Consider the following 144,179-nt stretch of genomic DNA (forward strand, 5'->3'; position numbering starts at 1 on the left):
TTCACTTCAGGACAATACAGGAGCAGATTCAAGGAGAAAAAAAACCAAAACACCTAATTAAATCATAAAGTTGACACACAACTGATAAAATTAAAAATGTGCAAAAGACAACATAAACATGAAATATTTCTGTTTCTGGAATCAAGACAAGCCTGGCCAAGTTAGCATGTTTAAAGCTAATCAAGAATGGTTAGTTTTAGAATGTCTAAGGAGAATTTCTGTTCTGTTCAAGAGAGGTGGTATCTTGGGGTGAATTTCCTAAAAGACCCTGGGATGAGGCTTCATGCACTTTACCTGTTAGGATAAACTCCCTGCAAAATGTAAAGTTTTGAGTAAAGAAGCAAGAAGTAAGGGAAGGAGGTCAAGCAAAGGTGTGTTATCAAATCGAGACCTGCAAAAGGTAAATTTGGCTCAGTCCCACATGGGAGATCTTGAGATCCTGTTGGTCACATCTAGAATTTAGAAGGAAAACAGTGTCAGAGAAAATAGTTGTAACTGACAATTAAGGATGATTGACCCTGAAAAGACATACTGACATATAAATCTGATAAATTGAATTCAGCCCATATTTGCAGTATGGTTCTAGAGATTTATGTATGTTTTTTAATATTCATTCATGTAGTCATTCATACATTCCATGGATTATATACAGATATCTACTATATGGCACTTTCTGAGTGAGGCAGTAAGGCATACCCTCAAAAGATTACTATATAGGGAAAACAGAATCAGAGAAGAGTTTATAGTAACAAGGACAAGTGTTATGATACCCTCAAGGCTTTACCCAGTTTTGTCACATATTAATAAAGAGGCAGGAAAGCCAAATGAACACTCATCACTGTGTGACCCCGGGCAAATTACCCAACATTTTCTCAGCATGCTATGGATCTGTGCTATGCAGATAACATCTGTGCTATGGAGATCACAACTCTACATAAACGATAGTTTATTTTTGTGACGACTAAATGAGATAATGCTGTTCGGAATTTTATCTTTATTTCCATTGAATATTTAATTCATACAAGTAACGTCAATGTTTCTGATTCTAATTTTACCAGAAAACCTGAATATGCGTTAGCTTTCATTCAGATCTGCATAGAGACAAAAAGTACTGACAAAGAATACGAATGGCTGAGTCTTCTGGCAGTTACATTTCACACTGTAAATTGAACTTGATCTTTATAGACATATAGAACAATAACCACAAAAAAGTTGTTGAACATCTTCGCTGGAATTTAAGGCAGGGTGGATTCTAGTGGCTGCAGGAACGTTTTGTTGTTATTCTCACAGAATCTTCTTCGCCAGAGACTTTTCTCACTCCTGAAGTGATGCACTGATAGAATGAAGATTTGGAAGTCAGAGAAAGGAGACTGCTAATTTGCTTAGAAATGCTCGAAGTCAGAATACTTGAGGCAGATGGACTGAAGGGTTGGTACTTTAATCACTTTTTATATTCCCATCTTAGAGTTACAGGGATTGCCCAACAAACAACATCTGTTAGCGGGCAGATAAAATGGCGACAATTTACGAGTTGTATATACTCACAGCCCAGGGAAGAGGACATAGTATGATGTGCAGTGTCACATGAGGGTTGCACCTGGGAATAGAGTGAACAACCAGAAGTTGTGGGAGACAGGCATTGCGGTATTGTAGTATGCAGAGGCTGGAGTACCCCCTGGTTCCAGGAGGATGTGATTAGCTTATTTGAGCAATTTCACTGGCAGGAAACGGAAACCTGATACTGAGGGATAAGTAGGGACTGTACCTAGTCCTTTTGATAGGGAGGGTTTTTTGGGTAGGGGACCTTATCCATAGAGTTGGGAGGAAAACCTGTAGTTAGGTCCTTGGAAGCCATTTTAATAGATGTCAAGATGGCACACATCTGAGTCTTAATTCAGGGCATTACACTACAGATGGCCAGAGGGGAGGAGTCCAAGAGAAGAGGAGCCTCTTTGACCAGTCATGATGAAGAGAAATTTTATGGAAATTGCATGTTTTTTGGAGATGGTTTTGCCCAAATTATTGTAGGTGTGCAAAGGAAAACCTCTTCCTCCTTCTCTTCTCTAGCAAATCCAATAGCATCAACTTCAATAATGCAGGATTTGGTGCAAGTAGAGCTTTAATGAGAAAGCAAAGAAGTGCTGAGTCTAGCTCTAGATTTGGCCTGGGGTTAGAGCAGAGACTGCCTTTGGGGCTAGTAGTCATGAGTTATATTGATCATTACTTCATGAGCTTGCTTTTCTGAGTCTATTATCTGCTTTCCAATTTAGTCAGTACCCTGAAGCTCAGATCCTGGCCTACAGTCATTTGACAAATAAAATGCCAGCTAGTGGGCCTTCTCAGCTGATACATTCTCCTGGGCCATGTACTTTCTATACCTGACATATGACCATTCTAAATTAAGTTTACTAATACTGAAGTATGCTGGCTCCTTTTCTTTTCTGATACATTTTTCAAATTCAGGGTTTTTTCTTTCTTTCTTTCTTTAATAACCTCTTTACAGATTACACAGCAGAAAACAAATCTTTTAAAAATAAATTATCTGACTCTTTTACTAAATATTTTCACAGAATTTACGGTGAGCTATGTTTTATCCTTGAACAGATTTTTATCTTTCAAATGTCTGTCTTTAACCTTGTGCTGGAAAATTCACTTAAAAGAACATGATTAACATTTACAAGAAATGCATTCATGATTACGCTGAAGTTAACAAAGAAAGAAAATGAGAGGCAGAATATTATTTGTATTCTTATTCTCATTAAAAATATTCAGAAATAGATGAGACAGAGGATATGTAGATTTAAGGTAAGATGAATGATGTAATACATATGATATGGTTTGGCTGTGCCCACAATCAAATCTCATCTTGATTGCAATTCCCACAATTCCCACATGTTGGGGAAGGGACCCAGTGGGAGATAATTGGATCATGGGGGTAGGTCTTTCCCATGGTATTATCATGATAGTGAACAAGTCTCATGAGATCCGATGGTTTTAAAAATGGGAGTTTCCCTGTACAAGCTCTCTCTTTGCCCCCTGCCATCCATATAAGATGTGACTTGCTGCTCTTTGCATTCTGCCATGATTGTGAAGCCTCCCCAACCAAGTGGAACTGTAAGTGTATTAAAGTTCTTTCCTTTGTAAATTGCCCAATATCAGGTATGTCTTTATCAGCAGCATGAAAACAGTATGATATGTAAACACAACGTATTTATTTAATCATTTAAAAAGTCCTCTTGGAAAGTCTGCAGGTATTTATAAGCAGTGGATAGTGCCTTCAAAAACATAATGAGTAGTAGATGAAAGAACAGGAAGAGACGGAAAAGGAAAGTAGAAGTAGAAATTCTACTTTTTTTGAAACAGGGTCTAGCTTTGTTGCCCAGGCTGAAATATGGTGACACAAAATCTCAGCTCACTGCAGCCTTGCCCTCCAGTGTTCAAGGCATCCCATCCACCCAGTTCAGCCTCCCAAGTAACTGGGACTATAGGCATGTACCACGATGCCAGGCTAATTTTGTTTACTTATTGGAGAGATAAGGTCTCACCATGTTGCCCAGTCTGCTCTCTAACTCAGGCTCATGCAATCTGCCCATGTTGGCCTCTCAAAGTGCTGGGATTACAGGTGTGAGCCATCACACCCAGTGTGAAGTAGAATTTCAACAGTACAGATATTAGAAGAAGTTCAGGGCAGAGACTCAGAAAACTGTGGGTTGCCCACTTGCCTCTTTTCATCCCCTTTACCTTGCTGCCAAATTGTCAAAGAATTTTTTTTTGCATTTATTTGACTAATCAATAGTTTTTTAACCTCTCCCCAATTCAGTGTGTTAAACTCTGTGGTATATAGTAAGCCCATAGTATAATTTTAAAACCTGTTTAACTTTGAGCTACTTTGACCTTTCCTCCATTTCTTGTCTGAGGATCGGGTAGGAATTTGTGGTTTTCAGATTGCAACCTCTCCTCCATCTTTCTGTGGCAAGGATATCTCATTTGCCTAGTACGAATGATTTCTCACCATGTTCTTTCCATGTGCTGCATCCTCACTGCACTTCGGGAACTCCTAGGATTAGTCAGGATAGCTAGTCCCACTGACCACAGTTACTAGTTCAGGAAGGAGCTCATGACCCAAGCTAACCTTTGCGGCCAACTAAATATAGTTCTAGGCTTTTGGTTTGAGCTTGATGGGAAGTGGTTCTTTCTGCTAGATTAAGTCTTCTGGTCTGGCTGTAAATCTACAGCTCATGGGGGCTGCTGCATGGACTCAAATAATTGAGCCAACTCAGAGAAAAGAGAGCAGAAAAATGAGTCTTGGGGTATTGCCTGAGACATTTAAGTAATATGAACCAATAAATAACTTTTTTTTTTTTGCTTATTTTACTTGAGAACCTAGTTTTAATTTTGAAATGGGGACTTCTAATCATGTGATGAGTCATTTACTTTCACCTAATCACCCTGATTATTTTTTTGTTCATTGCATTAAACTGGTTTGTAAATTATACCCTACACGTAAACTAACCCTTTCACCCTCCAATAGTACATTCTGGCATTAAGTAACTGAGAGGAAGGTGTTACAGTGGATGGCCTGAGATCCTCTCAGTTCCTTTATGGGAGAGTGGTGGCTGATAGAAACTTTACCGGGAGAAAGAAAAGAAGGTAGGTTACTCCTTAAAATCTCCCTGTCAACTTAACTGCTGAGTAATAAACTCACGTTATTTGCTAGTAAGAAATACCTTAACTCTTGACTGCTTTCGCTGGAATGCCCCAAGCTAGGGATTGCCTGGGAAAATAGAACCCGGGATTTATCAGCGTGGCTTCTGCAGGATAGCAGGGTAATGTCATGAAAGCTGTGCACTCGCTCAAGTTGTTTAATATTTCTAAAGTTCTGAATTTATTAATCTGAACCAGAATCTGGAAGCTGCCACTGATGATCCCGATAGCTCTTTGCTTTGTCTGAGCCCTTTGCTTGACACATCCTTGAAATGATGTAGCAAAGTTCGATAGGTAAAATCTCTTTCCTGAGAGTCTGATTTGACAATCAGGTCCTGTAAATTAGCTCAACGACCTAAGTGGATTAACAGAGGTTTTACTGCATTACTAAAGCTACCAGCTAAGCTTGGCCTATAAGGGCGTTCCCTGAGGGTCTCTCTGATTGTCTTGCATGAAGTTAAAATATATTTAATTCATGTTACACAAGAGCCTAGGTGATTAATATGCATGGCTTCTGCATCTACCTTTTAAATAATGTTAGAGAGAATTTGTTGAAATGGGATTTTTGTGGCCTCATTGTTAAATGAGTCTTAAAGATCACCAACAAAATCATCACGGCAAATATGACCACATTCCAGCAGGATACACCTCATCATCAGTACAAGACTTGAAAAAGAGGTGAAGAAAACAGATTTTGAAACATTGACTTTTCACTGATATCTAGAGTACAACAGTTGAGTTGAAAGTGCCAAGGATATTGAGAAAAGTGTTTCTATGAAGAATATGAATCTTTGATGTGCTATAAATTCTTATAGAAAAGGAAGAATGTCCTTTTCACCCGAAGCCTAGTGGGAATAGCTTCACAAAGTCCGGTCAGAATTTGGGAATCGATGGAACAGATACATTCCTCCTTATTAACTAAACTGGTCCCCAATGCATCCCCTTCTCACCCACTCCATCAATAACAGGAGACAAGAAGCCACGAAGAGCCTGGAGTTGGGTACTGGGGGAGAAGCCAGTGGAGTGAAAAAATGAAGCCCACCAAGCAGGCAGCTAATCTGAAGGAGATAAAATTCTGGAAAAGAAGAGGTTCAACCCGAAGATAAATTATGGGTTTTTTTTTTAAAAAAACAATTGCTTGGATCTTAATACATTGATTAGTGAAAAAAATTGATTTGTAACAGTAGCTATAAGTCATCAGAGGACATTTTAGTTTTATGAGGGGGAGTGAATAGTTAGGAAGATTGTCTGTGTTTTTATCCATGGTTGAGAGAAGAGCCAGCAATTACAGGGGATTTGAATGATCAGTGGAGGTGGGAGGATGGGGAGTTGGGGGGCAGAATAAGATGTTTTTCTGACTTGAATATGTTTTTTTTCTTAATATCATCAAACAATATACACTTGTTATATTTTGCTTTCCATAACTTTTGGTGATGCCACTGTGATAAAAAACAAATCTCAAATGTAAGCGTATAAATTGGGCTAGGACATATAGATGCATTTAAATAACTCCTTCTGTTGGAAGGGCCCGAGATCATGGGCCCTTCTTGGCGAGATCTATGTCCAATGACTGGTAGACATGGGCTATACACATGTTGGCCTCTTCCCTCAGCTAGGAGAATCTGGAGGTTCATCTCACCCTTAGAACGCTGCATAGGGTTGGCTGAGGCCAATGTTGAGCCTGTATCAAAGCCATCATCTTGCTTTGTCCACTTCTGCTTTTTTCCCTTCCCTTTCCTTCACCGATGCTGATTCTCAGGCTGCTTTCTCAAGAAATCTCAAATTCTCTCTAACATTATTCACAGACAAAAGGGGTTTAGCATACTAAACCCATATTTGCCGGGCGCGGTGGCTCAAGCATGTAATCCCAGCACTTTGGGAGGCCGAGGCGGGTGGATCACGAGGTCAAGAGATCGAGACTATCCTGGTCAACATGGTGAAACCCCGTCTTTACTAAAAATACAAAAAATTAGCTGGGCATGGTGGCGCGTGCCTGTAATCCCAGCTACTCAGGAGGCTGAGGCAGGAGAATTGCCTGAACCCAGGAGGCGGAGGTTGCGGTGAGCCGAGATAGCACCATTGCACTCCAGCCTGGGTAACGAGCGAAACTCTGTCTTCAAAAAATAAAATAAAAATAAAATAGAATAAACCCATATTTGACACTTAAGTGTATTGGAGCACAATTTGGCATGACTATTAAGATTTACATTTATTTTCTTAAATGTGTTCAAATGTAATTCCTTCGAGGTCCTAGAAGAAATACATTTCATTATATTGGTATAAATTATGTGGAAGTTTTTAGAGGAAATTTAGTACTGTGTAATGTGAAATAAAATCATTTTTACCTTCACTGCCTTAAAAGAGACATAAAAAATATAAATCTAATTTAGAAGTTTCAATAGTTTGTTAGTTCATCATTAGTTTATTAGTTCGACCTTTTTATGCTAATTTAAATTCCCTAAACGTATTTTTTCAATTTGGAGGAAACATTTTTGTGTGTGCGTGATAAGCCCTTAGATAATTTTCAAAAACGACATAAAACTGATATGTATCTTTACTTGCTTGCAAGATAATATAAGGCACATCTATTCATGTTCATTGATTCATTATTTTTTTCTGGTTAAATATACTTCTGTTAAGTCATTTGTTTTAAGTTTTTATTAAGGTGACAAGAGACAGCATTTTAGATAAATGTTCACCAATGCCAATATATTTTTTTAAGAGTCTGCAAATAGAAAGCAAGATAATTTTTTCTGTATTTTCCAGACTTGTGACAGAGAGCTAAGTGAAAAGAGGGTGTGGGTGGAGGGGGAGGGGGAAAACCTGAAGAAAGGGGACATTTAAAAATTCTTCCTTTTGTGTTCAGAGCTCATAATATAGAAAAGTTACAGTTAAAAAAAAAGTTGCGATGCTCATAAAAAGCAACATTTTATTTTCAAACAAATTACTTTAATTATACAATTACCTTGTAGCCAGTAAGAATCATATACATATAAGAGCAAAATATTGTTTAATTGAATAAAACAATCTCACACTTATGCCCAGAAAACAGCAGAGTAAATAAGTTTCCCCAAACAATGGCAGAGAGAATGATTTTCATGCTGAGTTTTATTGATCTCTGGAACAGTAGCTCCCTCTGGGCAGAGAAACATAACAGAATTAAGGAAAGATATTTCCATTCCAGAGACCAGACATTTGGAGGGCAGTGAGTATAAATCATGAACCTGGCTAAGTATTTTATTTCTTATTGGATTCTTGACTGTTTCTTACTTTCATCATTCTGTGAGTCATGACTAACAGTGCTTCTGCTCATCTACAGTAATTGATTCTGAGAGAAATTTCTCCAAGGACTCCTGCAGCTCTCCTTTGAACATATGAAGAGGGAACATTCTTTCAGTCCCAGAAGCTGCTGAAGCAGAGTTGGAGAACCCCAGACTGAAGGGCTTTGATTTCACCCTGTACATCCAAGGGCACAAGGATCATATGAACGTAAGTCTGAGTTGGGTGTCTCCAATCATTTCGGAATTGCAATGAAATGCAGATTTCTATTCCTGAGAAGCAGGAATGAGAAGCAGAGTGGAATTTTGCAAAGGAAACAGAACTTGAACTCAGCAGTTGGTTCCACTCCTTGCCTCGCTGTAATATTGGGCAAGTCATATAAATTCTCCAGGCACAGTTTCCCTTTTGGCAAACAATAGATAGAATATAAATATGTTGCCAGGTCAGTGGACATTTCAAGGACAGTTTGATTTTTATGTGAAGTCATCTAGTTTTAAATGCTCTATTAAATTTTATTTTTTTTTAATTGTATAAGCTTAAGTAAAGGTATTGGACAAGACTTCTTTAGCACAGACAAAACACTTTCATTTTTTTTCCTGCCTTCACAACTCAGCTTCTCAAAAAAAGAAATCTGCTTTCAAACCCCGCTTTTCTCTATTTTTTAATTATCACATCATACACTTCAGTGTCTTCTGCTCCATCACCCCATAAAAAGAATCTCTATAAAAATTCTCAGGACTTTGCATCACTAACGAAAAGGTATATTCTTTTTTGTTTTGTATTTTACCTGACCTGTAAGTAGCATTTGAGCATCTCAAGTAACCTTTCCTTCTTGAAATCGTTGTTTTACTTGGCTTCATTGACACATAATCTGCTTTCCTCTGATCTCTCTGGATGTTCCTCAATAGCCTTTTGGAAAGGTTTCTTCCTTCTCCCTCTGTGCTTTAAATATTGTAATTTTAAAACTTGCCCTAACCATTTTTCTTTTTCAATCTGTGCTATCCATATTAATGTCTTCAAGTACTCCTCACACAGCAAATGAATCCCAAATGTCTATCTCTAGCCCAAACCTTCCTATGGACTATTGGAATCAATTGCTTTCCAAAAATCTCGTTTTTAGGCCATTTAAACTCAACATGCCTAAAACTCAACTAGTGATATTTTTCATAAAGCTTAGTTCTCCTTAAGGATTTGATATCTTCACACTTGTTATTCATCTCTATCAGTTATGCAAATTAGAACCCTAGGACTCAACTGCCATCATGATTGCTCTTGCACCTGGAATTTCTAATCCCTATGCTTCTAAATTTCTTACAAATTCTACTTCTCTCCATCTGTACTGCTGTCACCTTCATCCAAACAACAGTCTTTGCTCTTGAAATCACTTCTTCCTGTCTTTCTTTCTTTCTTTTCTTTTTTTTTTTTTTTTGAGACGGAGTCTTGCTCTGTTACCATGTTGGAGTGCATTGGCACGATCTCAGCTCACTACAACCTCCACCTTCCGGGTTCAAGTGACTTTCCTGCCTCAGCCTTCTGAGTGGCTGGGACTCCATGTGCGCCACATCACTCAGCTGATCTTTATATTTTTGTAGAGATGGGGTTTGACCCTGTTGGTCAGGATGGTCTTGATCTCTTGACCTCCTGATCCACCTGTCTCAGCTTCCCAAAGTGCTGGGATTACAGGCATGAGCCACCATGTCCAGCCCGCTCTTTCATTTTTAGTGCATTCAGCAAAATAATGATTTGCTAAACAAAAAACTGATTATATCTCTCTCCTGCTCAAAATCGTTTATGATTTGCTAACTTTTTTGGTGCAAAATATTTTTTACTCTCATCAGGGCCTGCCTGATGTTTCTCTCACTAGCTTTGCCTTGAATTGTTTTTCACCTTGCATACTGCCCTGTGGCTTTTTTTTTTTTTTTTTTAATTGGATTTTAGGTTTTGGGGTACATGAGCAGAGCATGTAAGACAGGTGTGTAGGAACACACATGGCAGTGTGCTTTTCTTTCCTTCTCCCCTTCACCCACATTTGGCATTTCTCCCCAGGCTATCCCTCCCCACCTCCCCCTCCCACTGGCCCTCCCCTTTTCCCCCCAATAGACCCCAGTGTTTAGTACTCCCCTTTCTGTGTCCATGCGTTCTCATTTTTCATCACCCACCTATGAGTGAGAATATGCGGTGTTTCGTTCTCTGTTCTTGTGTCAGTTTGCTGAGGATGACGTTCTCCAGATTCATCCATGTCCCTTATGTATGCTCCTAGATTTACTAGGGTTCTTTTTGCCTCAAGTCTTTGACTCGGACTACACATTCTTTTCCTGACACCCTTCCACCGCTTCATTCACTTGTACTCATCATTACCTCCAATGCAAAGACTTTACTGACCCTCCAGACATGGTCATGTCTCCCCTGTTAGCACTCTTGCAGCTTTGTAGATCTCTCTTGGCACTTACCACCGCATATAATCCTATCTGTGTCCTAGTTTGGTTACTATGTGTTCTCGATTGGTCTGTAAGCTCCGTAAGAAATGATACTACAGTTTTTGTTTATCATTATATTCCAAATGTCTAGCATAGGTCCTGGTATTTGGAAAAGATTCAGTTAATACTAATTCAATGAATGATTTTGAATAAGTTTTTCTTTCAGATTTTAGTATTTTTATATATATTTAGAAATTATAAAAGTGTGTTTTGTGATTAGTAATAACAACCTGTTCCTTCTCCCATCCAGGTCTTAGATTGTGGCATCATGAATTCTATTCTGCTGTCCACAGGAGACACAGGCCTGGATAGATGTTTATTTTAGTATCACTGTTAAGGAAGTTAGAAAAACACTTATTTCTTTTTTCATTAAGGCATTGACTTTGGAACAAGCATTTAAATATGTAATTGTAGTGCCTGGCATCTTGCCCCTGCTTAGGAAAATGGTCGGGAATTAGGTTGGGGCAGCTACTTACTTTCATCATCTGTTTATCTAATAAGGGACTTTAATTCCAATTTCAGCTGTAATCTGAACTACCTTTCTTCCCTCTTTTCTATTCCCCCATTGTTACTTGTCCTCCAAATGCTTTTCACTCAATCCCCTTCAATTGCTCTATTGATGAACTTTCACTTACACAAAATTTTGCACAGAAACTTCTGGGCTCTTAAAAACCCCTTGTGATGGAGCACCTATATCAGATCACTTTCTGGTGAACCCAGCATAGATCTTTTCTAAGGATCAACGTAATGGTTCATTACTTAGTAGACCCTGTGACCACCACTTCCAAGTTATTTGCTTCCTTATCTTTATGCCATATTCTCATTGTAGTCCTATGTCTTTTTTCCTATCATTACCTTGGAGTATATAGCAGGACTCCCAAAAGCATCTTCAGACTCACAGACATGAGACTTAGCTGGAATTTCAGTGGGGCTAGAAACCCGGAGAGCATAGCCCTGGCTAGTGCCCTTCTGATCGCCCCCTAGAGTATCTTTGCAAAACTTCCTGTCACTCCTCGGAGACTTTTACTTATTCCGTTGCTGCCCTCAAGAAATCTTAGAGGCTCACTTTGTCCTCTTCTTCACAAAGAGAATGACATGTAAACTTGGTTAAGTTTCTTCCAGTTTAAAAACAATTAAGCAACACTTCCTGGAGTCTGTCCATTGCAAAACGTTGTTCTTTATACTAACTTTACCCCTTGGTAGGGAAGTGTGAAGTATTTGACTATACTCACTCATTTCACATTCTTTTCCCAATCAACCGAATCTGGCTGTCCCTGTGATTTCACTTTATGGTGGAGGTTGTTTATATCCTCTTAATTGCTGACTCCTAAAGATTGTTAGATGTGTGTGTGTGTGTGTGTGTGTGTGTGTGTTTTCCTTTGACTTCTGAACAATTGTTAACACCTCTTGCAACTTTCTTTTTGAATTTCTTCCTTCACTTGAAATCTTTGACACTTATTCTTTCCCAGCTTTTTTTAAATTCTCTTCCCCCATCAGTCTTCTTTAATAGTGTCTCTTCTCTCACATTTTAAAATAAGGGATTGCTAATGACTCCTTGTCAGTGTTTTCTTTCTTTTACACGACATCCTAGCAATTTTATCTACACTCCTGTGTTTGGTTACTGCCTACACACTTTGGCTGTCTCCTATGGTGGTAAATAGCTTAAGATCAGGGAGCAAAGAACTTAACCGGGATTGTGGTGTTGCTACTTCTTTGCTGAATCCACATGAACAAGTCACTTCACATCCTGTAACTTGATTATTTTATTTGCTCCTCCCCAATACCATTGAACAGCTTGAATTTGTTCCACAGAGTAAAAACCAGAAAACAACTTTTCTAATATATATATTTTTATAACTGGGACTGTAAGATAAATTCAAGACTCTGTCAATCTGACTACTTGACTAAGCACTGGATTTTGGAACTAAAGACACAGACAAGCAGGAACATCTGGTATGAGTGGGGTTAGGGACATCCAGTTTCAGATGCTTCAGTGGCAGAAGTTCTAGTACTAGCATCATGGTCTGGCTTTGGGGAGGAGAGTTTGCGTGCTTGAACATCAGTGTGCTGTGGTGACAATAGGGCCACATCAAGGGGAGCAGAGTCTCCGGTGAATTTGCGGGCTTTGTACCTTGTGGTTTGCTGTGTAGATTCAAATACCTCCTGTGATAGCAACAAGCTAACTAACAACCCTTAATAGATTTCTGCTAAAATAACTAACGTGGTTTTTCCACAAGAAGCTGCCATTTCTTCTCTAATGAGACTGTGTTTCTCTCTTCCCTGATGAACCTAGAATGACTTTGCCAGGTGCAAATACCTTGTAAGTGTAAAGAGGATTCCCTGATGACATCACACCATGGCATCTCCAGATCTTTAACTAGAATCAGTGCCCTCGGGTGGGTGTAGAAGCATTTACAAGTAAAACCTAGAAGGACAAGGCTCACATATATGAAGATTGCATGGCTTTGCCAATTTGTACAAACGAGAACTGAGAGCTGATGTGTGAGAACAGATTCTGTGGGCATTGGATTAAGAAGTGAGAGGTGTCATTGTCTATCAGTAATGTCTACATCTTGATGGTGACCTGTTTTTTGTTTCGTTTTGTATCATTCATGAGCTAAGGTTGGCTTTTATGTTTTTAAATGGTATCAATTTAAATTTATTTTTATAAGTATACACACTACATCTTAGATTTGGTCTCAGCTGAAAATATTTACTGTTTTGCTGTTTAAGAATAAGTTCCCTGGACCTGATCTAGGCTCTGGAGAAAGAAGTCCTAAATTCTTGGAGATAGAAACAATGGATTTGGTCTTTACTATCTAATTACTTTCTGCTAAACTTGTCTGGCAAAAGGGCCTTTTTCATCCACTATTAATGTGGCTGCTCTTCGAAATGCAGGGAGTGGGTAGTATGTTTGGAACACAGGCTCCATGAGACTGTCACGTCCAATGTTAAAAAATTTGTGGAACACTATAAGCAAGTCATTAAAAGGGTGTGCAAACATGTAAAAAAAAAAGATTGTCGCATAAAAAGTAGACCCACTGATCTCAGATCTCTGAGGGATACGTTTAGCTTACATCAATGGGTAAAGAACCCCAAACGTATGAGCAACTGGCTGAGGGGAAAATAAACAAAACAAAAACATGGTTTAGATGAAGGAGGAGAAATGTCATAAATTCTAAATGCACCCTTGTGACTACTCGCGGTATTTACACATTTTTTTTCTTTCATGGGTCATGTATCATTTGAATATTTTAGTATATCTCCCCTTTTTCCTTTTTTCTCTTTTATATGGAATATCTTCATGGTGGGAAACTTTGTCTCTTAACTCATAGTTTACAGAATATCCAGCAACAAGAGACACTCATGACAAAACTAGATTAGTAATGATATTGAATAGAATGACATTGGAGTCATGATTATTCAGAAGTCCCAGATTTGGAGCAATTTGCCATTTTGATGGAAAGCTGTAATGTCTCCCACTGAGGAGAGCATAAAGAAATTTTTATTAGTGGAGTGATAATTGAATTAGGAAGAATACATTTGTTCTTGCCATTTACACATTTATATAATAAAGCAGGGTGTAAATATAAAGAAGTACACTCTAATAGATATTTACAAATTATCATTTGCTACCTATAAACACTCTATTTCTAGAGCATTTCTTATTTTAGAAACTCATTATTTCATAGAATCAAAGCCACAAGTCCACTTCCTCAAAACCTTACTTCATTACTGGAGGGTAGGCATATTACCTCACTGCAAATTGTGCCGAGCAGCTGGAGACTTTAATTTGGAAGCCAATCGTGCAAATAAGGGGGTGGCATATGTGATTTATCATGAGGGAGACAGCAGTTACATTGTGTCTCCAAAAGTTGCAGGGGTTCTACCAAGAGGAGCCAGTGCTCAGTGTGTGAAGTGAGAGAGACAATTTTGTGTGGCTGGACCCTGTGGTGGAGGCAGTGGTGTAGCCAGAAAAAGGTTTCTGCTGGTGATTTGGACTTGGTTTCTGGCTGCATGCACTCCACATCTAATCACCTGGCCCTCCTGGAGGGTGCCTGAACTGTCTAATATCATTGTATTTAATAGGATCATTTCATGTTAAACTTGCTAAAGTCAGTTACATATATATTTTCATTCAAGAACCCTGACTAATACACTCTTCAGTAACATCACAACCATGTTAGCTTTTGTATTGTAACCAACCTAACCCAAAGCTTAGTGTCTTCAGAAAATAATAATTTCTTAGCTAGTTATTCTTGGAATCATATTTTGTTGTTGTTGTTGTTGTTGCCACAGTTTTTCTTAGGCTCGCTGGTGTGGCAGCAGTCACCTGGCTGATCCACCAGGAACTGGGTGGTCTCTGATGGTCTCACTCCCATGAGTAGTGGTTGGTGTTGGCTATCAGCTAATGTGAAGATGGTGACTTAAGCATATGCTCCTGGAAGGTTTTCCTAAGCTTATTCCTGTGTGAAAAGTGCAAACACTTTTGAAACTTTTTCCTGTCCCACATTTGCTAATGTCTCTGGGCAAAATAAACCATACAACCAAGCTCAGATTTAATGAGTAAAGAAATAGAATCTATCCCTTTGCAAAGTTACATCACAAATAGGTGTGCAGATCTGTGGCCTGATTTGCATTCTTTTTACCCAAACAGAATTTTGTATGTTTGTTTGATTTGGTTCTTGGATTCTTGAATGTACTGTCTCTAAAGCTTCTATACCTTTGGACATGCTGTTTTCTCTTCTAGGCTATTACAGGTTGAGTATTCCTAATCTGAATATCTAAAATCCAAAATGCCCTCAAAACTAAAAATTTTTGAGCACAAAGATGATGCTGTAAGCAGAAAATTCCACGCCTGATCTTGTTATTAGCTTTGGTCAAAATTCAGTCAAAACTTTATTTAATGCACAAAATTATTAAAAAATATTGTATAAAATTATTTTTCTTACCAAGCAGTCTAGATAAGGAATATTCAACCTGTATTTACCTTTGGTCTTCCTGGGTAAATCGCTGGGATTTACCCAGTTACTCCTTTCTTGGATTTACTTGAATTTATAGTTCAACACTCTATTTCTTCCAGTTATTGTGAATTGTGAATTGTTTCTTATCTCACTTTCGCAAAATATGGATGTACTTATGGTACTTGTTACATTGCACTTCATCATTAAAGGTTCATTGAACGATTTCCCAGAGGATGAGGATTTCCCAGGTTCTAGCCTAATGTTCAGCAAATGGAAACTGCTGGTTAAACTGCCACAGAATAAGGTTTACATTCACGTTACTGTGTTACTTTTTCTTCTGGGGCTCATTAGCAGTGACTTGTGTCCTGGCACTACCTTTCTGCAAGGCTGAGGGATTTCCAGGTTTCTAAAATATCTTTATAAGAAGAGTCTACAATGCCTATGTGAGGTCTAGACATTTATTGTGCTGATCCCAATGTTAATTCAGATCCTGAGCTGCGGCTGAACCCATGAGCTAGAGACCCTGACTCTAGAACATTGCTGTGGAATGTTCTGATGACCATCATCCCTGTCTCTCCTTTTAAATAAACCAGAATGGACTGTAATAGGCAGTCCTGATGACATAACTCTATTCTGGATTATTCTGATAATCATGGCTTACATTTAGTCTGTTGTTTGCCTTGATAGATTTCAATGATTTGTGCTTTCCTCTTAGTTTTAGAAAAGTGGGAAATAGTCATCCATTTCACCCAACTCCTTGCTTCTAATAGGCAGGACAGCATGCTCATCAGCCATGTATTTACTCATTAACCTTTCAGTGAACTTGATGAAGTTGGGGAAATACAATTATTTCCAAAGAATGGGACTAAAAATAAGATTGCATACATTCTGGCAGCTCTCTTACTCCAAACAAAGATGAAAAGCCTTTCAGAACTCAGAGGGCTGTTTAGGGACTTTCCCATTATCCTAGACTGGCCAAAATATTTTGTTATTTTCCCTTTCCCCTTCCCCCAACTTTCCTCCAAATCTGAGCCAAATCGGGTACTCCTGGAGAGGGAGGATCTCCTTTCCTCACCCTCTTTGTGGTAGGATCATGGAAAATGCTCTGTTGGTCAGATCTGGGCTCCTGGCAGCTGCTGTGTTGGCATCAATTAGGGAAGATTTTGAACTAAATGTCTGGCTGCTGAAAGTTTTTGGATTTGGGGTTTGATGTTATCGAAAAAATTCATCTGGTCAGATGCAGAAACATATTGTTTAATCTAGCAGGAATGCGAGCAGGTTGTCCTTCACAGTACATTTCAGAGCACTGTGTCTTTTTTTGTGGTGAAGTCTACAGCAGTTGCTCTGTGTAATTTGAGACGGGTATGTCTGGGGATGGAGTACTCCACCACATTTCAGTTTAGTCTATTTCAACCCTTAGGCATTCTGAAGAGATTTCTCAAATGAATGAAACAGCGGTTAAATTTCCTGGTCTCTTCTGCAAAGCTTAAATTGTTATATTGGTCTTAAGCTAATTCTCTCTCCGAGTTAAGATTTTAGATTTAGTACAGGCATCATTTTTACACACACACACACACACACACACACACAATGATCTTAATATAAGGATCTATTTCTATTGCTCATTCAAAGTACTCTGACAAAATATTATTTCTAATAATAAACTAGTTTGATCCAAATTGACCAATCTATTTATGTCTGTTTTGTTATTGGTGTTATTTTAATTGTTGATAGCATATACTACAGAAGTCATCAATGTAATGCACAGCTTTTACTTTTTAAAATATAAAGATTGAAGTGAGTTGAACACATATCTCTTCTAAAACCCAGAAACACAGCTTAATTTTAGAATCCTTGTTAAGGAGGAAAACATGGGTGACCTTGTCTACGTGCTGTCTTAATCAGTTCAGGCTGCTGTAAGAGAATATGCAACTGCCCGCGTGGCTTAAACAACACAAAGTTATTTCCTACAGTCCTGGAGGCTGGGAAGTTCAAGATCAAGGTGCTGGCAGATTTGGTGTCTGGTGAGGACCTGCTTCCTGCTTCATACACAGGAATCTTACTGTGTCCTCACATGACAGAAAAACAAGAGAGCTTTTTTGATTTCTTTTATAACCACACAAATCTTGCTCATGAAAACTCCTCTCTCAGGACTTAATCACCTCCCAAAGGCCCAATGTCCTCATACCATCACATTGCGGATTTGAATTTTAATTAATGAATTTTGGTGAACACAAACGTTCAGTCCATAGGATATGTCTTTGCACATGAGATGTGATTATAAGGCCACCAGAAAACAGATTATAATGTGAGAGAATGTCCACAGAAGAAGAACTTACTTATTTCTTAATTTTCTGATCATAGACAGTATATCTACTTTCTCTGTTACCTATATTAATGCCATAATATCACTGGGATAAATGGTTCTTTCTAACTTCTATAAACAAGTTATTTTGTTGGACAACATTAACCGACATGAGTTTGAGTATGGTTTCTTTTAGAGCAAGACTAGATAATATCTTAAAGCTTTTTGAGGGCATTTAATGATGGCTCAAAAATTGGATTTGCCTAATTAAAAAAATTATTCAGAAAAAACTTTTTCCTACATATATTTAATTCTATCGTTTTCTCTAATTATTTTTATAATTAACTGGAATTTGATAGTTTTATTTGGTTTGTTTCTTATACAACCTGAGTTAATCTGCCCTTTCTATGACTGTGTTGGTTCATATTACTGACCCAAGTTCACAATCAGTAATCTGATGATTTTTCTTGACATCAATAAGTAAATTTTATATGACCAAATATATTTTTAAATTTGTTACTGCTGGATCTTCATACCAATAGCCAAATGGAGCACTGTGGAATGACTTGATAATCAATTTCAACTGCATGCATTATAATTTGTACATTATATTATTATAGTTATAATAATATAATTTCTGGTTCCTATAGGCTAAAGAGTTAAAGTGTAGAAAAATTAGACCAATGCTATTCTTTGGCGTCTCTGGTAGCACTGCTGTAATTTCATGCAAGAAGCCTACAAACATAAGTGAGTGGTTGTTCAGAATATTTAGAACTATCAAATGTTAGGAAGGGTTCCAGAAACTGAAAGACTGAAATAGAAGGCTCTGTGAGTCTTATATGGAGCAATCTTAAAAAAGCAAGTTCGTGAGTGGAAAAGTGACTTCAGAAATGCTTGATTGAAATTCTTAATTGTAGCTCCACTATGCAACTTAACATGCCCAAATTTGAACCTGTTTTAAAGTGAACTCACATTTTAAAGTGAACTTTTCCTCTTACATTCTTAACTACTCTCAATGGACTGCAAATTTCTGAAGCTTAAAACTTGAGAGCTGACTTTGAATTATTTTAATCTTCTGTGCCTTGTAATCAATATAACATTAATTCTTGATAATTCATATTTTGATATATATTTTAGACCCTTACTTCTCTTCCCACTGTGGTGTAGCCCCCACCAAGTCATGCCTTGGCATCTTTCCATTAATTCATTTTGTTTTCTCCATTCTTAGCCTCTTTATGATCATTTTCCTTGAACCCTTTCTCAGGTTTAAGCTTCCTAAGACATTCTTTCATGAGGCTACTCTGCTAGAAAGTTGGGGTAACTTTTGATTCTTTCCTTCCCCTTTTCTTGACAAATCCAGTCAGTTTTTAAGTTCCTCCATCAGTTGTAATTTATCCATGAACACCTTTTACGAAGTCATTAGGTTTCAATTTCACACCACACAGCACACTCTCAGCTCAGGCTTTTCAGCTGCAATTAAAATCGTGTAATTTTTTAGCTAATGAACATTTAGTGTTTCCCAACATCTGATGTGTAAAGGACTTATGCAGAGGAGATGGGGGACTGAACTTATCTTTTACTGTGTACCTTTCACTGCTCCCATGTAGACTGAAAACTCTACTCAAATAAAACTCTTAATTTTTACTCCAGCTTTTTCATCTCAGCACTTTTTGCTTGGCTATTTTTTTCTCCTGGATTGAGCTTCCTTCTAATCCAGGATCTACTTTATTTTTTAATGTTTATACAATGTCACCCTTCATAAAGCGTCTTACTGTCATCTTTAAAACTTTTCCTGAAGTTCCATAAACTTTAATTTTACAATGATATGTTATCTTCTATTATAAATATTTGCAATTAAGTTTTATCTTCCTTATAAGCTCTTAGTTGTTAAGGTTTCTGTATATTTTAATCTACCCTCTTTCCATAACGCTTATCATAACACCTTAAACATTACAGATCTAGGATAGATTTGACTTTTTGAATGAATATTGCATAATGCTTCTTCACTGCCAAAAAAGTTATTTCATTACTTATAATCTCAAGTCACCTCTTCAACTTTACCTTTTACTCTTCTAGAGAGGCCTTAGTTACAATTAATAAGGTCTACTTGGGCTGGGCGTGATGGTTCACACCTGTAATCCCAGAACTTTGGGAGGCCGAGGTGAGCAGATCATCTGAGGTTAGGAGTTTGAGATCAGCCTGGCCAATATGGTGAAACTTCATTTCTATCAAAAATACAAAAATTAGCTGGGTGTGGTGGCAGGTGCCTGTAATCCCAGCTACTCAGGAGGCTGAGGCATGAGAATCACTTGAACTCAAGAGGTGGAGGTTGCAGTGAGCCAAGATCATGCCACAGCACTCCAGCCTGAGCAACAAGAGCAAAACTCTGTCTGAAAAAAAAAAAAAAGGTTTACTTGTTGTTCTGTGTATTCTCCACTTTTAGTCCTACCTGAAGGTTTGCGTGTAACATATGCAAAGTGCTAGCTTTACATCCTATCTTATTCTAGAAGCATTTAATAAATGGTGGTTAAGAGGAGGATTCCTGGCAGTAAGGAATCTAATAGGGTCAATGTCACGCCTGCTGCCTGGGAACTGGATAGCAAGCACGGAACTTCCCCAAATCCTATCATTTCCTTTGTTAAAAGGGGAAATTAACATAAAAAGCAAAACATGTGACACAGTGGTTGGCAAATAAAAATGATAGATACACGCTAACTATTCTCCTGAATCTTCTCTTCCTCTTCATCTCCTTTTTAACTCTTAATGAGAAAGAAAAATTGAAAAAATATTGATTAGTATTATGTTTCAAGCACTATTTTATCACTAAGCCTACAATATAAATAAGTCATAGTTCTTGCCCTCATTCCCACTTTTCTTTTTTAAAAGTTTTATTTTGTTTTTAAGTGACACACAATAATTGCAGATATTTATGGGGTACAGTGTGATGTTTCAATAAATGGCATTGTATAATGATCAAATCAGGATAATGATCATATCTGTCACCTCAAATATTTATTATTTCTTTGGGGTGAGAGCATTCAAAATCCTCTCCTTTAACGATTTTGAAATATACAAACATTATTGTTAACTATAGTCGCCCTATGTGCAATAGATCACCGGAACTTATTCCTTCTGTTTAATTGTGACTTTTTACCCATTAACCAACCTTTTCCATTACATGCACAACACAGCCTCTGGTAATGATTTTTCTACTCTATATATCCACTCCTATGATACACCCTTTGAAAAATTCCACGTATGAGTGAAATCATGTAGCACTTGTCCTTCTGTTCTTGGTTTATTTAGCTTAACAAAATGTCCTCTAGGTTCATCCATGCTGTCACATATAAGATTTCATTTTTTATGGCTGAATAATATTCCATGGTGTATATATATCATATTTTCTCTTTCCATTCATCCACTAATGGATCCTATTGATTACATATGTTGGCTGTTGTGAACAATGCCGCAATAAACTTGAGAAAGCTATGTCTTCAACATACTGATTTCATATACCCAGTAGAGGAATTGTTGGATTATATGGTAGTGGTATTTTTTTTTTTTTTTTTTTTTTTTGAGATGGGAGCTCACTCTGCCACCCAGGCTGGAGCTCAGCTCAGTGGCACAATCTTGTCTCACTGCAACTTCCACCTCCCAAATTCAAGCCATTTTCCTTCCTCAGCCTCCCAAGTAGCTAGGAGTACAGGTGTGTGTTGCAATGCCCAGCTAATTTTTTTGTATTTTTAGTAGAGATGGGGTTTCACTGTGTTAGCCCGGATGGTCTCCATCTCCTGACCTCACGATCCACCCATCTTGGCCTCCCAAAGTGCTGGGATTACAGACATGATCCAGTGCACCCAGCATGTAGTTGTATTTTTAAGAGCTCACAACCTCAGTGAAAAACAGACAACCAAACCATTTGGAAAGGATGGGCTTGATTGTAGAGACATTTATAATTGAGAATTTGTATGTGAAATATAGGAATTTTTTAAAGGAAAGTTTCTATTTTCCTTGTGTTATAGAAGACTGGAAAAGTTTGTGTATGCGTTGAAAGAAACAGAACTCATTTTGGATAAAAGCACTGAAGAAAGCAACGATGAGTTGAAATAGCCTTTTAGAAAGAGGACATGATGGGCCGGGCGCAGTGGCTCACGCCTGTAATCCCAGCACTTTGGGAGGCTGAGGCGGGTGGATCACAAGGTGAATAGATTTAGACCATCCTGGTCAACATGGTGAAACCCCGTCTCTCCTAAAAATACAAAAAATTAACTGGGCACGGTGGCACATGCCTGTAATCCCAGCTACTCAGGAGGCTGAGGCAGGAGAATTGCCTGAACCCAGGAGGCGGAGGTGCAGTGAGCCGAGATCGCACCATTGCACTCCAGCCTGGGTAACAAGAGCGAAACTCTGTCTCAAAAAAAAAAAAAAAAAAAGAAGACTTGATAAGACTAATAGCTAGGAAAGGATCACAGGCCCATGTGAAGGCCACAGAGAAGTTATAAATTACTTCTCCAGCCCATATATGGCATGATGTTAAAGGGAATAGAAAGGGAGCAGGCAAAGTGCCCTAAACTATGAGATCTTAGTAAGAAAGATCACCAAAAGAAGGCTCTAGACTTGATAAACAGTTCAGACCAAATGGAAACATTGGAGTGTCAGGCAAGGAAGAATAAATATATTTAGTTCAACAAACATGATGAGTCACAAGTACATTCTAGGTACTGCGTATGACCACAGTGTGACACATGCTATGAGCACGTGCGGCTGTGGTGATGCAGGATCAGAAGGGGAAAGTCTCAGCATAGCCTGAGGGTGCAGGTAAGGCATCTTGGAAGACATGAGTTTTGAGCTGGGTTTTAGACATGACTGCAGTGAGACAGAAGGATTCGTCTCACTTTGGTGCCAGAGCAACTCTGACAATGGTGACATCCCAGCGTGGCTTTCACAGAAGTTTTTTTTTTTTTTTTTTTTTTTTTTTTTTTTTTTTTTTTTTTGTACTGGAGTGGAGATTGCTGCAATTAGGAAGCACTACATGGCTCAGGGGTGATAAGCTGACCCTATGGTGCTGGGCTTTTTTGGTGGTGGTAAAATTTATTTTGTGAGTCAAATGACTAAGTTTCCTAGACGAGAAACTTTAGAATCTGAGAGGGAAGAATAGTGAAGAGTAAAAAGATGGCCAAATGGCATGATCCCCAGGCTGCTTGTGTTTCAAGGACCATGGTGAATACGCATTGAGTTTGGGTGCTCAGCTGGTGAATATGCATTGAGTTTGGGTGCTCAGCTCCATTATCCTTCTATTTAAAAATAGAATATATAATAGTTTCTCAGTTTTGCTGTGAGGAGTTGTCTCCTCCCCTACTCTCAGACTTTATGCTTCTAGTGGAGCTTGTTCCAGGTCATATTTTGAGGGTGGGCACATGACTCAGGTCCAGCTAATGTTGTTTGGCTCTGTCTTCACTGATGATTCTCCTTCTTGAAATTGTTACCTGCACCAGGCTTTGGGGCACTTCCTTGTTTTGAACATTTTACTGCTCTGGCAAGTCTTGTACATCTTCTTCCTAATGCCCCAAAGTTAAAATTGTGCTTGCAATGAAGCAAGCAATCAATAAGTGTCAATGGCAGAATGAAAGCTGCTGATGGGCAGAGAACATGGAATTAACTAGAAATTAGGTGGAGGAGTGTTCGAACGAAGGGGATATTTAAGTTCAAGGAGAGATGTACAGAATTGCAAGTAGCAAAGAAGCACCAGTAGGCTCTTTTGGGAAAGTTATCAGTTCTAGGATCAATTTCAGGTCTTGTCTAGTATGATATTCAATTATGAAGGCGAAAGATAATTTAAAAAAAATGTTTTTGAGAATTTCATCATCTATGCTTGGCACTGAAATTTGCTAATACAGAAGTGTATGACTTTTCAGAGATGTGTGGGGTTTAAAAGATAACGGTCAGAGTTAATTAAATATTCTTATCCTAGACAGTAAAAAATAAACCAGATGTTCTCTTGAGTCCATTAGAATCACAGGATCTTATTGTGAATAAATATATGAAGAAAGGATCTATAATTCATATTACTGTCTCTGTGTTATCCAGAGAGTATTTACCATCTTCCTTTTATTTTTCTGAGGTAATCCCATTAAAAAACTAGAAGACTTATACAGATGACCTGCCCTTTTAAAATGGTAGCAGGTTGTACTCTAAAATATGCCATTCCTCATAATTCCTTTTGAAAGTACAAATTAATTTACCTCCTTCCTCTGGCCATTAAAACGCTCCTGATTACATTGTCATGACCGATCCTTGCTCTTTATTTTCCAAAGGATACCTTTGATTCATTTTTCTTTCCCACTTGAACTTACTAGACATCTCGTTTATATAATCATCTCTCACTAACGAAAGGGAGGTTCTTAAGTTTATTTTAATCTGAGTTCAGTAGTTCTGAGCCATTCTAAGCAGGTCGTAGTATCTCCCTTTCCTCTCCAAGCCAAATTTAACTCCAAATGTTTTAAAGAAGAACCTACAGTTTACTAAATGTTTCATAGGGAGGAAAAGAGATATTTCACACTGCCTACTGGACCATTTTTCCCTCAAATCACCTATAAGCATTTCTTCTCTCACCCCAAGTTTCTTTTCCAAAGTGAGGCACCTCACCCCAGAGGCTTCTTCTTCCCACGAGTTTTTTCTACCATTTCAGCCACACTACATCATGGCAGTATTCAGATCTCCTCAACTTGACTCAGCATTCAATAAAAGTAAAGCTTTGCAAACAACGCCTGCTTATTTTTCATTAAGTTCGCTACTGAAGGCCTTCATTAATGCAAAAAAAGTAATTATCTCAGTAGATAATCTCTTATTTAGTATTGGTTATCTTTTTTTTTTTTTTTTTTTTTTGCGGTGGAGTGTTGAACTGTCACCCAAGCTGGAGTACAGTGGTGTGATCTCGGCTCACTGCAGCTTCTGCCTCCAGGGTTTAAGCAATTCTCTGCGTCAGCCTCCCAAGTAGCTGGGATTACAGGAGCGTGCCACCATGCCCTGCCTATTTTTTTTTTTTTATTTTTTTTTTGTATTTTTAGTAGAGACGGGGTTTCACCATCTTGGCCAGGTTGGTCTTGAACCCCTGACCTCATGAGCCACCAGCCTCGGCCTTTCAAAGTGCTGGGATTACAGGCGTGAGCTACTGCACCCAGCCCTAGAATTAGTTATCTTTACCAAACCACAAATCAAACCCAAATGTGGTGATTTAAGAAAACATTTATTAGCTCACAGTGTCTGTGGTTCAGGAATCTGGCTGTGGCTTAGACTGGTGCCTGTGGCTCACAGTCTCATGAGGCTGAAACAAAGGTGTTGATAGGGGCTGCAGCTATCTCAAGGCTCCACGGGAAAAGGATCCACCTCCAAACTTACTCATGGCTTTGCTGACAGGATTGAAATCTTTCTCAACTGTTGGACTGAAGGTTTCAGTTCCTCGCTGGCTGCTGGCCAGGAGCTTCCCTTAGTTCTTTGTTAATTGAGCCTCCACATTTGGCAGCTCGCAACATGGCTCTTCGTTTCAGAAAAGCAAGCAAAGGAAAAGAGATAGAGTATAAGTAAGACAGAAGTCACAGACTTTTATAACCTAATCCCAGAAGCGATAGTTTATCACTTTTGCTGTATTCCATTTCTTAGAATTAAGTCATTGGGTCCAGCCACGCACGAATGGAAGGAATTATAGGTAGGTTTATAGACAAAGAGGTGGCAGTCTTTGGGGTTATTTTGGAGCACTCCAAACTCAGATGCTGTGTTGAACTTTTTACTAGATACCTTGGTAACATGTGGCCTCATATAATTAATTTATAGCATTCATGCAGCTAATACATGTTTAATTGCCATCATTCTTTAGTCATCATGTCTCATGTTGTAATATCCAAGAACAAACTAATAATGGCTGTTAGCTCTCTTTGTACAGCTTTCATCAATGCTGTCGATTGTATTAAAGGAGGAAGATGATGCTTTTGACTCTTGTCACTATAAATACAGGCATTGAAAAACATAAGCATTGGAAAAGCAGATGTTTACATACTTAATCAAAATAAAGCTAACAGAGAATGAAAATCCCAGGGGATGACGGATGGGTTAACGTTCTTAGCTCCAAACCACAAAATCTATTTTGAATATTCTAAGTTAAAAAACATGTCTTATCAGAGGTTATTGTCAGCATGAACAGAGTCAGGTTTCAAAGATACACCAACAGGTTCAATACTCAGTCATTATACAGAGGCTTCTCTCATGAAAACACTGCTGGTACATCTGTGAGAATTTTATCTGGACACCAGAAGATCTGCCCCTGCAGAGCTTGAAGAACTGAGTATCTCAAAAACACTTGTGGAAGATCCTTATATACAATTTCACTCCTGAATCTATATATATTACAGGTTGGCACAAAAGCAATTGCAGTTTTTGCCATTACGTTTCATTGCAAAATACCACAATTACTTTTGCGCCAATTTAAGATTATCTGGGCAAGTGTGATTGGTGGAATCTAGGTCATATGCTGCCAAGGAGTCTGAGGATGAGTGTGTTCTGTGTTTTCCTTGGGAAGGTGGAATTCATAACATGCAAAACATCTGCTATATAAGAATATTATATTAAAAGATGTTGGACAGCCTCAGATGAAGAATGTAATTCCTATCAGGTGAAACAGGAAGTAGTAAAATTGCTTCACATCTGCCTCTCACCATGTTAACACGTGCACGTGTAAATGTCATGACTTTGGTGTTCTGCAATCTTAAGGAAATCTATCCTCTCCCATTGCTAGTGTTAACTTTCTTCATCTAAGGTAGCTTTATACCATAGAAACTCTTTCTTGGTTCCTTTATGCTCTAACGGGAGCTGTCCTCCATTTTGTATATGCTTGGTTTAAAATCTGGTGAGGTTTTGGAGGGGAAGCAGTTCTGCTGAAATGAGAGAAAAACAAAAAAGCGTACAGCATGAGTGAAAGGGTTTGGATGAGTGAAAGGGTTCTTGCTCTCTTAATATGCTAAGTAGTCAAAGTGCTTCCAGGAAGCACACAAATGAAGGAAAATATGTGTGACGTGCAGTGGAACGTTTCTACTCTGGCTATGAAAAAATATTAGTGAAATTCAGGCTCTATTGTATTCCTTTTAGGTTCCTACACTTAGAACCCAGTTCCTGTACTTGCATAAGCTGATGCACTTAGGAGCAGCAGCCTACAACGAAGCTGTCTTTCATAGCTTAGCTACTGTAGGGGAAAGGGACCAAGGGGACTCTTTGTAGGACTTTTTAAGCATCACATCACAGAGCAAATACATGCTTCCCTCCACTTTTTCCTTTCCCTTTCCTTTGCAGAGATAGGTGAGGGCCTGTTAAACATCAGTGAGTAGGTCTTGAGCTTTACAGAATTTCCATTGGGATGTTAAATTCTTCATCCAAGCACATTTTTTTCATTGAATTTTTTCCCCCTTTCACTTTCATGAATAGCTAGGGAAAAACCTGCTAATCATCTCTCGCAGCCCCTAAATTTTCCAAAGTAGTCTATCAAATATATCATTTTCTAAGCAGACAGTTTTCTAAGAAAGGAATGATTTAACCATAGAATAATTGTATTACATGAGAGATTTTACTATGTTCTTAATACAAGACAAATGACTCTGCCATGACTACCGAGTCCAAATATGGACAGGAATGCTGGGAAGAGGAACAGTAATTCACTGAGATATCACATTATCAGGTGTTCTCTTTCCAGTAGAATTTTCCAAGGTGGACTTAGCTGAATCCTCTATGACTCATAAAGGGGCAAGAGAAGCAATTACAGTTGAGGGCACAGAGACTGAAGAGGAAAAAGATAAACAGTAGAGAGAATTTAAGGAGCAGAAGAAATAATTTATCATTCCAGACAGACTCTCTGCCCTACAACATTAACTATTTTGTCTGCAGCAGGTTTAACTTCTTCCTCTGCACCCTTTCAACTCCATTTAGGATTTGTGTCTTGAGTTTCCCACATAGCTGAGACTGCAGAGAGCTCTGGATATCTCCCGGAAAGAAAATAGATGTGGCCTGCTATTCTGTGACTCAGTTTAATTTGCTGGAATTGTAGAAGGATCACCAAGGAAAGAAATGAAAATAAATGGTTCTGAAGTGCTGATATTTCAAATTCTGCAGCAGATGGGTGGGTAAGTTATCTTGATACAGTGGCTGTCTTTTGACAGGTACTCTCAATCACACCTCGTAGAATGGCTTGCTCTGTACGATGCATAGAGATAACAATATTTCAGTGGAATGGTTCAAAGAATAATGTGGTCAGAAATAGGTTAAGAAACCAGAAGAAAAGCTTGACTCTAAGGCACTTAGTCACTTGATGGAATGCTGTTGATGTTGGTATCAGTGGGAGAGTTGTTTACTGCTGACTAACTTGATCAGCTGATACTTTGACAACGAATATTGGTGACATCATCCCATATATTTGGTTATATATATTTTTTCCAACAGTAGTTTAATGCTGATATTTTTAATAGGAAAAAAAACATTTTGAATTGAAAAACTAAAATAGCCTGTTCTCATGAGCAATGTGAACTAATGAATTAAAATAGTCCATTCTTTCACAAATTCATTTAAAAACATTTTTTTGAGGCCCATGAGCAGCCAAGGGTGAGATATTAGGTTGGTGCAAAAGTAATTACTATGTTTGACATTAAAAGTAATGGTAAAAACCTCAATAACTTTTACACCAACCTAATAGTTTGGCTGTAGTAGGATTACTGTTTACATTTAGGTAACATAGTGATACAACTGGGTCATCCTACAGTGTTTCTGTTTTAAGTGTCATCCTACAGTGTTTCTGTTTTAAGTGTCATCCTACAGTGTTTCTGTTTTAAGCGTCATCCTACAGTGTTTCTGTTTTAAAGCATGTTTTCTTCATTTAGACCAGTTGGGGGATGCCAGACTCAGAAGAAATGAGTGAGCACAACTGGGAAATGTACTCATGTTTCTGGAAGGAGCTTCTTGTGCATCTCCTCAAGTTATGATGGGATAAAATAAGTAAAATAGTAAATTCTTAAATTGCGATATTTTAAAGGAAAATAATTTGTTGGTGAAATATATTTACCATAGTTAAATGCAGATAATGAAATGGTCAGATTAGGCTGTATTTGGTAGCTGAAGAATAGATTTAGCATCTAGTATCAACTAGCATTCAAACAACCCTGTGTTATGTGATCCAACTTGAACACATGGGAATGGGGTGAGGGAATCCTACCAACTGTTTTGGCAAATACACTTTTCCTGTACACTTCTGCCACGGAGTATATCAGTTCTACTTCTAGAATGTCGAATTCATTCCTTCCTTCCTTCCTTCCTTCCTTCCTTCCTTCCTTCCTTCCTTCCTCCCTCCCTCCCTCCCTCCCTCCCTCTCTTCCTTCCTTCCTTCCTTCCTCCCTTCCTTCCTCTTTCCTTTCTTCTTCTCTCTTTCTTTCTCTTCTTTCCTTCTCTTTCTCTCTCTCTGTTTCTTGTATGCTGCTTATGGCCAAACTTCAAAGGATGTAGTTTTTACATGTGTAACATTTGACAACATCTGTGTTTTCCACTTGGGACAACCTATGGAGTTGCTAATATCCCTGATTTCTGGCTGGCATATACAACTATAGAACAGAAACAACCTTTCCTGCTGTGTTTTGGTAATTTCTTTTCTGGTCGCAGGTTGAGACAGGAAGTGCTGGAGCCCATGGAAAATTGGGAAAATATCCAAACAAAACAAACAATGATGCTTTTGAATTTTAGAAACATTTGCAAATATTTAGAGTATGTCAAGTTTTGGTTATTGGGAAGACTATTTATAAGGACCCAACTTTCTTGAAAATAAGACAGAAATTGGAAGCCATAAATATCTTTAACTTATAATTAATCTTAGATCAATTAAAATACCAATTATTGGAGCCTAATGTTCATATGAGGAATTTTGTTTGAAATGTCAAGATAATAGTTTAATGTGCACAAAATAGTTTATAGAAATAACAGCTTAAAATGTAAGAACAAGTAATTATAATGGTACCTAAACATTTGGGTATTTATAACCTTTCTGGTTAAGTTCATATACCTCTTTTATTTTGTTTGGTTTTAATCTGTCATTACATTGTAGACATTCAGAAAAAAAGATTAATATATTTCCTCCAATTTCCCACTTCTGCCTAATATTTTCGATTGAATTGATCTCTTGCTTTATTGTCAAAAGATGATTCTTGGACACTATATTTATTATAAAAGCTGACAGTGAAACGGAAAACCTTAGACATAGTTGCACAAGCTACCAGAGACATTAGTGGATATGTTTCACATATCACATTTATTTTCAACTTGGGTCATTTCTCAAATATAATATGAGTAACACAATAGTTTCCTATTATCTTTAGGAATAAAAGTTTTCCCTTTGAAGCTTTACTATAGCTTGTCTGATCTGAAAAATTATCTGTTTATATCTAAGGCTAAGATATTGCCTAGTTCAAATTAGCTTTAAAACACTAGGCAAACCAATATGACAGACTGGCTTGAAGCAAAGGATAATTTTTCAACTGAAAAATGGCACTAAGCAGCTTCCTAAGTGGAATCAGAGAGGGACAGGGAGGTCAAGGCAAGCACAAGTGTTACTTGAAACGAGGAGTGACCCTTTGAGGGTGGCTTGGGCACTTGTTGAGACTCCAGACACACTGCAATCAGAAAACCAACATTAGCCCAGACAGGATGTATGAGTCAAGGATATCTAAAGAAGATGGAAAACGTGGCATCCAGGCATTTGCAACTTTCCAATTGCTGGGCTCCACTTGAGGTCCATGCTGCCGGTTGGAGCATACTGTAAAGGAAACATAAACAGTTTAAATTAAGTACCAGAGCTAAATCTCTCACGTGATGCTCTGCAAAGATGAGGGAAGAAATTATCAGACAATTAGAAGTCTTGAGTCTGCTGGATCAGGGGACGGGAGAGGAATTCTTGGCACAAAGGAACAGGAAGCACAGCAATTCTGCCATATATGGAGCAGGGTGAGACTTTCAAGCAGAATTACTATGACCTCAAAACTTGTGCTACTCAGACAGCTGTATTGAATTCCGTTCAATGCCAAAGTAGTACCTTAAGCCAGTTTATCTGGTTTGGCTTTGAAGTGGCAATAAAAACCAGGAAGCCTCCTGACCTGGGTCATTTCTAAAAAGAGTTGTTTTCTTTCGGCTTTTCCAGTTTTAAAAGCAGTTACACTTAAAGGTATGTGTGTGAAAAAATGTGGAAAAAGGCACATTTGCTAACATGGGAAATGTGAAAGAAGTCTAGGAATCTTCCAAATTTTTGTAGATTTGGACTTTAAGCAATCATAATATGAATAGTGAATACAATGAAGTAAGGCAACTTTCATTTACAATCAGATGCAATAGACTAACATGTTTAGAGAAACCTCACTGATTTTATTCTTTAGTGACTTGTTCCATCCAAATGGACATCTGGGATTGGAAACTCCATTCACACGGAAAGAGAGTGAACAGTGCATGCAAAGTCCCATTTTGCAAGCAGAAGTCTTTAAACCTGCTTTCAACATTTTGGCAAGTAACGTTGCTGTTCGGATGCATTCTACTCCAGCTAGTCCTTCTGGGAAACCTAAGGCCTCATACTTACCTATTGTTGAAGTGCAAAGAAAGGCATCATTTCTGAGATGATCCAAAATCGACTTTGGAAAGAGTTATTCAACAGTAGTAGGTTTTGGAAAATGCAATAGCCACCAGTTGTCCTTGTAAGGAACAATGTTCCACTTCATATATTTTATAGGGTTTTTTTTTTCAGCTCATTTTATTTCTTCTAAAAGCATATTGGCCAGTCCATTATGCATTATAAATAGTGGGCAAAATAGTAAGTGACATTAATATCAAGTTAGTTTCTAGTTTTTTTCCATTAGCTTTATAAAAAAAATCACAAAGATACTAAATTAATTAAATGATAATAAATTCTTGTATTTAACTGAGAATTTCAATGTTTAAGGAGTTCCAGAGCATTCCTCCGTATGGCCCACTTTACCTGGACAAGAATGTCCTATGCAGCTGCAAACCAGACTGTTCTGTCACTAATCCCATTTCTTTAAGACCCTTTATAAAAACAATGTGATAAAATACACTTTGCTGCTTAAAGTCGAATTCTTCTTCAAAATGGGAATGTTAGAATGCTTTAACTGAAGACAAGCTTGGATCAGGAGCATTTCCTGTGCCCTGCCAGTTGGTGGAGTATATTTTATTGGATAGTAGAACTCTGTAATGTGCTTCAACTCACTCAACAAAGTCTATCCTGTTCTCCAAGATGAGAGTCCATGGTTTCTGGTTATTTGCCTTCTTAACCATAAACAAGTGGTTATAATGTATTGCTTTGAAGTTTGCATTATGCTCATCAGCAATTGCTAATGTTCCCCTTTTTCCACTTTTCTCCTCATATTAATAAATGTAAACAACTTCCTACACATAGGTTTTCAGCATTTCTTCTGATATATTTATTTCCCATAAAACTTCCACCAAAAGGACATTAAAATAATCAGTACAGCTGACTAATTTTCATTAGGTTGCCTCTAATTTCTTTTAGGTTGTGACGATGAGAGTCATTTACTCTTTTTGTGGCTTTAAGCACAGTCTGCCTAATGACAGACAGATGCTGGGACTTGGATGCCAACATTCACTGCATATGCAGAGAATCTCTGCTGACCTAGAAATGAGGGAGTTGTTGCCTATATACTCTGTGATAGACTCCTGCAGAAGTCATCCAATAGAACAGTTAAAAAAAAGAAAAACCTTTACCCTGAAGATATTTACTATGATAAAATTCAAATGGCCAAAAATTTTATCTTCTGGACTATTAATTTTTGAACAGCACTTTGATTCTGCCCCTCATTATCATTGAGCGAGAGGAATTATTTTTCCATGTAAGTACTAGATCTATTTTTGAAACAAATTAGAATTCATTGCAGAAGGGAGTACTATGGGAGTTTGGAGTGCAGTATTTTGGCAAGAAGCACATGAGAAACTTTCTCCCTGGGTATTTCTGGTCTCACTGGAGAGGAACACCAGGAATGTCGTGCCTCAATCTGTTCTCACAAGGCTTGTGGCTTGAAATTCACACACTCACAAGGTTTAGATAAGAGACTACCCAGAGCAAAGTCTCCAAGAAATATGGGACTGTGTGAAAAGACCTAATCTACGTTTGATAGGTGTACCTGAATACGACGAAGAGAATGAATCCAAGCTGGAAAATACTCTTCAGGGTATTATTCAGGAAAAACTTTTCAAATCTAGCAAAGCAGGACAATATTCAACACCAGGTAATACAGAGAACACCACAAAGATATTCCTCAAGAAGAGCAACCCCAAGGCACATAATCGTTAGATTCACCAGGGTTGAAACGAAGGAGAAAACACTAAGGGCAGCCAGAGAGAAAGGTCAGGTTACCCACAAAGGGAAGCCTATTAGACTTACAGCAGATCTCTCAGCAGAAACCCTACAGGCCAGAAGAGAGAGGGGTCCAATATTCAACATCCTTAAAGAACAGAACTTTCAGCCCAGAATTTCATATCCTGCCAAACTAAGCTTCACAATTGAAGGAAAAATAAACTCTTTTATGAACAAGCAAGTACTCAGAGATTTTATTACCACCAGGCTGGCTTTACAAGAGCTTCTGAAAGAAGCATTATACATAGAAAGGAACAACCAGTATTAGCCTTTCTAAAACTATACCAAAAAGTAAAGAGCATCAACATAAAGAAGAATTTACATCAATGAATGGATAAAATAGCCAGTTAACATTAAATGGCAGTAACCCTGAATTTAAGTCGACTAAATCCCCCAATCAAAAGATACAGCCAAAACCTAATGGTATGCTACATCCAGACCCATTTCACATCCAAAGATACACAAAGACTTAAAACAAAGGGTTGGAGAAAAATCTACCAACCAAATGGAGAGCAAAAATAAATAAATAAATAAAAAACAGGAGTTGCAATTCTTGCATCTGATAAAATAGATTTCAAAGTAACAAAGATATAGTGGTAAAAGGATCAATGCAATAATAAGAGCTAATGATCCTAACACCCAGATACATAAGACTCATAAAGAGATTTAGACTCAACGAGACAGAAAATTAATAAGGATATCCAGGACTTGAATTCAGATCTGGAACAAGTAAACTCAATAAATATTTATAGAGCTCTCCATTTTAAATAAACAAAATATACATTCTCCACCTTAAATACAAAAGAAAAAAAAGAGTCTACCCAGAGCTTGGTCCTTGTGGATGCTTCTCTAAGGCCTAGAAACCATTTCCACCTTTTGATGGGTCTCCGTCCTCATCTGGGTTGATGTTTGTGCAATGCAATACTTCTTTTCTCTAAAAAAAGGAAACATGAGAATGATCAAGGAAAGGACAACAAAAACTACACCCTGCTTTGTATGAAAAAAGAAATCAGGTAAAAATGTCATTATACAACACATAAAACTTTCATTGACCTGATTCTACTCTTTCCTACTTTTGTTCCCACTCTACCAACAATTTTGTTTTGGAAGAAGGTTGATTTACCTAGACTCTAAATCTTATTTAAATCTTATTTTCTTGTGAGTGTTTCCTTAGGAGTCTTCTCACTCCTTTCTTTTCCTTCACTGATTTTATAAAAATGCTGCTTCAAAAATCAGCCCCATGCTCAGATTGTCTAGATGATACAATTAAGCTCTCAACTGGTGTGAGCAGAAGTTTCAGTTAAAAAAATCAATTCAGAATTTTACTCAAAGGTATATTGAGTTTAGGCCATAGGGCATACCTTTGTTTCAGAACTAATTGCTTCTCAGGGAATCAATCATGTTAGGTTGATCAAATGTGAATGTAGGGGAAGACGTATGTTTATCGACCAAGAGTTATGTGCCAGGCACAATACTAGCTGCCAAACTAATGGGAATGGCTCACATTTATGATTACAATATACAGGTCATGTTCTAAGCACATTGATCCTTACTACAAATCAGATAAAATGTTGCTGTTACCTTTTCCATTTTGTAGATGAAGAAACGGAGAGGGGTTAAAGCACTTTTACCAGGCCACACAGCTGTAAGTGTCAGGACTGGGATTTATACCCAGAATTTTGGCTCCAGAATTTATGCTCTTAATCACTGTGGGGTGTGTGTGTGTGTGTGTGTGTGTGTGTATCTGTATTTTGCAGTTTTATGACTCATTGTTTGAAAGAGGATATTTATTTTTGCCCCTCTTCAGTAATTTTCAGTTGCCAACTGTATTACAGTCAATATAGACTACTTTGGTATGCAAAAAATTGCACCAAATCTTACTGGTTTGAAAAAAATGAGTATTTATCATCTGATCATTTCTGTGAGTTAAGAATCAGAGCACACCTACCTAGATGGGTTTTCTGACTCAAAGTTTCTTATAGTGCTGCAATTTAAGTGTTGGCAGGAGCTTCAGTCTTATCTGAAGACATAACTGGGAGAGGATCCTTCCAAAAGTACTCATGGTTGTTGGCAGGCTTCAGTTCCTCACAGGCTGTTCTGCTGAGGGCCGCAGTCCCTTGCTGGCTGCTGGCCAGGGTCCTCCTTCTGGTACTTGCCATGTGGGCTCCCGATAGGCAGCTCACAACATGTCAGCTGGCATCAAGTATGATTTATTACAGCAGATATAAAATGTTTCTGTAGAATAAAACCGTTTTACTAAAATAGGTTCTTAATTCTGTGGTGTTTATTCCTTTGAACATAATTTGTATATTTTAAAGGCCCATGCAGTCATCTATTTGGTAAAGGTGCTAGAAGGTGGTGTTTAGTAGTAACATGCATGTTTAGAAAGTCTTTCCTTAGTCTTCGAGTAGCATATAGTCTATACTGCAGACCACACAAGAGGTGTGAAATCAACCTTTGTTAACTGACTTAATTTCTCAGTCCGAACAAAATAATTCCAGTGTATTTTAGATTATAAGTGAACTATAATCTGTAAGAATAAAGATTATTTCTTTATGTGTTTGCATTTGCATATAGGTTAAATACATAATGAAAAAGAAATATTTAAAATTCTGACACTTTAAGTATTTAAGAATTGCTAATGTGCTTTAACCTTATGAAACCTGTACTCTAGATAACCTTTTTAAAAAAATTGTTTGTTGTGTGTATAATAACAGTATGGTCATTTATAAAAATAACTTTCCAGAGAACACAGGTGACAAATGTTATTTGATGTATAAGGTAAGAGTACCATCAAGATGTTTACCTTCTTTCATTTATTAAGAATTTCTTTGGATTAAGATTTATGCTCAGTTCTGTGGAGGATTCAAAAATAAATCCAGTCTCTGCCTCGTGGAAAGACTTAGAGCATCGTAACCAGAGAAACACAATGTAATGTACCATAATTTCTCTGGGCTTCAGTTTTCTCATCTGTATAATGAAATAACATTAATACTTATGTAACAGTTTATAAAAGTCTTAAACTACATAATATATATGATGTTTCTTGAACATAGTAAAGGTTTGATAAATACAACTGCTAACCTTGCCTCTCCATGCCTAGGTCTACTTGTCACTATAGGAGTGAGTAGGGAAGAAAGGACAATGGCTTAGATATTGGAGCACAAGGAAGAGAGTGGCAAATGCTATATGAAAAATAGATAATTTGCTATAGGAGTTTAGAAAATGAAAACATGTTTTTTGGAATTATTTCAAGATGATGGACTAAGCATATTACACAGATTCTGGCTCCCCAATAGACTATGGAAAATATATTGTTTGTGGAAAGTAAATTAAAAATAAGTTTAAAATAATTTGAATTGTTGTAAAGGATTGAATAATGTTTTTGTCTATCATGCGGTAAGAAGACTTCATAGTGATGGTCACTCTAATTCTGTCTTGGGTGATTTAATAAAGTTTCCCTTCTAGCCCCAAAACAAGGTATAAAGCCTGTAAATACGTATTACAAAAATGAGAGAAAAAGAAAAACAAGATAGTAAATGTCAAACAAGTAAAACAAAGATATAATTTTTCATTTGATAATTTATCGACTCCATATAAAAATACTGACCTTTGAATAGACAACACATGGATTGGGAGAAAATATTTGCAAAACATACATCTGATGAGGGCTAATATACAAAATAATAAAGAATTCAAATAACTGAATAGCAATGAAACAAAACCCCATCAAAAAATGTGCAGAGAAACTAAATAGACACCTATCAAAAGAAGACATACAAGTGGTCATCAGATATAAGACAACATGCTCATCATCACTGAGCATCAGGAAAATGCAAATGAAAACCATAATGAAGGATTATCACACACATGTTAGAATGGGTATTACTAGAAAACAAGAAATATTAAGTGTTGGTGAGGATGCGGAGAAAAAGGAAATCTTTGCACATTGTTGGTAGGCATGTAAATTAATACAGCTATGAAGAAAAACATTATGGAGGTTCCTTAGAAAACTAAAAATAGAGCTATCATATGTTCCAGTAATCCCATATCTGGATATATTACCAAGGGAATTGAAATCAGTATGCTAAAGAGGAATTTGCACTCCCATGTTTATTGAAGTATTATTCACAATAGCCAAGACATGGAAGCAACCTATGTGTCCACCATGAGATGAATGAGTAAAGTTTGGTATACATGTGTAATGCAATATTACTCAGCCTTGTAAAAAGGGGAAATCCTGTCATTCACAATGGCATGGATAAACCTGGAGGACATTATGCCAAGTGAAAAAACTCAGGTACATAAAGACAAAGACCTCATTTATATGTAGAATTGAAAAAAAGTCGAACTCCTAGAAGTAGCGAGTAGAGGTCTTTCAAGAGACTGGGGGATGGAAAGTTGCTGAAAAAAGGAGGGACGCTGATCAAGAAGGTTCAGTTTCCACTAAGAGGAGGAAAAAGCTTTAGTGATCTATTGCACAGAATGTTGACTATAAAAATTATGATGTATTGTATATTTAAAAAAATTATCTTTGAAATACAACCTACAATCTTGTCATTATCAATTTTAAAATATGTGAAGTATGAGAAATAATTTTTTGAATTACAGCTTAAATCCATGACCTAAGAATGTAAGAAAAAATTTAAAGGACTATCCGCTGATTTTTTGTGTTTAGTTGCTATGCATTGCTGCAACATGAATAGAGATCTGAAAGAGTGCCTTTTTTTGTCCTTAAAATAGGTGTGAAGGGCTTTCATCTTTAAATCTCTCTTCTCTATAGCTAACCTGTCTTATGAAGAGAAAAGCTGATTGTTCAAATTGATTGTCAACAGTAAAGGCTGATTCAATATACAATATTGTGCTATGGTTCCTTCAATGCATTGATTGTGGTACAATAACCAACTTTTGTGTGTTGTTGAGACAGTGTCAACAATGAGGTGTAATTTGAAATTTAGAAGCAATGCCTGGAATAAACCTGAAACTTATGAAAGACAGCTGGATATTTAGGTGATGATGATGATAATGACAACAGTAATAACAACCGTTTTGAACAATTCCTATATAAAATTGGCATTTTACCAATGCTCTAGATGCAATTTAATCTCCACATTATCTCACAAAATAGTTTCTGCTATTGTCTCTCATTTTACAGAAGAGGATACCAGGTCAACAAAAATTTTAGGATTTTTCTTTAAGCCATAGATATGGTAAGTAGCATACCTAACAGTTTGTTTCCTAGCCTGATCTTGGACGTGTAATAAACTCTTGACCTCTACACTATACTGCCTTTCAGGTAAGGGTTTAGGTATCTAATTATGTGAGGAACAGATCTCACTAAAACTTCTTTGGGGCTTGAATCCATATTTCTTTCTCTTACTAACACTAAATAGTACCGTGATTTAGTATATTTTTACACATTAGACTAGGGAAATAGCAAGGTTCCGTTTTGATTTGTCAATATGGGTGATTATGCAAAAACTATAATTTACTTCTTTGTGACATTTACATCTTTCATCCAACTGGGGCAGGAGAGAATGCAAACTAATATCAGGATCTTCTCACCCTTGTAACAAGACATGGAATGCTCTGCTTTTGTGAGAAATGGATAATATTGAAATTTGTCTTTCCATTTGAGCCCAGCTCAGATATTGTTTATGAATTTGTAATATGCAGTCAAAAGGTTCCTTCCTGAACTTATTTGGAAAGCAGTGTTTATGGCGGGCTCTTTTTATATATGACCTCCTCTTCATACATGCATATCTGTGGAATATTTCCCTCTCTTACTCTGGGTTTAATCTTTTCTAAATACTTAGAAATATATTCTATACTATGTTCAGAATTCTTTATTTGAGATATGCTACATGTCAAAATTAAAGGTAACTATAAGTATTTATATTTATATTACCTATGAATGAAATAAAACTCCAAGATAAATTTTGTCACATTGCCTTTAAAAAATAAAACCCAACTATATGCTGCTTACACATATATACATATGTTCCAATTATATACCTGGAGTTGAAAGTAAAAAGATGGAACATATACCATAAGAACACTTAAAAATATAGATGCTTTAGCTACACTAATAACAGACTCATTAGAGTTGAATATAAGAAGTATCAATGGAAATAAAGGGGATCATTTCATAAAGTAAAAATGATCAATTCCAGAGGAAGTTATCACAATCTTAAACCTGTTTGTGTCAAGTAAAATGATATAAAAGGGCCGGTCGCGGTGGCTCAAGCCTGTAATCCCAGCACTTTGGGAGACCGAGGCGGGTGGATCACGAGGTTAAGAGATCGAGGCCAGCCAGGTCAACATAGTGAAACCCCGTCTCTACTAAAGATACAAAAAATTAGCTGGGCATGGTGGCACGTGCCTGTAATCCCAGCTACTCAGGAGGCTGAGGCAGGAGAATTGCCTGAACCCAGGAGGCGGAGGTTGCGGTGAGCCGAGATCGCGCTATTGCACTCCAGCCTGGGTAACAAGAGAGAAACTCCGTCTCAAAAAAAAAAAAAAAAGAAAAAAGAAAAAAAATGATATAAAAGGAGAAATAAAACTATTGTTATTGTAAATATGATTATATGCATAGAAAACCCAAAGCCATTTACATATAAATTATTAGAATAAATACATGCATTAAGCAAAGGTCATATGTACTGTAAACACACAAACATTAATTTTATGTGTGTGTTTGTGTATGCTACAAATATAAGTTATTGAATAATATCATTATAGGTGATGATGGTGATATAATACCATTATAAGACCATAAAAATGCCAAACATCTAAGGAAAGTGCATGACTTCTACATAGAAAAGTATGAACAATTACTGAAAAAAAAAAAATAAGGAAGACTCAAATAAATGGAGCTATATAATGTGTTCACGGTCTGGAAGACACAATACTTAAATCTGTCAGTTCTTCCCAAATTATTGATCTACAGCTTCGAAACAATTCCTGTGTTTGTGTGTGTGTGTGTGAGAGAGAGAGAGAGAAAGAGAGAGAGAGAAAATCGACAGTCTGATTCTAAAGCTTACGTGACAATGATAGAAATTCATTATTTATTTATTTATTTATTTATTTTTGAGACGGAGTTTCGCTCTTGTTACCCAGGCTGGAGTGCAATGGCATGATCTTGGCTCACCGCAACCTCCGCCTCCTGGGTTCAGGCAATTCTCCTGCCTCAGCCTCCTGAGTAGCTGGAGGCACGCACCACCATGCCCAGCGAATTTTTTTTTTTTTTTTTTTTTTTGTATTTTTAATAGAGACGGGGTTTCACCATTATGGTCTCCATCTCTTGACCTCGTGATCCACCCGTCTCAGCCTCCCAAAGTGCTGGGATTACAGGCTTGAGCCACCCCGCGCCCGGCCGGAATTCATTATTTTTCAGATTTTGAAGATCTTGAAGCTATAAGCTTTACTGAAACCTTTAGGGCTTGTAATATTACATTTTTTCATGTTTTTCTCCACCCCCCAGCTTTACTGAGGTAATAAATATACAAAATGGTATATATTTAAGGTGTATAAGATGACTTGATATGCATTGTGAAATGATTATTAAAATCCATCTAGATAACACATCCATCATCTTACAGAGTAATATATAAGGTGATCATTTTCTGGGTATGTATGTGTTGAGAACACTTAAGATCTACTTTCAGCAAATTTCAAGTATACTATCTGGTATCATTGACAATAGTTACCATGCTATATATTAGATCTCCAGAACTTATTAATCTTATAACTGAATGTTTGTCTCTTTGACCAACATCTCCTTTTTCCTCCCTTCAATTCTCTTCTCCCTGTTTCTATCCCCTGGAAACTACCATTCAATCTCTGCCTCTGAGTTCAACTTTTTCAGATTCTACATGTAAGTGCGATTATGTAGTATTTGTCTTTCTATGTCTAGCTTATTTCTCTTTGCATAATTTCCTCCAGATTCATCTATGACATCTGAAATTCTAGAATTTTCTTCTTTTTATGGCTGAACAATATTCCATTGTAATTGGTATCGTATCTATCTTATCTTTATAGATAGAGAGCTATATATATATATATATCACATTTTCTTTCTTTTTTTTTTTTCCAAGATGAAGTTTCGCTCTTGTTGCCCAAGCTAGATTGCAACTGTGTGATCTCAGCTCATTGCAATCTCCACCTCCCGGGTTCAAGTGATTCTCCTGCCTCAGCCTCTGGAGTAGCTGAGATTACAGGCACCCACCACCATGCCTGGCTAATTTTTGTATATTTAGAAGAGACATGGTTTCACCATGTTGACCAGGATGGTCTTGAACTCTTGACCTCAGGTGATCCCCCTGCCTTGGCCTCTCAAAATGCTGGGATTACAGGCTTGAGCCACTGCACCCGGACCCACAATTTGTCTTAGTCCATTTAGCGTTGCTGTAAAGGAATACATGAAGCTGAATAGTTTATAAAGAAAAGCAGTTTATTTGGTTCATGATTATTCTTGCTGGAAGGTCCAAGATAGGAAATGCGGTGAAGGCCTTAGGCTGCTTCCACTCGTGATGAAAGGTGAAGGGGAGCCAGTGTGTGCAGAGATCACCTGGCATGAGAGGAAGTAAAAGAGAGATGGGGAGATGGCAGGCTCTTTTTAATAACCAGATGTCATGTGAACTAGCAGAACGAGAACTCCCTCACCCCCAAAAGAAGGCATTAATATATTCGTGAGGTATCTGCCCCCATGATCCAAATACCTCTCATTAGGCCTCACCCACAACACAACTACTCTGGGGATCAAATTTCACCATGAAATTTCATGGAAAAAAACAAACTAACCATAAATAAACCATAGTACCATTCATTTATTATGGAAACTTTGGCTTCGTTCACATCCTGGCCATTGTGAATAATGCTACAATAAACATGGGAATGCAGCTCTCCCGTTGAGATACTGATTTCAATACTTCGGGTATATACCCAGAAGTGATATTCCTGGATAATATGGTAGTTCTAGTTTTAACATTTTGAGGCATCCAAATTCTGTATTCCATAATATTTGTACAAATTTACTCTCCCACTATCAGTGTCCTAAGGTTCTCTTTCCTCTATCCCATCACCTATAAAATTATCTTTTATTTCATAATAGCCATCCTAACAGGCATGAATTAGTATGTCATTGTGGTTTAAATTTGTATTTCTGTTATGATCAGTGATAATGAACATACAGCTGTTGTCCAGTTGATTGTCTTTTGAAAACGTCTCTTCAGATCCTTTGCTCATTTTTAAAATTGGGCAATTCAGGTTTTTTTTTTTTTTGACGCTGAGTTGTAGGAATCTTTATATGTATATTTCAGATATTATCCTGTTATCAGATACAAGGTTTGCAAATATCTTCCAGACCATAGATGGGATTTTGTTGATTGTTTCCTTTGGTGTGCAGAAGATTTTTAACTTGATTTAATCCTACTTGGCTATTTTTGCCTTTATTACCTAGACTTTTGTTTCATATTCAAAAGATCATTGCCAAGGGCAATGTCAAGGAGCTTTTTCCTATGTTTTCTTCTAAGAGTTTTAAGGTTGCAGGTCTTGCATTCTGTACTTTATGCATTAGATATTCTACTTATTAACTTTGAATTTCAAAGGTTTAAGATAAATCTTTCAACCTCATTTAGATAATGACATGTAAGATTTAGAAAGCTGTATTTAAATTGGTGACCCTGAGCATGTAAGACTTAACTTGGCAGTTATATCTTAGCAACCAAATTTTGAAATTACTCATTATTCTTGAAAATGTACTTGAAAAGGAACTGAAGATATCTTAGTCTTTATGAGTTAAGGTATAAAAATGAAGACAAATATTAATAAATTGTACTGTTAATTACTTTATTATAATTTTGTAAGTGCTATATAGGACCCATACATAATTTTAAGAGGAAGTATAACAAAAATATATAAAGCAGTACCATGGCTGACACGTAGTATGCTCTCAACAAAGGTTTACTAGTTTTTCACTACCTAGGACTCAAGTTAATTCTCCCAGACAATAGAGTTAAAATATTCAGTCATTTTCTCTTGTTGCTGGGAAGGTAGCATCACACACTGGGATCTGTCAGGGGGAAATAGAGGAGGGACAGCAGAGGGTGGGGAGTTGGGAACAGATAAAACGAGGAGAAATGCCAGATGGGGAAGAAGGCAGCACATCACACTGCCATGTGTGTACCTAAGCAACAATCTTGCATGTTCTTCACATGCACCCCAAAACCTAAAATGCCATTTAAAAAAAATAAATAAATAAAATGGCAAAATCTATTTGCTGTAATAACAGCCAATATTATGAAAAGACCTAGACCGTTGAGTTAGAAAGGCTTTCTTGAAGAACTGATTTTTAAGTGAAATTGAACAATTAGAAAAAGATTAACAATTAGCTGCTATTAGTTAGGGAAGGAGGTTTTATTTAAAGGGAAAAAGCAACAAATCTTTGATAGAAAGGGGGATATCTGTTCAAAGAATTGCCTCCAACAATGCCAGAAGTAAGTTTCTTCTCCTTTTGAATAAATAAATAATTCATTTTTTAAAACAAATATGTATATTTTTTACCAGAATCTGGTGAGAAGGTTTAGTTACATGCCTACTTAGAAAAACTACCTTGTATCTTGTAAAGCCGAAAACGTGCATTCTCAATGGTCCAGCAGTTCCACTTCTAGGTATATCCATGGATAAACACTTACAGGTGTGGACCTGGAAACATACTTTTGCTGATGCAATACTGTAATAATAGTAATAATAATAATAATTTCCAGTCTCTTTTGAGTAGATGTTCAAGTTGTGTTCAGTTTGGGGCCTTTATAAGATTGCAAATTATTATTATTATTACTATTATTATAGTATTGCATCAGCAAAAGTAAATCTCAAAGACAATGTAGGGCGAATAAAACAAGCTGAGGGGGGTATATTTGGTATATAAATTCCCCACATATACAAAGCTTAAAAAATATATGGTTTATAGGTACATATATTTAGTAAGAAAATAACAAAAAACAAAAACTCAACAACAAAAATTTCACAGTCATGGTTACCCTTGTGCAGGAGGAAAAGAGCTGTAATTACTGAAGGGCACAAAAACAATTCACCTGTTTTGGAAATGTTCAATTTCTGAAGCTGATGGATGGATGGTTCAAAAGTTTTTGTTTTATTATTTGTTATTCCTTATGTAAACTATAAAATAGTTTCTTAATTTATCTCCTGAATTTCTATGAATATTGACTCAAAATAGAGGCAATAGAATATTCTATTTTTTATCCGAGGGACATGCTTTAAGAAGATAAGTAACTGGTTCAGGAATTATCATTGAATGGCACAGTGTTATAACTCGAAGATCACACTGTATCTATTATTATACAGTGTCTATTTTTCCTCTGAAATTAGAATGAATGTAGACATATAAATATTTAGGATCTCTAAAATAAAGACAACTAAAAATCAAAGAATATTTCAAACATATTTATAAGGGGGTTTAGGACTAAAAGGGACTCAGAGGTCATTTGGTCAAGGGAAGCACAAGAGAAGTCATGCATCTTCCTCAAGGACAAATAGCCAGAAACACATGGATCACTGTGGCACAAAAGGGACTGAAGACAACACATCTAGACTCCTGGTATAGGACTCATTAATATACAACAATAGACTGAGTGTGCTTCAATAATATTCTCTTCATTTTCTTTTTCTTATTTCATGGTATTGTCTTCCCAAGGGGAGTGGAAACTTTGAAAAATATAAAGAGCATTTTTTTCCTTCAGATATCTCTAAAACAAAGTGAAATTTACAGATTAACTTGATCACACTAACAGGCTTTAAATAACCTGTTTATCTCAGGTGTTAATACAATGAGTCTTTCATAATTTTAAGAGGTATGTGGAAGTCGTGAAGAGTTATTGCCAGCCTGTTACGGAGGAATGTTTTTTCTTAGGCAGATAAGAATCAGGTGAGTATTTGCAGTGCCAGAAATGAGATAAAATTTCACTTCAGAACTTGAGCTGTGTTGATCTACCTATTCTCATTTTATGCAGCCATTTATAGCAGTCAGGGTCAGCAAACTGATCTGCTGCAATTACTTTTCTGCCATCTTAAAAATGTGATCGCTTCTAAGTGCTGCACATGACATTCAACAGCACCACCAGATGAACTGGTCACACTAACAGCAGCACAAACGTACCTGCTTGGCAAAATGCTGTATATTTTTCAAAGGAAATAAGGCAATTAAAAGGCTTCTTTTATAAAGTCAAATATTTTCAGTAAATGGTATTTGACCTAAGGTGAAAGCCCTATATTTGATTTGAGTACGGAAACTCTTCATTTTTTCCCTTTGCCTATATTTATTTTTCATAGAGTTTATGGCAGAAATGTTGTATTCCAAGCAGCAAAATAAGTTTCCTTTTGATCTCCTGATTTTCCTACTGTTAATTTTTGTAATAACTATTGCAAGTTATGAAAGTACCATGTTTGTTCCTTGGCCAGCACTGACATTTATTTTGTGAAATTAAAGAAAATGAATTTGGTTTATGTATATGCATAAACTTCAGTATCCATTTTGTTAAAAGAAGAAGACATTTTCAAAGAAGACATTTTCCTTAAGACAAAACTTACCAACAGCCTTCAAATTAGGTAAGTTCAGTTTTTCCATATTCAAAGTTCAAAACTGGATTTGCAGATAAAGGCTTTCACAGTAAGTCAGTATTCTGTCCGTGTAATAAGATAGAAGTTCTTGGATTGCATGCTATTCAACAATCTCACCAAACACATCTGAAACCTGAGACCTGGGGCAAGTATGAATTTCTGGAAGACTCTGGCAAAGATAAACCACACCTGTTTCAGCTTCTAGTAAAATAAATCAGTTGTAGAAAGAATTGACCATTAGCAGTAAGAATATCCTTTAGTGCACTTTCTACTCAAAGTGAAAATCAAAACATCAACTCCCTTCTGCATGTCTTCACCCATATGCAAGTTTTCTTTGTTTTTAAGAAAGCTGTCTTTTAGATATGACACATAGTTGTACTTACTCTACATCTCTTAATTGTCTTACCAATGTCAACTGAAGATATTTAATTTATATTGGTATTCAAGATGTTTAGATATGCTGAGACAAAATGTCTTGTAAATCTAAAATATTATATAGTTACTTGGGATTAAGGTTTGACTAACACAAATCTCTCATTCAGCTTTTCAGTGTTCATGATAAAAAGTTGGAGAATAAAATGACACTATGAGAAATACACAAGTAGTTTTTGTTTTAGTACCGCAGACTATTGTATTTCACAGTGATCTCCAGTGGGTTTACATACCTGGATTTCTTTTTGACATTCTTTATGAGAAATGATGGTAGAGGCCAGAAATAATTCATGAACAGAACAGTTAATTTCATTTAAACCTTTCTTAGGCTACAAAATTAAACAGCATCATTCTCAAAATAAAACATTTTTTTATTCCAAGCAGCAATTTTGTTAAAAAAAAAAAAAAAAACAAAAACAAAAACCAAAGACTAAATACTAAATCTTTAGCATAAACTAATTTGTCACAGCAACCTTTTAGGATCTGTGCCTCAAATACATCAAAGTTAATAAAGTCATATTCTAAAACAAAATTGCAAAAAAAGTCATGACATTATATTCATGATTGAACATGTACATGATTACTATATAAATCATTATTTTTTAATATATCTGCTACTATAGTTGGTACATTAAAATATCTGTATAAATAGAATTTTACTACATCACATACCTAGGTCCTAACTAACAAAAAATAAATGTCAAATGCTAACACCGTCAATAAGAAATACACAGAAGATGAATGTAGCATATTTAATCCCAATCACCCTGAATTAATCATTATACTTGCATACAGGTATCAAAATATTACATGTACCCCCAAATTTGTATAACTATTATTATATAAATAAATGAATTGAATTAAAAATGATTTTTTTTAAGTCGTCAGTACCTATAGACTGATTAATAGGTGTAAGTGAAAGCAAATGTCTGGACAAGGTAGCCTAATTTTTTAAAGCTTCCTCATTATACAATTGGTGTTTTCTCTTTACCAACACCCATTCTATTGAGTAGACTATTTCACTATGAAGGAAAGGTAATAGTCAACAATATTTATTTTCTTTTTGCCTTATTTCTTATTTCTTAATTATAATAAACCATACAAACTCTACCACAAGGATTAAAACATTTTAGTTGAGGTAGTTAAGCATCATAGTTGCTTATGGAAACAGAAACTTCTTTAGGTGCCTTGCTTAAGGGAATGTCCTTGCTTGTCTCCCTATAATTCCTTCTGCAAGCGCTCAGTCACAGAGACTTTATTGTTGGCACTATTTCCTTTATTGTTGGCACTATTTCCTTCTTTTAAAAGCATTTGGCTCATCCTCAAACATGCAGCTCTTTTTATAGCATGTTTGAAAGGTCGAATGAAAGTCAGAATGTCAATATATTTATTGGCAAAATGACAGCAACCTATTACCTTTGCTGAAGCGTTTTCATTTTCTACAGGGAATTCAGTGTGATTGTGTTTGTCTTGAAATTTGTTTTATAAGAGCCAATTAAAGAAAAAAATAATTGTGCACAACTTAAAATTCTCAACATTTCCCGAAAGCATTGGACCTTCATATACTTTCTGCCAGCCATAAGTGAACTATTGACTTACTCTTAGGAGTTACTCTACTGAGTACCCCAGATTATTGGCCCCATTTAAACCATAGGCACCTCTGTTACACTGCCTCATGACCTAAGTTTGCAGGGAGATAATTGAAGACATATGATATTTGCTTTCTGTATTTTCCTAAATGCCATTCTAAAACCATCTTCTTCTTTTAAAAATTAAAAAAAACTTAGGCAGTATGTGAGACAGTGGCGGCAACACAGCAATGAGCAAGACTCCTAGCTCGTGACCTCAGTTTATACTATTGGGGAGCATAAAACATTTAACTAGTAATTACAGTAAAATGTGATTTTTTTTTTTTTTAAGATTGAAAGCACAGAATATTCTAAAAAGACAGATGGGAGGAGGTGGTGGTGGCTAACTTGGTCTAAATGTGTTGGAAAGGTCCACTAAAGTAATTTTAAAATATAATCGTCTGAAGGGATCCGTTGAGGAGAAGGCAGCCAGGCAAAGAGGGAAAGGAGTTACTGAAAGACTGTTACAGGCAGAGAAGAGACAGTGTGGGGAAACCTGAAGTAGAGAGAGCCCGGGACGTCTCATGGAGCTGAAGTCAGCGTGTCTAGAGGGTACCCAAGATGAGGTGCTGGAGGAGGAAGACTTGTAAAATTCTGTTAAAGGTAGCAGATAGCCACTGAAGAGTTTAAGATGAAATGATTGTATGTGTTTTACAAGGACTCTCATTGCAGCGAAGACCAAACAGTGGAATGATCAAACCTATTGAAAATTCGTTTTTGTCAGGAAGAAATTTTGAGCACTTATCTCCAATTAGTTTTGATACATTTATTTATAAACTAAATTTATTTATTTATATTAAATAAAAACTATATTTATTTATTTAATATATTTATTTATTATAGATAGCTGCATGTTGTTGGCCAATAACTCAAGACACTATGTGCATTTAGGCTAAGGTTCATTGTTAATAATAATATAATTTCAAAATTTTTGATGATTTTTTTGTCAAATGTGATCAGACCATTGTCGTGTTTACCTGGTAACACAGCAAAGAACAAGCCAGATTTAGAATTTTCCATTCTAATGTTTTTTACTGTTCACTTATAGTACTGTAATGACATCAATTCAAAGTTTGATTTTATCGTTCTCCTACAAGGAAACAAGGCCCGATTTTAGGGATATTTATTTAGGTACAAAGTTTGATTTTCGGGATATTTTTAAGGCTAATTTTCAGTTTTTTGAAGACTAAAAATTACTGACATAAATTGTAAATCCATTTAACCAGCCGTAGGTCAATTGCGGTAAAATGCAGTAAGCTAAATGAAATGGACAAGTGTGGCTGTGTTGTTAACTGCCTGTTGTTGAATTCCCAGTCTTGCCTCAGGGTATCTTTAGTAACTTACATACATTCAAATATGTGACTTGGGGATTGATTACAATTACCTATATTAATTACAGGCCTTAAATAGTAGCAAGGCATTCTTTCCTTTTTTTTCAGGTAAGAATAAATATAAATAAAAGGTTGTATTATTTTCTTTGGAGGTGCCATGAATCATTGGGTTCCTGAGACTGCATGGTCTTCCTATTAAAGATAATGGTTGTGAAGTTTTGAATGGGAGAGAGCAACACCTGAGGCAGAGAATCAAATAGAAATCTGCTGTCAAGCTACAAGAAGGTCTGATGGTCAGTGCTTGAATGATGACAGAGGGAACTGAGAGAATTGGAGAGGTTTGCAAGGCAGGAAACATTTGATGTATTCCGGAAAACGATTCCTTAGAGATGCTCTAGATTCAGCGTTGTGCTCTTCATGATCCCAGTATTTCTTGAGTAGACGTCAAAACACAGGCTTTTCAAAGTGCTCTTTCTGAACCGACTGTGTAACAGAATCACCAGATGTGATTTAAATGCAGATTTCTAAATGTAACTTTAATTTTATTGACATAGAAATGTTTAGAACATCGTAAAAGAAGCAGAATTTTAAACAATCTCCCCAGGTGAAACGGACATACGTAGAGTTTAAAGGCCATTGATCTAGGCAGAAGTTGGAGTAAACTGCTGGAGAGCCAATGTGGACTCACAGAACATTGGAGAATTAACCACTTATATGCCTTTCAGAATAAGAGTTATTTGATGGAGTTATCAGCTAGTTATTTTGTCTTTAAATCTTTCTTCTTGAAACTCTAGAAAACTTGAGAAAGATTTGTCTTCTCATAGAGCCTTTGCTATTATTATTGCAAGTTGTGGCACAAAATTTTGTGTAAGGCAGTATTAGCTTACTAATTATCCATAGATGTGTCACTGATAAAAAATGAAATATTAGGAGGACTTGTTTGATAGAGCATGCTCAGTCCAGCTGCAACTGTATATAGTACAATTTAAAAGCTAATTATTCAGATATATTTACATACATATTTTTCCTGAAAAAGGAAATTCTATTTTTGTCACCCCTCTTTTGAGAGCTCTAAATTTTCTCAGTGATAGCATACGCCCAACATTTAAAAATGCAGTAAAATAAAAATTAAAGTAAAAACTTTGCCTTTCCCTGGCACACTTGAACTTTACAGAGGCAATCTTTAGTAATAAGTCATTTGCACTTGTATTTGCCCACTTGCTCACTGTTCCATATTTAAAGACTTTAAAAGAATACAACGATGTGGATTTCTGAAGAAGGTAAAAAGGGCTTAGTCATATTTGAAAGTGCTGAGAGCTGCTTATCTTCACTTGATTTTCTTTTCTTTTCTTTTTTTTTTGAGTCTGATCTTATTTATTTGTTACTCAAAAAATCTTATTTCTGACTGGCCTCCTTCATTCTCTTGGCCAAAAGTTTAGCATATTCTGCGGCCTCTTCTTTGTTTTTCTTAGTATGCTGCTTCTTCAGAGCAATACGCCGCCGTTTGTGCTGCAGGACACGTGGAGTAACAAGACGCTGAATCTTGGGTGCTTTGGTCCTAGGTTTCTTACCTTCTTTGTTTAAGGGCTTTCTTACAACATACTGGCGGACGTCATCTTCTTTAGAGAGACTGAAAAGTTTGCGGATTCTGCTAGCTCTTTTGGGCCCCAGGCGACGAGGCACGGTGGTATCAGTTAGTCCAGGAATATCTTTCTCTCCTTTTTTTACAATAACCAAGTTGAGAACACTCAGATTAGCATCCACAATGCAACCACAAACTGATTTTCTCTTTCTTTCTCCAGTTCTCCTTGGTCTGTAGCAGTAATGCCCGTTACTCAGTAGCAGGCGGACACAGCCATGGATCAAGACACCCTGCTTCATGGGGAAACCTTGTTTGTCGTTCCCACCATTGATTCGGACCACATAACCCTTCCATTCTTCACCCAGAGCGTCAGCGGCAACTTCTGTCGCCATACGCTTCTCATAAAAAGTATGAAGTTTGCGTTCATCGTCCACTTCAATGAGTTTCTGGCAGCCAGTGACTGGGAAGGAGATGTTCAGCTTCATCTTGAAACAGCCCACTTGATTTTCTTTGGAGAACAGTTTGATTGTTTGGGAATTAGTCATAAATGATTTAGTTGCAAATTGTCAAAACACATGTCCACCGGAGGTCCTTTGAAAATCCAGGGTGAAATCTCCAAAGCCCTTAGCTCAATTTTGCTCAGAGAAAATTATCTGAAAACATCAGAACAATTTTCAATTTTCAAGTTGGTCACTCAACCCATTCTTGCTGGGATTAGAGAGTTCACCGTAAATGCCTTACTTCTTTTTTGTTGTTGATAGAATTAGAAGCACTGGGCTTGGGGACTTTCATCACCACTTACTGATTATGACACTCTGCAGTTTAACTTACGTGCACCCTCTGTGTCTCAAAGAGGGCTGTTGTGATTATTCTCTTTTTATTGTTTTTATTATTACCATTAACATTATTAAGCCTGACTCAACATGAATTGTCAGATCTTGTGCAAATGGACCAGAAAGGAGAAAGGGGTAGTAAAGAAGGTTGGGGTTTGGGGAGGGAGGAATCTCCCTTTCCAGAAAGCTCCCTTTAGGAAAGAGCCCCTGTGCTGCTGATAGAGCATCTGCCCAGGAGGCAGCTCTAGAAGAACAAAAGTGTGCCATTCATTTAGAGGATAAGACGGAGGAAGTGATAGAAAAAAAAAATTAAAAGTGAGACATGGTGTAACAAAAACAGAGTCAGTCTAGGGTATTTTAGATAAGTTATCTAGGTCGGGTAATCAGTCATATTCTGACAATGACTCTTTTATAGGATGTGCTGTTCCTGAGACACTAGGTGCAGCCCCGGTCCTACAAAATGTTAGTGTAGCATCTTTTGGCTTTGGCTCAAGACCGTCCTTAGCCAACTTTATTTGTTAAGTCAATCCCTCTACTCCTAAATCTATCTATTTGCTCATTCTTCTTTGCATGCATCCTATTCAAGAGGAAAAAAAAGTAAGAGGACTCTTTATTTCCAGGATATCGCTCTCTTATATCCTTTCTTGTATCTATTTTCCTTCTTTATAGGCATACTCCACTCAAACAGCTATACTTTTGCCTTTCTATTTCTCAAACACAAGTATTTCTCTTGTTTTTATCTTCAAACAAATGTTTCCTATGTTTCTTCTCTTTCTTATAAAGGATAGTACAACAGCAGTTTTAGAGCAAATGGTACACACTTCCAGCTCCACTTTCTCACTTCTCTTCAATACTAGACCCACTGATTCTGACTTACCCATCCGTCATTACTACCACCTCCTATCTGCCAAATCCAAGGTGTCCTTCTCATAGCCCATCTGGCATGATTTACTTATGACATTTGACCCTGTTAGTTACCTTCTTGTTGAAGTGTCCGCTTCCCTTAATTTTTGTATTAATACACTCTGAGTTAATCCCTTGTTCTCCTTCTCCTTCTTTGTTTTTCTCTCCCTCTCCCTTTCCCTGCCTTCTCTGTCTTTATAAGCTGCTGTTCCCTAGGGTCCCATTCTCTGTCCTCTCAGGATTATTTTATATCCCTGCTCTAGTACTTTCTCATCTATCTTAACCCTTCAAAGGATGTTCCCAATCTGCACCTTCCAGCTTATGTCTACCAGTCCTTTACTACCTTCCCTCTATGACCAGGGCTAAATTATGCTACCTCACAATCTTAAACCATCCTCAGAACATCACAAGACTTCATCTGTCTGCAATTACGTTTCCCTCTTGACTACCTTTCCCTTCCTCTTTCCCTGACTCAGCTTGGTGAACTCTTACACTTTAAAGAACACCTCTGGGGCATCTAGTAACAGAGCCTTTTCTCTGCCATTAAAGAAAGAATGTGTTCCCTGAGTTCTCTGTGCTCCCACATCCTTTTTATTATTAGTATGGCACTCATATTGTATTACAGTTAATCATATGAGTGTATTTTTCTGTGTTGAAATTTTAGTTCCTTGATGATAAGAACTGTGTTTTAATCATCCTCTCCCCCTAGGATATAGAATAGTGCCTAACACATGGTGGCTTTATTAAAAAATATATTTGCCAGTATATTACTTGTGTGTTAGAAATAAGAAACAAATTACTGTTCTTAATTTCAAGAGAAATTATATAAATGAAATTTTTCTGTTGTCATTCAATTTTGGATGGATTTCATTCAGGTCAACAAATATGTACTCTGTAGTAACGTTTAGTTAGCAAGATCTCATTTATATTGCCTTAACAATAACTTGAGTAAGAAAAATGAAATTTGTTTAAGAAAAGATGAATACATTACAAGAATTAAAAGTTTAGATTTTATAGGCTATTTCCATATTTTGAAGTTCATTAGATTACACATTTTAGTAGGTCCTCACCTCATTGATTTATTTCTAATACTTTAATAAGTATCTAGATATTATGATCACTATGTGTTCATGAGTATCCTATCTTTTATTATAGTGTAACAAAATCTGTTTTCTCTCATGTTTCTTTAAACATAGTGTGAGTGTGTGTGTATTTGTAAACATACACATATATGTAAAATCTAAATTTTTATAAAATCTTCTAATTTTTTCACTAATCACTTATTCTTCAAAATATCATCTGGTTAATATCCTCATTACTGGAATTACTGAAATTATTCTTCTTTTAATTAAATAAACATACAAACAAAAGGTACACAAACCCCAAGTATCTAGCCGGGTGAAATATCATGAAGTAAGCACACCTACGTAATTGATACTTTGGTTAAGAGATAGAAGATTCCCATCACCACAGAAACCGCTCTCAGGACCCTTCCTAACCACTAACGTCTTTCTGTTTCCCGAAGATAACCACCATCATGACAACTCATACCGTAGGGTAGTTTTGAAATTTATGTAATTTAAACATTACAGGGTGAAAATCGTAGCGAGTGTTGCTTAAGTACCACTTCCAGGAAGAGCTCCATGCCAGCTGCAGGGAATGTGGTTAGCTGCGGCCTCTAGTTGTGAGCTCCTGCATGGCCTGTCTCAGCTTTTCAGTCTGGGTCACACTATTTTTGGCAATTCCCAGTCAATGACTAAGTCAGGTTGCAGTAGCTTAAGGACATACTTTTCTTGGACGCTCCTCCAGGCAATTACTGAACAAGCTCATGGTACAAAAGCCAAGTGATTTCTACTCACAGTTGGATTACACTAACTGCCAGTCTTTGCTCTAGAGCAGCACGTGGGGCTGATCAAAACTTGGTTGGATTTGCATCATCCTCTGAGGAGTCCCTTTCCTAATCCTGCTTCTCCTCTTCCTGTTCCAGCTGTTACTCTCAACAAATTCTTTGTTCCTACACAAAATCTATCTTCACATCTTTCTATTTTTGTTCAATATCGTATTAGTGATATTTCTATTCTTGATGGTAGACATTTGGGTTGTTTCCATTTTGAACTGTCATGAATAAAAAATTCTATGAACATATGTACAAGAATCTTGTGGGCATGTGTTTTCAGTTCTTTGGGTGAGAATTGTTGAGTCAAATAGATCTACAATAAGCGATGTATGAGAGTTCTAGCTCCTTCATATCCTTACCAACATTTTGTATTGTCATTCTTTTAAATTTTATTTCCAGAGGAAATGAAAAGATAATCTCATGGTGGTACTGATTTGCATTTCCCTACTGACCAATAATGTTCAACATCTTTAAATATGCTTACTTTCCAGTTTTAAACTTCTATTTTTGAATTTTGACTATTTTTATTAAATTGTCTTTAGAGTTGAATATGTTATTTTTATACTCTTGGCATGAGTCTTTTATCCCATCTAGTACATAGTGAATATTTTCAACAATCTGTCTTGCCTATTAACTTCCTAGTGATTTTTTTAATACAAAGAAGTTTAAATTTTAATGAAGTCTAAATTAGCAATATTTTGTTGTTAGTATTTCTGTTAGATTCTTACCAGAAAAATCTGTGACAACCTAAAGTAATAAAGATAGTCTCTTAGGTTTTCTTCCAAAGCATTTATGGCTTTAGTGATTAGCTTTAGGCATATCATTTATCTCAAATTAATATTTTGTGCATGGAATAAGGAGTCAAATATCTTCTTTTTAAAACAAAACACTATCTAAATATCAAACTTTTTCAGCACTATTTGTTTAAAAACTTGTTTTTACCCCCATTGGATTACTTTGTTGCCATTGTTGAGACTCATTTTTTTTTGTACTTTACTTTCTTTTGTGATCAATATTGATATATTCATATTGGTATTACATTCTCTTAATTTTTATGAAACTGTAGAAAGCCTTGAAATCAGGTCAGGGAGATCTCTAAATGTTTTGCTTTCAAGATAAGTCTTTTAAAAGTATATATAATTTCAATTTTTATTTTAGATTCAGGGGATACATGTTCAGATTTAATACATGCATTTACTGCATGACACTAAGGTTTGGGGTACAAATGATCCCATCGCCCAGGCAGTGAGCATAGAACCCAGTAGGCACTTTTTCAGCTTTTGCCCCCCTCTCTCTAATAGTTCCCAGTGACTGTTTCTACCATATTTATGTCTATGTTTACCTAATGTTTAGGGCCCACTTATAAGTGAGAACATGCAGTATTTTGGTTTTTGTTCCTGTGTTAATTCACTTAGGGTATTTGTTTCTGCTACTTCCTTGTTGCTGCAAAGGAGAGGATTTTGTTCTCCTTTTTTTTTTTTTTTTTTTTTATCTTTTTTGCAGAGAGCCATTTATTAGGCAGAGAGAGAGAAAGAAAGAGAGAGGGAGAGACAGCTTCCATGCTGCCATGGGAGGGGAATTCAGAGGGGATATTCCGATTTTGTTCTTTTAATGACTGCATCATATTCCATGTTGTGTATGTGCCACATTTTCATTATCCAGTCCACCATTCATAGGCACCTAAATTAATTCCATGTCTTTGTTATTGTGAGTAGTGCTCACTGCAGTGTCTTCTTTGTAGAATGATTTGTTTTCCCTTTGGATGTATGTCCAGTAATGGGATTGCTGGGTCAAATGGTAGTTCTGTTTCAAGTTCTTTGAGAAATCTCCAGTTGGTCAAATAATCTTTGTCTTTTAATTGGTATAATTATTGCATTTATATTTAATTTACTTACTGACATATTTCAGTATAATTCTTCTGATTTATTCTTTGCTTTTTTTTCCTTGCTGGTTTTTTTGTTGTTTTCTTTCTTATCTTTATTTAGATTTATTAGTGACTTTTTAGAAATTTTATTTATTTATTTTTTTTTGACAGGGTCTTGCTCTGGCACATTAGCTGTAGTAAATGGTGCAATCATGGCTCAAAGCAATCTCAAACTCTTGGGCTCAAGTGATTCTCTGTCTTCACCCTTTCATAATAGTGACTTTCAATTTCATTGTCTCCATTAATATGTTAGTCAAACCTCTTTTTACTAATCCCTTGGCTGTTATTATCTAAAAATAAAAATGTATTTTGATTTATCAAATATCAATGTAGATTAGTACTTTTACCACATACTGAAAAATTCAATGACTTTAGAACAGCTAAATTTTAAATCTGCCTTTTTGTGCTTTTATTTCATACATAAAATTCAACATGTATTTAAAGTCTTGCAATGTAGTTATATTTTAATTGTTTAATAGCCACATATTGTTAGCTGCTGCCATATTGTGTAGTACAGATATAAAACATTTTCATCCCAGAATAGTGTATTGAACAGAAATGAAGTTTAAGTGAAAATTACTGTGTTAGTCATTACACTAGAGTTTATATATATTATACAATTCCAAAACAACCATATGGAATAAATATTATTCCTATTTTACTGATGAAGCAAAAGCAGGTTAATAAATGTTTAGTAACTTATTTGAGGTTACAAGTCAAATATTTCAGACCTTGAATTTGAAGCTAAGGTCACATCCCATTAGAACCTCTATGTTTGCCACTGGGCTATGCTGCCAACATATTTTTTCTCTTCTTCCTGACTACATTTTATTGGTCTTATTAATGCAACAATTCATTTGTCAGCCTTTTATTTTGTTGATTTTTACTGTCTCCTCTTTAACCATAAATTATATGAGCATGACTCTGTAAGCTCAAGGACATAACTATCTTTTAACCTTCTAATTATTTCCAGTATATTTCCATGTGAAACTCTGATATCAAATTCAGTATGACCTCATATATCAATTTCTCCAATAATGCAGTGTGACTAATTACCCTAAAACAATGACTTACTAAGAGAACCGTTTCCTTTTCTTGCTTATTTGTCTGCAGGTGAGCTTAAGTATCTCTCTTACATTTACGTTTCAGTTTGGAAGATTTAGATTTCCTCCACTCTGCTTCATATGCATCAATGTTGAGGCCATTCTAAAAGAGTATCAGACCATGCTAAACGGGCATGCTCTTCTCACAGTGATCACAGGAGTGCTGCAGCATGCATAAACAGCACGTGACACCTCTGAAGGCCTTAGCTGAGAACTTTCACATGGTGTTTTCCACCCACAATCTATTGCCAAAGCAAGTCGCAAAACTAAACCCAACTTTCACCAGGCTTGGAAGTGTCTCTACCCTCAGAAGAAGCTCCTGAAGAAAAATCAGTATAAAATCCAATACAGGAAGGAAAAAAAATTGAGAAGAATGATATTATCTTCCATAGCTTCTTTGCTCTTTTCTCAAATTCTATTTATGGATCCACCATTACCCTAGTTTTGAGACTCAGAACTTCAAAGATGTATTTTTTTCTTGCTACCCACCTGTTGTTCTTTTGTTGCTTACTTTGAAATATTTCTCAGGCCTTTTTTATATTCTCTCTCTACCATGGATCAGGCTGTTGTCATATCCTGCACAGATCATTATGACATTCTTTTTTTCACAGTAGGTAGCCAGTCAGACACGAACAGAGCAGGAGGGGGCTCCCCAGCCCCACCTCCCCAGCACACATTACAGGACAATAGTGGCAGACGACTGTCAGGGTGATGTTCAGGTGGATGTTAACTGTCTCTCTAAAATGATAGCTGTTTGCAGCCAGCTCCAGGAAAAGGCAGTCTCCCAATAAACAGAAACATCTTAAACTGGTGGTCAGCAGCTTCCTGATAAGATCTCAGGAGCTGGCCAAGTGGACTGAGGCATGTGCACTAAGAGGCAAGATGGCAGAGTTTAACTGGTATATGACCTTCTAGGGACATTCTACTGGTCCAAGAATAACGCCTCAAGTGAGCATGCATACAACTTCAGTAAACGCTCTGCTCATGCGGCCCCTCCTAAGGGCTGGCAGGCCACTGCACATGGAGAGGACTCATCCCAAGAGAAGAATTAGAGGACAAGGGACTCAACCTCCTTGAAGTATGCTGATGTACACAACCCCAAGTCAAAAGTCAAACAGTGCACTTGATCTCTCAAGTCGTCAGCTTCGCTGACTTCCAAATGTACTTTACTTCATTTATTCCTGCTCTATCTAAAACTTTTTAATAAACTTTCACTCCTCTTCTAAAACTTGCCTCAGTCTCTCTCTCTGCCTTATACCCCTTGGTTGAATTCTTTCTTCTGAGGATGCAAGAATTGAAGTTGCTGCAGATCTGTATCGATTCACTGCCAGTAACACTTGTATCTGGTTTCCTAGCTTCTAAATTGTTTTGCTTCATATACTTATACTGTGATATTAAAGGCCTCAAAGTGCTAAACAGAATAAGTGACACTTTTCATCATTGTAAAGTTCCCCATTGCTAGCCTAATCAATTTTATAAGCCTTTGCTTGGCAAACAAGAAACATCATGACCTGTTCAACAACTAACTCAATAGCTATACTATCCATATAGATGCAATATATTTAGCTATTTAAAAATACTCCCTATTTTTAAAACTCTCACTCCTCTGCAGGTTGTTCATCATATTCCTTTCACCTGTTGACCTACTTGGTATCTTCAGGAGTTAAGAAAATATTTGCCCTTCATCTAAATCCTCCTGGCATTTTATAGAACACATATGATGCTTTTTACCCATTGCCTGGCATTACAGTTTAACTTTTAAGTCATATTTTCCTTAATGAACTCTTTTTGCCAGAAATACATCATCCATTTCATAATGGCTTCTGTAGTGTATTACACAAAATAAATACTAAATGAAGTATAAAATTGAAATTTTTTTATGATTTTCAAAACTTCTCCTTGACACAAGAATAACAGTTGTACCTAACATTAAGTGGGTAAAACTGAGTTGAGAAGTAGAGTGAGCATTCACTAGGTAAGGGAGATACCCACAAACACAGGCTCACACATTCACCCACATCTACACACGTCAAGAAAAAGAAAAATAGGCCAGGTGCGGTGGCTCATGCCTGTAATCACAGCTCTTTGGGAGGCTGAGGCGGGTGGATCACAAGGTCAAGAGATCAAGACCATCCTGGTCAACATGGTGAAACCCCATCTCTACTAAAAATACAAAAAATTAGCTGGGCATGGTGGCACGTGCTTGTAATCCCAGCTATTCAGGAGGCTGAGGCAGGAGAATTGCCTGAACCCAGGAGGCGGAGGTTGCAGTGAGCTGAGATCACGCCATTGCACTCCAGCCTGGGTGACAAGAGTGAAACTCTGTCTCAAAATAAAATAAAATAAATTAATTGGGTAAAAGGCAAAATGTAGTCTAAACTCAAGTCTGCTAACTGAAAAATGAGTGCAATGATGGAAACTGAAGGCAACATGGAACAGACAACACCTAGTTCAACCAGGGCTTCAAACTGAGAGGAAAGAGAGAAGAAAAGGACATATAATCTATCACCTTGTAAGGGATAGTAGTGAGTTTCAAGGCTCTTACTTATTTTCAAGCTGAAAATACATTGTCAGATGTCCAAGTGCATAAAGAATCCCCAATTTGGGGTGAAGAGATACATAGACATCTAAAAGGGGAGAATTTTTTTTTATTATTATTTAAAGATCTAAAAATTAATTTAAAGATCAGGACCTGTTCATTGTGAAACTGTGCTTTCAGGAACATTTAACTTTTCGCATTAAAGCAGTTTAGTTTTAGATAAGAGCATTGAGAAATGTTTTAAGGTCTGTCTTCTCACCTTTCTACCCAAAAAATCCCTTTTAGAGATCAAAGAGAGAATAATGCATTTCCTGCCTGTGATGAAAAACATGCTATTGCTTTGTTATCACATAGACAAAGAACATTAGATCAAAATGATTTGGAGCAAACTCCTCTGGACAGCTGCCATGTCAAAACTGATCTACTCCGGCTTTGATAAATGAAAGAGAGAGAGAGCAAAAGAGAGAGAGAAGAGAGACGGAGAGAAAAAAAGAAGAGAATTAACGAAAAATTAATCACCACTAAAGCTTCTATATATTTCTAGCTATCATTTAGATACATAAGGATTAATTATTACGAAGCAAAAATTTGCAAAATTTACTTTTATATTTTGTGCATATGGAATAAAAGTACTTCCAATCCTCAAAAGAAATGATACATTTGATTTTGTAACTCAAAATGGGAAAAGGATATTAGGTCATGCTATATGCAAACTTATACCATCTTTACTCTTCTTAGATATTCAATCAATAAGTCAGGTTTTTTTTGACAGCAAATTGTACAACAGTGCAAAGTAAGGGTACAATGTAATAGTGAAGCTGTGACGCAGCAGGGCAGTGCGTGAGAACCTGGTTTCATACACATTCGGTTTTTCTTTCAGCTTTTTTTTTTGGCTTCTTTACCAAAGCTGGGGGAAAAAAAAAAGTTGAAAAATAAAAGTTGTTGAGATACTTGGGCTAGCCTGTAAGTAATCTTTAGTATTTTACTTAATTCCTTTCAAAGTAATGTTTTTTGTAGGTCCGAGTTTCAGAGAAAGAAAGAAAGTGTAGAGGAATAGAATTTGTATATTAAAAAGATTTTTTTTTTAAGATTTGAAGAAAATCCACTTGATAATTTTCTATATGTAGGAAAATCACTTTTGAAATTGCTGCTTTTTCATCTTTTTCCTAAAAGGAGATCAAATTAAGACAAACATAAGAGCATGCACTTATTTTGTATTTTAAGAAAATAAAATCATAATTTGAGAAGAAAAAGCCTCCAGTGTGAATATGTGAAGACTCAAGGTGCAAGGAATTAGCAGGACAAGTAGGATGAAGTGGAATAATTAGTGTAAACTGGTAATTAAAGGCTTCTGAGGCCTGAAGGGAAGAGAAAAGCTGGTAATGTATGCTTGGCCTCTCTGCAGCTACAGGATACAGCACTGAATGGAAGGGGTTAAAATCAGACCTGAAGGTCAGAGTTACTGTTTCTAAGAAGCAAGGGCTTGGAACCCAGTTATAGGTGCAAAAGTAAAATACTTTGTTAACAGCTAGTTTAAGTTACATATTGTGTAAAAGCTTTTGACATTTATTACAAAGTTTATGTTGGCAAATTTCTTAAAATATATTCTTTAGATTATATTTATATTAATATTTTAATGTACATGTTACTCATATTTATCACATTGCTTTAGAGAATATTAAGCACAAGTAGGGTGAATTTATTCATACTTATGTGAAGCTTAACTTGTCATCAGGGTGCCTTGACTCAGTTTATTCCCTTCATTGAAGGTAGTTTGCTCAATTTGCAGGACTAGAGCTTAGAGGAAGAGGAGCCAGGCCTGCAGATCCAAACTTGTTAACTGTTGGCATGCGTTAAGAGGAATTTGTGACATATTTGGAGAAGTTAATGAAAGAAGCTTGAAATACTTATCATATTCATAAGAAAACTTATTGTCAGTTCCATTTATTTGTTCAACGAATACTTACTGAGAGCATTTAATGTACCAGAAAGTGTTCAACTCTGTAGGTGGGGGCACTGAATGGAAGTTGACTAAAACCTGTGCCCTCAGGGGTCTTGCTTTCCATATGTTGAAGAGTGGAATTTAAACTTAATTTTGAATGTCAGAGAAGAGGACAATCAGGCAGAACTAGAAGAGCTAGGTGAGGTTTTAGAAGATAAAGGAGAAAGCAATAGGCAAGGAACTCCAAAAACAAGAGCAATAGGTGAGATGATTAAGAAAGGGTGCAAGTTGGAAATGAGGGGGTGCCAGCATCAGGTAGAAAAGGTAGCAGATGAGGAAGTGCTTGGGAAATAAAGCCAAATGATGGCAACGCGGATGCAAAATAATCCGGAGTGCAATTGCGATATTAATTTCACACAATTATAAAATACTGGAGTGTAATAGCATTTTAAAAACGGCTAGAAAAAATGACATGGAATATAACACTGAAACTCAATGTACATATATTTTAAATAGAAAATAAACATATCCCAAGCATTAAATAGAACATACATTTATAAAAAATTTAGCATTAAGTTTATATTATCACTTTAATACAAAGTAGAAAATAGTCTTAATTTGTCTCAAGGATTAAAAGTAAAAATATTCATGTGAATAATTTAAATAAACATAAAAAATAAAAACATTTTATCAGAAAGTATTTATAAAAAAACAAGGTAAATCAGTGCTGTCATTGTGAAATTTTGTATAAACTTCTCTAGCTGCTTAAAAAAGTGCTGTTTGTCCTTACTGTAGTCAGAAGACTGGAGAAGACAATTATAAGGCAAGTTCAAGTAGCTTTCTTTGACTTTTAATCTTCAAATCATTTTATCTCTTTTTTTGATGATTTTGAGGAGATACTTGCTATCTTCTTACTAAATTGCTAACTTCGATGTTGTTTTAATAAGGTATTACTACTTTTTCTCATCTTTCATTTGATTATTCATGAAAGAAAATTCTCATGCACGATAACTATTTTGGTTTCAAAACCATCACATTTATATTCTGTTTGGAAAATCTTTGAAGAAAATAAGAATTACTTTTTCAGTAGACACTTTTTCTTAACAACTGTAGTTTTTCTTCCCATTAAAATGTATTAGTAGAAAAGAATGTTTTCTAAATTTGTTTGCTTTTGCTCGATTCCAAATTTTAAGACAGTTTACTCTGAAGTGTGTCTCCAGATTAATACAGGTCATATTTTTTAAATGTTGAGCTTCCTATATTTAAATATAACATGGTAAACAGCAGTACCAAAAATTATTAGTGAAATTACTAGTCTTGCTGAGGTTTTGGAATTTGGGACTATTGGAAATTAAGTATAACTGAAAAAAAAATGTGCTTAGGGAATTAATAAAACCATTTTAGTAAGTGTTTGAAGACAACTGATCCTTCAACAGTCTGCTAGGCAAATTGCAGAAAGGAAAGGAAGACCAACCAGAAAAGCAAAGTCTGACTGTAAACATCCATCATCCATGAAATCTGGAAACATAGCTGTGCTTCAGTCACAGCTTAGTTGGTGTAGATGACATTGAAGGCTGCCGACAATCCCTTTGTTAAGTGTGTAAGTATCCCTAACACAATTTTCATCTCTAATTAGGGTTAAATGATTATAAGATTAAATTTAAATGAGGAAACATTCTGATGTCAAAGGTAATATTTTGTATACTGTTTGTTATATTTTTATATTCACTTGTTTAGATAGTTGTCTAATAAGAATCATAGACATAATAAGGATGATAGATATGTAAATATATTTAATGTAGGTAGTTGACAGTTTCCATTTTTAGGGTACTATATCATTTACATAACACCTCCATTTCCTCCACAGTTTTCACCCACCATGTGTCCCTCACTGTGCTGAGAGAGTTAGTGTATAGGAGATTAGAAACAGATTGGTTCCTGGTCCACTCATGACACATAGATAAATATAAATACACAGATGAATTTGTGTATAATCACAAATTGTGTTAAGGGTGATAAGGGCAATGATGAGGTCTTACAACAAAAATGATTACAGAGATTTTCTCTGGAAGTGAACATTGAGCTGAAATCCGAAAGATTTAATATGAACTAACAAGGCTATGAGTGAGAGTGCCGTGATGGGAAGGGACATGGAGGCCAAGGGAACAGTGTGTGAGAGGCCCAGAGGCCTATCAGTTACTTGAGCTGAAAGGAAACCAGGGTGGCTGGAAGGTGCTTGGGGAAAGAGGTCAACAAGGTGAAAGTTGGAGAGGTGGACCAGCCCAAATCATGTAGGCTCTTTAGATCACAGTAAAGAATATGAGAATTATTGGAAGCTATTAAGATGTTTCAGTGCAAAAGTGATAGCCACTTCATGATTTCTGTTACTGTGAAAATATTGGATTAACGAATGAAAAGATTAAATGTAGGAAGAACACTGAATAAGCTGTAATTTCGCAGTGCTAGTCTATTAAATATTTAAAGGACAATTTAGTAAATTGCTGCAAACTACTAATTAATAAAAATTATGTTAGGAATTGAATTATAGCTAAAATATAATATTTTCTTTTTGTTTGTTTGTTTTGAGACAGAGTTTCATTCTTGTTGCCCAGGCTGGAGTCCAATGGCGAGATCTCGGCTCACCACAACCTCCGCCACCTGGCTTCAAATGATTCTTCTGCCTCAGTCTCCCGAGTAGCTGGGATTACAGGCATGTACCACCATGCCCAGCTAATTTTGTATTTTAGTAGAGACAGGGTTTATTCATGTTGTTCAGGCTCTTCTCCAACTCCCGACCTCAGGTGATCCTCCCACCACATCCTCCCAAGTGCTGGGATTACAGGCAGCCGCCACTGTGCCCAGCCTAAAATATCATATTTTTATTTGTAACTATTTTGGTAGGCCTTTAAGTATATAAACCAGTAACTATTTTGGTAGGCCTTTAAGTATATAAACCAAAGCTATATCTTCAATTTTGAAAATTTTAAGAATTTTTAAAGGTTATCTTACTTCGGTTCCTGAGGAATCTTTTGAGTAAGCAAATATTTTTTGTATTACCACTTTTTGTATTGTCAAAGCAAATACTCCCTACACATTTTCATGCTTACAATTAAATGTTAAAATATTGGATATCTGAATAAATTGATCTTCAATGTGTAGATTGAATGTATTAAGAAATAATTTACTCAGGTGCAAAACACATTGATTACAGTATTGGGTAAATTTCACATGTGAGAACTAGAGGTCAAAGTTCAGGGCTTGTCTCTAAATTTTGAGAATTGGGCTTTTGTATGTGCTTCCCGTGTTTTTTCAGCCTTTGTTTGCAAAACAGGGAACACCTGGAAAAACTGGCAATTAACTTTCTGTATTAACTGATGCAGGAAAACTCAATGTTCAGTCCCTAAATCTACTCTGAGGATTTATATTATTTGAATAGTTTATATCCTTGATTTAAGGTAGACATTGCCTCTGGTAGTGGTCTTCAAACTTTATTTTTGTTTGAAAGTCTCCTAATAAAATTTTGAAAATATATGTCTTCCTCTGCACACTTTTAAGTTGACTTCTAAAATGTATTATTAGATTTTAAAAATTCAGAGTGTATGATTTCAAGTGTACTATAAATGTTGATATTTTAATATAAAGCTCTAATAATATTTTTATAAATGCATACAATGAATCTAAGAATCATAATGATTTGGTATTCACCCACATCCACATTAAAAATACATGAAATATCTTCCTTAGCAGCTGGAAAATTTACTTGGCCCTCTGTGTACTCGAAGTCATAATTGACCTTCTACCTCCCTAGACCCTTGTATTAATATACTATTTATTTTTATCATTGAAAGTTGTATTGGCCATCCGTAGGGTTCTCTGCAACAAAAATAATGTATATATTTTGAAATTTTAAAATAATTTACTTCTTATGGCACTTAGATTCTATGTAAACTTTTTCATGACTGAGTTACAATAGTAGTTATTAGTAGCATATAATATTTTGAATTCTGGAAAAATAAAAAGCAGTATTATTGGAAATACTTCTCTAATAAAATCAGTTGAAAAATGTTGTATGTTTCTTTGATTAAAGGAAGCTTCATAGACAATATTTAATTTTCTCTTTATTTGATGATCTGGAGGTTTTTATAATTTTAGGGGGTGCAACCTAGTGAGATGGGTAGGAAGCAAATACCTCCTTTCTCTTATAAATAAAGAGCCATCATCAGCAGTGAGATGGGAATGGAGACCCATGGCAGAGATCTCAAGCAGATGGGGTTTAGTAAAATCCACCAAAAGAAGTTAGATTCTGTCAACTAAACTCTTAAATTCTCCTTTTCTCCATAGGAGTTTCTTGCTGTGGAGTATTTTACCCTCTAGTTATTGATTGAATTAACCACTTTAGTTTCACCTTCCCTGTTATCGATGTGGTTGTTAATCACAGGGAAGTGATTTTCAAAGCTGCAGTTCCTGTGTTGTTACAGAGAAGACTCTATTTTTAACTTTTTTAATGTTTAATTTTTATTTTACTTTATTTTTTTAGCAAGAGGGTCGTATTCCATTGCCCAGGCTGCAGTTCAGTGGAGCAATCATAGTTCATTTCAGCTTTGAACTCCTGGACTCATGTGATCCTCTTGCCTTAGTCTCTCAAGTAGGTGAAACTACAGGTGCCACCATGCTCAGCTAATTTCTCTCTTTAATTTATAGGGATGGGGTCTTGCTATGCTGCCCAGGTTAGCCTCGAACTCCTGTCTAAAGTAGTCCTCTCATCTCAAAAATACACCTATTTTAAAATTCGGTGATTTTACATTCAACACTTCTGGTTTATATTTGAAGGTTTAAAATAGATTAATATTTTTCCTAAATATGACAGCAGAAATGCATTTGTTTTAGCAGGAAACCTGAACATTTATTAAGCTACCTATAGTTTTGCATGCCGAATTATTATGCCATTTCTTATAAGTAATGCTAAAATTTTAAATATAGTAAACAGCCGTGTAGCTGTAGCTATGGTTCCTGCATCTTTGTACAATATTTTAATTACTGACCTTATTTTAATGGCTTGTATTGCCCCTTAATCCCCCATCTCTGTTTCTCCATTGCCATAACATTATTAACAATGTCTCCTCAACTTACAGAAACATTGTGAAATCTCACTGATTTTTCTAAGCTCTAAAACACCTTCGGTGTCTTGCAAAGAGATTTCATTTAAATATGGCTTGTTTTTCCTACTTGTGTCTTATTCCAAAGTTCAGCCTGATCAATATGCCGCTAGAATCTGCACAAATTTTCAATGTGTTAGTTGAAATGTTAAAGAACATTTGCAAGCTGACTGTTGTTCATGGTCATGGGGAGAAATGATATAGAAAGCCCAATGGCTTTTAAATGTGTACAGGTATAGAAATAGCTAATGGTTCTGAAATTAGTATTGTTTAGATCATAAAATATAAAACAGTTAACTTCCAACTAATTTAGTGTACAATGAATTTAACTTTAAAACTTTTTTCTCTTTATGTAGTTTTACTCTATCCTGTTCCTAACAATTACTCTAATGTAAAAGTCTATTAATAAGAAGATTGTAAAGCAGATAAAAGCTTCTTTACTTACCCGGCAATCATTCCTAGTTTCCCTTGGGTTTATTAATTTGCTGAGCTAGAATGGAACAAGTTTTATAAAATACAACTTGATTTTATTTCATTTAAAGAATGACTGTATTTGCAAATTAGCATGTGGGCATACTTGCTTGGGTTTCGTTCTTTAAAATTTAAACTTTTAACCTAGAATATGTACGCATACTTTTAGGTTTATGTGTAAGAAATAAATGATAATTTTCTGCAGAACTCTTACTAAATGAGAAGGAAGGCACCCACAAAGGTAAAGGTCAAGCATAATTCTCTGCATTATTTACAAAACAGTGTGTCAATGTGTCGCTTAAGATGCAGTCTAGTTATGTGGACTACTGGTAATAGACATTACTTTCTGGCAACCAATCTCCTTATAAATAAGATAAAAATTGAATCAATTTGATAACATTAAAAACAAAGAAGACAGAGAGAACAATGGGCTAGTGATAAGCAGCTACTACGGCAATATGAAAACATTTTCTACTGAGGGATTTTCAGTTATTAAAACTACTGCACAGATAAACGTGCAGATAAAAAGAATGAGATAAGCAATAATAACAGATGGCAAAAGTTACATATTTTATTATTAACTATTCAACAATGACTGGTATTTACCTTCCTTATCCTATCTCTTTAACTAGCTGATGAATATTATGTCTGTCTCCACTGGAAATGATAAACATTTATTACTGTGAGGAAAGATTTTCGCTTTTGTTGTATTTTTTAGCTCTGATCCCTGCCAATGGCACCAGAATCCCGCTGTGACAAATCCTGACATAACACATTTGGTACCATGGTCTCTCGTTTTCCCACCAAGAAAAATTCTCGAGCACTAATTACAACCAAACACGGAGATTTTCTTTGAAGTCTGTGAGATGGAGATGAATGGATTACAAGTATGTCTTGTCTGTGACAACCCTGGTTATGCCTGTTGAACAAACATAATAAAAATAGATCCTCCTTTTACTCTCAGAAGTATGCTCATTTGGGAGACCGTAATGTAATCATCTTACTTGGAGGTGTTAAAAGAATAACATCTGGCTTGAGAAAATTTAAATTATTTAGAAATTAATTTTTCACGTATCATAAAATATGCACATTATCTGAGCACTAAAAATACATACCGTTTTTTGTTATCGTGGCCTGTTCTAATAATTTAATCATCAGTTTTCATTTATTCACATGTGCATATAGACTCTAAATGGTTACTTATCTCAGATCACCAAGTAAGCCACTACACATTGGAAAACAAACTATTGTTATGTATAAAGTTAATTTTTCATTTTTTGTGTCCAAGAAAAGTCATAACAAGGAAACTCATTTTGTTAATATGTATATGACAGATTTTTGACTTGTATAAATTTACATTTCTTGTCTTCTAGGCAATACCAAGCTCAGAAATAATAAATACGCTCATCTGTTAAAAGTAGTTTTTATTATTCATATCTTTGATCCACAATTGCTGCTACACTTTTCTCCCAGAATATTATAATGCTACGCGTTTTGTTGTATACTTGAGAGAGGAGGGATTAAGTACATCTTGCTAACCATTTTATATTTTGTTTGGAGAACAGTACCTGACACAGAGATGTCCATTAAATGTTATTTAAATGAAGGTTGAAGAAAAGTATCATAAATATCACATTCTGATTGACCTCGGGGTATAATGAATCTGTATTTGTACCTAAGAAGCTCTCAGGAACATTGATCTTTTCTCTCTCCAGCATAGCACTCTGATAAGCCTATAGGCTCTTAGTAGTGACAGATTGGTTTAGAATCTTGGTTGTATCACTTTTTAGAGATGTAGCCTTTGGCAAATTGTCCTCTATAAGCCTTGACTTTCCTGTCTTTAAGTCAGAGTGGTTGGAAGAATTATGTACTGAAATGCATGTTAAAAGCTAAGCATTGTGTCTGGCACATTACAAATTTTCAGTGGTGGCTGTTTTGTTATAAATCTTACTTATCCTCTGATCTGATTCTAGTGGGAGCATCTCACATCACCATTAAAAAATATCTGATTTGATTTTAGTGCTTGTTTCTCTCAATTCCCATGAGGTGAGCTAATGTAAGGAGCTTTCCAAAATAAAACTTCCATATTTGGCAATAAAAATAGAGTAGCAAGTTAAATTTAAATTTTAGATGAACAACGGATTTTTTGGTCTAAATGTGTTCTGTATTTTATCAGGCTACTCTCTTCTAAGTCTATTTCGACATGCCATCAAATCTTTTAGTCGTATTCTCTGTGAGGAATTGGACCCATAATGGGTCAGAATTTGGGAAATAAAATTAGAAGTGAGTTTAATTGCTTATTCAATTGAATTTGTATCATATAAAAATAAATGATGTATTTATTTTACTTAAGGTGGAGTCACTGTAATAATAAATTGACTTAAATAGACAATATATTATGAAATGCAACAGTGCTATATACCACAGCATTCGAAAATCAAAAACACAGAAAAGAAATCAGGTTTATTATTACCATATGTTGGTGGCTAAATATATAAGTATTTTTAAAAAGTGGTATAGAACATGTATGTGTATGATCAAGATTTAAAAAGGTCCTTCAAAAATGAAGACTATATAAAGAATTCTTAGATTAAACAAAAGCTGAGGGAGTTTATCAACTGTAGACCTGTCTTGAAAGAAATACTGTCAAGCATCTTCCAAGGTGAAACAAAAGATAAACTCCAACATGAAAATATATGAAAGTATAAAATTTCTTGGTAAAGTTAAATTTGTAGACAAATACACAATACTTTAAAACCGTAGTGGTCAGGAGTAATCACTTATATTTCTGGTAGAAGATTAAAAACAAAAGCATCAAAAATAAATATAACTATAAAATATGTTAAGAAACATATAATATAAAATGATGCAATTTGTGACCCCAATGACATAAAGTATGAGGGGAGAAGTAAAAGGTCAGAATTTTTGTATGCAATTGAAGTTAATTGCTCTCAGCTTAAAATAAATTGTTAAAATTATGAGTTGTTTTCTATAAACAGCATGGTAACTACAAAAAGCAAATTTATAAAAGACACAAAAGAAAATGAGAAATAAAGGCATATCACTGAAAAATAATCAATGAAACACAAAGGAAGATAACAAGAAGAAAAGAGGGACAGATAAAAAACAATTAACAAACAGCAAAATACGTGATTTCCTATCTGATATGGTTTAGATTTGTGTCCCTGCCCAAATATCATGTAAAATTGGATGAGGGGCCTGGTGAGAGGTGACTGGATAATGGGGGCAGATTTCCATCTTGTTCTCAAGACAGAGTGAGTTCTCACGAGATCTGATGGTTTAAAAGTATGTGGCAGTTCCACCTTTCTGTTCTCTCTTCTTGCTCTGCCACTGTAAGATGCGCTTGCTTCCCCTTGCATTCTGCCATAATTATAAGTTTCCCAAGGCCTCCCAGTCATGCTTCCTGTTAAGCTTTTGGAACTGTGAGTCAGCTAAACCTCTTTACTTCATAGCTTACCCAGTCTCTGGTAGTTCTTTCTAGCAGCCTAAGAACAGATTAATAGACTCTAGAACAGACTAGTGGACTATCAGTATTACTCTAAATTTAAATGGAGAAAAGTCTCCCAAACAAAAGACTTAAGTGGTCAAATAGATTTAAAAAAAAACCCAAACAATAAGATTTAATATATGTAATATACAAGAGACTCACTTTAGATAGGCTGAAAGTAAAAAAAAAAAAAAAATACTGAGAACGATAGCCCTTGCAAATGGTAGCCAAAAGAAAGCAGAGCAGTTAAACTAGCAGAGCAGTTAAACTTATATATTAAAAAATAGATTTTAGATTAAAAACTGTCAAAAGAGGCCAAGAAGGACATTATGTCATGATAAAAGAGTCAGTTCACCAGAAAAATATAAAAATGATAAATATATCCACATCTAGTGTAAAAGCACTGAATTATATAAAGCAAATATTGACAGAACTGAAGGGAGAGATAGATAGCAACCTAATGACAGTAGGGTATTTCAATACCCTACTGTCAATAATGAATAGAACATTCACACCAAGCATCAGTAAGGAAACACAGATCTTGAAAAACACTGGAGACCAAATGCACCTAACACATGTACATAACACTGCATCCAACAGCAATAGAAATACACATTTCTCTCAAGTACACACAGAATTTTCTCCAGACCAGAACACATGTTAAGTCACAGATCAAGTTTTACAAAATTTAAGATTAAAATCATACCAAGTACCTGCTTCTACGACGATGGAATGAAATTAAAATCAATAGCAAAAGGGAACTGGAAATTCACAAATACGTGCAAATTAACAAAGTCTTGAACAACCAATAGTTCAAAGGGGAAATTAAAAGAAAAAGTAGAAAATACTCTCAGAGAAACGTAAATGAAAACACAACATATTAAAGCAAATGGGATACAACAAAAGCAATACTAGGAAGGAAGTGTATTGCAGTAAAACTGACATTTGAAAAGCAGAAAGATTCCACATAAACAATCTAGCTTATACTTCAAGGAACTAGAATACTAAGAACAAACTAAGATGAACAGGGAAAAGGAAATAATACGGACTAGGGCAGAAATAAAGGAAATAGAGTATTGAAAAATAACAGAAAAAGTCTCTGAAATTAAAAGTTTCTTTTCTAAAAAATCAACAAAATTGGGAAACCTAGACCTAGAGTAAAAAAGCTGAAAAGAAGGAAGACCCAATTAAAAAATCATAAATAAGCAAACCACCATGGCATGTATGTACCTATGTAACAATCCTGCAGGATGCAGGATGCACACATGTACCCCAGAGCCCAAAGTAAAAAAAAAAAAAAAAAATCAGAAACAAAAAACAGACGTTACAATTTATGACTCATGAAGAAACAGTAAATCTGAACTCTATAACTCATAAGGAGATTGAATCAGTAACCAAAAGCCTCCCAACAAAACAAAACGCAGTGCAGGACCTAATGGCTACACTAGATATTTCCACCAAACATTTAAAGAAGAATTAACATCAACACGTCTCAAACTCTTGCAAAAAAAAATCGCAGAGGAAGGACTACTTACAAAATAATTTTATGAGGACAGCATTACCCTGATGCCAAATCCACACAAAGATATCACAAGAAAAGCAAAACAAAACAAAACTACGGACTAATACTCCTGATGAGTATCGATGGAAAAATTCTCAACAAAATAGTAATAAACCAGAGGGGCTCTAAGATAACTAGCTAGACATCTTGAACTTACCTCTTCTGTAAAAAGGAAACTAATTATTGAGTAGGTAATCACCTTTTCAATAGATCATTGGAGAACACTGGAATTGAATAGGGATGTAACAGGAAACACCTAAAACAGAAAAGGAGATGTAAATGAGGCAGCCTACTTGGTGCGGATCAACTGTGAGCCTGGAGAGACTCCCCAGCACGGGAAAAGGTAAGTGAAATACTCCTCAGCGATTCATATTCTCATTGTGAACTGCAATACCAACCACTAGAGAGCCCCTTAACCTTCACAGGCTCTGAAAGTAACATAGGAAGCTGCCTGGAGACTAAGCAATGGCACTGCTCCAGAGAGGGAGCTCACGCTCTGTCCCACTCATGCTGTGTCCAAAGTCTTATGTAGCTAAAGTACTGTTTTGAAAGCCCAGCTCTCAACAAACTGCACTCTGCCCTGGAGCTCAACAGTGCTTGCATTTCCACATCCTTAGACCTCGACCAATATTCCCCACCTGGAGCTGCACAGTGGCTGATTGCTTTCAGTGGGGCCAAAGTGCAGGACATTGCCTGCAGCCTTGCTGCCTCCAGCAGTGGAGTTACTAAATGCTATATGCCGGCAGTGTGCTGCCAGGCCTGAAGCATGATAAATTGTGGGCTGCCACTGCCAGAGCTGAAGCACAAGAAAGTGTGGCCTGCTACTGCTGGAACTGAAGTGTGAGCTGAGCAAGAGCCACCACCACATGAGCTTCACAAGGTCTAAAGCACTAGTGAAGCTCATGTTTCACATCTACTTGCATATAGCTGCTGCCACTGAAAGAAACTCCACCCTCCCCAGTAGCAGGGCCACAGCACACTTGCTGCAGCCCCCAACCTAAGCATTTCCCCAGAGGACTATAAATCACCTGGCACCTTCCTACTGCAGTCACTGCCTATGCACACAATTGGGGGAACTGAGTACAAGTCTGACTGGCCTGGCTTTTAATCCACAACCAGTACTAGAGCACACAGTCCAGGGGCCTGGGGATTGCCAACCTGTCTACTGTTGGCATTTGAACACTCTCCATGGATCCTGAGATTGGGCACACCCACCCCACTGCTACCACCACAGTTGGCACTTACCTGCATGTACCAGTTGTGGGCCTGAAACTGACTCACCCAGCCCACTGAAGCAATCACCAGCACCAGTGCTCACTGCTTCAGACCCAGAAGATTGTTTCCTACTGCTGCTGTCATTATGCATGCCGCACTTTCTGTGCAGGGGCTCAAGAACTTGTTCACTCACCTGGCTTGCTGCTGCCACTACAGTCATCTGAGCAAGCCAACTGGAGGCTCAACATCGTCTTGCCTGGTCCCATTAACACCAGTACAGTGTTTACCACCTTGGAACCCAAGGATAGATAGGCATGCTCAGCCTACCACTGCTACCACCAGGCCCCAAGCACTGGCCAACCTTGTATCATGGTTCCCAGAAAAACATCACCACAGCCTCCATTAAGAACTATACCCTAAGACATCAAGGAGATTACAGATGCCACTGACTCTACAACCAAAGTAATTATACAGAGACTACATTACTTCATGCACCCAGAATCAAAACCAAAGTGCCGTATTCAACTAACACAATAGATACATGTTCAGCAAAAAGTCCTCCCCTAAGTATGCAAATTCAAAAGATTGGAAGAATGCACTATTACATCCATGTGCAGATATCAACATAAGCACAAACGAAACATACAAAGGCAAGGAAATATGACACCTTTAAAGGAAGACAGTAATTCTCCAACAAAAGATTCCAACTAAAATCATTTGCAAAATCCTGGAGAAATTATTTATTTATTTATTTTTCTTTTTTATTTTTCCCTCTTTTCAGAGGTGTTGAATGGAAAAATAATTTAAAATATTGATGTTAAAAAAGTTCAGTGGAATATAAGAGAATACTGGAAAACAATATTTTAAAAGTCAGAAAATCAATTCAGAATATAAATGAGAAACTTACCAAAGAGATAGTCATCATGAAAAAGAACCAACTGGAAATTCTGTAACTGAAGAATTTATTAAATAAAATTCAAAATATATTTTAACGCTTCAACAGTAGACTAGATCAAGCAAAAGAAAGAGCATCAGAACTTGAAGCCAGGTCTTCTGAAATAACTCAGTCAGAAAAAAGAAAATAGAATAGAAAAAATGAACAAGACATTCATGACATATGGAATACAATAAAGTGACCAAATATTTGAAATTTTGGAATCACAGAAAGCAAAAAGAAAATGAAAGGGTTAGAAAACCTATTTAATAAAATCATAGACAAAAATTCTCAAGTCTAGCAGGAAATTTAGACACACAGATACAGGAAGCACAGAGGTTCCCAAACAGATACAATTGAAAAAGGGTCTTTTTCACAGCACATTATAATCAAATTGTGCTTTGAAAGTCAAAGAAAAAGAATTCTAAAAGCAGCAAGAGAAAACATCTATTCACTTAAAAAGAAATCTCCACCAGATTAACAGTAAATTTATCAGCAGGAATCATATAGATCAGGAAAAAATGTGACGATATATTTAAAATGCTGAAAGAAAAAAATATATATAGCAAGAGGTACTGTACCCAGCAAAGCTAGCCTTCCTATGTGAAGAAGAAAAAAAGTCTGTCACAGACATGCAAAAGCTGAGGTAATTCATCATCAATAGATGGTGAATTACTAGAGAATTCACCATTCTCTACAAGAAATGGTTAAGGGAGTAAGGGAGTCCTATTCCCAGAAGCAAAAGGATAATAACTATCACCATGAAAACACATAAAAAAATAAAACCCACTGGTAAAGCAAACACACAAGCAAGGAAGAGAAAAGACTCAAATGTTACCATACAGAAAACCACCACACCACAATGATAAACAGTAAGAAATATAGAAGGAAATATATACACATATATATATAAATTACCAGAAATCAATTAATAAAATAACAGAAATTAATATCAATAATAATTTTGAATGTAAATAGATTAAACTTGCCTTTTAGAAGACATAGCCTCACTAGGAGTATTTTTTAAAAATGAGCCAACTGTATGTAGTCTACAAAAAGACTCATCACATCTATAAAGACAGATAGAATGAAATAAAAGGGGTACAAAATGATATTCCACACAAAGGGAAACCAAAAGCAAGCATCAGTAGCTATAGTTATATCAAATAAAACAGGCTTTAAGTCAAACACAGTACATAGGGAAAAGACCATAATTATATAATTTTAAAGGGATCAGTTCAGCAAGAGGAAATAATTCACAACATATATGCACCCATCACTGCAGTTCCCAAATATATGTAGCTGATATTATTATATTGCAAAGGTGAGATAGCTTATAAAAGAATAGTAGTTGAAGATTTCAACAACCAACACTAAGCATAAGACAGATCATCAAGACAGGAAATTCAGAGATACACTGGATTTAAACTGAGCTCAGATCAAATAGAACTAACAGACATTTGCAGAACAGTTCTCCAACAGCTACAGGATGGATATACATTCTTTTCGTCAGCACATGGAACATTCTCCAGGATAGATCATGTGTTGGAACCCCAAACAATCTCAAAAAATGAAAAATAATTGAAATATATCAAATATCTTTACAAATCACTGTGGACAAAAACTAGAAATCAGTAACAAGAGGAATTTTCAAATCTGAAAAAATACATGAAAATTAAACAACATAATCCTTAATGACCATCGTGTAAAGAAAAGAATAAAAAGAAAATTTAAAAGTTTCTTTAAACAACTGAAAATTAAAACACAATATACCAGGCCAGGATTGGTGGCTCATGCCTGTGGTCTCAGCACTTTGGGAGGCTGAGTCGGGTGGACTGCTTAAGGTCAGGAGTTCAAGACCAGCCTGGCCAACATGATGAAACCACTTCTCCACAAAAAATAGCTGGGCATGGTGGCAGGCAACTGTAATCCCAGCTACCTGGGAGTCTGAGGCAGGATAATCGCTTGAATCCAGGAAGTGGAGGTTGCAGTGAGCTGAGATCATGCCATTGCATTCAAGCCAGAGCAACAAGAGCAAAACTCTGTCTTAAAAAAAAAAAAAAGCAAACAAATCTATGGATACAGAAAAAGCAGTGCGAAGTGTATAACAATAAGCATCTGCATCACAAAGTAGAACAACTTCCAATAAATAGTCTAACAATGCATGCACCTTAAGAAACTAGAAAGGCAAGAACAATCCAAACCCAAAATGAAGAGAAGAAAAGAAATATCATCATAGAAATAAAAAGTCTTCCAACAAATAAAAGTTCAGGACTGGATGGCATCACTTCCAAATTCTACCAAACATTCCAAGAAGAACGAATATCAATTATTCTCAAATTCTAGCAAAAATTTGGAGAGGAGTGAATTCTTTCTAACTCATTCTACCAGACAAGAATTATCCTAATATCAAAATCAGACACAGATGCAAAAAGGCAGTAAAACCACAGGCAATATCCCAAATGAACATAGATGTAAAAATTCTCAACAAAATACTAGCAAACTGAATCCAACAGCACAACAATAACAACAACAACAACAAAAAACTACAATGTGATCAACTGGGATTTATCCCTGGGATGCAAGAATGGTTCATGATAGAAAAACTAATAAACATAATGCATCACATCAACAGAAGAGCAAAAACTATGTGATCATCACAATAGACACAGAAAAAACATTTGATAAAAGTTACCATTTCTTTTTTTTTTTAATTGAATTTTAGGTTTTGGGGTACATGTGCAGAATATGCAAGATAGTTGCATAGGTACACACATGGCAGTGTGTTTTGCTGCCTTCCTCCCCTTCACCCACATTTGGCATTTCTCCCCATGCTATCCCTCCCTAGCTCCCCCGTGACTGTCCCTCCCCTATTCCCCCCAATAGATCCCAGTGTGTAGTGCTCCCTTCCCTGTGTCCATGTGTTCTCATTGTTCATCACTTGCCTATGGGTGAGAATATGCGGTATTTCATTTTCTGTTCTTGTGTCAGTTTGCTGAGAATGATGTTCTCCAGATTCATCCATGTCCCTACCATTTCTTTATGATAAAAAATCTCAGCAAACAAGGCATAGAAGAAATGTACCTCAATATTTAAAAAGCTGTATATGATAAGCTCACAGCTAACATTGTACTGAATGGGAAAAAGGTGAAAGTCTTTCCTCTAAGAACTGGAACAGGTCAAAGGTGCTCACTTTCACTCGTCCTATTTACTATTTTGCGTGAAGCCCTATCCAGAGCATTCAGGCAGAAGAAAGAAGTAAAAACATCCAAGTTGGAAAAGAGGAAGTCAAATTTTCTCTCTTTGCTAATGACATGATCTACCTAGGAAAACCTAAAGACACCACCAAAAACTCCTTAAGTTGATAAATAAATTGATTAAAGTCACAGGATACAAAATCACGTAGAATAGTCAGTAGTGTTTTATATATCTATAATGAGCTAGCTGAGAAAAAATATCAGGAAAGTAATTCATTTATAATAGCTACAGAAAATAAACTATCAAGTAATAATTTTAATCAAGGAGTTCAAATCTATACCAGAAAACTACAAACAAGCAATTAAAAGAAATTAAAGAGCATACAAAAATTGGAAAGACATCCCATATTCATGGATTGAAAGAATTTGTATCACTAAAAAGACCATACTGCCCAAAGCAATTTACAGATTTAATGCAATTTTTATCCAACTACCAACGTCATTTCTCACAGCATTAAAAAGAAATCCTAAAAACTGTATGAAAGCAAAAACAGCCTTAGTAGGCCAAGCAAGCCGGGGGCTGGGTGGTGGGAAGAAAGCTGGAGATATCATATTACCTGATGTTAAAATATATTATAAGGCTGTAGTCACAAAACAGCATGTTATTGGTACATAAACAGACACAAAGACCAAAGAAAGACAACAGAGATTTCAGATCTAAACCTGTGTGTTTACAGCCAAACCTGCCAAGTACAGACATTGGTGAAATGATACTCTCTTCAATAAATATTGTTGTGTATATTGTATAGTCACATGCAAAATAATGAAACTGGACCTGTATCTCTCACCATATGCAAAAATCATATCAAAATGGATTAAAGTCTCCAATATAAGACTCAATACTATAAAACTAGCAGAAGAAAACATAGATAAAGCACTTCAGGACATTTGTCTAGGCAAAGATTTTATGGCATCCTCTAAAGCATGGACAACAAAAACAGAAACAAGTCCAGGACAAGATGGATTCACAGCTGAATTCTACCATATATTCAAAGAGGAAATGGTATTAATCCTATTGACACTATTCCACAAGATGGAGAAAGAGGGAATCCTTCCTAAATCATTCTATGAAGCCAGTGTCACCATAATACCAAAACCAGGAAAGGACACAACCAAAAAAGAAAACTACAGACTAATATCCTTGATGAACATAGATGCAAAAATCCTTAAAATACTAGCATATCAAAAAGATAACCCACTATGATCAAGTGGATTTCATACCAAGGATGCAGGATGGTTTAACATCTGCAAGTCAATAAATGTGATATACTATATAAACAATTAAAAATGAAAATCACATGATTATCTCAATAGATACAGAAAAAGGATTGACGAAATCTAAGATCTCTTTATGATTAATACTCTCAGCAAAATCAGCTTAGACAAGGGACATACCTCAATGTAATAAAAGCCATCTATAAGAAACCCACAGCCAGCATAATACTGAATGGGGAAAATTTGAAAGCCCCTCTGAAAACTGGAACAAGACAAGGATGCCCACTCTCACCACTTCTATTCAACATAGTACTGGAAGTCCTAGCCAGATCAGACAAAAAAGAAATAAAGGGCATCCAAACTGGTAAAGAGGAAGTTAAAGTGTTGCTGTTTGCTGATGATTATATACCTAGAAAACCCTAAAGACTCCTCCTAAAAACTCTTAGAACTGACAAAAGAATTCAGCAAAGTTCCCACACACAAAATTAATGTACACAAATCAGAATCTCTCCTATACCAACAGTGACCAATCTGAGATCAAATCAAGAACTCAACTGCTTTTACAATAGCTGCAAAATAAAATAAAATAAAATACTTAGGAATGTACCTAGCCAAGGAGATGAAAGACCTCTACAAGGAAAACTACAAAACAGCACTGAAAGAAATCATAGGCAACAAAAACAAATGGAAACACATCCCATGCTCATGGATGGTTAGAATCAATGTTGTGAGAATGACAATACTGCCAAAAGCAATCTACAAATTTAATGCAATTTCCATCAAAATACCACCATCGTTCTTCTAAGAACTAGGAAAAAATCCTAAAATTCATATGGAATCAAAAAAGAGCCCACATACCAAAAGCAAGTCTAAGCAAAAAGAACAAATCTGGAAGCATCACATTACCTGATTTCAAACTATTCTATAGGGCAATAATCACCAAAACATCATGGTACTGGTATAAAAATAGACATATAGACCAACGGAACAGAATAGAGACCTAGAAATAAACTCAGATTCAGCCAACTGATCTTTGACAAAGCAAACAAAAACGTAAAGTGGGGAAAGAACACCCTAGTCAACAAATGGTGCTGGGATAATTGGCTAGCCACATTTAGGAGGTTGAAACTGGATCCTCATCTCTCACCTTATACAAAAATCAGCTCAAGATGGATCAAGGACTTAAATCTAAAACCTGAAACTATAAAAAAATTCTAGAAGATAACATCAAAAAAACCCTTCTAGAAATTGGCTTAAGCAAGAATTTCACAACAATGATCCCAAAGCAAATGCAGTGAAAACAAAGATAAATAGCAGGGATTTAATCAAACTAAATATCTTTTGCACCGCGAAAGGAACAGTCAGTAGAGTAAGCAGGCAACCCAGTGAGTGGGACAAAATCTTCACAATCTATACATCTGACAAAAAAACTAATATCCTGAATCTACAATGAACTGACGCAAATTAGCAAGAAAAAAACAAAAATTCCCATCAAAAGGTGCGCTAAGAACATGAATGGACAATTCTCAAAATAAGTTATAGAAATGGCCAACAAACATATTAAAAACGTTCAACATCACTAATGTGGTAACCTTACTCCTGCAAGAATGTCCATAATCTAAAAATAAAAAAATAGTAGATTTTGATGTGAATGCAGTAAACAGGGGACACTTCTACATTGCACTCTTTCTCTTGCTGCCAAGTCAGAAGGTGCTTGCTCCTCCTCTGCCTTCCTCCACGACTGTAAGTTTCCTCAGGCCTCCCAAGCCATGCAGAACTGTGAGTAAATTAAACTATATATATATATACACACACACACACACACACACACATACACATATATATGTGTGTACGTATATATATGTATGTATGTGTATATAATGTATATATTGTGTATGTGCAATGGGAAATTATTAAACTTCAAAAAAGAAGCAAGTCTCATCATATGCTACAACATGGATGACTCTTGAGACATTATGCTAAGTGAAATAATCCAGTCATGGAAAAAATATGATATGATTCCCCTTATATGAGATACCAAATGTAGTCAAACTCATAGAGGCAAAAAATAGAATGATGGTTGCCAGTGGCAGCAGGGAGTGGGAAATGGGGAATTGCTTTTCAATGGATATAAACATTCAGTCATGCAAGCTGAAGAAGTTCTACAGCAATGTACCTATAGTTAACTATATGTAATGTACACTGAAAAAAACTGGTATGTGGGTAGATTTTATGTTGTGTGTTTTTATCACAACAATAACAATAAAGAGACTTACAGACAACAAGTGAAAATGATTAGGTCCCATATTGTATTCTGCTCTGCTACCGCTTTTCTAGTTAGAAGTGTCTTCTATTTGGATTCAGTGTATTTCACAGATAACATTGGTTGATTAAATCTAACTATTGACTCTTTAACATTGAATAATCAAATATATATAACTACAGTACTTATAGCCATATAAAATCATTTGCCTACTAATGTAAATGCATTAGTCATGCTCTCAAGTTCCTGCTACTCTTAAAACAGAGTGGTAGGATCTCAGTTTTAAGAGTGGTGGGAACTCGGCTCCAACTACAAAGACTATCAAAGCAGAAATCTTCCTATCACCTAAAGATGGAATACATTCATGATGACCCAAAATATCAGTTTGGCTTTTATTGGCTACATATTCTGGTCACATATGATAATAATAGGTGTTTAACTGTCTAATTTGACTTTAGTCAATATTGCAACTTGCTTGATAGACATAAGCACAAATAGATTCTCACTATTTAATCTGTATGATCCTGAAGAACATTGGAGAACCATCAATCTTGTTTAGAAAATAATAAGATGGTATAAAAATGTGCCCCAAGCTGTTTCAAAGACTTTGAAAATGAAAATCCTAATGAGGGAACAATTTAATGCTCTTTTCTGAGCTTATAAGCAATCACTATCTCTTTACATGCCAGAGACTGTAAGGAGGACAATGTCAATTAGTTGGTGTGACAAGAATAACAGTCTTTGCCTCCAAGAAATACCTTTTGGATTAGAACACTGTTATCTGTGTTGCAAATACAAAATCCCTTTGATGGAAGGAGTATGAACATTGGTCTTGAAATTTGGCTATAAAATTAGACCTTAGGTTTATCTAGAGTTATTCTTAGAAGTGACCTAGCAACACATAAATAGGTTTTCTTCCTGTAATCTTAAAGAAAGTGGGGAAGGGAAGAGAGGAAAGCAGAAGGGGGATGAGGTCATAGTATAGAAAACTGCAAAGGAGGGGAGTAGCTTTAGTAACCAACTATGATAAAGAGTATTTCAATTTACGAGTCGCATGTTAGAGCATCTGTGAGGTAATTTTAAAAAACAACGAAGTTTTACTACTAGGAAATTCTCAGCAATTGTTAAAAACACTGTCATGTTACAATATGATACTAGATCTGAATCCCAACACTTCCATCCGCCAGCTGTGTGACATTGGGAATACTATTAACTTATCTAAATCTAATTTTTAAATCTAAAAACTGAACTAACAATAGTACTGACCCACTGGGTTATTGTCACTAAATAAGACAATGCCTGCAAAGTACAAAGTAAAGGCTCAACACATCTCAGCTCTTAGAAGGAAGGGGATGCAGATGCTGGTGATAATAATAACATTAGTGTCATCTTAGGCCTCAGGCCAAAAAATAAAGATTAATATTAATAGTTACCTTTCTACTCCACAGTGTACTTAGTTGTCTCTTTACATTATTTGTGTATATTATTATTAGGTTGGTCTAAAAGTAATTGTGGTTTTTGTTATTATTTTTAATGGCAAAAGCCGTAATTACTTTTGCACCAATCAGTATTTTCTCTGTCTATAAGACTAGGTGCTATTATTGTAATTTTATATAAGTGGAATTTTTAAAATATACAATGCCATAAACTGTTGGAACAGTAGAACAATTCAAATCTTGAGACAAAACTTTATTTGTGATTGTTTATTCACCTTATTCTAGAACACAGGAAGGACAAAACTAATTTATCAGTTAATTACCAATCTATGGGGTTTAGACAAATATAGCTGTGAAAATAAACCTCTCTAATGATATTAGAAATTATTCTGTCTTTTCTTCATTGGATTTCTCTGTATTTGTTGAAACATTATAAAGCCCTTATTTAAATGCAGTCTATTTACTAGCCCAGGGACTGAGTGAAGTAATCCTGAACTCAGGCATTCTTTTAGAATACATAGGATCCTCCTTTCCTACCCTCCTGCTCGAAATCACTCTCCTGGAGGAAAATACACACAGAAATCTTACTATACTTCCTGTCTCACAGACAAACCTCCAGATTCTTAACACTTGTCTATTTATCTTTCTGTTATATGCCAGCATGTATATCTATCTTGCTGTCTGCAGAAATGAAACCCTGTGCTCTACTTCATTCATTGAAAACATATTTAATGATTGCCCACTATGTGTCTATGCTTTGCATTAGATGCTATGGATAGCATGGTTAGAAATTATAGAGAGTTCTTGCTTATAATGAATTTATAGTAAGTGACTACTACAGCCAAATATAATATTATAAATACAAGAAATTTTTTTAGAAGCATGCAGAAGCAAAACCCAGCTTCAGTTTGGGAATGAAGAAGGTTGTTATTGAAATAATTAAGGAGGTAGTACCTGAGCTTATACTGAAGTATGACTCAGCCTGAGTCAGATGAAATATGTGTGTTTTAAGGACATTGGAGTTTGTGGCACAGAGTTCCAGGCCAAGGAAATAGCATGCTTGGGGTTTCAGAACTGAGAAAAACATGATATATTCAAGGAGCCAAAAGAACTAGTTGGTCTGGAACAGAGAAAGGCAGAGGGAAAGAAAGAATAAGGAAAAGAGGATGCTGAAGAGGACCATTGTCAGGTCATGAAGGACCGTTTGTGCTATATAAAGAAATTTGTATTTTATCCTACAAACAAGGGGGATTGCCTTGCAAGATTTTACATACTGGACTGATCAGACTTGTATTCAAGAATCTTCTGGTGGCAGAATGAAAACATTAACTTCAAGGGGTCACCACTGAGGCTGGAAGACATGTGAAAAGAGAGTGATAATTCATCTGGAATAAAATAGCGGCCTGAATTAAGGCAAGTGCTGTGAGGTTTAGCAGTGGGAAGAAAATGAGACAGGTATTTAGAGTCAGAGAAAGAATCCATCAGATTTGGTAATTAATTAGGTCTAACTGATAGAGAAAGGGAGGCCTTAAATTCTAGCATGACCTAGACATAACACAATGCTCTATGAGTAGAAATGTTCTCAGCATTGCCAATGCTTTCCTTATTCTAAAAAGTCGGTCAATGAAGAGAGAGAGATTTGCAAGTTCTAGTTTGCCTTTACATTTTTTCATTAGCCCTGGTAAGTGGCCAAATGTTTATTGAGGACCTGGTAGATAGATAGATTAAGTCAGAATGATTAAGATCTCTTTCTCACAAAGTTAACAATCTTTTGGAAGACACTGACAAGTAAGTTAGCAATGGAGCACGATCACTGCTACAAAGGAGTTACTCACGGAACTCTTGGTAGGCGTTTGCATGTGTAAGGAAGAGTGCCTTGTCCCAGCTCCTCAACAACTGCCACTCACTGTCAGTCACATCTCCTGGAACTGGAACTGGACTTGGCTGCCCCCACCCCATCTCCATCTCTCCACTGTGAACTATGTTTGGTTTTAACTTTTTTCTTTTTTGAGACAAAGTTTCAATTCACTTTGTCACCCAGGCTGGAGTGCAGTGACACAGTCATGGCTTGCTGCACCCTTCGCCTCCCAGGCTCAGGTGATCCTTCTACCTCAGCCTTATGAGTATTTAAAACTACAAGCACATGCCACCACAGTCAGCTAATTTTTGTAGTTTTCACAGAGATGGGGTTTTGCCATGTTGGCCAGGGTGGTCTAGAACTTCTGGACTCAAGTAATTCTCTAGCCTTGGCTTCCCAAAGTACTAGGGGTATAGACATAAGCCACTGTACCCAGCCTGTTTTTGGTTCTTTCCATCCATCAAGTCCACTCTCTTCTCTACCTGCAAATAAGCTTCTTCCCTTATTTCTGGTTTTGCAAAACTTTGTCTTATCAAGGTCCATCAAGACCCTTCTGGCCCTTTATTTAATAACATAAAGTACCTCTTGAGTGAGTTTGTCAATCACCTCACCTCTCTGTATTTCTTTTATTAAAAATTATAAAGAAGAGTCTGATAGCCCCATTTGACATTGTGCATTGGAACATCAAGTTTCCTTGCAAAACTGATGTATTGGCTACCTTTGAGACTTGTGCATACCTATGGCTAGGTTGAAAAAAGTAAAAGCATATTATTGCCACATGGTTCAGAATTTGACCATGACAAACAAGGATCTGTGCACAGGAACTGTAGATGAAGACGCTCTCAGGGTCAGCTTACTCAACACCCAACATGTCAGATTGAAGCAGAGCAGTGGGACAAATGTCCCAGAGGAGATGATACTTGAGTTGATGCTTGGGCAAAAAGAAGGCAGTAGGGAGATGAAAGGGAGGGATGTATCCTTAGGAATAACTTGAATTGCAAAAGTGTGAAGGATTGAGAAGCAAGGAACTTTCAGGAAACAGCAAAGTCGGAATGGCTGATTGTTCTTCATTTTGGTCAGTTGAGGACATTTAAACTATTGCTTATCACAGTGTTTCTCCAACAGGAGCCTGTGTCTCTCCAGAGAGGGATTTGGTTGTTACAATGGAGCCACAGAGATTAGCAAGTTATAACCTCCTTTTCTGTTTCCAAGTGAACAGAAAATAGAAGAGATAGAGCCATTTCCTTTTTGTATTTGCTTTCCTATTGTATGTTTGCTGATTTCCTCTGACCCACAGACATGTTTTTATTTTGATGGCCGCAATGGGAATTAAAGCAGCAAGCTTGTCTGATGGGGACCCCCACACAGACTACCCTATTGTATTGAAAGCGGCTGTGCCAACCAGGTCATTCACATACGAAACATGAACAAAACCATGAGAAACACATCACTGCACTCTGTCTAGTGGAAGGAGGGATTTGTACACAGGAAGGTGGGAGAGTGTTTCAGCAGCATATTGCCTGGGGACCATAGCTCTGACATCTTGCTCACAGTAACACTACAAATCTAAGACAAACCACAGCAGCGAGGAGCTGGAAGAGAAGTCGCTCAAGCCCTAAAATGGTCTCCAATTAAAACAAAGGCACTCCAAGAAACATAAGTTTGAGAAACACAAGCACAGAAGTCACAGACCTTATAAACAGTGCCTGCAGAATACTCTCTTAGTCTAGCGTGAGGGGCTTAGGACGAAAACACAGGGCCTACCTCTGTGAATTTTCAGGAAGTTTAAGACACCAGAGCAGTAGATCTGTGGCATTAAGAGTTCTCCCTGTGAGGGCTGCTCACAGAGCAAGTCCCAGAATAAATACCAAATTAAATGATGATAATCCTTGTTGACATGGAAAGTGTGCCAGCCTTACATCTGGCATTCAGTAACACAACATAAATTCTCATATCTGCGAAGAGATTAATATGCATTTCCAGTTCATAGAGATGTTTTCAGTTGATATTTTGGTTCTTAGAAAAGAGTTTGCCTAAAAAGCTTAGCCAACCAACTTCCGGTAGAAAATCCTTTCCTAAATTAGACAAGATGGAGACATTTCAATTCTAAATATAATTTAACAGAGAATATTCCAATAACAGCTATTGAAATATGGCCTTTGATTGAAGAATCCTTAGTCTCATCAGTCACATGTATTATGATTTTGTGTTAGGATACATGAGCTTAATTTCATAAAGAAAAGAGGCGTTTAGTGGAGGTTCTTCTTGTATCTAACTCCCGCTTTGACATTCTCATTTGAACGCTTAATAGTCTTCACAAACTTCATATTTCCAAACTTAAACATTTCCTACAATTCGATTCCATCCATCATATTGCAAGTTCAGTTTTCCATTTTCTCAAGCCATAAACTTTTGGAGTCTTCCCTGACTCCTCTCTTTCTGTCGTAACTCATATATAATTCATCTACTCTTTTCAGTTCTCCATATTTTGCGTGTTTGGTTTTGGAAATATAAGTAAAAGCTGGCATGAACAACCCTGTCCTAAGCAACCGTTATCTGTACCCAAATTACTGAAATCTTTTAACCTGTTTTTCTGCTTGTACTCATGCTCCCTATGATCTTTGTGGCACCCTAAAGACAGAGACATTTTACAATGTTTTTTAAGACATTCTATCTCATTCAAAGCAAAGTGCCAGTATGTACTACGACCCCTAGGGTTCTTCTGCCAGTGCTTCTCTGGTTTCATCATCCTGTACTCTCTCCTTCATTGCTCAACCCCATTTATCTCCACCTGTCAGGGTTTTTTTTTTTTCCCTGTTCCTTGCACACGCTAAGCAGGTGCCTCCCTCAAGTCTTTTTAATTCTTACGGTTTGAAATATCCCTTTCCAAATATACACGTGCCTTACTCCTTCACCTCTTTTGGTGTCTGCTCAAATGCTAGCTGCTCTAAGGCTTTCACTGAACACCCTTAATGAAACTGCAACCTTCCTTTCCCTTGATATTTTCACATCTCTTCCTCTGTTTTCTTGTTTTGTGTGGCATTTATTATTACCCCAATGTTTTACACATGTATTTTTCTTTCCTTGATTATTTTCCACCTACTTGCTAGAATGTAAGCATTAGCATAGCAGGGACATAATTTTGTTTATTGCTTTAGTCACTACAGGGTAGTGCTTGGCACAGAGAAGATACTCATGTTTGTTGACTAAATGAACAAGTGAATTATTGGTTAAATAAATGAATACCTAAAAAGGATATCCGTACATATGATACAATTTTACTAGAGTATTTTCTCCTCTAGTTAAGTGCAACACAGACTGAACTAAAGGTATAACGACTTTATATCTAAAGGTATAACGACTATTAAAAAGCTAGGTCTAACATGGGAATATATTAATGCATACTGTAATATTTTCATCAGGAAATATCTATGAGTCTGGAATATGGTTCCAATAAGTCGAAGAAGTACATAGCCTAAAACGCAGCCCTACAAATAGCTATGTCCTGAATTATTCAAAATAAATAGAAATTTGACTATGGAAGTTTGAAAACAGTCTTATTTTTATTTGAATAATTTTATAACTGATAGATGTTTCCCAAGTGGGAATCAAGTGCATACAAAGTTCAGTGCGAAGCTACACATAGAAAAGGCAAAACAAGTCCTTGCCTTTAAAAGATTTTGGTTTGTTGAGGTGACAAAACATAAAGCACACAAAGCTATTGAGAAGCAACATATCTGTGATAGTTAATATCGAGCATCAACTTGATTGGATTGAAGGATGCAAAGTATTATTCCTGGATGTGTCTGTGAGGGTGTTGTCAAAGGAGGTTAACATTTGAGTCAGAGGACTGGGAGAGGCAGACCCACCCTCAGTCTGGGTGGGCACCATGGAACCAGCTGTCAGTGCATCTTGAATAAAGCAGGCAGAAGATGGAAAGAGCAGACAGGCTGAGCCTTCTAGCTTTCCTCTTTCTCCCATGCTGGATGCTTCCTGCCCTTGAACATCGAATTCTTCTTCAGCTTTTGGACTCTTGGACTTACACCAGTGATTTGCCAGGGGCTCTTGGGCCTTTGGCCACAGACTGAAGGCTGCATTGTTTGCTTCCCGACTTTTGAGGTTTTGGGGCTCAGACTGGCTTCTTTATGCCTCAGCTTGCAGAGGGCCTGATGTGGGACTTCCCCTTGTGAGAGTGTAAGTCAATACACCTTAATAAACTCCCTTTCATATATACATCCAACCTGTTAGTCCTGTCCCTCTAGAGACCCCTGACTAATACAGTATCTGAATATTATAAAGAAAACATGATAAAGGAAATTAAACCAATAAATTCTAATGGAGCATTAAATAAAGATATATCTGATATATTTTGAGTCCATCAAATGATGCTGTACATATTAGAGCAGGCTGTGAGAGTAAATAGAGAATAGGAGAGGAAAACAATGGATTTATTGATTCGCATGTATTTAGCACTTACTGTATACCAAACATTATGTTAGGCACTGCGGTCAACTTCGCAGTGGCAAGATAAAAGGAAGGAAGGAAATGGGTATGATTAGCCTTATTTAAGCTAGTGTCGATGAAATTGCATATTTAGAAATTAATTTAAAAGTTATTTTTTTCTAAATACAATTTCAGCAATTCTTTTTAGAGCCATATTGTAAGTTTATTTTGAAACCTTGTATTCTATTAGATCCCCCCCAAAAAAACTGCCATTCCTAAGCTAGTTTGTATGGTAAGTTCATACCTAAAAGCTTCCTTTTACAAAAATATGTACTCTCACTTTAAAAAAAAAAATCTTCTGTTTTTTAAACTGAACTAGTTTAACGGAAAAGCATTTTTATATGTTTTTGAAAACAAATTTATCCAATCTTAAAATTAAAAGATTGCATTTCTGCCACATTTCATTTGATGTAAACTCATGTTTACAACTTGTTTCAATTAATATCTCAGCTATCCAGCTCTGGCTTACGAGTACCAGTGTGTTTAAGATAGTTTAGTTGAAAATTCATTTTTGCAAGCTCGATTTATGCAAACCCATGTATTCACACTAGTTTTAATTAGTCTGCCATGCTAAAGTTATTAAAATTAATAGTCATATTTAAAAACAAGTTCTTATGAAAATTTAAAATTCTGTCTGCTTTAGATAAACAAAGTATTTAATCCATTTTTATTACAATTTATGTTCACAGACTACTCTTTATTAGAATGGATGTATCCAATGTATTCGTTGAAATTTACTGAATTTCAAATATATTTTTAACAAAGTTTGGTGAAACAGCAGAAATGGAAGGTGAAGGACAAGAAGTCAATTTATGATTCTAAGTCAAATAATTGCTTCAATACACAGCCATATTATGATAAAAATTTTAAATGGGATTCTACTTATGGCTTTCACGGCATGGAAAACTTCCATTTATTTTGTAATTCTTTTATTACTTTTCATCTTTGGTTTTATAAAAACATTTTCTCTTCCTATTGCCCTTTTATACGTACATATATGTGTGTGTGTGTGTGTGTGTGTGTGTATGTATATATATATACATATACATATATTGTACTTTAGGTTCTGGGGTACACATGCAGATCATACAGGATCGTTGCATAGGTATGTACATGGCAATATGGTTTGCTACCTCCATCCCGCCCATCACCTATATCTGGCATTTCTCCCCAGGTTATCCCTCCCCAACCTCCATACCCCCTGCTGTCCCTTCCCTAGTCCCCCACAACAGACCCCAGTATGTAATGTTTCCCTCCTTGTGTCCATGTGTTCTTATTGTTCAACATCCACCTATGAGTGAGATTATACAGTGTTTGATTTTCTGTTCTTGTGCCAGTTTGCAGAGAATGATGGTTTCCAGCTTCATCCATGTCCTTACAAAGGACACAAACTCATTGTTTTTTATAGCTGCATAGTATTCCATGGTGTATATGTGCCACATTTTCCTTGTCCAGTCTATCCTCGATGAGCATTTGGGTTGGTTCCAGGTCTTTGCTATTGTAAACAGTGCTGCAGTGAACATACATGTGCATGTGTCTTTATAATACAATGATTTATAATTCTTTGGATATATACCCAGTAATGAGATTATTGGGTCAAATGGAATTTCTATTTCTAGGTCCTTGAGGAATCACCACACTGTCTTCCACAATGGTTGAACTAATTTACACTCCCACCAACAGTGTAAAAGTGTTCCTATTTCTCCACATCCTCTCCAGCATCTGTTGTCTCCAGATTTTTTAATTATCACCATTCTAACTGGTGTGAGATGGTATCTCAATGTGGTTTTGATTTGCATTTCTCTAATGGCCAGTGATGATGAGTAGTTCTTCATATGTTTGTTGGCTATGTCTTCTTTTGAAAAGTGTCTGTTCATGTCCTTTGCCCACTTTTGGATGGGCTTGTTTGTTTCTTTTCTTGTTAATCTGTTCTAGTTCTTTGTAGATTCTGCCCTTTGTCAGATGGGTAGATTGCAAAAATTTTTCCCCATTACGTTGGTTGCCAGTTCACTATAATGATTGTTTCTTTTGCCATGCAGAATTTATGGAGTTTAATTAGATCCCGTTTGTCTATTTTGGCTTTTGTTGCCAATGCTTTTGTTGTTTTAGTCATGAAGCCCTTGCCTATGCCTATGTCCTGAATGGTTTTGCCTAGGTTTTCTTCTAGGGTTTTTATGGTGTTAGGTCTTATGTTTAAGTCTTTTAATCCATCTGGAGTTAATTTTAGCATAAGGTGTCAGGAAGGGGTCCAGTTTCTGTTTTCTGCACATGGCAAGCCAGTTATCCCAACACCATTTATTAAACAAGGAATCCATTCCCCATTGCTTGTTTTTGTCAGTTTTGTCAAAGATCAGATGGTTGTAGATGTGTGTCATTACCTCTGAGGCTTCTGTTCTGTTCCATTGGTCTATAGCTCTGTTTTGGTACGAGTACCATGCTATTTTGATTACTGTAGCCTTGCAGTATAGTTTGAAGTCAGGTAGCGTGATGCCTCCAGCTTTGTCTTTTTGCTCAGGATTGTCTTGGCTATGTGGACTCTCTTGGTTCCATGTCAAGTTTAAGGTGGTTTTTTTCCAGTTCTGTGATGAGGGTCATAGGTAGCTTGATGAAGATAGCTTTGAATCTATAAATTACTTTGAGCAGTATGACCATTTTCACAATATTGATTCTTCCTAACCATGAGCATGGAATGTTTTTCCATTGGTTTGTGTCCTCTCTTATTTCCATGAGCAGTGGTTTATAGTTTTCCTTGAAGAGGTCCTTTACATCCTTTGTTAGTTGTATTCCTAGGTATTTTATTCTCTTTGTAGCAATTGTGAATGGGAGTTTGCTCTTGATTTGGCTCTCTTTAAGTCTGTTACTGTGTATAGGAACGCTTGTGATTTCTGCACATTGATTTTGTATCCTGAGACTTTGCAGAAGTTGCTTGTTTTTGCCCATTCAGTCTGATATTGACTGTGGGTTTGTCATAAATAGATTTTATTGTTTTGAGATATGTTTCATGGATACCTAGTTTATTGAGAGTCTTTAGCATAAAGTGCTGTTGAATTTTGTTGAAGGCCTTTTTTCATCTATTGAGATTATCATGTGGTTTTTGTCGTTTGTACTGTTTATGTGGCAAATTATGATTACAGACTTGTGTATGTTGAACCAGCCTTGCATCCCCAGGATGAAGTCTGCTAGATCGTGATGGATAAGCTTTTTTGATGTTGCAATTGGTTTGCCAGTATTTTATTGAAGATTTTTGCATCTATGTTCATCATGGATATTGGCCTGAAGTTTTCTTTTTTTGTTGAGTCTTTGCTGGGTTTTGGTATCAGGATGATGTTGGTCTCATAAAATGATTTGGGAAGGATTCCCATTTTGGATTATTCGGAATAGTTTCAGGAGTGGCACCAGCTCCTCCTTGTATGTCTGGTAGAATTCGGCTGTGAACCCATCTGGACCTGGGCTTTTTTTGGTTGAGATGCTGTAAATTTTGCTGCCTCAACTTAAGCCCTTGTTTTTGGTCTATTTAGGGTTTTGACTTATTTCTGGTTTAGGCTTGGGACGTTGCAAGTGTCCAGGAATTTCTCCATTTCTTCCAGGTTTACTGGATTATGTGTATAGAGTCGTTTGTAGTAATTTCTGATGGTAGTTTGTATTTCTGTGGAATTGGTGGTGATATCCCCTTTATCGTTTTTAATTGCATCTGTTTGATTCTTCCCTCTTTGCTTCTTTATTTATCTGGCTAGTGGTCTGCCTATTTTGTTAATATTTTCAAAAAACCAGATCCTGGATTTATTGATTGTTTGAAGGATTTTTTGTGTCTCTAGCTCCTTCATTTCTGTTCTGATCTTAGTTATTTTTTGTTTTCTGCTAACTTTTGTGTTTTTTTCATCTTGTTCCATTAGCTCTTTCAATTTCGATGATAAGGTGTTGATTTTAGATCTTTCCTTGCTTCTCATGTGGGCATTTATTGCTATAAATTTCCCTCTAGACACTGCTTTAAATGTGTCTCAGAGATTCTGGTATGTTGTGTATTTGTTCTTTTTTGTTTTGAAGAACATCTTTATTTCTGCCTTCATTTCATTGTTTATCCTGTCAACTTTCAAGAGCCAGTTTTTCAGTTTCCATGAAGTCGTGCAGTTCTGAGTGAGTTTCTTAATCCTGAGTTCTAATTTGATTGCACTGTGGTCTGAGAGACTGTTTGTTATGATTTCTGTTCTTTTGCATTTGCTGAGGAGTGATTTATTTCCAATTACGTGGTCAGTTTTAGAGTAGGTGTGACAGGGTGCTGAAAAGAATGTATATTCTGTGGATTTGGGGTGGAGAGTTCTGTAGAGGTCTATTAGGTTTGCTTGGTCCAGATCTGAGTTCATGTCCTGGATATCCTTGTTAGTTTTCTGTCTTGTTGATCTGTCTAATATTGACAGTGGAATGTTAAAGTCTCTCACTATTACTGTGTGGGAGTCTAAGTCTCTTTGTAGGATTTATTTTCTCATTGCTTATCTATTCCACTTCTAGTAATGGTTGGTATTTATTCTGCTGGAGTTGAATATATCTCTATGGTTGGCTGATAGTCAACAGGTAAATATTTTCTTAATGTCCAGATTCTTATTTTTAACTCTGCTGAAAATCTTCTTCAAAGCATCCATGCATGATCCTGATAATCGCTGAAATCAAGGTTTCAAAATCATATCTCTTTATTTCCCAAAGTTTCTCTATTGTGAATTATCTGCCTCCATCACCACATCATCCATCACGTGGCCCTAATAAGTTGATGAGTCTAAAGACACTCTGTGGTGTTTCTCATGATTATCCTTTACTTTTTCAATAAATCTCTGTAAGCTATGGCTTCAATACTCCCAAGCAAGATCCTACCTTGTTACTCTTCTTTATTTCTTTCCTAAATTTTTCCCATCAAATCTATCTTACTATAGGCAAGTAATCTTTATAAAATATGACTCTGACTAGTTCAAATTATTTTTCATACCACTCTGCAGGTATGACAACCAATACCCCAAATTGGACCCATTATCTTTCTCCAACAACTAGTTCTTTCTTTTTTTTTTTTCTCTTCTGCTTCATGTGACAACATTCCCAATTGAATGCAAGCTGTATGTCCATTTTGTTTCTTGTTGTATCCTCACCTCATAGAATAATACTTATCAACTACTTGGCATAAATAAATATTTCTTGAATGAATTAGTAAATGAATAAGACAATAGTTCATTTCTAATCACAATTGCTAAGTTTTACATATTTTATTCCCCATAGATTTCTACTCTCCTCCTTTTATACCTCCTATCACTAGTCTGCTCAGCTGTCATAATTTCTTCCTGGGGTATGTGTCAATAGCTTTCTAACTGATGAATGTTTTATCTTATAAGTAGATATAACTGTGCTACTTGTCTGTTTAGAACCCAGAAAAGGTTAAATGTTTCCTAGGAAAAAGTTCTAGATTTCTAGCCTAGAATCAAAACTCTCCATGATCCAGCCTGTGCCTATTTTGGCAGCATCATATTTTGCCCCTACCTGACTTAATTTACATTCTGTCTTACTAAACTTACTATTAAACTTTTCTCTCTGTCCATCCTTTCTCCAGAGTGAACAAGTGTCTCAATTTGTCTAGGATTGAGGCAGTGTCCAGGTCACAGAATTTCAGTGCTAATCTGTGAAAGTCTGGAGAAAACCAGGACCACCCTGATGTACTCTAGGTGGTTTCTAGCTTCTGTGCATTTAGGTCATCATAACCTTTTCCTGTAATTCTACTTCTTGCCCTCTTTGTCAGTCTAAGTCTTCCTGATCTTTCAAAATTATATTGGGCAGTAGTTCCATAAGTCTCATTAATTAGCCCTGAATGAGGATGGCTAGGCAGTGACTTCCTAAATTACAAACACTATCAGTTTATTTTTGAATTCTTAGAAACTATTTATATTTTTGATTTGTATTATGTAATTAATAAAGATGTGTTATTATTATTATTTGAGGCAGAATCTCACTGTGTCACCTAGGCTGGTGTGCAATGGTGCAGTCACAGTTCATTACAGCCTTGACTTCCCAGACCCAAACGATCATCTCACCTGTATTAATCAATTCTCACACTGCTATGAAGAAATACACAAGATGGGATAATTTATAAAAGGAAGAGGTTTAGTTGGCTCACAGTTCCACATGGCTAGGGAGGCCTTAGCAAACTTGCAATCATGGTGGAAGGTAAAGGAGAAGCAAACACCTTCTTCACAGGGCAACAGGATGGAGTGGGTGCAAGCAGGGGAAATGCCAGAGATTTGTAACCCATCAGATATCATGAGAACTCAGTCACCATCATGAGAATAGCATGGGGGAAACCCCTTCCCACCATGAACCAATTACCTCCACCTGGTCCTGCCCTTGACATGTGGAGATTATGGGAATTACAATTCAAGGTGAGATTTGGGTAGGGACACAGAGCCAAACTATATCACACCTTAGTCTTCTGAGTAGCTGGGACCACAGGCATGAGCCACTATGCCCAGTAAATGTTTTAATTTTTGTAGAGAAGATAGTGTCTCCCTATGTTTCCCAGGCTTATCTCAAACTACTGGGTCAAGCAGTCTTCCCACCTTGGCCTCAAAGTTGTGGAATTATAGGTGTGAGCCACCAATCCCAGCCAAATATGCATTAAATGACCAGATTACCTTCCAACAGAATAAATTCCATAGTTTGGTCTCCCAAATCTTCCAGGAACAATGACTACCCTAATCCTTGATTCATTTAAGTTAAATTCAATGTAATTACATTCAATTTAACCAAGATTCATTGAGTGTCTACAATTTTCAAGGCTTAACTCTCTTCTGTAATACTTTCCATTGTTTACTCTTAATTAAGCCATTTGTCCAATGAGCCATTTTTTTCATCTGTATTGTAAGACCATCTGTGAAATATACTTACCTGCATCTCTACCTCTTCAAATCTGTCATATCTGCTTAGGCTCAGGTTAACTAAAACCTCCTTGATGAAGGCTGATTTGATTATTAGTCGATAGTAATGTCTTGATCTTTCTACTGTAAAAGTTCTGTACTAGAAACTTTCTTTTTTTTTTTTTTGAGACGGAGTTTCGCTCTTGTTACCCAGGTTGGAGTGCAATGCCGCGATCTCGGCTCACCGCAGCCTCTGCCTTCTGGGTTCAGGCAATTCTCCTGCCTCAGCCTCCCGAGTAGCTGGGATTACAGGCATCCGCCACCATGCCCAGCTAATTTTTTGTATTTTTAGTAGAGACGGGGTTTCACCATGGTGACCAGGATGGTCTCGATCTCTTGACCTCATGATCCACCCGCCTCGGCCTCCCAAAGTGCTGGGATTACAGGCTTGAGCCACCGCGCCCGGCCTTAGAAACTGTCTTAAATGTCTTGACATCTTTTGAGCCATACCTTATTCTTTGTAGTCTTTGTCTTTTATCTCTTACTAGGTGAGCACTGATTTCTCCATTTTCCTCATTATCTAATTCAATGCCTTGTGCACATATTGACCTGAATATTAATTTGAGTTTAAGATGATAAATTAAGAATGTAGCACGGTCTTTAAAATCCAAATGGTCAGTGCAAATGTCTATGTCTACCGAACATGAAATTACTGTGTTACAGACCATCTGGTGAGAAGTAGAAAGATTCAAAAGCATTTCAGTGTTATTCTCCTACGTATAAATTAAGAAATTTCTGCTAGTGGTCACTAAATGCAATGGCAGTAAGATTTTCCTTATGTATATCAAAGAATATATAGAAAAAATTTATTTCATAATTTAGTTACTGAAACTCAAATATGCTTCCTTTGAATTTAAAATTGTCTTAGCTTATTAAGTTCCTGTATTCTTTTATGAACTGTTACCATGGAAACAGCATTTTAGACATTTTGTGTTCCTCTAAATGTCACATCTGTTATCATGCTATATATAACAGCGTCTCAGATGCTGATACAGATTCAAACATCTTTACTGCTTATGAAAATCCAAATTAATATTTTATAATATGAATATGCTATCCTTTATACTGGTGACTAATATTTGGAAATTATTTGAGAAACAGTAAGACATTTTTGATTTAACGTATTTAATGAAGTAACTCACAGTCTGAAAAACTAAATTATTTTTGTTTTACTAAACTGTTATTTTCGAGTACTCAGCAAGTTGCCACATGGTTCTGTTATTTTGAAGTGTCTTGTGAACTTACACTTGCCTTTTAGATTTACTCATGTAAGTAATTGCCCCTTCAACTAATGTCAGTTCTGTTAAGGGCCTTCACTCCTCCTTAAATTCCTGCGTTAGCCTTTGTACTTTTCACCTACACAATAAGATGATGGAATCCATCCATTCACCCCCATTCTGCCATATAATTATGTTCTTAATCCCCTTCATAAAGACATTGACTTAGATGTTTATTTTTCTCTCAGACAAAGAGGATGTCATCATCACCAGGTAAAATGAATAGGAGCCAAAGATTAGATGCAAAGAACCCTGACTGGCAGTGATTGTGTTGAAATATGAGTTTTCACCATTCAGAGGTATCAGCAAGAATGAATACCTGCAGAGCCTTTTCTTTAAAAATCAATTATGTGGCCAATAGCACAGATTCATATTTTCAACCTGGGTCAGCAAATCTGTTATTTTTCAAAATCCTTCTTTTTACCTGGTGTCTGCCCTGGAGTGAATCTTCTGGAATGTGAGAACTGCACCTTTCCCTGAAGCTAGTTCCTACTGCAGGGTCCACATGGTCATAGGTATTTTAGGACAGACTGTGCATTTAAACTAGTTCAGAATTAATCATTCCTTCTATGAGTGGCTTTTGGAGTGAACAGAATTAATTATCAAATTCATTTACTTAGGTAACAATCATCATATGAATACTTCCTGGAAAACTCTACATTTGAAAAAAATATGATATTAGGCAAGTTTTTAGCACAGTAAGGTATGTAAGATGAAGCCAAATAGCAGAGTAAATCAAAACCTGATAAGCATCAAAAAAATTTCTTGGGAATTCAATGGCTTATTTCTGATTGAGAGATCAGGGAATAGCATGAGCATCGAGGTAGGGTAATGGATAGCCTTGAGGCTTGAGAAGATACTGATGTCAATTACAGACTTGACAAGTCAAGAGAATTTATGGTTAAGAGGATATCCTTTTAGATGCCCTTTTCTTCATGTTAAGTTTGATTTGCTCATGAAACATTCACGGAGATCTGCCAAGCCTGCAGTTATAAAGTAAAGCTAGAGCTCAATAAAAAGATTAGGAAAATGTATTCCAGTGTGATGGTAAGCTACACTGACACATGGTTGAAACTTTGGATACTACTATATCATGAAATAAGTTGGTATCAAGATTGATGATAAGATAGTGTAATTTTTTTTTTTTGAGACAAAGTCTTGCTCTGCTACCCAGGCTGGAGTGCAGTAGCACTATCTCGGCTCACTACAACCTTCACCTCCTGGGTTCATGTGATTCTCCTGCCTCAGCCTTCTGAGTAGCAGGGATTACAGGTGTGTGCCACCATGCCTGGCTAATTTTTGTATTTTTAGTAAAGATGGGGTTTCACTATGTTGGTCAGGCTGCTCTCAAATGCCTGACCTTGTGATCCACCCTCCTCGGCTTCCCAAACTGCTAAGATTACAGGCGTGGGCCACTGCACCCAGCCAGTGTAATGGTTTTTAAGGAAATAGAAAACAAGCAAGCAGCCAAAAAACAACAGAAACAAAAACAAAACTGAAAACCCACAAACTTTGGAAATGTATAGGAAAGAGAAGATGAAGAAATTAGAATGGAAACCATGAGAGTACAGTATGTAAGATAGCAACAAAAGGTGTGGAAGCTTATAGAAAGAAAAGAGTTGGTCAATCTTACCAACTGAAGGATAAGGATTGAGATGTAACTAATAATGCATTTGGATGTTTGGTGATGTTTCACATAACGGATTTCCTGGAGTTCAGGTGAGAAAAGATTTTATAGAGCTATAGTTTGAGTAGAAAGTAGTTTAAGGAGAAAGTATACATTGCCATTTGAAAAAGTTTTGATGAAAAGAGAAAAATGTAATAGATTTGTGTGAGTAGCAGAAATTGGAAGACCATGGGCTTTAAGAAGAAACTAAAGATGATAGTCTTATATTTTAAATTTCTGACTCTCTTCTGGCTTTGTATATAAATATGGCCTAGTTTATGATTTTCCTGTGATCTGTGTCATTGTAGTATGATTATTCTTTTGTGAGGGTAGAGTTTACATGATCTCACGTAATGGTACATTCTTAACAGACCACAAGAGATCTTAATTCCAGACCCATGGCTGAAAAGACAGACAAGGTCTCTGAGTGTGCCTAATATTAGAAATTTTAATATCGCCGTAAGCAGCTAAGAGTATGCTAGCACCTCCGACCACTGTGTTTTCCCGAATATTATTACTTTATAACTCAGTATTTCTTTGATTAATGCTTAGATAAATTTACTTTTTTGTTCATTATGTTCAGCTTTTGATTATGAGAATTCATGAAATTTTTAATGAGAATACAGCAAATATCTCTACCAGAGACAGATTTTTGATGTTAAGAAATCTGTACAATGCAGCACGCGCACGCACACACACACACACGCACATGGGCACACAAACATATTCAGGGAATATGAGCAGAAAAAGGAAGGGAAACTTCCCATCAGATTTTTCCCCCATTTTGCTCATAGAACATACAAGATTTTAATTAAAATCAAGTAAAACTTTTTTTCCCCAGGCTTCAGGCACCTTAAAGAATTTTTTTAAAAGCTTAGAAAAATGGCTTTATGAAGTCGACTCATCCTCTCTGCAACCTGAAAGCAGCTCCTTCCCTCTTTGAAGCTTCCATCAGGCTCACAGCCAGGTGTGACACAGACCTCATTCCTCTTGCTGAGATCTGCTCTTTGTGTTTGTGCTTCAGGGCATGTTTCAAAACTGATAGATACACCAAGTTCTTGGTTCTGCCTGTCTTTAAAAAACAGACAATTTATAAATGAGCTATTTATCTCAGCCCTGAAAAAAAAATCCTCGTTGGATCATTACTGATGGAATGTTCCCATCTTCAGTTTTCTGTATATTTTGCTCAGATCCTGAACTTTGACTCATTAACTGGATTTCATAAAAAAGGAAAATGAATGCGCAATTAGGTAAAATTGTTGCTTTAGTTTATCCAGTCTGTCAAAGAAAGTATTGGAGACCTTTAAATGTCTACTTTTGGAGAAAGGACGTTAAAAAGTGTGACTCAAAACCCATACTGTATGTATGTGTATTATATATATATATATATGTAATATATATATATAATAATATATATATATTACATAAATTCTAACAATTCTCTGTTGCATGAGACTTGAGAGGAAGAAAGGCCATGACATAAAATGCTCTACACTTCTGCTTTTCAATATACCAGGAAGAAGGGTCTAGGAAACTGCTTAAAGGTTAAAATGAGTATAAATTAAAAATTAAGGAAAATAAAATGAGCTTTGCAAAAAATTTAAATAACATTTTGTTTGAAATACTTCTAAAGTGGAAAAAAAGATACAGTTTTTTTTTTATTTTATTTTTTGCTTTTAAAAAGGATGAAATAAGGTGGAAATACTTTAGACCATTTATGATAAGAAGCAGGTTAAGTCAAAGGCTAACTAGCTACTACCGAGTTTTACTGAATCCCCTGAGTTATAGAAAATTAGAATAGTTTTAAAACTCTGGTTGCCTTGCCTAATGCGACTGCCCTGAGAACTAGAAATTTTTTTGTTTGCCTCAACAAACTGATGTGTTCTTAATTTATTTTCAAATATATTTTTCTAAATTATCTATTATGAGAAAACCTAAGTTTTATTTTTACATAAAAACAAGATCTCAAATGGAGCAGGGTTAATTCATGAAACTTCAAGATTGCTTTTAGAATGGCTTTTACACTGCTATTCAGAGTGGTTTTTATATGAATGTTTAGACAATGTTATTGTTGCAGAGGCAGAACTCTTCCTTTTGAGTGGTGGTTCTACAAGATTCTGTTGTGAGATATGTTCCATTCACATAAACGGCAGAATCTTATTACTACAGAAAAAGTTATTCAAAACCAAATATTGTAGAGGAAAATTAAAACCCTTTTTCAAATATACCGAAGTGTAATGAAGGGTCATCTATCAACTCCAACCACTACCTAATCTCACTTATCTCTATAAGAGGCTCATTATTATAATTATCTAAAATGTTTAACTGCTTGAAATTTTTAAAACGTTTGAAATGAAGGATAATATTTTGGCTCTAGTCGTTGGAAATTTTGTCATGGACGTTAATTTAGGGAATGCTTCTAAGATTAGTTATGACCTTTTAAAATTCTAAAGAAGTTTCTGACCCTAAGCAGCACAGGTTTTCTTGGCAACAAATCTAAGGTAAGATCTATAAAAGAAAAAAGGTAAAAGCAGAAATAAGTGTCTGGCTTTCACGTAATTTTAATTTTTAATATATCCCTCACTAATATTGAAAAGCTATTAGAGCCAAAAAAATTCTAGTGACAATTTAAAGAAAGATGTTTTTCTCGGGCCGGGCGCGGTGGCTCACGCTTATAATCCCAGCACTTTGGGAGGCTGAGGCTGGTGGATCACGAGGTCAAGAAATCAAGACCATCCTGGTCAACATGGTGAAACCCTGTTTCTACTAAAAATACAAAAAAAATCAGCTGGGCATGGTGGCGCGTGCCTGTAATCCCAGCTACTCAGGAGGCTGAGGCAGGAGAATTGCCTGAACCCAGGAGGCGGAGGTTGCGGTGAGCCGAGATCGCGCCATTGCACTCCAGCCTGGGTAACAAGAGCGAAACTCCGTCTCAAAAAAAAAAAAAAAAAAAAAAAAATGTTTTTCTCACTTTGAAATTTTCTTTTGATAGGCACATTTTCTTCCCTTTAGCTATTTCTGTTTTGTCACATCTTTCCATTCATTTTGTTTATGAGATTTCTTTTTTGATTCTTAACTATCTTAATAAATATTCACATGAAGCTTATATTGAGAAAGTTTACAGTGCTTTCTTAACTAAATATATTAGGGCTTTGTTACCCAAAATTTCTGAAACTAAATTCCAGCTTTGGATATCATAGTTTGAGTGAGTAAAGGATTGTAATTTCAACAGAGATGTACTGATTATGGTGTTTAACATTTTTTGTTCAAATGCTGCAAGTACAAATCAAAAACCAGTCACACAAGAAGCTTATAAGGTATGTAGCTGGGGCATTGTATTCGAGAAACAAGTCAGAATAAGTTGACTGCCATCGTATAAGAGTTTTTAAATGATTGAAAGGATTAGAAAAGACAAATCTGAAGGAAGTGAAATTTGAACTGGTGGTCTTTAGAAATAAGTAGAATTTTGACATGATGTCTGGGAAGGATAAAGGGGTAGCAGAGATTCCTGGGAGTGGATGAAGCATGAGTAATATCTCAGAAGAGGAAAATAATGGGGCACATTGGTAGTTAAGCCTAACTGGATTATTGGATATTCATTGGGGAGCAGTGGGATATAAAGCTGGAAAGGGAGATAAAGTCCATCTGGTAGAGGACTTGAATATTCAATTATATGTACTCAAAGATGTAATTGAGTGTCATTAATGAAAGACCTAGTAACTTCAAAAGAAAAAAACCTGGGCACTGGTGCTTTCAGTGGATTAGAGCAGAAAGGCCTGCAGGCAAAAGGGCAATTGATGAGGATTTGCAATACACGTTGTAGTTTAAGTGGGATTGAAAAGCGTAGTGGACATACACTCTCAGACTTTTCAATTATGTGAACATGGTCGACAATGGACGAGTCAAGAATGACAGTGTTTTGACTGGGTGAATGAGCAAATAGAGGCATCTTGGAAAGAAGTAGATTAGAAGGAGGAGTCCCCTCTGAGGGACAAAGTGCAGTTTTCTCTGGTCATGTTCAGTTTGTGATTGCAATGGAGGAATCCAGGAGACAAGGAGTAGCACTGCTTAAACTGTGGATCTAGAACTTGGGAAAGAGGACATTTGGATCAGAAGCATGGATGAGGGGGTCATTTCTGTAGATAAGATTGCTAAAGGCTATAAAAATATTTCAGAACCTAAGAGTTAGGGCAATGAGCAAAAGACATGCATACAGAGAGAGTAAACTCTGAAAAATATGTTTAAATGGATGTAGGATGAGAAAAAGAAGAGTTACAGAGCAATAAAAGAAGGAATGGCAGGACAAGCACAGTGGGTAATACCTATAATCCAGCACTCGGGAGGCCAATGCAGAAGGATAACTTGATGCCAAGAGTTTAAGACCAGCCTTGGCAACATGCTGAGACCCCATCTCTACAAAAATGAAAATAAATTAGCCAGGTGTGTTGGCATGCACCTGTCTCAGCTACTCAGGAGGTTGAGGTGGGAGGATTGCTTCAGCCTAGGAGCTCAGGCCTATAGTGAACTATGATCATGTACTTTATTCTAGCCTGGGTGACAGATTGAGATCTTGTCCCTAATTAAAATACAATACAATAAAGTGCAATGCAATACAATGCAATACAATGCAATACAATACAATACAATACAATACAATACAATACAATACAATACAATACAATGTAATACAATACAAAAAGGAAATGCCAAAATAATTCGAAAAAAAATCAAATCACTAATGACTCTGTCATAGAGGCCAAGGAAAGATAAACTATGGAGAGTACAAGGATGAAAGAACTAGGAAAATCTTTATGGCTTGGAGAATTTGGAAGCTGCGGGTACATTAGCTTTACTAGATAAACAGACCAGAAGACAGAGCATAGGAAAGTAATGGGAAGATGGAGTAGTGTTGTGCTGGAAATACTGGAGGTGAATACCATTCAAATAATTTAACCAGGGAGGAAAAAGACTGAGTGAGAACCTGAAGGAACAGCAGGGCTGTTCCAAAGTCCTTCAGGACTGCATGAATCTATTTATTGGATGAAGATACCTGAGCATGTAGGAAAACAGTGCATAGGAAAGTCACAGAATTAGAAGATATAAGAAAAAGTATAGTTTAATAATAAAGTTCTTAAACAGTGAGAGACAGAGTACAGGTTGATGAACTGTATATTAGATCCATTTCTTTTTCAGAGAGTAAGTGAATATAAAGAGGTGTAGGGGTGTGTGTGTGTGTGTGTGTGTGTGTGTGTGTGTTTGTAAATTAAATCAGTATTTTTTCCTTTGTTAGTTGATGGCCTTATGTAAGAGACCTCAATCTCAGTAAACTAGGGCATAAGATCCTGCTGATTTTATTGTGATCTGGATAAGGCTGATGATTTATGGACAAGGTTTTTTTTATTTTTATATTTTTTTGAGACGGAGTTTCACCTTTGTTACCCAGGCTGGAGTGCAATGGCACGATCTTGGCTCACCGCAACCTCCACCTCCTGGGTTCAGGCAATTCTCCTGCCTCAGCCTCCTGAGTAGCCAGGATTACAGGCACACGCCACCATGCCCAGCTGATTTTTTGTATTTTTAGTAGAGACGGGGTTTCACCATGTTGGCCAGAATGGTCTCAATCTCTTGACCTCGTGATCCACCTGCCTCGGCCTCCCAAAGTGCTGGGATTACAGGTGTGAGCCACCACGTCCGGCCATGGACAAGGTTTTTAAAGGTGATACAAGAAGCGTCAACCCAGGACCACACTGAAGATATGTTGTTTATTGACTTTTATTATTATTATTTTTCCACTTCATTACGATTACAAGCTTTTGATTATGCCACAACATATAAATAATAAGTTAATTTTTTAGTGAATTCTGTTAGTGAAAATGGAGAGATATATATTTACTGATAAAACTACTGACTTTTTTTTCCTTTTGGTAATTTTGGTCAGACTTTAAAAATATTTTTCACTTGAGTTTGCTTTATGCATATATTCTTCATGTAATTACTTAATTGTTAGAATAGATGAAGTCACATATTACCAACATTAAAACAATCAGCCATATAATACATTATGGTTATCCATTTAAACAAATGGTCCACGTATATGTATATCCATGTGTAACATATCCTTAGAATATATTATAACTATTAGTTCATACTATAGATTGTATCTAAATTAATTCCACTTCTCAAATCTGTTCATTGCTATAATCAAAAGTCATGATAATGTAAATATTGATAATTACCATGATAATTTATCAGGTACTTGTAAAGAATGCTAATAGCTATGTTATAGTCAAGAGATTTTATTTAAAAGATTTTAAAATTTGGACATTTGAAATTATTATACACACATATAATATGTTAAAAGGTAATGAGAATATATATAAGATCTAAAAATATTATCTTCTTGACCTTTGAGTTACAAATGTTTGATACTCATATACTGTCCAAAGCCAACATTTACACTGTAAATACTGATTGAACCATGATTTCCAGAGTCAGCGTGAACAGAATGTTTACAAATATCCAGTTCTCTTATACTTCTTAACTCACAGTAATCTATATTTTCTAGTTTTCTCTGTATCTAAGTGGATCAATGTGTTTAAGTTTTGGCCCATGTAACATGAAGAAAAGTGATATACTCCTGCGTTTCCATGCCCAGACATGAAACAACCTATATAATCTTCTATGCTTTTCCTCTAGTTTGTTGCATTCTTACGCAGAGAATATCCTATGCAATTTTCCATGCTTTTTCTCTAGTTGATTGGGTTCTTAAGCACGTAACTCTTAAGAAGTTGGAGACAGAAGGATATCAAATCACTGATACACTGTTTGAAGAAGCGCCACCTACAAGAGACACTGCATGAAGTTCATCCACTTTGGATTTTATACTAATGAGAAATAAACATTTGCCATACTAATCCACTGTAATTTCACGGTTCATTTTTACAACAGCTAGCATTGCTTACCCTGATTTAGACAGAATATCTCAGTAAATGTATGCAGTTTATTACAGAAAAAGAGCTTTTTTATTTCATTGTTTTAAAATGAAGACTTTTAAATAATGTTTACTCCTAAAATAAGTCTGGAAATTATGGGAAAAAAACAAAGTTAAACATACAGACTTCCTGGAATCTAATAACATAAATTTTCCAGAAGATGGCTATAGAACACTTTAACATAGAGGCATCTTCGTTAATATCCATCAGAACAATATCCTCCAAAAACCAGTTTTCACTAAGAAAATGGTGATAAATTAATTTTACTAGGCAAGTTTATGAAAAGGTTAACTGCTTTTAATGGAGCATAATATTTATTTATATTAAATATACTTTTCTGACATCTCAGAAATAAAAATTGTATTAAGAATATTTTATTATGTTTTCAAATGACATACAATACTAAAATATGAAAGGATTATTTTAAGTAAGTTGTATACAGTGCAGCCACATGATAAAATTCAAAACAAACCAATAATACACCTAAAGAAGTATGTTATAATCCAGAAGTGAAATGAGCAGTCATAGCTGACAGTATTCACAGAAAGAACATTCATATCTTCATGTATTCCTCTCATTATCCAAGAGTCTTTCAGTATTGTTTTAAACAATTTTGAACAATTATTTTTCAGTGATTAAAAAGAAGTTTGATAAAAAAATAATGTAACCATATTTTCTATTTTTAACTTTGTGATTTTTTTTTCTTAACTTTCTTTTGGACATGAAGATAATACCATTTCTATACTCAACATGATGTCACTGAATGGGCCCACTGCCACATTCTGACACCTGCATAAGAGAATAATAAAGAATCATTCAGCCAACTAAAAGGGACAATTCCCTCCATTCCAGTTATAGGCGATATGCAGTTTTAATCAAAACAGCTAAGTATGCAAATTCATTTTGATATCTTCTTATCGTTAACTGAGTTTTATCTAGAGGAAAAAAAAATGTTTAACTTTGTAAGCTTCCTCTAATCGGATAGTTCCTCAGTTGCAGATTCAGGAGAAAATACTATTTTAACTTAAAAATAACACACTTGCCTCTTCCCTTAAAGGAATATTTTTTCTCTGCATTTTATAGGCTTTTCCAAGGATTTTCTTTTTCTGTGAAGTTTTTTCAACTCTCATATCTTTGAATTCACAAGTTAAAACTATTTTATAATTTAAATGGGTACGTCCTGAAAGTAAATACTTAGTTAACTTCCTAGTACTTTTCAGTGAGATAAGGAGAGAAAGAAAAGCTAGGGCTGAGCGAGAGAAAAATTGTAAGAATACTAACCACAGGTAGCTAACTTGTACAGATATCACATAATAAGTTCAACATTCATTTTAACATTTCTTGTAATTTGAAGATTTATGCATGTTGAATTAATAATTAACTCAACATGATTAATTTAACATGCACGAATCTTCAAATGACAAGAAGAAATGTTTCAGGTATAGCAGCAGACATTGCAAAGAATACTGATGCAAAATCTGCCTGCAGAACAAGGTCAGTTCAAAGTCTCATTGTAATCAATGTTGCTATTTGTAGCTTAGCTCCATTGCAACTTGATGGTGAGATAGCAGTTTCTCATCATTTACGCATTACACATCAAAAATTTACACATTTTCTGCATAGTTTGCTTTTTAAAAAGTCATATTGCATTTTAAATGCTAAAACCAAAGACAGAAACCAAGGTCATGCTGTTCTTTTTAATTAATTTCAGTTACTGCTAACCATTGTAAAGACCAATATTAATGTCCAGTACCTTATTTATTATGCTCCATCATAAACATTTTATTTTAAACCTGATTAGACATTGTGTTTAAAAAGTAACAAGTGCAAGACAGGTAATAGAGGTGAAATTCTAATTCTAATTCACAAGGGAATTTATTAGCATTCAGTCTAGAAATTAAAACTCAGTTTAAAAAATGGTGGACTTGTATGATTAAGAGAGTTGACAACTTCAGTTTCATCCTTAATAAAGTTAGAGATTTTTAGAGTTGAAAAGAAACTATGAGCACCCAATCTCCTTGTTAGTAATTCAATCACTCTGTAATGTTTCCCCAAGTGGTCACAGAGACTTCTGTGAAAAATACCCGAAGGCTTCCTCCTGATATGGTTAGGGTTTGTTTCCCCACCCAAATGTCATCTTGAATTGTAATCTCCAGGTGTTTAGGGAGAGATCTGGTGGGAAGTGATTGTATTATGGGGGTGAATCCCCCCATGCTATTATAATAGTGAGTGAAGTATTGTGATTTTATAAATGGTAGTTTTTCCTGCACTGACACAAACTTGTTCTTTCTCGCCTTCTGCCATAATTGCAAGTCTCTAGAGGCCTTCCCAGCCACGTGGAACCGTGAGTCAATTAAACCTCTTTTCTTTATAAATTTCCCAGTGTTGGGTATTTCTTTATAGCAGTGTGCGAACCGATAAATACACCTCCATAGGGAAAATACCTCTATTTATTTCATTGGGGGACAGTTACCTTTGTTTAAAAATTTCTTTCTTTTTTTGAACCTAAACTTTGCCCTACTTTTTCAGCACCTAATGATTCCAAGTTTGACTTCAGGAAAAACTGAAGAGGAATCTAATCCATCTTTCATATAGCAACTGTTAGTATGTCTGAAGACAGCTGTAGGGTACATTGAAGTCTTCCAATAGCCAGATTAAACTGTCCCTTTCTTTAAGACTGTTTATCTTATAACATGCCTTATTATCTCAACCATTCTCCTGCATATGCTCTCCTGTTTGCAAAGCACTTTCCAAATGGATGCTCTAGAACATATGCAGCAATCAAAGTACGGTTTGACCCAGGTGATGTTTTATTTGGTGCTTCTCCGGTGCTACAGATGTAGCACTGTCTTCCTTGGAAGATACATTAAATAGAGGAACACTGAGCTTCCAATTATGTTAAACCTGTACTATTAAGCCATCCATCTTTTTTTCCTAATACTCATGAATTTGAATAATTGGCTTGAAATGCAAAAATGTTGAATCTGTTAAATTTCATTTTCATTGATTTAGCAAACTGTACCAGACACTGATTCTTTTTGTCCGTCTCTGACAACTAATAAAAAGGTTAGAAAACTATGGCTTGTTGGCCAAATCCAGTTCACTGCTTGTTCTGTAAATAAAGTTTCATTGTAACACTATCATGCTCATTTGTTTATAAACGGCCTATGGTTGCATCTCTGCCGTAACAGCAAAGTACTTATGACAAAGAATGTACGACCCAGAAAACTTAAGATACGTACTCTCTTGTCATTTATAGAAAAAATTGTTTACAAGTGAACTGATATATCAGCTGTCTCTCTCTGTTTCCTGCAGATTTAGTGATAGTTCATCTATCCTCTCATGAAGACTGTGGATTACAAGGTTTGTCCACAAACTGAACATGCATAAATAATAATGAATTCATCAATTTGCATTAATTTATTTCAGCTGATGTAATGGCAAATAATTAAACTATCATCTAGCCTGCATTTCCTGCTGTCATGAAGATATACTTTGCTGAAACTCCGTTACGCTTTCTGCTACCCCTAGGCACAACAGTTGGGTAATCTGAAACTAGAAATGGCTTAACTGAAATGACTTCTTACTGAGACTATGTTTGCTCTTAGAGCTCATCAGTTTCCTAAGTGCTTGGCTTAGGAATATTTTTCAGAAATATGTATTTTTCAGAAATAGTACTTGTGGAACTTAAATAAAGAGTTCCAAAGACAAATAAGTTGATGAAATGCTACACTCTGTGTTCGATGTACTTTGTAGTTTTAATACACATTAGCGTACTCAAAGGTCTGAGAAATAATATAGTAAATATACTGGTTTAAATGATTTCAATACATTCTTTCCTCCATATTACTTTACCACAGAAACTTCCTTTCTTCTTATGATTCGAAAACTTTGGTGGAAGAAACTTTAGAAAAATTTGTAAATTCCGATGAGAAAGAAGATTAACACAGCCTCAGATGCTGCGAAACTATTTCTTGTGGACTTTTAGACATTTGTGGAAAATAAGCAGGAATAGTTTGAATTATGAGAATATCTCTGAATTTATAGCTTCATTTTAGGAATGAATGTTGGTTTTTCTCCGTTTTACCTGAATTTTCTAGGCTGGATTTATATTTTTAGTATTGATACAAGAGTGAGTAATATCCTCTGATTTTTTAAGAGCAGTTAATTATAATGGAAGTAACAGGCATAAACCAAACGAATAAAACATAGTAACAATATGGAACTTTCCCTGAGGGCCAGAGCTATTTCTGACTTATTTGTATTCGTGCCATTCGTTTTGCCAGGAGTGTTCTCATTACATCATTGGATGAATTAACAAATAAGTAAAGGCATGCATTTTTAACTATCATAGTCCTACTCATTTTCCATTCAATAGATGTGTTTCTACTTTGCTGGTAGGGTAGAAAAATTTCACTATTTTTAATTGGTCTTTCTATCAAAGGACATAAATAAAAATTAGGAATCAGCAAATTAAAAAAATTAAGACTGAGTCTTACCCATTCTGTAAGAAAATAAAAAGTACCACTTGATACAAACAAAGCAGTCATATTCTGTGTGTCTATACAGCCTTTGGGGGCAGGTTTGCAGATCAGCAACCAACAGGCTGTATGATATTTTTAGGCTGAAATTTAAAATATACATAGATGTGGAGTGTAAAATTAGACACAAATATGCAAATGTCTTAGGTAAGAATCTACAGATTTCCATAAAATCTGCTTTGGTGAATATAATTTTAGTACTTTATTTTTAGTTAAACATTTGAGTACACTATTTTAAAAAGCATTTTAAAACATAGTGTTTTAAGATATTTATCAATTGTCATTATACCTTTTAGAAAACCTTTCTAATAGGGAAATTCATCAAAACTTTCTCCTAAGACATATGATTTTTAAGATCTTTATAAAATGAAGTAACATTTCAAACCACTTATGGACATTTTAAGTGCCATATTCAAATTTTAATGGGAATTTATTTGTTTATTTACTTGAATCTGAATTGTTTAGCGAATATTTGTGGTTGAAGAATTTTTTTTTGTTTTTATTTTAGAAACTATGCTAGAAACTGCTATGAGAAGACTGTCCCTTTTGACCTGCGTGACGTCTAACATTCCATCCCTCCTTAAGGTGAATTTGACTAACTGTTAGATTAAATCAAAATGCTTGCTATAACATAGCTCTTTTATGACAACCCTTTCCTTAAAATAGAACCCTCTGTGGGCTTCTAGATATCACCATTTATCTAAGAATTATTTGGTAACTTTTATTTTACTTTTTATCCCTAGATATCATATTTCCCCCTCAGTATTGGGCTTTGCCATTTTACTAGGGAGAGGTTTTTTATTTCCATCTTAAATTTTATTTTAAACTCCTTTTGTCAAATAAACAAATTTTCAACAAATTGGTTAAAACATGTAGTATTTTTAGCAATTTATATGTTGGTTTCTGCTCTAGATTATAATCTCTGCCAGCTCAGGCCCCATACTTTGTCTTAACTTATATCAGCATTTTTTCATGGTATCTTGCAAATGGTAGTTTTTCAAAAATATTTTTGATGATTAAGAAATGACACCTATACATAAAACCTCTTGAGATGGAATCTAGCATAGGATAGGCACTCGATAAATATTGACAGCAGAAAAGATGCAACCTCGGGCTTTCGTCTTATCACTGATTGCTTCCTTGGGAGTTCTCAGTCCTCATTGATCATGGGTGTGTTTGCACATGCTTGAAACTGTGCTTGGGAGCATGAGCTCTGGAAAGTCTGCATGAGTTTACGACTCATCTCTTACTATTTTCTGTGTGAGATTTGGCAAGTCATCAAACCTATCTGACCTGAATATTCTAATCTATAAAATAACTCTCATAGGATTTCTGTTAGGATTAAATGTTTACAAAGCTCACTGCATGCAATAATAATTTAAAAAAATTATTATTATAGTTTATCATCGAAACTCATATTTAAATCACATTTATATTCCATGAAAATATAATTTTGCTAAGAATACTGTAATAACATAACTGCCCCTGGTGCACATGTAAGACAGTTTCTTCAGGGCTAGAGACTTAAGTGCATATCCAGGTAGAATATATGGAGCATGTAATATCCATTGTTAATTTTACCAGAGTATTGTCTTATTCCTTTTTTTATTTTCATTTATTTTGAGATGGAGTTTTGCTCTTGTTGCCCAGGCTGGAGTGCAATGGCGTGATCTCAGCTTACTGCAACCTCTGCCTCCCAGGTTCAAGCGATTCTCCTGCCTCAGCCTCCCCAGTAGCTGGGATTACAGGTAAGCACAACCACTCCCGGCTATTTTTTGTGTTTTTAGTAGAGACTGAGTTTCTCCATGTTGGTCAGGCTGGTAGATTTTCTTATTCTTTATTACCTAGATCACTGTGGTCCAGGTTACTTTGTTAGATTTCAATGTGCCTGAAGCCAGGCCTAAGTTCTCAAACACTTGTGTGTCTTCTATAGCACAATAGCTGACACAGAACCAGCTCCATTCAGTCAGTTTTTGTTGTATTTTCTTTGCTGTTAATTGATAGAATCAGAGGGTACATGTGCTGCATGGGAAAAATTATATCTGTAGTTTTCCTAACCTCTAAATGAAACTGATCATTTATTACATCATAAATATAAGCCAAAAATACTTCCAAGCTATATTAGTATTACCTGTGATTTTTTTCATCAATAGAAGTCACAGATATTTTGATATCACATTATTTCTGTTGCAGATGCCTAAAATATTTCTTATACAAACTACTAATTCAAATTATGTAATTATTAGAGATGCCCCTATATTTTATTTATTATTTGATGTCTTAATAAAAGAGTACACATAATTAGAACATCGCTATTTAAAAATATATTTTGACAACTGCATTTCAGTATACTTGAATTCTTTTGTAATCGCCTGCATTTTTATGCATTATCCTGGTAGGATTCACAGAGGTTTATGAAACAAGAAAGGTTAAGAACTTCATTAAATGTTAGTTCTTAATCCTTCCCTTTGCTTTTTTTCTTTCCCTGGCAGGCCTTATGTGAACCTCATAATGTACTTAGGAATGTCAAGTCTGCAGGGACAATTTTCTAATTGAAAATGAAGCAATGCCACTTTGTTGTTAGCCTGATGCTTAATGATCTGTCTTTGCTTAAGCCGGGTTCTCCTTAGGGATCACACTTCTGCGAGTAGCACAGTCACATAATTCAAAGAGCCACATTACGGCTCTCAAATATAAGCAGAAATAGAAGGAAAACATGAAGTACTTAGAAAGATGCATTGTTCAGTTTCCTTAGTAACAGCGCCTTTAAAAAAACTGTCTCTCATTTTAATCTGCTTCCCCACTTTGTCTGTCTTTGACTCCTCTTTAGTCTGATTATTTCAGGTGGATATTAGCACATTCCTGAATTATTCAATAAATGAAGCTATATGTGTGCTTCTAGTTGCAGTGGTTCTTTTTAAAGTATATATTTCTCTATCGTTTGCCACAGGAGATGTCTGGCCTTTTCATACCCAGTCATTATACTTTCTATGGTTGATGCTAAGACAAACAAGGTACTGTGTCAGATAATTTTACCAGGAAATGACATCTAGGAAACTGGCTTATCCTTTTAGTACTATCCTATTTAGAACTTTGATGAAGATTAAATTATGGGTACTCAGTAAGACTTAGTCTGCAACTAGGACCATGTGCTTAGTGAACTTAGAACCTTACACAAAGTCAGTCTTACTACACCTCTTATTCTTGGCTCCATGTGACCTCTCACTCATCTTCTTTGATGTAACTCTTTCTCCAGTCTCTCTCATTGTGCCTTCCATTGATGACATCTCCCAATTTCTATTTGTCTGGTTCTTAGAGAAATAGAACCAGTAGTAGAAGCTCCATGATCTGTAATCCGTATGTTAAGAGACTTAGGAGAGCTGATCGTGGAGTTCCAGTCTGAATCTGAATCCAAAAGCAAGACTGACGTCCCAGGTCAAAGACAATGAAGCAGGTAAAGGGAGTGAATTATTCCTTACTGACCCTGTTGTTTTTTTCTATTAAGGTCTTCAACAAATTGGATAAGGACTACCCACATTAGAAGGGCAATCTTCTTTCCTTAGTCTACCAATTCAAATGTGAATCTCATCCAGAAACAACCACACAGGAACATCCAAAACAAATTTTAACCAAATATCTAGGCACTCTGTGGCCCTAAAAAGTTGACACATAAAATTAACCACAACACCGTTGGTGATTGTTGTAAGCCAGGTTTACTGTTAGTACATATTCCTACGTTCTTATGTCTCTAGTTTCTTCAGAGAATACCCAACGTCCCCTCTGCTCACTCATTATTTTTCTATTTTTAAACCTGAATCTCTTTGAATTTAAAGACCTTTCCCTTGAAGCCCACTTACGTCAAAGCTGTTGAATCTTTCATACAACAGAGGGGAAATACAGGTATTGATCCAAGTCTCAATGAAAATGGCAGATAATTACTTTCCTACCCTTCCTTCTTTGAAATTTTTGTCACGATGTATAACACAACCATCCCATCACTTACCAACTTTCCTCTCCCCTATTCATTTAGAATTTTGACTACCAGCATTTTGTCATAATGCCTCACATGTAGATGGCTTATGCTGGTTCCAAACTTACTGTGCTCTTTTCAGCCTGAAATTTTGCTCATAGTCAATCTTAACTTGGAACCAACTCTCTTGAAGTAAATTTTATTAGTTTAACTGAACCATTTATGATGTGCTAAACTCTAGCAAATTAATATTTCATTATTCTTCTGTCAGTTCGCATCTCCCTCCTTTATTCCTTTCATATCTGATCTTTGTCTTCTATTACGGTGCACCCTTGTTTTTCTACACTAATATTAGAAGGCATTCCTTCATGACTCCCTGATTCAGCTGATAATTGATCATTAGTCAGTATCTTTCTTGCCAACATCTTTAATGCCTTCACCCTCTAGCTTTCTAGAATACTATCTCTAAAAACTCATAAACTTGAATCATTCTAATTACTTGCAAACTTTGCCATTATATATACGGCTATACATATATACACATAGGGTGTGTGTGTGTGTATATATATATAAAATGGTTATATATTTATATATGTCTCTCTCTCTATATATATACAACTTTAATGAACTGAATAATAAAATTCAACCTTTTAGTAAGGATAAAAAGAATCCATGACATGGCCCTTGGTTAGCTTTTTCCCTAGGCATGTTTTCTAGTAAATCCTTCTTTATATTCCTGTCAAAAGCTGTGTAAAATCTGAGATTTTACCCTATTTGCAAGCTAAGTTAGCCTGCCACAGTTTCATGGCTATTGGCAGAAAATATAAGAGGCCCAGGTTAAAGTGTACAGTAAAGGATTTCACCTTGGGCAAACAGAGGTCTGGCTTGTCCCTCAGCTCCTGGTAGGTAATCTCTAAGTACCTGGAACGTGCTGCCAGATTAAAGTATCTTCATCTACCTGGGGCATTGGAACATGCCAGACAGTGTAACCACCTACCTTATAGTGGGGATTTGGGGTCATGTTGTATTATCTAGATTTCCAGAGGGCCTGGAGACTGAGGTCAACCACATGGGCAGTAAACCCATGTGCAACCTCAGTAAACAACATGGTGCAACCTCAATAAAGACTTTGGCCCCAAGCTCAGGTCAGCAATATGTGCGTATCATTACCCATCATTACTGGAGGAGTGAATGCTGTCTGTGACTCCACTGGTAAGAAATATCTGGAAGCCCCATGTTTGGAGTGATCTTGGACTCTGCCTATGCCTGTCTTCTCTTGGCTGATTCTAATTTCTATTTTTATTTTTGCTGTAATAGACCACAATATATATAGCCGCTTTCAGTGAGTTCTGTGAGTCCTTTCAGAAAATGTTCAAAACTGAGGGTCATGTGAGTGACCACGAAACTTTACATTGGTGTCAGATGTGAGGATGGTCATGTGGACTCGTCCATGACTTTATGTAAGAGATAAAGAACTTTGTTAGAAATCAAGGCCCAGTGGGTAGTGTGAGTTTCAAGTATGCATCAGTTCCTTTTGTCCCCCAAGTCCCATGCGTACATTTATGGAGGGGTCCCAGGTGGGCCTGTAGTATAGCTGAGGAACTCTGAAGCCAGGAAACATGAATCTTTTATACTGGATAATATACATGCCTTCCCAGAAGACACTATCTTTATTTTCCAATGCTGTACACAAACTAGCCATTTGCTTTGGAAAGAATCACAATCTCTATCTTCTAATGTTATTGCTATAAAAGGATCCTTGAAAAAGTAGTTTTGAAAACATATGCAATTAATGCTCCTTTGCATGATTTACAGAAACATGAGAAGCCTATAGAGAATTGTCTTCAATCACCAAACTGCCTACACTTGTTTCAAAGTACCTTCCAGATCATGTACCTGTGTTGTGTTCACATTCCTTTTTCCTCCCCAAGATACACTGATCATTGTAGAGAATATTATTCACATTTTAAGACTCTTTTCAAGGGTAACATATCCAAAGAATCCTTCTTAAGATCCCCTTTACACCCTCCCCTTCTATCACTAATCATCCTGCTCCTCTTTGTTCTCTGAAGTACCCTCTTCAAACTTCTAGCACTAGAATAACATCACTGTATTTCTCTTGCTTGTTTAAATAATTTTCATCTTTACTGAAACATACAGGAACTACTTTGGATTCGTCTTTATATACTCTCAGTATCATTGTGCTTGCCACATAAGAACAACTGGGAAATCATTTAAAATAAAAAATGATTTCACATTCTGAGGATAAGAAATCCATTTGATTCAGAAGGTTTAAAGCTTCAGACCATGCACAAGTGAAGTTGGCTTTGATTTTTCCAACTGCATTCATTCTATTGATCAGAATAATAGAATCAGTAACTCAAGGGTCTACTTTGTATTTATTTGAGTCCTCTTTATGAGATCCAAATAACACAATTTTAAAATATGTTCTCATGATCGCTTACTTTCTGAAATCTGGTCATTTCTCACCATCTCAACTTCTACTGTCTAAGTTTAAGCCATTATTACCTTTCAACTGCTTTACTTAACAGTTTCCAGCTTATCATTTTACTTCTAACTTTCCCTCTAGAGTCTCATTACAGCAACCAAAGTGATTATTTAAAAATGTAAATCAACTAATATTTCTCTCCTATTCAAAACCCTCCAATAATTTCCTCTTTCCCCTATAGTAAAAGCCACATTCTGTACAATGACATCTTAGGGCTTTTGCACTGGCTGTTTTCTCCACCTGAAATGCTCTTCTGCAAGTTAATCCACATGAACTACAACTAACTTTCTTCGACTCATTGATCAAATGTCACCTGCTTAATGAGTACCTGCTGGATTAAAAAAAAAACTATCCTAAACACACGATTAGAAATTATAAACTGGGGCCAGGCGCGGTGGCTCAAGCCTGTAATCTCAGCACTTTGGGAGGCCGAGGCGGGTGGATCACGAGGTCAAGAGATAGAGACCATCCTGGTCAACATGGTGAAACCCCATCTCTACTAAAAATACAAAAAATTAGCCTGGCACAGTGGCACGTGCCTGTAATCCCACCTACTCGGGAGGCTGAGGCAGGAGAATTGCCTGAACCCAGGAGACGGAGGTTGCGGTGAGCCGAGATCCTGCCATTGCACTCCAGCCTGGGTAACAAGAGTGAAACTTCATCTCAAAAAAAAAAAAAAAAAAGAAATTATAAACTGTGCCCGTACCACAAGCATTCTTGATCTTTTTTAATTTCATCAACTTTGTTTTCAATAACTTGCAACTTTCTAACTTACTCGGTAATTTATTTTTGTTTATTGTTTATTTCAAGTCTCCTGCAGAATATAACCTCCATGCTAGCAGAGACCCTTGTCTGCTTTTTCTACTAATGATCACAATGCATTTAGAACAGTGTTTAGCACATAATAGGAAGTCTAAGTATTTTTCTGTGAATGAATCAATAAATGACATGGACAAGTTTACATGATTGTTACTGCTCTGCTACTTTTTGTTCCTTCCAATTGGAAGAAGAAGCTGTGTGAAATGAAGTGAGAAAATGATGGATAAAAATACATTGGAAAGACTAAGTTTTAAGGCACACTCTGAACAATGTGGAACCATAGACATTCAGCATCCTGACCACTTAATTCCCTTTAAAAACCACTTGATGGAAGTGTATGTTAACATAGCATTAACTTTGTGATCATGTGTGAACTGGTCTATAACCTACATAGATATCTGTTTCTGGAATAGAATAACCGGTGCAAAGAAGGAAATGGATCTTAAGCCATTAAGAATGCTGTTATTTTAATGTTCTAATGTTACCAGTGTTACTATCACTTAGTTATATAAACATACATAATTTTATGCTTATTTTTCTGTAAGCAGGTTATCTATTTCCCATAATATTCAAATATGTCAGATTTTTTTCCCTTGGAAACGATATACTCTGATTTTTATCTTTGCTCTGATAACTGTAGGAGAAATCAGAACAGAAAACTGTCCCAAGTGAGCAACACAGAAAACAGGATGTGGTTTCTCCAGGAGCGATAATCATGGCTCTGGGTACTCCCAAAGCAGAAAGCATGATTCTCAGATCTTGATTTTTGGGGTATGACATTTTCTGTTGAGGACACATTGGAAAGTTGTAGGTATATGGTAGTGAGAACATAAAATCTTATTGCATCTTTAGAAATTTAATTTTAGGAAGTAACTAATTATTGATGTCAGTGTGCTGGAGTATAAATGTTTTAATATGTTTTATAAGAGCGAGAGTCATGATATTGCCTTTGTATGACTGATCCAATTATTTTTTCAGGTTTTTTTTCATCACTCTTTCTTCCACCAAAAAATCAGATTAAGTTTTGATTATTCTAGGAATTTTCTAAAGAAAAAATTCTTTTCTTTTATAGAATGCTACTGTAATACATTTTATTATTACTGTTAGTTTGATCAGTGGCAGTTTTTAATCTATTTTCACATATTACACAAACAGCTTGTAATTGACTAAGTAATCAATTTGTTGATTTTCTTCTGTTAATAGTTTTTCTATGTGTTCCTAAAGGACAAAATAACCGATTTAATTTGCACTGTGTTAATATATTGAGTTAACATCTATCAGGGATAAAGCTGAAAGGCAATGCTGTAAGAAACACTTGAATTAAGACCAGATAGAGAGAATGTTCAGCAGCGTCAGAATCAAGTCTGTGCATGAGCATGTTCTACTTGGTATTTGGATCTAGTGAATATTTCCTCCTTTGAGAGAAAATTGCTCAATAGGCTTCCTGGCAATGTCTTCCTGGTGCCAGAACATATCGTGTTTTCTCTTTGAAAGATCATTCATAAAAAGACTGGTGCCTTCAAATAAATTTGAACTAATCCTTACATGCTGGGCTTCATTTTTGCACACTGGAGAAAAATAAACATTTAATTTCATACATTCATAAAAACAAGCCTCTTCAATTCTCTTTTGTTAAATGCTTTTTTTTTTTTTTTTGCTTTTCTCTTCCCTGCCTGCCTGCCTCCCTCCCTCCCTTCCTTCCATTTCTCCCTCTCTTTCCTTCCTTTTCCTCCCTTCCTTCCCTTCCTTCCCTCCTTCCTTCCTTCCTCTTTCTCTTTTCCATGTTTCTAGATTTAAAAAAGTAAAAAAACCTCTCATCTTGCTCTGTCCTTCCTATAATTTCTTTCTTTCTTTCTTTCTTTCTTTTTTTTTTTTTTTTTTTTTTTTTTTGAGACGGAGTTTCGCTCTTGTTACTAGGCTGGAGCGTAATGGCACGATCTCGGCTCACCGCAACCTCCGCCTCCTGGGTTCAGGCAATTCTCCTGCCTCAGCCTCCCAAGTAGCTGGGATTACAGGCACGTGCCACTGTGCCAGGCTAATTTTTTGCATTTTTAGTAGAGACGGGGTTTGACCATGTTGACCAGGATGGTCTCGATTTCTTGACCTCGTGATCTACCCGCCTCGGCCTCCCAAAGTGCTGGGATTACAGGCTTGAGCCACTGTGCCCGGCGCCTTCCTCTAATTTCTAAAGGACAGGATCATATTTACACACAGGTATAAATTCCTACCCTTTCAAAAAACTGGAATGCTGTGCTTATTGGTGTTGATTTGTGCTGGAGACAATACCTACAGGAAATCAAATAATAAGGGCAATGAGGTAAAGATGATGATAAACCTTTCATCACCTTATTGTGTTATTCATTAGCTGCACAGAGTAGACTACTAATTTAGCAACAGGGAATGGGAGTTAACAAACTTCCAGAGATTGAAAGAGAATCTCTCAATTTATGTCCTCAGAATTTATTTATAAAGAAAGAATGAGGGAAACTTTTGTAGTCATTCTTGTTGTTATATTCTTGCAGTGGCTCAAACACTCAAAATCTTTTAAGTTCCATAACAATTATTTTAAATAATAATATATTCAATAGAGTGTTGGGTGACTAAATAAAAATTTCAAATTGTTAAGTATAGTACAAATATTATTATGATTTCCATGTACAACCTCAGGTGATCATCACAATATTTTAGTGAAGTAAAATAAGTGATTTGCTCCAGATAAAAGAATTAAGCAGTGGCAGAAATGGAGATCTCTGATGGGTCCTCTGACTTGGAGCCAGGAGCTGTCATCTTCTCACCTTAGAGTCTTCGAAAAGAATCTTCACTTCAAAGTAATCATAGCTTTCAAGGCACTGTTGGAATTTTATCGTGTTTTATCATCCACAGTGATACACCAAACATACAGGCATTCATCGTCATGTAAGGTGATTCATTTCATTGTAGGGAATCTAGTTTTGGAATAATTTGTAAAGTTTAGCTGAAAATACCTTCTTAAAGGATTCACACATTTGAGTCCAATTTTGTTTGTCTAACAAATATTTTACCAAATTAATTAAATTCCTAACTAAATACTGCACTGCACTTTCAGCTGGTCTCAGTGTGAGCAATCCTTCATGGTTCTCACCATCTTTGCCTTACACTTGACTTTGCAACCAAGTAGATTTGAATCGTGTAATGTCTCTCGATGAGAGTTTTATTCTCTGAAAATTAAGAATGTTGTATTACAGCAATGGTTTTGAATTCAAACTGTATTACAAAGTAATTGTTAATGGTAATAAGTGAGAGAAAGTATGAGGAGACAGTGGAGAAGGAAGGGAACAAAGATCTAAGTATTGTTGGTAATATTTTAAATTGGCTGACCTGAGGCCATAGGGAGGATCTCCTCTAGTTTGGAAACTTTGAGATTTTAAAAGCTCTGCCTTGAGCTTGTTTACAATTGTTTTGATGAATTCTGTGGTATTGATATATTTGTACTGAAAATAAACTTCTCATTATTTCAATGATAAAAAATTATACCTATAATCTACTCAAAAAGTTAAAAATTAAACAAACAACAACAACAATGACAAAAAAAATTGAAGATGTGTTTATTTGGCCTTAGAAGGATTTCTGCAAAAGATTAGAAAGTTGTTTAATATTTGATAACTCATGCTGGAGCAATGACCTCAAAGACATTGACTTTTCTTTATTAAATGATTTTTTTTAATACAATTCACACTCAGGCTAGATGCAGTGGCTCATGCCTGTAATCCCAGCACTTTGGGAGATTGAGGTGAGTGGATTTCTTGAGCTCAGGAGTTCGAGTCCAGTCTGGGCAACATGGCAAAACCTCATTTCTACTAAAAATACAAAAATTAGCCGGGCGAGGTGTTGCATGCGTAATCCCAGCTACCCGTGTGGCTGAGGCAGGAAAATCACTTTAACCCCGAGAAGGGGAGACTGCAGTGAGCTGAGATTGCACCACTGCACTCCAGTGTGGGCGAGAGAATAAAACTCTGTCTCAAAAAATAAAATAAAATAAAATTCCTACCTTGGAGTGGCTTTCTTGAGGAAATCAATGTGGCATGGTTTCCTATAAATGCTTATTCCTTGTTCTTTATTATAGAATTCAAACAAAAGGAAATATTAACTCAAATATCAACTCTCAACTTTTCCTAAGTAGGACTGGTCATAGTCTTCTTTGTGTGCTCAGTATATTCAGGACCTACTTATTTTATATCGAATATATGCCTGTATTGAGATTTTTTTTTTTTTTGTCTTTTCCAATAGACAACTTTTGTGAAAAAATACCTGTGGTTTTTTGTATCTTCTTTCCCGCCAATTGATTGATTGATTGATTGATTGAGATGGAGTGTCCCTCTGTTGCCCAGGCTGGAGTGCAATGGTGTGATCACGGCTCACTGCATTCTCGGCCTCCTGGGTTCAAGCAATTTTCCTGCTTCAGCGTCCTAAGTAGCTGGGACTACAGGCACCTGCCACCATGCCTGGCTAACTGTTTGTATTTTTAGTAGAGATGGGGTTTCACCTTATTGGCCAGGCTGGCGTTCCTGCCTTATTAGCAATACTACCTATGTGTTTCTCTTCCCCCAAAAATAGAAAGAAGATATCTTGAAAGATGGGCAATGCATTTTTGGATATACTGTAGAGATTTTAGTTATGTCATTAGGGAATTACATAATCAAATGTAAAAAGGAAAGTGCATTAGAGACTCTAAAAGTGGTAGGATGCGACTCATCAAAGGAAATTTAAAATGAATAATCCTTTCATATGAAGAAAATACAACAGCAAAATTTAAACCCTAAAGCTTAAAGGGCATAAAATGAGCAGAGCCATCTCAACGGGGCTTGAATGGGGGGATGTGGAATGGAATAAAATGAATCACAGAAAATATCTAATTTGACTAATTATAGTAAATATTTATTTTCAGTTTTGTAATTATTTATCTATGCCATCCTGTTTCTGAACTCCCACTATGGCTGGGGAGTACCTCCCTGTGTTCACCTTGGTGGAACAGGGCTGATCTCTGTGTACACAATCAGAAAATCCCAGATACGATTACCCATCTCTTGCAGTCAGGTTTTGGGCATTTGACCTATTCTTGGCTCATTACCTATTCCCACTTAGACATTTTCATCTAGAGGAAATGAACCCCAGAGCCAGTGCAGAGGCGATGGCATCGCCTTCAGTTTCCAAAGGCAAGAGTGGAATGAAGGTAGCAAATGTACCCATGTCACATAGCAACAGCAGCATGCATGCCCACAGTGGTGCCTGGGATGCAATGGCCACAGCGAAGTGTCTGGGTGAGCAAAGTTCTCATGCAGATATTCACGTGGGCCAGTTTTGGCCATAAGAGTTTTTACTTGGTTTTTGAAGTTTTTTTTTTTCAGTCTTTCTAATAATTTAATAAGCTACCCAATTTCCTTTCAAAATATATATCTTTCAATTAACTAGTTTGAATGCAAATAAGAACCCTAAATGTCATTATTGAACAAATTCTAGGTAAATCTAGATATCATTTTCTTGCTCTTAAAATAGCAGCAGTATATATATTAATATACACTTTGTGTGTGTGTAGGAATGCTATACACAGACACACACACATATATATTCAGCTATGTGTACAAATATGTGTATATACACATACTAGTACTATTAAGAGTCTGTGTTTGGCATTGCAAATTGATGTGTATATAAAATAATTATAGATTTCTAAACAATTATGACTCTCCAAAATATTTTTCCTCGTTTAAAGTAATTTGTTTCTCAATTTAAAGACATGATATTTCAAGACAAACAAAATTTATGTGCAGAATCATAAAGCTAGAATATAATGTCTTATTTAGTTACTTAGTGAAGATTTGATTACCTATACCCTGAGACACTGGTAGGATTGGAGATATCAAAATGAATAGCAAGTGACTCCTAGCAGAATAAGATATTTATTTACTATAACATTGAAAAGCAATAGGTAATATGTATTGGTCATTGTAACATTCATATTTTTAGCCCAGTAATTATATTATTGGATATTTGTTCTAAAGAAATAACAGGAAAATTGTATGTGAAAATATTAATTGTAGCATTATGAATGATTGTAGAAAGATTAAAAGAAAATTCAATATCTAATTATAGGCAGTCTAATTATTAGTACTACTGAAAAAAACACATTCTTCTTCCTTTCCAGGCATGAGGTGAAATTGCATTTCCTTGCCCCTTTGAAGTTAGGCGGCCGAGCAAATGTGTGCGACAGTGCTGTGCTTCACTTGCAGGCAGAGTTTCAAAGCTGTGTGTGTCTCCTCTCCCCTCATCCTTTCTCATCCTGGATCTCCAGCTGACCAGCTCTGAAGCAGAGGCCCCTAAAACCCACAGTAGGCATGCAGAGTGAGTGAGAAGGGAACCTCTGTGGTTATAAACTGCTAACACCATGGAGTTAAATGATACCACAGAATAGTCTATTTTGAGTGAATATATAGATTAAGTAATGATTTTTAATTATATAAGTAAAAAAGCAAACTATCAGCAAATTATATGTATTATGAACAAAGATGTAATGACTGGATAAAATAAAAATAGTTTGGATATGGCAGATAGAAATGTGAATTACATTCTTTATCTCAAACTTTTGCAATAAGTTTGTAAGCTATCTGGTGTCTTTTCAAAATGTTTCAAATATAAATTTAAAATTATTTAAACTGGTCAAATAATATTAGAGTTGAATAATTAATTATAGTAAATTTTTGCCTATTTTTAAAAAATGCATATCATAATTTTAATTCATGCCTTGTTAATTATCTTTACCCAATCTATGCAGCTATCCACTACATTTTCAACAAAAACAAGTTTAGTTTGTGATTCAAATTGGTATTTCAGAGGGATTTCACTCAGAAGACAAAGGAGGACACAGATCTTATTCATAGCAGCAGAATTTATGGAATTCTTAATTTGGACATGTGTGTTTAGCACCAACCAATGGCTTCACAGAGAGGCCTTATGTAATAGGGATCATTGCCATGCATTTATTTTCTATTAATGGACACAGAATATTGGAATTTGAATAAGTAAGTTGTATGTCTAATATTAACTTCTAAAATATGAAGGCAAGCCCTCTCTGCTGATGAACAAACTAAAACTCTGTATTTTCTTGTTTTTAGCATGAGTAAGAGTTAGTATAATAATATGTGAGTTATTGAGAATTAACAATTTTGAATGTGTAAACCAAAGTTAATTTGTTTGTAGAGTTTACCAAAAGCTCAACTCAATTCACTGTGCTGGGAAATCCTGCTGACATATGATGCTCGGCAGTGTTACAAAGTGGGGCTTGTGCATGTGCAGATACAGGCAGTCAGCGTTTCTGCTTTGTGCAAACAAACTTCACACAGTACATTATCCTAAAACCTGCTTCAAGTAGGTCGTGGCTTTCATTTTATTTTTCCTTCCAGTATGAATCACTGTTAGTTTAGTTTTATCATTATCAATCGAGATTTTTGTGACCTTTTAGTTTATTTAACTCATACTTTGATGCTTATTTGTAATCATGGAAATTTCAGACTTTCAGACATTGGCACATAAATGCACAAATGAATGATTCTACCTTCAAATTTTCTTGATTAATGGCACTAGAATGTCACTGGTGTTTTTAAACTGTAAAATAGTCAGTAAAGATTAATGTTTGATAATGAAGCTATGTTACTCTTTGAAACTCTTTATTATACTTATTTAATCATCAAACGAGTTCTTGATCTATAGTAAAGGAGAAAGTTAGACCTTGTGATTAGCTGATATTTGGCAATATATATTTTTAAAAAAACAGCAAAGCAATTATTCCTTGTTAGATTCCACTCTGACACAAATCAAGCAGCTGATTAGCATACTTTTCAATTTGGCCATACTCCAGGTAGTCCTGTGAATGGCTGTGCACAAGAAGGATAGCATTTGCTCTTCTTCGCTCTGCCAGGTGCTAACCTCTCAGCACCTCTACAGAGTTCTGGTACCCTCCATTTGGGCTGATATTTCTGGCACTGATACCATACAAGTCCGAATGCAGTAAGTGCCTATCACCTAGACATACTTCTTTTTTCTTTCTCTGTCTTTTATTTTATTTTTTATTCGTTTTTTTTTAATTTAAGTTTCAGGGTACATGTGCAGAACGTGCAGGTTTGTTACGTAGTTATACCGGTGCCGTGACTGTTTGCTGTACCCACTGACTCATCCTCTAAGTTTCCTCCCTTTGCCTCCCACCATCCAACAGGCCTTGGTGTGTGTTGTTCCCCTCCCTGTGTCCATGTGTTCTCACTGTTAAACTCCCACTTATCAGTGAGAGCATGTGGTGTTTAATTTTCTGTTATTCTGCAGAGGAGAATGGCTTCCAGCTTCATCCATGTCCCTGCAAAGGACATGATCTCATTCCTTTTTATGGCTTCATAGTACTCCATGGTCTATATGTACTATATTTTCTTTATCCAGTCTATCATTGATGGGCATTTAAGTTGGTTCCACGACTTTGCTTTGGAAATAGTGCTGCAATAAACATACATGTGCATGTGTCTTTAGAGTAATATGATTTATATTCCTTTAGATATATACCCAGTAATGGGATTTCTGGGTCAAATGGTATTTCTGGTTTTAGATCCTCAAGGATCACCGTACTGCTTCCACAAGAGTAGAACGAATTTACATTCCCACCAACAGTGTAAAAGTGTTATTATTTCTCCACAGCCTTTCCAGCATCTTGTTTCTTGACTTTTTAATAATTGCCATTCTGACTGGCATGAGATGGTATCTCATTGTGATTTTGATTTGTATTTCTCAAATGATCAGTGATGTTGAGTTTTTTTTCACATGTTTCTTGGCCACAAAAATGTCTTCTTTTGAGAAGTGTCTGTTCATATCCTTTGCCTATTTTTAACAGTGTTGTTTTTTTTTCTTGTAAATTTGTTTAAGTTTCTTATAAATTCTGGATATTAGACTTTGACAGATGGGTAGATTGCAAAAATGTTCTCCCATTCTGTAGGCTGCCTATTCACTCTGATGATAGCTTCTTTTGCTGTGTAGAAACTCTGGTTTAATTAGATCCCATTTGTCAATTTTGACTTTTGTTGAAATTGCTTTGGCATTTTCCTCATGAAGTCTTTGCCCATGCCTGTGTCCTGAATGGTATTCCATAGGTTTTCTTCTGGGGTTTTTATGGTTTGGGGTTTTACATTTGAGTCTTTAATCCACCTCGAGTTAAGTTTTGTATAAGGTGTAAGGAAGGGGTCAAGTTTCAGTTTTCTCCATATGGCTAGCCAGTTTTCCCAGCATTGAATAAGAAATCCTTTCCTCATTGCTTGTTTTTGTCAGGTCTGTCAAAGATTAGATGTATATGTGTGATTTCATTTCTGAGGTCTCTGTTCTGTTCCATTGATCTATATACCTGTTTTGGTACCAGTACCATGCTGTTTTGGTTACTGTAGCAGTGTAGTATAGTTTGAAGTCAGTATGATGCCTCCAGCTTTGTTCTTTTTGCTTAGGATTGTCTTGGCTATACAGAGTCGTCTTTGATTCCATATGAAATTTAAAGTAGTTTTTTTCCTAATTCTGTGAATATCAGTGGTAGTTTCATGGGAATAGCATTATTGGGCAGTATGGCCATTTTCATGATACTGATTCTTCCTATCCATGAGGGTGGAATGGTTTTCCATTTGCTTGTGTCCTCTCTCATTTCCTTGAGCAGGGGTTTGTAGTTCTCCTTGAAGAGGTATTTCACATCCCTTGTTAGCTGTATTCCTAGGTATTTTATTCACTTTGTAGCTCCCATGAATGGGAGTTCATTCATGATTTAGCTCTCTGCTTGTCTATTGTTGGTGTTAAGAAATGCTTGTGATTTTTGCACATTGATTTTGTATCCTGAAACTTTGCTGAATTTACTTCTCAGTTTAAGGAGTTTTGGAGCTGAGATGATGGGGTTTTCCAAATAAGAAATTATGTCATCTGCAAACAGAGACAATTTTACTTCCTCTCTGAATACCCTTTATTTCTTTTCTTCCCTGATTTCCCTGGCCAGAATTTCCAACACTATGTTGAATAGGAGTGGCGAGAGAGGGCACGCTTGTCTTATACCAGTTTTCAAAGGGAATGCTTTCAGTTTTGTCCATATAATCTGATATTGGCTGTGGATTCATCATAAATAGCTCTTATTATTTCGGGATATGTTCCACCAATATCTAGTTTGTTGGAAGTTATTTTCCTTTGTTTTTTTTTTTTTTTTTTTTTTTTTGAGACGGAGTTTCACTCTTGTTCTCCAGGCAGGAGTGCAATGGCGCAATCTCGGCTCACCGCAACCTCCGCCTCCTGGGTTCAGGCAATTCTCCTGCCTCAGCCTCCCGAGTAGCTGGGATTACAGGCATGCACCACCATGCCCAGCTAATTTTTTGTATTTTTAGTAGAGACGGGGTTTCACCATGTTGACCAGGATGGTCTCGATTTGTTGACCTCGTGATCCACTCACCTCGGCCACCCAAAGTGCTGAGATTACAGGCTTGAGCCACCGCGCCTGGCCAGTTTTTTTCTTTTTTTTCAGAAAGAGTCTCACTCTTATTGCCCAGGTTGGAGTGCAATGGTGTCATCTCAACTCACTACAACCTCCATTTCCCAGGTTCAAATGATTCTTTTGCCTCGGTCTCCTGAGTAGGTGGGATTGCCACAACATCCAGCTAATTTTTGTATTTTTAGTAGAGACAGGGTTTTCCCTTGTTGGCCAGGCTGGTCTTAAACTCCTGACCTCAGGTAATCTGCCTGCCTTGTCCTCACAAAGTACAGGGATTATAGGCATGAACCACCATGCCCAGACTGAGAGTTTTTAACATGAAGGGATGTTGAATTTTATCAAAGGCTTTTTCTGCATCTACTGAGACAATCATGTAGATTTTCTTTTTGGTTCTGTTTATGTGATGGGTCATGTTTATTGATTTGCATGTGTTGAACCAGCCTTGCATCCTAGGAGTGAAGCCGACTTGATTGTGGAGGCTAAGTTTTGTGATGTGCTGCTGGATTTGGTTTGTTAGTATATTATTGAGGATTTTTTTTGTTTTGTTTTGTTTTTGACAGAGTCTTACTCTGTCACCAGGCTGAAGTGCAGTGGTATGATCTCAGCTCACTGCAACCTCCATCTCCCAGGTTCAAGCGATTCTCTTTCCTCAGCCTCCTGAGTAGCTGGAACTATAGGCATGAGCCACCACACCCAGGTAACTTTTTGTATTTTTCATCTAGGTGGGGTTTCACCATGTTGAGCAGGGTGGTCTTGATCTCTAGATCTCGTGATCTGCCCACCTTGGCCTCCCAAAGTGTTGGGATTACAGGCATGAGCCACCCAGACCAGTGTATTTTTGAAGATTTTTCCATCGATGTTCATCAGGAATATAATCCTGAAGTTTTCTGTTTTTGTTATGTTTCTTCCAAGTTTTGGTATCAGGATGATGCTGACTTCATCAAATGAGTTAGGGAGTAGACCCTTCTTTTCAATTATTTGGAATTGTTTCAGAAGGAATGGTACGAGCCCCTCTTTGTGCACAACTCTGGTAGAATCTGACTGTGAATCCATTTGGTCCTGGGCTTTTTTTTTGGTTGGTCAGCTATTAATTACTGCCTCAATTTCAGAATTTGTTATTGGCCTACTCAGTGTGTTGACTTCTTTCTCATTTAGTCTTGGTAGAGTGCATGTGTCCAGGAATTAATACATTTCTTATAGATTTTCTAGTTTATTTGTGTAGATGTGTTTATAGTATTCTCTGATGGTAGTTTCTATTTCTGTGGGGTCAGTGATGATATTCCCTCTATCATTTTTTATTGCGTCTATTTGATTCTTCTCTCTTTTCTTCATTATTAGCATAGCTAGCAGTCTGTTTTATTATTTTTTTCAAAAAACCAGCTCAAGGATTTATTGATTTTTTTTAGAAGGTTTGTTGTGTCTCTATCTCTTTCAATTCTGCTCTGATCTTAATTATTTCTTGTCATCTACTAGCTTTTAGAATAGTTCCTCTTGTTTCTCGAGCTCTTTTAATTGTGTTGTTAGGGTGTTAATTTGAGATCTTTATAGCTTTCTGATGTGGTCTTTTAGTGCTATTAATTTCCCTCTTAACACTGCTTTAGCTGTGTCTCAGAGATTCTGGTACATTGTCTGTTTGTTCTCATTGGTTTCAAAGAACTTCTTCATTTCTCCTTTAATTTCATTATTTACCCAGGAGTCATCCAGGACCAGGTTGTTCAAATTCCATGTGATTGTGTGGTTTTAAGTGAGTTTCTTAATTCTGCATTAATTTGATTGCACTGTTGTCTGAAAGTCTGTATGTTATGATTTCAGTTCTTTCGCATTTGCTGAGTAGTGTTTTACTTTCAATTATGTGGTCGATTTTAGAATGAGTGCCATGTGGCACTTAGAAGAATGTGTATTCTGTTGATTTGGGGTGGAGATTTCTGTAGGTCTCTATTAGGTCCACTTAATCCAGGGCTGAGTTCAAGTCCTTAATATCCTTGTTAATTTTGTGTCTCATTGATCTGTCTAATATTGACAGTGGGGTATTAAAATCTCCAACTCTTATTGTGTGAAAGCCTAAGTCTCCTTTACATCTTTAAGAACTTTTATGAATCTGGGTGTTCCTAACTGGGTGCATACCTGTTTAGAATAGTTAGCTCTTCTTGTTGAATTGGTCCCTTTACCATTATGTAATACTCTACTATGTCTTTTTTGATCTTTGTTGGTTTAAATTTCGTTTTGCCAGAGATAATGATTGGAACTCTTGTTGTTTTTTTCTTATTTTCTTTCCATTTTCCTGGTAAATTTCCCTCCATTTCTATATTTTGAGCCTATGTGCATCTCTGCATGTGAGATAGGCCTCCTAAATACAGTGCAAGGATGGTTCTTGATTCTTTATTCAATTTGCTAGTCTGTGTCTTTTAACTGGGGCATTAAGTCCATTTACATTAAGGTTAATATAATTACGTTTAAATTTGATCCTGTCATCATGATACTATCTGGTTATTTTGCACACTAGTTGATGCAGTTTCTTCATAGTGTTCTTTATATTTTGGTGTGTTTTTGCAGTGCCTGGTACCAGATTTTTCTTTCCTTATTTAGTGCTTCTTTCAGAGGTCTTGTAAGGCAGGCCTCATGGTAAAAAAATTTCCTCAGCATTTGCTTTTCTGTAAAGGATTTTTCTCCCCCTTCACTTATAAGAAGCTTAGTTTGACTGGATATGAAATTCTGGGTTGAAAATTCTTTTATTTAGGAAAATTGAATATTGGCCCCCAATCTCTTCTGGCTTGTAGAGTTTCTCCAGAGAGGTTCACTGTTAGTCTGATGGAGTTCCCTTGGTAGGTGACCTGCCTTTCTCTCTGGCTGCCTTTAATACTTTTCCTTCATTTTGACCTTGGAGAATCTGATGATTATGTGTTTTGGGGTTGATCTTTCCATGGAGTATCTTAGTGGTGTTCTCTGTATTCCCTGAATTTGCATGTTGGCCTATCGTTCTAGGTTGGGAAAGTTTCCATGGTTAATATCCGGAAGTGTGTTTTCAAGCTTGTTTTCATTTTCGCCATGTCCTTCAGGTACTTGTAGGTTTGGTCTTTTTACGAATTCCCATATTTCTTGAAGACTTTGTTCATTCCCTTTCGTTCTTTTGTATCCAGTCTTGACTGCATACCTTATTTCAGCAAGGTCGTCTTCAAACTCTGATATTCTTTCTTCCACTTGGTCAATTTGGCTATTGTATATGCTTCACAAAGTTCTCGTATTGTTTTTTCCAGCCCCGTTGGGTCATTTATGTTTCTCTCTAAATTGGTTGTTCTAGTTAGCAATTCCTCTAGCCTTTTATTAAGGTTCTTAGCTTATTTGTATTGGGTTAGTTAGCTAGCATAGTTTTTTATTACCCATCTGCTGAAGCCTACCTCTGTGAGTTAGTCTATCTCATCTTTGTTCCAGTGTTGTGCCCTTGCTGGAAAGATGTGATGATCATCTGCAAAAGAAGAGGCACTCTGGCCTTTTGGGTTTTCAAGGTTTTATTGTTGATTCTGTCTCATCTTTGTGCTTGTCTAGTTTCAATCATTGAGACTGCTCACCCTTGAATGGGGAAATTTAAAAAAAATTTTGTGGGGGCATTTTTGTTATTGTTGCTGCTGTTGTTGTTGCTTTCAGTTTGTTTGTTTTCCTTTCAATGGTCAGATCCCTCTTAGGTGGGGCTGCTGTTGTTTGTTGGGGGTTGACCTCAGGCCCTATTCATCTGGTTCGCTCCTCTATCTGGAGATGTCACTCAAGGAGGCTGGAAAACAGCAAAGATGGATTCCTGCTCCTTCCAGGATCTCTGACCTCACGGGGCACCAACCTGAAGCCAGTAGTATCACTCCTGTATAGGGTGTTTGACAACCTCTGTTTGGGGATCTCACCCAGTTGGGTGGCACAGGGATTAGGACCCATTTAACAAAACACTTTGCCTGTCCCTTGGTAGAGGGGGTGTGCTTCCCTGGGGGAAAACCCACTTGCCTGCACTGCCTGGATTCCTCAGAACTACCAGGATGGAAGGCTAAGTCTGCTGGCCTGCAGAGACTGTGGCCACCCCTCTCGCTAGGAGCTCAGGCCCAGGGATATCTGGGTTCTGTCCCTGAGCCTCTGGCTGAAGTTACTGGAGTTCTTACAGGGAAGCCCCACCCAGTGAGGAAGCATGAGTCAGGGTCTGGCCTGAAGTGGCACTCTGGCCACAGTCTGCCACAGCCAGTGTGTTGGCTGGACCAAGTTGTCCTGCCTTCCTGGCTCCAGCCAGTGGGGAGAAATGTGACTTGGAGCTATAAACATGGATGCCACCCTTCCCCTGACCAGGGAGCTTAGCCTGTTAGGAGGTTGTGAGTCCCAGTGCTGGCTGCTGCCTCTCCTGCAAGGAGCTCAAACTGCTTAGACAGCAGGCAGTCACAGCTGTGGTGCTGGTTGCCCCTCCTCTCCCAGGAGTTTGATTCCAGCTGAGAGGCTGTTGAGAATATGTGTGGCTCCTTATATGGATGGAAGGCCCTGGTATTATGGGTTTGAAAGTGGGATCTTCTGATCCATGTGTTGCACTGTTCCATGGAAAAAGCATGGTTTCCCCATCTGGATAGCATGGGCACTCACCACCTCCCTTGGCTGGGGGATGGTGGGGTCCCCTGCCCCGTGTGGCTCTCAGATGGGCTGCCACACAACACTGCTTTTCCTTTCTTTCCATGCATTATTCCAGCCTCCTAATCAGTTCTGATAAGAGAACCTGATACCTTGGTTGCTGTGAAGGATTCACATGCTTATTGTGGTCCTTTTCAATGGAAGCCTCCGAACTCTGCTGTTTCTAGTCAGTCACCTTGGCCCCGCCCCCACTCCTAGACATATTTCTTAAGGAAATAAACACCTGGATGTCAGATACTTACTTTCATCATCTTATTAAGATATGTTTATGTCCTAACACAAAAGCAAGAGTTAAATGCCATATGAACTTTGTCTTTGATTTATGCATTTCTTAGCAAAAACTGAAACTAAAGAAAAAAATTAGCATATTTGTTTTCACTGTGTACTTGGAAACTAAGCATTTATGTCTACATACATATATTTTATAACCTTGTTTCAGTGTTTTAGAAAGGCTCAAATGAATATGGGTGTATACATTTTACGATTTAGTATTCCTATATACCCTGAACATGTACCACAAACATGAAGAGGATATAAGTAATAAAATGGAATTATAAAATAATTTTAATTTTTCTCCCATCTTCTTCTTTTTTGTGTGAATTTAGTTTAATTTGTTTACAATTGGATAATTTTTAGAAGACCTCTTCTCACTAGTTCTCAAAGGACTTCTATTTTTTAATTAAATTTATAAAATTCCAATTTTCATTCAAAATTTTCTCTTCTTCATCCTTCACCCTAGTTCAGCTTATACTCAGTTTTTTTTTAATGTGGAAAAGGTAAGCACAATCATTTTCTTCTTTCTTTCTTCTGCCAGCTCAGACTTGTAGTATAGTTTGAAGTCAGGTGATGTTATGGCTCCAGATATATTGTTTTTACTTAATCTTGCTTTGGCTATGCAGGCTCTTTTTTGGTTCTATATAAATTGTAGGATTTTTTTTTCTGGTTCTGTGAAGAATGGTGGTGACATTTTGATGGAAATTGCATTGAATTTGTAGATTGCTGTGGCAATATGGTCACTTTCACAGTATTGATTCTACCCATCCATGAGCATGGGATGTGTAACTATTTGGTCGAGTTGTCTTTGATTTCTTTTACCAGTATTTTATAGTTTTCCATGTAGAGATCTTTCACTTCCTTGGTTAGGTATATTCTTAAGTATTTTATTTTATTTTATTTTATTGGCATTGTTCTAAAAGAGGTTGAGTTCGTGCCTTAATCCTCAGCTTAGTTGTTGTTAGCGTATAGCAGTGCTACTCATTTGTGTACACTGATTGTGTATCCCGAAACTCCACTGAATTCATTTACCATAACTAGAAGATTTTTGGATGAATCATTAGAGTTTTCTAGGTCTAAGATTATATCATTGGTGAACAGCAACTGTTTGACTTCCTCTTTGCTGAATTGGATGCCTTTATATCTTTCTCTTGTCTGATTGCTCCAGTACTGTTGCTTCCAGTACTATGTTGAATAGAAGTGGTAAAAGTGGACACGCTTGTCGTGTTTCAGTTTTCAGGGGGAATGCTTTCAACTTTTCCTGAGTCAGTATAATGTGTTGGCTGTCTTGCTGGTTGGCTCTCATATGACTACTTGAAGATTCTCCCATCATTGAGGCTCTCTCCTCTGAAATGTTCTGGACACAAGTAAAAGCCTCTCTCAGCTGGGCCTTGCTTTCCCTCTCATCTGGTGGGCTCAGTTGTACACCTTTCTGGTGCAGTCGTCTTACTCTCTAGGGCTCTGTGGCTCTCTGTGAGATTGCAGTCAACTTCCCAGCTCTGGCCCCTATTCCACTGGTTTTATCACTTTAATCATCTGTTTTACCCTTTAACTTCCTGAAAGTTTGGTAAGACAGCTCTCCACTATGTTCCCCAAATTCCAGGAGACACATATTAAATTATCTGAGTGAAGCCACTGAAGTTTTCCTTGTGAACGCTCTGCCTTTCCCACCCCCAGCAGCACAGTGGGTAGGGGTGAGGACATAAGAGCAGTTCTCTCTATAAATATCTTCTCTTCAATTTCCTGGCTGAATCCTCAGCCTTTGCTGTATAACTTGAAGATGCATGTCAGACAAAGTTCACAAAACTCTTCTGACATCTCTGTTTCAGTCTTCATAAGTGGTCTAGCCCTTTCTTTGCAATGTTGCCGTGGTTGGCACCTATTTTTTTGGGTCTTCAGTTGAAAAAAACAAACAAAAATCCCACTTTAATATTATAAGGCAAAACTAAAACTCACTATGGTCAGGGTATAGGCTAAGATTTATAGGACTAATGGCACCTTATTGTTGTATATGCAAAATGATATTGAAATAGACCTGTAATATGATAACATTATAATATGATATTGAAATATGTTATTAATATTGAAAAATCCATTACAGGAAATTTATGAATTTCAATTTAGCCATTCCATGTTGGAGCAATTTTACTTGTTACTCTTCACAGAACATTAACTTAAAGAATGTCTATCGATCACCTCTCAGGTGACAAGCACTTTGGCAGTCACTGGCGACACAGAGGTTCTCACACACACAGAATTCTCCCTGCCACATGGTGCTGTTGACTGAAGAGAGACAATAAATAATCACAGATTAATGTAAACTCATAGCTGTGACAGGTTACAAAGAGTTGGTACACAGGTCTACAAATAGAATTTGGACTTAGGAAATCTGTCTTGAAGTAATAAAAAAGGAAAAGGAAAAGTTACCTAAGGGGAAAAAAAAGTGATGGGAAAATTTTCTAGGAAGAGAGATTAGTATGTACAATGTTCTCATGAAGGGTAGAAGCTTGGAAAGTGTGAGATTCTGAAAGAAGACCTGTGTAGCTGGGCTGAGGAAAATGAGGGGAACATTGTATCAGTTGAGGTTGGAGAAGTACATTTAGTTCATACATTACAGAGCTGTGTTGACCCTGTCAAGATTTGTCTTTAAGCTATGAGTAAAGTGATGACATTGAATGCACCATTTTGGTAGGCAGAATGGCCCCCTGGAAATGTCCGTGTCCTGACCCCTGTCACCTTAACTTGAATATTATGGGAGAATGACATTCAAAACAGTTACAGAATAACTGGAGGGCTTGGAGGAAAATTAGATTAGTATGGTTTCATGGACGTCAAGGAAAGCAGGTGCATCAAGAAAAAGGAAGTGAATGACACTGTTGAACACTGCTGAAATGGAGGATAATAACTTCTGAAATACTGAGTAACATGGGGATCTTATCAAGAACTAGTTTGGTATAGTAATGAGGATAAATACTAGACTAAATGGTTTGAAAACAGTGGAAAGTGAAGGAATGAAGAGATAAACTGTCATGAAACCTAACTAAAATCACGAGGACAAAGGTCTTCTTTCATTGAGACAACATGTATCGTCACTGCCTACGTGCGCTATGTTTGGGTTAAGTAGCATAAGAATATGTGACCCCTTTTCCTCATGACCTCCTTTCTCATGTTTGAAGATCTGATCTTTCTTCCCCGTCCCTACAGTTTCACATCTTCAGACTTAAAATTTCTAATGCCAATACCCACTTAGCTTTCTTTTATTAACATCTTGGCTATTTACTCAACAGACTCCCTCCAGATTGTCCATGTGTCCTTTAAATTGAAGACCCTCATCCAAGAGTTAGTACTCCATTTGCTGTGTGCTGGGTATAGAATAGAGTATGGTGCTCATTTCTTTTGTTCTGAATGTTCTGTGTGTAGGTCATTCTTACCGTAACAAGTTTGGCAACTCTTCCACACTGCTGACTCATTTGACCTTATAGTCAATTAAACCCCGCAGGCTTTCTTTTGCCTTTCTTCAGGCTTTTTTTTTTTTCTAAGTAAATATTGCCTTTACATAGGGACCTCATGATCTTTAATTTTACTATTGTGTTTTCCCTACCTTTATGCATTTCTTTATGCTTACCTTTATTGTTTATTTGTTTGTTAACTATGGCCCACCATTAATCTGAGCCAAGTATTTTTGGCTCCTTTGAAAATACCAAATGCATGTGGCTACAGCATGTAGAGCACACTTGTCTATAGTATGCAGCTATATGTTATATACATAATTGATATTTGTGTTGATGATACCTTATTAAAGAGTGATAAAAGTCTCAAATAGAACAAGGTAGGGGGCCTCGGGCATACCTCTAGATAATCCTCTTCACATTAAATCATAAAGAAATTAAAACAAAAAATTACAAAACACAATATATTTATAATTATACTTCCTTGGACAAATATTATTGACACTTTATATCTTTCCAAATGCATTCACTTGCATGAACGTCATATGCCTCTATCCTTATAGGTAGACTCAATACCTAAATTTTAAATTCTTGCTAGAGACCGTGTGTCTTTGAAGTCATTCAACATTCTACCAAGACTGGTAATAAAGGAAGGATATTTTAAAGGACACTTATTTAATTCATTTTTTTCTTGATTATTTTGGCAACAGATGGCTGCATATTTTCGCCTTATTTCTTAGTTCTTCTATCGAATTTATGCTAGTGAGTTGTATTCTCATTCATAAGTACCTAAGATATTTACATGCACACCTTGATCTTGCATTGTTAGTCAGAAATGTTTTGAATGTCCATCCACTACATTAATCATAAAAACAATTTTCATAGATATAAAGGAAAGAAAATCTTTATTTCTCTTATGCATCTGTTTCGGTTTAATAATGAAAAATGTGAATTTTATAACTAACTGACTTTCCTTTTATTTTTCTAGCCAAAAGGCTCAGTGCCAATTTTGCATTAGTGTTTTGTTAGGTGATAGCATCCTCTGGCTTTTATTTCTGTGTTTCTTCTGGTAACGTTGCCTTCACCTAGTTTAATTTCCAGGCCTCTGATTTCATTTTCTGTTTTATCATAACTCACTTCAAATCTTGTTTATATAGCAGCCACATATACCTAACAATAGAGTTTAAGGGAAACATGTCATAGCGTAAAACTAATTCCTCAACAAGTACTGAATGATTATTGGGTGAGAAATTCATACATCTCATCACCCTGAGTTGTTTGAATTTGGCTTCACTAAGATTCACATATTTGATCTTTTCAGTCGTTCCTCACTTTCATTGTGAAAGATGAAGCCTGTCACATGGTATATGCTCAAGAAATGTTGGTTCTCACTTTCCTTCTCTTATAGCAGAGGCTGTCCTGGGCACACCAAAATGATCCTTTTCTTTAGATTTCATTATTATGAACATATTCTGAGGGATATTTTATAATTTATGATTTTGTATTTGATTTTGTGATTCTTTTTTTTTAATTAAAAATATATTCTTTAAGTCTAGTAACTTCTCTTATAACATTAATAAATATTACTTAACATTTCCCCTACATTTCTCCTAGCAATTATCCATTTTATTCTTGACTATTTTGGTAACAGGTGGCTGCTTATTTTAGCCTTATTTCTTGGTTCTTCTATTGAATTTATGCTAGTGAGTTGCATTCTCATTCGTTGAAGTACATAAGGTTTTTATATGCACATCTTGATCTTGCATTGCATTATCAATTAGAGCTTTTGATTATGAAGGAAATTCTGAAATAGAAGAGAAAATTAGATTGCCAAGTAAAACTATCTGAAGATTCTAGTATCTGTGCAGCTTAACTCCTGGACATTATGTTTCAACTTAAAACTTGGAGAGCTTAATTTCTCCTGAACATAGAATACTAAAAAGTTGTAACTCTAGGAGTAATGCCATAGGAAATAAGAATGAAGGAGATGGGGTAGCAGAGAGAAAAAGGAACTAAAAAGAAAATCAGATGGTGTGAGCACTACATACAGAGGGGGTCCAAATGAATTTTTGGAAGAGGAATAATTAAGTTTAAGTTTCAAGTAGTTTCTATTGTTGCAGTCCAACTCACCCCTGACCTTTATATTTCAATAAAGTCTTCTATTTATGCATAGACTTTATTTATTTATGTATTTTTAAATCAAAGAAAGGTTCTGAATTCTATAATTAAGTTTCCTTGGTACAGAAAAGGGTCCATTTTCACGGGACCTAAGTAACTCAAATCATAGTAATAACTGAAATAGGAGTGCTGGTGTCAGAAGTTATCAGCACACTGTAAGTCTCTGGAAGTGAAATTTCCTGAAAATCCAGCACTGGAGATTTAATCCATTTTGTCAATTATATCTTGATATTTAAGGTGAACTGTGACCCAGATGATGTTTGGCTTGGACTGGGAAATCATGTTAGATTTTGAAAAAGAAGTGTTTTCCAGTAATCAACAGTCACTCAGAAGCATTTAGAGAATACTCATTAGCTTTCTAATACTGATAGAATCCTTAACAGTACTAAAGCTGCTTGCCTTGAAGGATCACAGAAAACAACTGGGGACAATATCAATTATTCTCTAGAAGCAATTAATAGATAATTAAGTGGTAAACTGTCACTATGCTTCAATGTTTTGTCCCCTTTAAATATTCATGTTGAAACTTTATCCCAAATGTAACAGTATTGGGAGGTATGGCCTTTGAGAGCTGACTGAGTCAGGAAGACTCCTCTCTTATGAATGAGATTACGTGTTCATATAAAATAATTTGATGAACAGAGTTTGCCACTTTTCCCTTCTGCCTTCTGCCATCTGAAGACCTGATGTTTCTTCCCTCTGGAAGATGTAGCATTTAAGATTCCATCTTGGAAACAGACACCGGACCCTCAACAGAGGGTAAACCAGATGGTACCTTGATCTTGGACTTTTCATGCTCCAGAGCTGTGAGAAATAAATACTTGTTCTTGATATGTTACAGAGTTTGTGGTGTTCTGTTACAGCAGCACAAAATGGACTAAGACTAATTGTGTTACCTAATTGAAAGTGCAAAGAAGCTAGAAGTAATTTTGTTCATAACGTCTCTTACCAGGATTGACTTCATTATCTATCTGTTATCTCTAATATTTGGCCTAAGGTTTTAATTTGTTGGCCAATGTGAGACACTTTACATGTGAATATGTTTGTAACATCTCTTGCATTTCACAGTTTTAGGATACATGGTAAATTAGAGTAAAAGGGTTTACGGGACAGTGGAAAATATTAACACATTGAAAATGTAAATCTAAGTTGGATATGGTTTTGAATTTGAAAGTCTGGCTGACTCAGAATCTTGTATAGTAGCTGTTTTTAAACGAATTGGAGATATTCATCTTATGATACTAATATCCTATGAATTTTAAACTGACAATCTCCAGCCTTGCAGCAACACTTGGGAAACCAATAAAACCCTGAAATGTGTGGGTGACGAGGAAGACAGTATTTTTGAAATAGTCCTGAAACAAGGCAACTGGTAGTATTTGAAGAGGTAGCCAGGAAAAACATAACTGGGTTAGTTTAGGTCAGCCAGATCGATGGTTTTGGAATTAAAGCATTGTGGAGTCATTTTTGAACCATTCATTGTGGGTTCCAGCAAGTTTTCATCAAATTCATGGCAATGAATTTGGCTCTGTGAATACCTTTTTTAGATCTTGTAAAAATATATTTGTGGATTTCTAAATTGCAGTGGTATTCAATAAACCAAAATTTAATAAGTGCAGCAGTGATGGAGAAAGTTTGCTTAGGATAATATCACACCAGAAAATTCTACTGGGCTCAGAGAAGCAGAGCAAAACTGCTTTCCTCTAATTCTGGCAGCAGACACAGCTGGTCCTTCCTCCCTTTCCAACTATCTTTTCTTTTCTTCATTTACCACAGCTCTTACTAGCATCACCTTCTCCCATGCATGTTTCTTTCTTCTCCTTGTTTCTTTTCTATGGGCCTATATGTGCATTGACAAACTGTAACCAGATTGGCTGTAGGTTCTCGACCTCTCCAATGCCACAGAATGAGGAAGGGGGGACTCGGTATTGCGGTGAGTGTTACAGCTCAGATAGAACTCATGGACCCAAAGAGTGTGCAGTAGTGCAATTTATAGGCAGAGTGAAAGTACAGCTTTTATGAGGTGGAAGGGGACCTGGAGGGGGTTCCAATGCAGGCTTGGGGAGCTGGAGTTTATACTCCTAATTTATTCCCTCCCCATTCTTGTTGTGGTCCAATGAGAGGGGTTTTTCAACCTTTCTTTGGATTGATTGATCTTTGAATCCTCTACCAGATTGGCTACTGCTTTAAAACCCTGAGTCCCTGAGCCCCCACTTCCAGGGGCTGGAGGCGGGAAAAGTCCCTGGCCTTGAACAAAACCCCTAAGAGCCAGAGGCGGGAAAACTGGAGATAAAGCCCTTAGCCGGCCAGAGATGGGGAAAGTGCTGCACTGGAAACAAAGTCCTAGTTGCCCTGCGCTTGCAAAAAAGCCCCTAGCTGACCTGGGAAGTTCCTCTAACACAGTCCCTTGAAACGATGGTGTCAGTGATAACTTATTAATCTTAAAATGATCAAAAGAAGAAGTTATTTGTTCATCCTTGTCCATCCTTTCTGCACCCTATATTTCTTGTAATAGAAGAATGAGATTGGAAATAGAAGGTTGTAGAAGTGTTCAAGGTTTCTGGGTAAAATTATGTAAGATAAAGATACCTCATAATCAATGCTAACAATGCTAATTATTATTTGATTGCCAAATTGCTATAAGGCAGAAGTAAAAATGTTACACAACTCAAGAAATTCATTTTCTAGTTGGGATATCAACTTTAACACCTTTGAAAAATTAGTTGAAAATAAGTCTAGAAATTTCCAAATGTATATGAATTTCTTGTTTGTGTTAATGACAGGAATGGGATTAAGGCAGAAGTCTTTTTTTGCTTGGTGAAAGAAGAAAGTCGCTAGTATATTCACAGGTAAAGTCCTCAGGGCAAATTACATGTTGATTAACTTGCTTCCTGTTGTGACAAGGTGGGATCACTTGGAATTGCAACAGACAGCAAAGTTGGACATGACTGCTATAAAAACCTCAGTCTGTTTCCCACAGTCAAGTAGGAAAAGGTAAACATCATTTCCAATGAATGCCTTTTGTTTTAGAAGTAGAGTTATGTCACGAGAGAGAGAAAAAAAGATAGATCTACTTTTACTTCTCATTTTATATCTGCGAACAGAAAGCGTGTGTCCTATGCTATTTCATACATAATAAAATGCTTCATGCCCAAATGCAGTATAAATTCTAACTTTTTATAGAAAACACTAATTGGTAGATTAGTGTTCCCAAAATTGCTGCTGTTGAACTCTCACATTTAGCAAGGATAGGGCAGGAAGATAGTTACCTAAGTCTTCTTTCCAGAAACATTTACAGACAACTATCTTATCTTCTGATTGTCTTGAAAATTCTTGATACATTAAAACTTTGAGGAAGATTTTCAGATAGTACATGGAGATAAAGAAATTGTTGCATTGAAACTTTCATGACAATGATACTGCACTCGCAGACTGAAAGGTATTTACCACTCCTTAAGGCATGTCTTGTTTCTACACTGTGCGGCACGTTCTAGGTGGCATTTTAGAAATGAAATTACATGTATGGGTTCTATCATCAAAGGGGGTTCCTTACAGATGAGTCATATGGGAGAAATGATGCAGACTGAAAGCATTTCAGAGTAAGTTCTCTTTTCAGAGGCAAGCCAATTAAGAATACTCTGTGTCAAAATGAGTGAGAGTGGAAAATGTTATTCAAAGATACTGTTTGATGACTGTTCCAGGATACACAGTGGCTACAAGAGAAAACATAAAAGAGTCAATTCAATAGTGGTCAAGTTAAAAACTTGTAATAAAAAGACATCTGCCTGCCAAAGTAAAAAATACTAACTGGTTCACAAAACTCTCCTGGGAAACACAGTGGTTTATTTGTAAAAGAAAAAACTAGGTGTATTCATCTTCTCTAAATTATGCATTGAAAAAAAAAACAAAGTAAATTACATATTGAATGTAAACAAATATCTCATAGAAGAAATGTTACTTTTTAAATATATTTATAGATTGTATCATAGAATTTTTTAGACATGTGAATCTATTTAGGTAATATTTTAAACTTTATGTCCCTTAAAATCACCAGAGCAAAAAGCAAGTATTGTATGCCAGTATGTGCTTGAGATTCTTTTGGTTTCCAACTATGGGAGGGACAAACATTTTAAAACATTGTGTTGATGAGGAAGGTTGAAAAATACAACTATTTGATCTAGTCTATTTTTTAATAGTAGGTTTTTGTAAAGTGAAACACACACATGTATACACCTCTCTCCCTCTCTCTCTCTCCCTCTCTCTCTCTCTCTCCCTCTCTCTCCCTTTCCTCTCTTCTTTCCTGATAACACAGTGTAGGTTTGAAATGTCTTTGAAAATAGGGACAATTTCATATATCTCCATAGTTCTTCCATCATCTATCACAGGGCTAGGTTTTTAATCAACATCTGTGTAATGAATAAATCAGTTATATACTGCAAGCTATGGCTATAAAAGTCAAGTATAGTGACAAATCATATTGAGTAACTTTCTTCCATTTGATTTTACTATTAACAGGAATTACACTATCTCTGCTTTACTGATGTTATATACTTGGACAAACTACAATTACATTTTGAAACCTCAGCTTCCATAAAAAAGAAGTGTTTGGAAAGATGAAATACTTTGAGAACTGTAAAGGCACAGATAACATAATTTAGTGCCATTTTTCCTGCTTCGGTTTAGAATGGTTTGAGGAATGTATGACTTCTGTCATAAATGACGGGTAAATGGAGAAATTAATTTCACAGGTTTTAATTGCATTGAATTTTGATAGATTTAGTAAAGATATAGTCAAATTAACAAGAAGGCAATTCTTTGAATGTTAGTATCTGTTTTATCTGAGATAAAAATTACATGGAATTTGGGAAGCCATTTCTTCTAGCCCAATGAGATAATACAGAGCTTCTGTTAATACACTGAGTCAGAATTCCCCTGAAATGAGTTGAGAAAACATTTGGCTGAAGAATGGGTGTTTGCCTCTTCAGTAGTTGTGCCATGGAATCCTTGTACAAATTCACTTCCAACAATTCAGACATCAAACATTCATCAACAGTATAATGTTAAATGTAGGACACAATA

The 144,179-nt window shown here is 36.3% G+C and overlaps 1 long non-coding RNA gene and 1 pseudogene across 2 annotated transcripts; one reads left to right on the plus strand and one right to left on the minus strand.

The window, feature by feature from the left end:
* Positions 1-8,021: 8,021 nt before the first annotated feature.
* Positions 8,022-112,478, plus strand: LOC128931547 (uncharacterized). The gene is made up of 3 exons (XR_008480019.2): positions 8,022-8,193; positions 111,239-111,315; positions 112,381-112,478. It is a non-coding gene; the product is annotated as an uncharacterized LOC128931547 (long non-coding RNA).
* LOC100393608 (small ribosomal subunit protein eS6 pseudogene) lies at positions 50,557-51,285 on the minus strand (annotated as a pseudogene). Its single transcript, XR_013533365.1, has one exon. The product of XR_013533365.1 is annotated as a small ribosomal subunit protein eS6 pseudogene (transcript).
* Positions 112,479-144,179: the final 31,701 nt, after the last annotated feature.

The sequence above is a fragment of the Callithrix jacchus genome, chromosome 3, assembly GCF_049354715.1.
Source record: "Callithrix jacchus isolate 240 chromosome 3, calJac240_pri, whole genome shotgun sequence".
NCBI lineage: Eukaryota > Metazoa > Chordata > Mammalia > Primates > Cebidae > Callithrix > Callithrix jacchus.